Source organism: Rhipicephalus sanguineus, chromosome 2 (genome assembly GCF_013339695.2).
Source record: "Rhipicephalus sanguineus isolate Rsan-2018 chromosome 2, BIME_Rsan_1.4, whole genome shotgun sequence".
NCBI classification, from domain to species: domain Eukaryota; kingdom Metazoa; phylum Arthropoda; class Arachnida; order Ixodida; family Ixodidae; genus Rhipicephalus; species Rhipicephalus sanguineus.
This window is the reverse complement of record NC_051177.1, coordinates 143,985,013-144,129,191: the sequence shown is the minus strand read 5'-3', so window position 1 is coordinate 144,129,191 and position 144,179 is coordinate 143,985,013. Positions and strand designations below refer to the sequence as shown.

Sequence of the window (144,179 nt, the reverse complement as noted above, 5' to 3'; positions counted from 1 at the left end):
CGGCCCCCACTACAAATCAAGGAGGTGCCCCCCCCCCCCCCCCCGCGAAAAAAATTTCTGCCTACGCCCCTGGTTGGGAATATTAAGGAGACAAAAAATAGGAAATGAAACAACTGAGCAGTGACGTCAATCATTTTTGATGGCCTATTTTCTACCTATCTGTTAGGAAATGACAACGTATTCGAAAAATAAGATGCACCTTACCTACCGCGCGCCAATTCGCCCGTGCGTTCGGCTGCTGGCGTTCCGAACCGAGACAAATACTTCACGCACAACTTCCACTTACCGTACACACACCACTTCTATTACAGATAACACCCAGCTGAACAGCAAGCATGGCGCGCAAGTAAGGTATGCGTCAGCGATCAGTCGAAGGACGCATTGCTGGATGTTCGATAATGTTCTCAAATGCGCTATGAAGTGAACCTAACACCGACTTCAAAGCTAGCGCAAACAGTCAACATTCACCAAGTGTCGAAGTAAATGGCATCTCGCACAGTCATTACGCTAATGCAACTATGTCTACAGCTCCGGACCTTGCGAACCGTGAAACAAAAAAAAAAGACCGACGAAGCCACGAAGAGGGTTCGCGAGCACATGGCAACATTCGCCACACGTTTCATTAGCTACACCGCTTACCGCGCAGTCGATTCATGACTGTCGATGAGTCGAAATCACTTCTGATATCCTTTTGAAGAAACACACACACACATATTGCAGTTACGCCGAGCGTAACACGGCATCGAGGCGCAAAGATCGGTCACTTCTCAACACACGCTACTAACGCACCGGACGGTCCGGAAGGGGAATGGCCGCCGCCGCCCAATGTTGCCCGCGTGCAGCCTACCTTTGCGGTACTCTGAAATTTTCCAGTGACACTAGGACCATGCTCTAGCCACCCTAGCTAGTTCACTGTACCCTAGCCATACTTCAGCGAGGTGCGCCGGTGCCGCTGCTGTTACGGCTGCTACTGTATCGGCGCGCCGGATAAGACGCGTCAGTGTGTTGTATTGACAGACAGAGATTCCGGATTTTGTAATACGCAGCAAAAGAGATTACACGTATTACGCGTCCACAATGCCGACATCTTTTGTGCCGGGCAGCACAGCGGCAATAGGACGAACAAATAACCGCGGCACTCTTGGGCTCAGCATGATCAGGCGGGATAAAAGGCTGCCAGAGAAATCGCAAGTTAATGAACGAACGTGCTGTAGAAGTTCTGCTTGCTGGGCTAGTTCTTCATTCTAAACTTGAGAAAACCCGCGAAAGCAGACGTAAAGATTAAATTAGGGCTAATTTGATGTTTTATCATTTTCTTCTTTGTACTTTGCTGAGAGCATGGCGCATGTGTTGGCTGGTTTGGTTGCTTGAGGCGAGTGTGGTTTTCAAGTATCTGTCAGTGTAAGTCCAGCGTGGTATTGTGATTCCTTCCTTCGTGCGTGCGTCTTTTTTCGCTGGTTTTCTCAAGTATCAATATTAATGAGCAATTCATGAAAGCCAGGATTGAAATGGCTCGTTTTTCCTCAAACATCTTCTTATGTTGGTGTGTAATTATTAGAGACCGGATTTTAAGCAAATGCCTATCTTGTTCCTTGCATTCCTATCGTGCCGCTTTGATATATGAGCATGAATTAGAGGTTAAGAAGGGGTTTTATAGTGTTTTTCTAGTGCCTATAAATGTCTATTTTTGGGGTTCGCGCCTCAATGACTATAAGTGCCTATAAATGCCTATTTTCAAAAACGGCGCCTATACGAGCACTATTTAACCTCAAATTTCGCTTTCGAGTGCAGTTTGAAACCGTTATTCATGTTACCGGGCAATATTGACCTTTTAAAACTTTATGAGGTTCAACTAGCCCTCTAGTTCAACCAACTACCGGAAAAACAACCGCTTGCAGCAGTGAACCTGAATGGAAGCCCGTCTCAGCGTCTGCGGGGGAATGGGGAGAGGGAAATAAAGATGGGAATCAGAAAGAAGAGGAGAGTGGCGTCCATTGCCCAGGACGCAGCGGGTGGCTTGTACAGCCGGTTGTCCAGTCCAGTGTACCCAAGGAAGTCAAGAACAGCCTTGAAGACCTGGGCGTGGCGGTGGGCAGGGAACAGGAGGTCCCTCTGTGCACCGCGGAAAGGTGGAGAACGAATGCGAAACCGTGCAGTGCCGTCAGGGGAATGGAGGGTTTAGATAAAAAAATTGGAGCATCTCCCCGAAGGGAACGCTGATGGGATGCGAAGCAGCAGCGTTGCGCACGGGTGGCGTCACGGGTTGAACGGCGCTAACGCGTGTGCTGCGGTGAGCGCTGGAGAAGCGAAACTCGGTGTAGCGTTTGCTGGTGTAAACGTTTGTTTGAAACGAGGACACGGGAGGCGAGCGGGCGTCGGAGCCGGCAGCTGCGGCGCTCCGGCGGGTGAGGGGAGAGTGACGTACGCAAGTTTGTCTAGGTGGCGTTGCGTACGCGCGCACTTGCGAGGGAAGCGTGCGAGGGGTGCGTGACGTCAACGCCCAGCTGTGGCGTGACCTACTTGGCACCGCTCCAACAACTGCGCCGAGGGAAGCGCGTTGCCTCGCGTTTGTGCGGACGGACAGCGTTACACAGGCTAGTCAAAGAGCTGCTACGCATCTAATAAATAAAAATGTGATGCGCACGCGGCTTTTGTTTTCTTTGTAATTTACTTCTGAGAAAGCCGCTCACGAGGTCACATAAATTGTAGTTAGACACTGGGAGTTGTTGCGCGCCCAATGAAGAGCGTTTTACCACAAGAATGTTTCAAATTGGTTCATTATGAGCCGAGAAACCGTGATGCGAGAAGGCGATCTTGAAACCCTTGCCACTAGCCCAGTGTAGCCTTTGCAAGCAAGCCCTTCCCTCTCCTCTTCAGTATCGGAGCCGTAGGATCACATGACGCAGACGCATCAACATGTCATGCGCACGCAAGGTGACGTGCGCATGACGTGCCAGGGCCAGCTCGTGAACGTCATCGCTGTTGTGTCGTTTCGGCGTTCCTTTCTGTGGGATGGACCCCTCAGTACGCGCACGTTTGGAGAGGCTGGCTAGGATCATGTATCGGTTACCGCGATATACCACGTCGCACAGTCAGAACTGTTGTAAGGGACGATGCACCAAAAAGCCGCCAAGCGTTGTCGGGGCTGGCATCCGCACGACGCGGGAATGGCGAGAACACGAACGCATGCGTCGCACGAACGCAGGCATATTAGTCTGGCATCTCACTGCGATTAGAAGTAAAAAAGAAAAAGAAAAAAAATTGGCGAAGGTTGCACTAAGCCGCGCAAAGCTCGAAACAGCGAAACTGGATGATTCTGAAGACTCGTCTGGTCGCTTCTAGGTTGTTTGTAGGCCTTAGCTAGGTGATGCAGGTTATTTATACGTTGATACTCAGCGTAGGGAAGTTCGAGTTAAACCAGACAGTCACAGACACGACACGGATGTCCAAACTCCCGAGACAGAACCTCGAGCTGAAACCAAGCGTTCGCACCTCGAATAGATCTACGGGCACGTCGTCGTTGACGTAGGCCTTCCATCGCTTCGGGGTCTTCTCGCAGCCGCCGTTGCCTTTCCCGTTCCCTAGTATTCTCTCGTACGTACTCGGGGTCTTCGGCTCGCCGCCATCGCTTCTCAGCCATTTGTTGGGCTAAATGTTGCCTTCTTCATCTTTAGTTGACCAGTGGTGAGTAGTGGGATTTACCCATTTTCTGTGGCACATACCCGTTTATGTTGGTGATAGCTTTCTGATAGGCCGTGGCACATATCCGCTTTCTGATAGGCGGCACAGATTACGGCTAGCCTTAACAGCTTCGCTGTTAAAACGCGCGCAAATTCCGTTTCTGTGTTTTATTATTTCTCTCAGCTTTCGGTTATTCATTCAAGCAACAGATAAAACAAATTACACATGTCGTCTCGAATACTTCTCGCAGCGTCACGTGCTATTTTTGGCGACGTCAGAGACTCAAAGCATCAATGTCTACGTAGGTGAGCGACGTAAGAGCACAGGACCACTCATTGTTGTACGTCAGCCCATCCATTTTGGGGCACGCGCCTACGAGAAGATGGGCAACAGCGTTCAGTTTGAAATTTCACATCTTTCCGTGGCGCGTAGCGTTGTAAACCTTGGCAGACGTGATCGTGAGCGCCCAGTGCATGAATTACACTTGTCAGCTCGAAATGCTCAAACATGGTGAGGGGCCCTTTGGGGTGTTCACCAGCAGGGGAGAAATTGGCCCTACGCGATTAGCCCCGGCCATTACGAGGCATCCCTCCCTTCTGGTCTTTTAGCGGTCTGGGTATCTGCGCCTGTGCTGCCCTTCTCAGCCACGCCGAAAAGAAAGAGACCCAGGAGTGCGTTGATTCGGCGGTGGGCACTTGACTCACCATGCTAGGCAATAAAAGGAGAGACCGTGTTCTGCGAGCCGTGCGGGTAAAGGGACAATTGCATGGCTATGCTGAACCGTTGGCGCCTTTGTGCCATCATAAACAGCAACATTTCTGGCTTTCCTGTCGTATATACAGGTCGGGCACATCTTTGTTTGAAATTATATGAATTTATGTAAAAATTTATTGTGCCCATATTTACGATTTTGGAGGCCTAAAACGGTGTTTTGCCTGCCTATTTTTGGCGCCTAAAACGCACTTTTTAGTGCCTAAAATCCGGCCCCTAGTAATTATTGTAAATACTGAAGTAACCCGCAAACGTTTACATTAAGCACGTGATTTATGCGCATTTTTCGACTTGCACTACTGTGCTCTATGTACCACGTACTTATCACTTTCGAATTTTTATCATAGTCCTCAGCTAATTCCGAAGCACTCAGTTCGGGAAAGCCGCAGTTGACAGCAGGGGCTTGGCCAGAAGTTTAATTCCCGGGGGGAGGGGAGGGGGCGTAGAAATATTGACCACACCCCTGGCTACGGCACTAATTTACAGTCAAGTCAAGGTACATGTTGTACGATACCGATAGCTGACAGACGCTAGGCGCGTCTACACAAGTGACTCCGAGCCATGATGACCGAACGAATGCCCATTGCTTTATTCCCCTCAACCATATATAAAAAACATGGCACGTAGCGACCTCTACATCTCTCCCCCGAGATATGCAAACAACAAAAACACGACACATCACAAGTCAAGTCTTTTCGGAGTCTCAACTCGGCGACCAAATCTGGTGACTCGCACTCCGCATTCATTGGAGGCTTGGGGCGTCGCTGATGCCGTGGCATCTGTGACGGTGGCTTGCTCTTTGTGCCCCTCGCTGTTTTCCCTCGATGCTGGCTCGTTGAGTTGGCTCGTCGTTGGGTCCGAATAGGCACTACATGCACCCTATTACGCACAAGCACCGCGGTTGGTGTTTCCACGACGTACGAGCGGTGCTTCGAGGCTAGGCTGAGAACGCACGCCGTTTCCTTGATGTCTCGAACCCACACCGTGTCCTCCGGCTCCATCAGAGGAAGGGTGGTCGCGGCACGACGGCGATCAGAGTTTTTCTTCTGCCGCCTTTTTCCCTCCTCGTCTTGGCACTTGACGTCAGGCCACTTCGGTTCCAGGCAATCCGCTGGCTTAGGAAGCCTGGTTCGCAGGCTGCCGCCCATCAGTAGCGCGCTGGGCTAAACCCTGTGACGCCTGCAGTGTCTATGTAAGACAGAAGCGCCAGAAAAGGATCCTCCGCTTTCTCGAACAACTCTTTGACCGTGCGAACGATCCTTTCAACTTCCCCGTTAGACTGCGGGTAGTTTGGACTTGAGGTGATGTGTTGGAAGCCATAGTGCTTCGCAAAAGCTGCAAATGCGTCTGAAGCGAACTGCAGTCCATTGTCGCTTCGTACAACTTCGGAGATGCCGAAATGAGTGAAAATGCTTTTGACAGCATTGATGACCGCCTCAGAGTTCGTGCTTCGCATTTAGATGACTTCAGGGTTGCGAGAACGATAATCAACTACTAGTAAGTAGTTGTGTCCCCTGTGACTAAATAAGTCCATTCCTACTTCTTGCCATGGTTGCGCTGGAGTTTTCGTTACAACCAATGGCTTACTTCGTTGCGCTCGTGTGGCTGCGCACTGCCTGCAGCGACTGACTCTGTCCCGTATTTGCTGCGAAAGTCCGTACCACCACACGGAATCCTGTGCTCTCAGCCGGCATCAGTTAATTCCCTGGTGGCCTTCATGCATAAGTTCGAGCGTATCCTTTTGCAGCGAAGTCGGGATGACAAAACGATTGCCTTTTAGCAGGACGTCGTTGCACAAAGAGAGATCACCTCGATGGTTCCAGTATATCTTCATGTGCTCCGGAAGCCTGTCTCGACGAGGCCAGCCCTGGGTGCAGTACTTGACGAGCTGGTTGCATTCACCATCCTGTTCTTGGTGCCTGCGGACATCATCTGCAGTGACCAGCTTCGTGTCAGTGATCGCTGCAACTTGGAATTCCACGAACTTTTCTACCACATCCAATAGACTGATCGACAGCTTTCGTCTGGAGCCCTTGAAAGAGTATCCGCAGTGGCTAGCTGTTTGCCCGGAACGTAGGCCACGTTGAATTGGTATCGCATAAGTTTGATACGGAACCGTTGAATACGTGGAGGCATCGTGTCCAAGTCAGCGTTTCCAAGTAGTGTCACCAGCGGCTGGTGGTCGGTTTCCACCGTGAAGTTGAGGCCCCGCACGTACTGGTCAAAACGGTGCACTGCCCATGCTACCGCCAACGCTTCCTTTTCTGTTTGGCTGTAGCGTTGTTCTGCATCGGTTAACGACCGTGATGCAAACGCTACCGCGCGTCGCTCCCCCGATGGTTGTTTTTGCAGAAGAACAGTTCCCAATCCAAATGAGCTCGTGTCGCATGAGACAATGGTATTACGACCGGGATGATACTTCGCGACGCAGAGGTCCGATGTGAGCATCTCCTTCGCCCGATTAAAAGCGGTCTCTTGAAGCGGTCCCCACTGCCATGCATTTTGCTCGCTCAGCAAGGCGCGAATAGGGGCGGTTGCCTGCGGAAGGTTGGGCAGGAAGCGACCAATATGATTAATCATGCCGAGGAAGCGTCTAACACGAGCAACGTCCTTGGGTGGCTCCAAGTTGCGTAGGGCCTCGAGTTTGCTGGGACTCGGCGAGATACCGTTGGCATCGATGATTACACCCAGAAACTCCACTTTGTCTTGACGGAAGCAGCACTTCGACTTGTTGAGTTTAATTCCGGCTCTCCTCAGACGTTCAAGAACCTCCACAAGTCGCTTGTCGCGCTCTTCTCGGTCTTTTCCAAAAACCAGGATGTCGTCTATCATGTTGACGACGTTCGGTTGTCCTTCTAGAATGCGAGCTATTTCTCGCCGAAAGTACTCCGGTGCCGAGGTCAGGCCGAAAGGTAGACGACAGTAGCAGTAGCGTCCGAATGGCATGATGAATGTGGTGTACTCTTGGCATTCTTGGGATAATCGCCCTTGGTGAAATCCTGCTGTCGAGTCGAGCTTGGAGAACATCCTTGCGTCGCCCAGTTGCCCGAGAACCCCATTCGACCGTTGGAAGCACGTGCCTTTCACGGAGAACTTCCCTGTTGAGCTTTGTCAAGTCCACACATATTCGGATGCCGTCTGATGCCTTCGGTACTGCGACCAGACTTGCACACCACAGCGTCGGTTTCGTAATGCGCCTTATGACCCCTTGTTTTTCCATCTGGTCCATCTCTTGCTTCACCTGGTCGTACAGAGGAATGGGAATTCTGCGAGGTCATAGAGGAAGGAAATAACTGAGGAGAGGCCTTCGCTCGCCCTTTGCATTGCAAAAAGTGTGGCGGAAGTCACGTGCTTTTGCAATGACTTCTGGGATACCTTGGTCACGCCGTCGACGCCGTCGTCTCACGCACGGATGTTCTCGCGTCGTCTGTGCCGTGGCCCGCGCCACGGCACAGACGACGCGAGAACACCCGCGTTGTTCCGGCTGGAGCAGCGAATGCGCATTTTTATGCAGTCGTTGCATTTCGCGGATGATGCAACGTGTTGGAGGCATGCGGTGGGCGTTGGTCTTAACACTTGCGTGTTTAATTTATTTTGCTAGCCGTCGAAAGCGGTTGTTTTCGAAGCAGCTTCTCCGAAAATGGTTGGCGCCGCAGCTTCGCTGTTAGGCACTGCTATACTGCGTCCCTCAGCGCTAGAAGGTTAGAATTCCAAGACGAGAGACCCGTTCCCGTCTACAAGAGTCACAATAAACGATTGGAAAGCAGTGGCCCGGTGTGTTCACCGAAGCTTCCAGCGTCAAGAATTAAAGACGTGCCTGACCCAATAGTGTTTGAAGGCGATTTGCGAAGCTGTTTGAATTGTTCGCATCCTGTTTACGTTTGTGCTCGGGAAATTTATCTGCGGCCAAGTTTTCTTCGATGTGATAGCAGTCGACCGACCTGTGCTGCTACAGCTTGGCTCGAGTGCCATTCACGACATTCGTGCGAACGTGTTGACACACACGGTCAAAGAATAGAGCGGAGGCGCATCACCTTCCTGCGTAACAAGGTCAATTCAGATGTCACTGTTGCGTACCCCGAACTTACCGTTTCTACAGAAAAAACCGAGCTCTCCGCGGCGATTATCCTGCCGAGTTGCACCGTTGATTACTTGCATTCAGCTGATCAAACACGAAGTGCGAAGATGGAAATTTATTGGAGAAGTACAATATGGGACGTAATGAGGCTGCGAGTGGCACCCAGGCACGCTACAAGCGAGCATCGCAGCACGTTTGTTCTTGAGCGGCAGAAAAGTTTCACTTTTCAGGCTCGTCTGCCACTTGGCGGCGGCCCGGCGCGACCGAGCTCGATGCTCGCCTGGCTCCTCGCCCACCGCGGCGCCAGTTGCGCATGTGCAAGCGAGCCGAAGCGTGACCAACCTTGCGAGGAGGAGCTCTCTTCCCTCCCCCACATCCGGCTTCAAAAAATGTGACGTAACGGCCTCTCCTTAGTATTCCTTCCTCAATGTGCGAGGTACACTGAGCGCAAATGGCTTGGCGTTTGTCTGAGCCTAATAGTGTACTCCTCCCATACGGTACCAAGTCCCTCAAAGATATCCTGGCTAAGTGTGGCGTCGCTTGATGAGCTGGCTGGCTTTTCAGGTCGCTGTGCGGCGTCGACGAATTTCACAACTCCCAATGCGAGTATAGCAGGGTAGCCTAGCAGAGGCGTAGGTGCGGCTCTTCCACTCCAACGTAGCTTTGAATTGGCCAGACACATCCAAAGGATAATTTCCAGGACCTGTTAGATGACCCTCCGGTTTTTCGAGTCGAGACGGTACTCCCGGAAAAGTGCTTGGAACGACGGTAACTTCCGCTCCCGAGTCAACCTTGAACTTGAGTGGGACGCCGTTCACGTGAACCCAAACGAACTTGGCGTTTGCTTCACGACTGGTCTTGACAGCATGCATCTCGATGGCATGTGACTGTCGGCTGTGCGAACGCTGCTTGGCTAAGCAAACTGCTTCAAAGTGCCCTTTCTTTTTGCAACAATTGCAAACGGCTTTCTTGGCAGGACAGATTTCCCGCTGATGCACTTCACGTCCACAGAAGTGACACGATCCGTGCGTTGCGTCGGAAAAAGGGGTTTCTCTTTATGCTGACGTTCGCTTATGGGATTGTCTTTTCACTGGCTTGCGCTTCGCTGCATCAACGGCGACTGACCCAGATAACTGGTTCTCGCGTTCACATTTTTCTCTTTCGGCATCTTCGTGCAGCCGTGCATGCAGATGCGCTTTGTCCAGCGTCAAGTCAGAGGTGCGGCGGAGTTGTTCTGATAACCTGCTGTCCAATAAGCCGACGATAAATCGGTCTCGAACGAGCCTATCCTCTACGGACGCTGAGCCATAGTTGCATCTTTTGACCATGTTTCGCAACGCAGAATAAAAAGCAGCGACGCTTTCGTCTCCTTGCTGCGTCCGCTTGTGAAAACGATAACTCTCATGAACTTCGTTTAGCGGGTGAACAAAATACGAGGTGAACTTGCTTTTCACAACGCTGTACGACAGAGCTTCTTCGGCCGTCAAGTTGAAAGACGCTAGCACGCGTCGAGCTTGAACACCCATGCGTAACGAAGCGTTCGTACCCGAACCTCGTCGGTAGCTCGGTGCATTCCTGTAGCGTAGGCATAGTCCTCGAACTGCTCAATCCAGGTGGACCACGCACTTGGATCGTTGAAGTCCAAGCTCGGTGGCTGTTGGAGTCCAGGTACCCCGGCAAACGCAGCGTCGGGCTTGTCCGCCATTACAGACAGCGAACGGCGGCCACTTCTGACACCATGTACGATACCGATAGCTGACAGACGCTAGGCGCGTCTACACAAGTGACTCCGAGCCATGATGACCGAACGAATGCCCATTGCTTTATTCACCTCAACCATATATAGAAAGCATAAGGTCCCTGTATTTTTCAAAGGTAGCGCAAACCATTGTCCGAAAAGGAAAGGGAGAATGTCCTCCCCGCCTACTGCGTCCCTCCTCTCTTCTTCGCCCTTTTGTGCTCCCCTATTGGACCAGGCCCGACACGTGACCAGTTCTCCTCGATGACCCCTCTGCCTCTTGCTCTGGCGCCGGAAAACGACGCCATTATTGGGCGTAGAAACACCACCGCATGTGCGCGCTGTACGTGAGCGCAGTCTTCTTATAGGTTTTTACAGTTTGCAAGACGCCATCGGCTGCAGCCAGATGCCAACTTGTTGCGCTGTTGGCTGCTCGAACAGCATTGCCAAGGGTGACAAGCTTTTTGCAGTTCCTCGTGGACAGGAAAACCTCAAACGGCGAGCGATATGGCTCCAGCTTATCGGGCGAAAGAACTTCAATTGCCATGACGGGAGGCTTTGTGAGGTAAATCGACCACTACTAAACCCTTTCGCGTATATTTGCCATTCGAACTCTTTTAGATGGAGCTGAGGCTCGATATGCCTAAGTTAGACAAAAAAAAAATCACAGCATATCCACGGAGTGAATATGATGAGTGGGCGAAGCTGCGGAGGTTCATCGGTAAACCAAGGTATATGTAAACTGGTAGCGTAACTTCCGTAGAAGCTCACGTGTCAAGCCGGTGGCTAGTTGTTGCAACAGTCGCCATCTATGTGAGGGGGGGACAAACAGAATTAAATAAAAAGAAAAAGATGACGTCACAACCGGAAGCGGAAATGACGTCACGTTTTAACGCGATGGGCGCGAAATTATGAAATTTTTTGACAGGGCGCCGCTTCTTACTTTTTTTTATAGCTGCACGTTCTTTTTCTTATCACTATGACGGCTCCATAATGGAAGCCTGCAAGATAACGGGAAGACGAAAAAGACAGATTATTGGCGAAATATTGCAGTTGAACAGGATATTACCCCAAAATATATAACACAGAAATCAGAAGTAGCATAACAATTCAACGTGCACACTGTGATGGTGTAATGTGGACCCACGATCCGAAATAATTCAACCGGCAGTCAGGTGATTCTGTACACACAACACAGACTTTAACACAACCGATAACTCTGACGATTCACACACAACACGCTACAGCATTCCTTATTTACATCCTAAACGTCCTACGCGCCTCGCACACAAACTGTCCTACTCGCCGTTATGAACTGTTCTCCGCTGCGGCGAGGTCGGTCGTCACCGGTACTCCTTGGGCAGTCAACAGTCACGCTGCCTTGACCGTGGCGAGGTGGTAGTGGTGGTGATGATGGCACTGCAGGCCGGTAGATCACCAGGCCACTGCAGCGCAGGTTAGCTGCCCGTCGCCAACATGAGCCGCGGCCACCTCGTGACACCACTCGGGCCCCAGGACCTCAGGCCAGGAACAGACTAGGCAGCCGGTCTCTGTGTCAGCACCGGGCACAGAGCGGGAATCAGGCTCACCAGGTCCACATGGCTGCCGGACGCCTGGTTAAGCGATGTCGCGACCCGAACCGCCGACCAGCGGCTGCCGTTCCAACCGTGTCGCGCTCCAACTCCTCGAGCCGCACGCCCCGCTCGCGCTTCCTTTTCGTCGTCTTCCCCTCCAAGGCGTACCGCAGAGCAGAACTGTCGCTCCCTCTTCGCCCCGTCACGGGCCACACAATTCACATCATCACACACACAAACCTTGCACACGTGTTGCTCATGCATCCGTAGACAGCGCAGCGTTTCTTCGCGTAGCGTGGCGGACTCATCGTCCCGAAGGGCGACAGCACGCCGGCCGTGCGCTGGCAAAACACAGTCACTGAAACGGTTCCCGATGGCTGCGATGGGCTATACTACCTTCTGCCAAGTACCACGACTAGAAAACAACGGTTATGCGAGGAAATATCTACGGACGACAGGCACAAACCTACTGCGCAAAAACGAGCGACGCCATTTGCATCTCAAAATGCGCAAAACCGTTGGCCCATGTTACCAGACTGCCTGCATGTGCCCGCTGTTTCTGAAAATAAACGAAAAAAATTGGCCAGTCAACCACATACCCAAGACTAAAGTTTGATTAAAGTAATCTACTAATTTAATTCGTGACAAATAAATTTAAAACTAATGAAAATAAACGCTTATTAATTTTTTGTTTTCATTATTTGTCCCCTCCTCACCTAGTAGCGCTTTAATCGTCACGCGGGTGTTGATGTTTGTCGCAATAGGTTTCCGACCACTTTTCGTTCCGACTTTCGCGACCTATTTAGATTGACCTTGGGTAAACCGTGAATCTTCCGTGAATTCTGCCCAGTACATCATCACCGACGTGAGATCGGGCGCGTTTATACTAAAGGTTCGATGAGTTATGACGACTTGCAGCTCACTTTAATTTTACATGTACGCTGTGAATTTTCATTGTTTATAAAACCATTGCTTTAGAAAAATCTGGCGTCTTTCGTTAAGCAGCTGGCGTCTTTTCGTTTTGCTTTAGAAACATCTGGCGTTCTTTCGTTTTGCTTTTACAAAACATCTGGCGTCTTTCGTTGGTTTATTTCATCAATCAACGGCGTTTTGAACAAAATTTTTATTGTTTAATCACGCACAGGAGAAATCTCACCAGGCACTACCTTGGAGGTAAACAATGGCTGCTAATGGGAATGAGACACAGAAGAAGTGGGCTTTTAGCTAACACTTACACTTCTACTAACGTTTCCTACTGGAACATGCCAATGGCTGCTAATGGGGAATGAGAGACAGAAGAATTCGGCTTTTAGTTAACGAGCACGCTGCGAATTTTTTATTGTTCAACAACGCACAGGAAAAATCTCCCACCAGCACCACCTTGGAGGTCAAAGCGTAAGACTTGTTACGCACTACGACTACGACTACGAGGGACGAACGGGTGCCGCCATAAGGAGCTTCGCCCCTAAAAGCGGCGTGACATTATCGGCCACGGTTTCTGGCACACGATATTTACAGCGAAAATCCTTAAGGGGCTGATATACTCCAGCGTAACGTCGACGCGCGCGCACGCTCAGCACAGTACGCTACGCTAACAAACGTGCAGCACTCTATAGGCCAACGCGCGATGAGACTGACGCGCCCAGCGTCCGTCAACGCGCCCCGGCTGCAGCCGGCGCGAGATGCGACATGCTGCATTCCACGCCGGTGACGTTATCCAGACTGAACTGCGTCTGTGTCTCTACGTGAAGAAGGGACGCCGAGTGCGCTCAATTGCGCATGCGTCAAGGCGACGTAGTGCGTCGCGCAAGTGGGAGTATAGAGTGCTCTGTTTTCGAACGAAAAAGATATTAGGCAGTTTTAGAATAGCGTACGCTAAGTTAGCGTTAGCGTTTGCGGCCCGCTATTTCCGTCACTTAACGGGAGCCCGCAAGCGGTTAGCGTACGACGCATGCGCAGTTGCGCGATAAGCCAACGCAAAGCTTTGCGTACGCTATTCTAAAACTGCCTATTTACCGGCTCTGATATTTACCCGAGGGGGCAACGGAAGCGCGTGAACGCAGTTCAAAATTGAAAAGAATGCACGCGGGGGGTATTTGGCAAATAAGTGCCTCCGCTGTGTTGTGCGTTCATAATTTGATGTAGCGTCTGCTTTTGCGACATGCGTCTTGTGAACAAATACCACGGTATCCGAAAAGAAAAACGGCAGCTGTAAAGACTTTCTAGGATTACTGCCTCTTGTTCGCATGGTGCGAGCGACGCATCTTACACTTATGACCTCAAATACAATTCCCAAATGCTAGGTTTTCACGTTGTCTAAACAGGTCCCAGGTCCAGAAAGCTGTTCGCGCGTAAGGTGTCGCAATGAGATTTCTTATATATGCCGGCACCAGTGTGCGATTTGGTGCTTATAAAACGCGAAATGATAGCTAATGTACCGACCAACCACAAACTATTTTTACTACACATCTTACGTACGAACAGCTGTGTGAATCTGCGCCCAGAAATGTCGTGTTTCTAAGCAAGTACAAGCAAGCGCTTCGACGCGCCGCATGCGGGCCGGGCGCGCCTTGCGAGTCTCGCCCAATAATGGCGGCCGGGCGAGGAGGAAACGGCGCTGAGAGGAGGAGTTTGCGCTACCTTTGAAAAATAGAGGGACCTTAAGAAAGCATGGCACGTAGCGCCCTCTACACATGTCAGTAATAATTGCGGGAAATGTTTTATTCGTTCGTTTATGGGGTTTAACGTCCCAAAGCTACATAGGCGATATGAGAAGCACCGTAGTGGAAGGCTCCGATCATTTAATTCGATAACCTAGACGGAACAATAAGCACAATTACTCTTGTAATATCTTTTAAGCAATGACATTTTCCAGTGGTTGAAATGGTTTTTGGTAAATATTCACTTAGGTTTTGTATATCCTGAACACTTGAATTTAAAGATTACAACCAAGGAGGTTATATACTATTTCTTCTGGAGTGGAGGTGGCGCCCCCGTAAGTGAAGCCGGTCGCCGCCATATTGCAAAAGGAAAAACTCGGAAGCAGACGACGGAGTGCGCTCCGTTGCCCCGCCGTCGCAGTTGTCTTTGGGGACGGTGGGCATGCTTTTGTAAAGCAGTTAAACATTTTACGAGGCCATGGCGACTTCGTGCGTCGCTTATGGCTGCACAAATCGCAATAAGAAGACGCCTGGGATCACTTTTCACGTGTAAGTGTCCTCACTTAGTTCGCTGACGATTGTCTGTTTTTCGTGCATGCTGTTAAACTGGAAACAATTTGAAAGGTGCGCATACATGTAATACATGCGTGCAGTTGTAGCGACGAAAATTTTACGCTTTAAATGTTCGCTGACACGACGTTGTACGTGATTTTTAAGTGTATACACGAAGTGGGTGCAGTCTAGCTGGACGTACCGAGCATTATTGGTACGAGTAGGAAGTCAGAACGCCCTTAGAATTCCGAGCTTTCTGGTGTTTTCTTGCAAGTCAAGACTGACGGCGTGCATGCATATTTATCCGGTGCATGGATATCGAATTTGATGGATGTTTATCGAGGAATTGGCAAACGCAACATTCCATGACGTGATTCCGTGTTACATGTTTCCAAAAGACTGCGCGCAGCGTTCTACCTGGGAACGTGCCGGTCGAAGAAGTGGTTAGAGAGCTAAGGACGGTTACCAGCTCGACCAGCTCTGACCACCCCAGGTGAAAATGTGTAACTGGGAATCCAATGGTTTCACTGGTTCCACTTCAACTGGTTTAAGGAACACATTTCAGTTGGTAACTGGGACCAGTTGGGAATGCATTCCCAGTTGGCGACTGGGACCAGTTGGGAATACATTCCCAGTTGGCGACTGGTACCAATTGGGAATGCATTCCCAGTTGGAAATGCTTTCCCAGTTGTGAACAGGTCCCGTTCCCCGTTGGTGCCCAAATGGGCATGCTTGTACTCCAGCTAGCTCAAACAATCTTCAACGTGCAAATAATGTTCATTCTGTAGCACATCAAACACTCCAATGGACACTTGACACTCCATGTTAAGTGTAGAAGATGATCATGATTTATGCTATTACACAAAAAAATTACACAGCTCCAGGCATTCCTGCTGTGGCTGGTGTTTGACCAGCACTGTGGTTGCACATTCAGTGCGCAAAGATTTCCTCCGCTCGGCTTTCATGCAGTGCTGTATTTCTCAACCAATATACTGCTGAAGTTTCGGGCTGCGCAGCTGATGAATCTGTGGCCATTCACCCAGTGACCAATGAAACAGCGTTGCTGCAAAATAAGAGGTACATGTTTCATGCATGTCTCAGAACAGTCATATCAATTTATAGATATACACAGCAGACCTACTTCTAACAATTCACACGACAAACAGTGTCTACAGAGATCATGCGCTGCATCTATTCCGAATTTTAGAAGTCGAGTTTATATATCATCAGCCAAAAAATAATAAAAAAACACCATCATTTTCACTCGAAGCATATGCCTAACACATGCAACAGGTTCAGGAATATTCATTTAGAGTGCAAATACGGTCCCTTAGCGGTTTCTTTGAAAGTCGCGGACAGAGTTACGAGTACACTTCATAGTTATTTAGCACGCCGTCAAGCACAAGTATTGACGGCATTCGTTTTCTGTGATGCTCCCAAACAAATGGCAGCAAGTTTGCGAGCACTCCGCACAAACCCATAAACAAACTTAGCTAGAGCAGTATAGAAAGTATTTGTTTACAATGCAACGTTCCATCGTCTCAACACTCAAAGCACTCTGCCTGCATTATATCTACATCTTCTCTAGGATACTGAACAACTAGCACTCGAAGCATAAATGGTATAATTACCTTCAAACGGCTGCATCGCTGACAATTGGGCAGGCAGCATTCCGCACACAATGGTCCATATATCCGTCTTGTCACAGGCGGTAAACACTTGTCCGGCGTTCGCCTGAAGTCAGTCTTCCACAGATGAAGCTGCCGAACACTAATTCGACAAAGTCTAATTACGCACGCCATGACGCACGTTCCTTTGAAAACAGCACAACTAGCAGAGCGACCACGGACCACCGAGCGCTCGGTAGCTAGCCCTCGTCCCATGTGGTGTACGAAACTAGCATCGCTGTTTTTCTAAATTTATGTCTTGTTATCCAGTTTCTTTCTTCCATTAAATATTGCCGAATTGGCACGAAATAATTCATTTCAGTTTATTTTATATGTAATCTTTATGCTTGATTACTTTACTGCTTCGTTCAATGTTTGAGCCTATGAGATACGGAACTAATGTGACGGCAGTCGATGTAGAGGCTGCGTTTGTGCAACGGTTTGTGGGGTTGTGTCGGCAGCATGTCGGCAGTCTCAGCTGTGGTAGCTCTCGGCACTGGCACTACTCCATTTTTCGTTCTCGTACGGAAGTAACCGCTGTGCTGCACACAAGACTATTAAGCATGGCATGCTCCCAGCGAGACGACGGCAATATTAACACCCCAACGTCAATTGGGCCCGCCTCGGTTGCGCGTATTGTCACCGTGATGGACGTAAAAGATTGGACAACAGCTTTTTTAATGTTAGTTGAATGTACTGATGCTAAAACAAGCGTACGCTTGTGTGCACTGTGTTGCGCATTTGCGCAACGGAATAATCCACGATAATATGATTTTAAAAAATACATATATATCAGGTGAGTTAAGGCTGTATATATTAATGTAATGGGGTCTAAACAACACGAAGAGGATGACGTCTAAACAAGAAAAGATAATTCGTTCGCAAACCATGAGATGCTATTTTCTTATTCTCTCATTTTCCTATGGAATATTACTACTCCAGTGATGGTACCCTTCTGCGAATGGACACAAAAAGCTCTTAGATAAAAACCCATTCGCTCAAGTGCAGCAATGCTGCGTATATGCGTTCGAGTTCAATTATCTTCTTCTTTCACTTTGAAGAACCGTACAACCAGGACAACTGGTCGCACTTCCAGTTAGGGCGCAACTGGGACCACTTGCTTCCAATTTAACTGGTTATGGTTCCAACTGGGATCAGCTTCTTCCAGTTCAACTGGTCATGGTTCCCGTTGGTGGCCAGTTGAGCTGTAACTGGAACCAGCTGCTAACTGGGACCAGTTGCAACTGGAATTAACTGGGACCAGTTGAGTTGTAACTGGGACCAGCTGCTAACTGGGACCAGTTGCAATTGGAATCAACTGGGACCAGTTGTTTCCCAACTGGAACCATTTGATCCCAGTTGATACCAGTTGAAACCAGTTGGATTCCCAGTTACTCATTTTCACCTGGGACCTCCTGCTCCATGTAAAACAATTTTATCTCTAAAATAAGGTGCCGCCCGTTTCATGGCCGATACCCCGCGGTGGGTTGCGCCAGGTTGCCAAGGAACAACCAACCAGCCAACCACCTCTGCTCTATTCACTTCGCAGAATGCTGCTTCGACAGAACGGGGCAGACGGCCTGGCACCTACAATTTGTACCTACAATTTTTCCTGCTTTCCCAGCGCATCTACAAAAGCCTGTTAGTTTCTACCTCCTTGACGTAGCTTCAACACAAATAGTTACGAAAAGAAAAAATTGCGGCAAAAGCAAGATGTAACTCTTTTGAAATCCCGACCAAACCGAAATCGAAACACCGAAGGATGCGGCTGCTTTACTTTTTTATGCGTCTAGTCTGAGAGGGCGAGAGCTACCTCGTTTCGAGGCTGCAGAGGCTGTGCGCGCTGCGCTTGCCGTGATGGCACACGTCGCCCACGTAGGTTAATGCTTGCGAATCCTCCTTCTGGCCAAATGTTCGCGTGATTGATGTGTGCTTATGTAAAGAGAATAAGTGCGTTTCACGTTAGCTTGTGGTTACCCCTTGAACACTGACGCCGTTACAACACAAAAACCCAGTTCCTAGTAACACATATGTAATTACAGCGCGCTCGATATACGAAGCACCCCTTCGACAACAGATTAGTCTGCAGCTGACATAATAGTATGACATAATTTGTTTCATAAACGAGAAGAGGCAACTGTTCGTGGGTTTAAAGCAGTTTCCATCTCATTTTTTGATTGTGGGACTGCAAACCAACGCGCGCGCCGCGCGTATTCCATTGCCGTCTATGGCGGTCGCGCCGTGTTTTTCCTCTAGCTACATGGCCGCCGGCGGCTTCACTTGCTCCCGTTGGCGGCGGCCGGGACTGCCACTCCAGAGGTTCTATAGAACCTCCTTGATTACAACACACTGCGTGCACATGACCATGGGTACCAATGCCACTGCTGGACTACTCCGCACCTTAACTGCTGATCAGCACAGCTAGGACCTGCTCTTGCTGCTTGATATTCCCCACAAGTACTAGGTGCCACTTAACCTATTCGTCAACCTATTGTATCCCAGCTGCAAGCAGTTCCCACCTGTAGCGCACGACAGGTCAAAGTTCCATTTCGAATGCAAATGGAACCGGTTGTTTCCAGTACACCTGGAAGTGGCTCCAGTTCGATCTCGGCTGGAACCAGTTGCTTCTAAGCGGGTTCCCAACCAGAACCACGGTCTGCAACTAGGATCAACTTGCTTCCAGTAGAACTAAAATGATTCCCAACTGGTACCAGTTGCATACAGTTCAATTCCAACTTGAACCAGTTAGTCTCCAACTGGGAGCAGTTCAACTGGAAATGTTTCCAGTTCAATCCCAGCTGGAACCAGATGCTTCCAGTACAACTGGAAAACTTTCCAGTTCAATCCCAACTGGAACCACTTGCTTCCAGTTCAAGTGGAAATTTTTCCAGTTCAATCCCAGCTGGAACCAGTTGCTTCCCAGTTTGTTTACAACTGGAACCAGTTGATCCCAGTTACCCATTTTCACCTGGGTGGGGTAGCTTAACGGGCACCAGAATAGCACAGTACACGGGCGCTTAGCATTTTCGCCTCTATCGAAATCCAAAGGCCGCGACCAGCAGATCGAACCTGCGTCTTTCGGGTCACCAGCCGAACAGCTTTAACCACCAGAAACACAGCAAGAAATATTTTTCGGGAGGAGAAGGGGTTCAACCATGCTTTATGTATGTTTGTGAGTGTATATATACCCTAGCAAAACCGAAAAATTTCGGGCTTCTAAATTGCCCCCCACCCCCGGCTAGCCAGTGTTAACCACTGTTATCGCGGCGACTTCATTGAAAGGAAAGGTGAAAAACTGTAGGTCATAACGAAAAACGTGCTTTACGATGCAGTTAAGCATACTATTAAGCGGTTAAGCGGAAAAAAATAACAAAATTAGTTGAAAGGGTGTCGTTTCAAAACAGCAAAAATCTAATTAAGCTGGAACATAACGGTGCAATTTTAACGTTTAATGCTTTAAAGAGAATCAGATTGTTTAAAATTAAGGAAGAACAGTAACTGCAGTAAAAGTTCAAAAGCATTTTTATGAAGGATTACATTATACGCAACATTCGTCACTTAAGTGCGAATTATGTGGTATGAGCTGAAGCCAGAATCGCACATGTTAAAGGGGTCATGAAGCACCCCTTAGGCTGATTGAAAAAACACATCCTGCGGAAAGCTGACACGGCTATGAACTGCTCTGCCAAATATTACAGTCGTGCGCGCCGCGTAATGGCCACAAGCGGAGCGCGAAGTTGCCGTTTCCCCAGGCACCCTCTTTTCAAACAGAGGCCGGTTCTCACTCTCGTCGGTGGGCGGGGCGTCTGTCCGCTGTACGTCGCAAGAGACATAGCATGCTTATTGGCCGATAGCCGACGTAAATCGAGAGCGGCGTTCGGATCAGATGCGCTTCTTGCCGCGGGGCGCCGCCACTTGCCGGCGCCGCACTCCTCAGTACACGGTAGCCGCACTCGCGCAAGCGAATCACAGCGGGAGAGCGATCGCGTTTCATGACGCGCGCTGGCGTAACTTCTTTCCCCCATGCCATCCCTCCCTGTCTAGCTTCCAGTGCGCTCGTCGGCACGAGAAAAGAGAGAAAGCGCTGGGAGCGTGCGCCAAACCCCCGTAACTCCGCTGATTCTTGACGGATTCGAGAAATTTTTGCGGCAATCGATTCGGGAGGCAGTACATTCCGATACTGAGGCCATTAGATCATTACTTGGAAAAGTGGTTCATGACCCCTTTAAAGCCATTTTCGATCTCAGCTAGTCGCGGCCGGTGTGATCGTAGTTCATATCGAGCGCGATTGGCTCCTTTCCGCAACTTGCACGAGGGAGTCAGTTATGACCGAAAGATTTGATCCTGGTCACGCTTTATCGCGGTCAAATTTCATCGTATGACGCATAAATAACTTTCTGTATCATGTGCTTGCGAGACTGAAATTCTACAAGCGCGCCCTACAATGACAGTGGCTACTATACATTGCTTTATATTGATTGATATGAATAACGACCATATCCGGCGGCGTTTCCCGGTATTCGTGCCGTTCCTTAGGCATTTCACATAAGCAGCACTCCGAGTTGTAGTAAAACCTGTAATTGGGCAAGGCAAAGGCTCTAAGAGGAGGGACAGCACGAAGGGATTCCCTCACGAGCCTCCGACAAAATTATGCAATCGTAGGTATTTGTTTCCAAATACCTACGAGAACATTATACTCTTCTGGTAGCCAGGCAAAAAAAAGATTTGTGAAATCAGCTCTTCTGGTATTTTAATATTGCACTTAGTCAGTGAGCAACGCTAATATCTGTACCAATGAACATGAGAGCAGCAGCGACGGCCTTGCTCACGATGCCTACTGTCATTCGCGTAACACAGAACACGTGCAGACCCGGTCTCAAATATTGTTGCGGCAATCGTGCTATTTAGCACGATTACCTAAAAGGAAAAATAAGTCGTTTTCGCAACTATGTTGATAAGTAATTTAATATTTGCGCGGACAATCACAAATCGCAGCTGTCCGCCGCCTTCGCTCGCGCTTCCTCGTTTGCTACGTAGAGCCTGTTTCTGCAGTAGCGCCACCTGTACCGAACGTCGGTTATGCGCCGCTATCAGAGTACGGCGGAGGCGGGGAGTTTGGCAACTGCTTCCGGAGCCCCTGGAAATCACGTGGGATGCCCCTTTCAGTTTCGCTGGTCCAATCTCCACAGGGCGCAAGGGCGGTGATTTTTTTCTCATAGGGCAACACGACGCTGCTCCGCGCTCCCTTACGGGCTGCAGCAATAGGCGCCGATTCTCTCTCAATCACAGCACCACCAGCTACTACCAACACAAAGTTGGCCACTTCTGATAGGCGCTGCGCCGTGCTCCCGACCGGGCTGCAGAAATTAGGCGCCTTTTCCTCTTCAAACCACTACCACCACCACCACTTCTGACCGCGATTCAACTGGTTTAAATTTCGCGCCGTGAAGCACTTTGCGCCCTAGCGTTATAAAAAAAATATGACTTTTCTTTTTCTTGCTGCTTTATGTTTTATTATGTGACTCGTAAATGATGTGTAGTGAACAATTATTTATTCTCAAAAAGTGTTCCTCACCGTAAACGTGCCGATAGTGACGCTCTTGTACCTTGTTTCAGTTTTGCTGGAGTGAGGTTAGGGTAGTGAGGTTGTTGAGTTCCAGTTTTGCCGCTAGCTGCATTCTGCGGAAAAGCTGTTCTCTGGGTCCTTCGCTTTGCATGCGTCAGCTTTGTTTAGCTTCACCGTTTCAGTTGTTGGCGGGCTCCAGCAAATGGACCAGAAAGAGAGCTTTCAGAGGTAATCGGTTTACTATTAAGAAGAGCGGTGAGAAACCGGCGCGAAGTGAGACTTGGCGAGAGGATCGGGCGGGAAGCAACGATTAGCTTCTCCCGCTGCTTCTTCAACGACTTTGTTGGGTGCAAAAAGTGCAACAAGAGGGAAGTAATTTTGGAAGAAGCTATCGATATGCGGCGCGATTTGGCTGCTGTCATAAACGCTTGAAACATCCAGGCGCACTGCGAGAAATGCAGTTGAAGTAAATAACTTAAAAGTTACGAAAGCTGCAATAGCGGTAATTCTGGGCAAAGGGCTAGAGGCCCAGGGGACTGTTCCAGGCGTGTTCTTTTTTACGTTGCCCTTAAGGGGATGGATAGATAGCTCGTTGACAGCCTGACAGCATAGAAATGACAATTTACAACGTGTGTAAGTTGGCTTTCCAGCAACAATATTTTCCAACCGAGAACTTTCGTTCGAAGAACGATTCTTCTCGCTCGAAGTGTGTTCACCCCTCCACATTCCAGCGAAGGCTCCCAACACCACAAAGGAGTCTCAAAAATTAACCCGCCACGGTGGTCTAGTGGTTATGGTGCTCGACTGCTGACCCGAAGGTCGCGGGATCGAATCCCGGCCGCGGCGGCCACAATTTCGATGGAAGCGGAAATGCTTGAGGCCCGTCTTCTTAGATTTAGGTGCGCCATAAAGAACCCCAGGTGGTCAAAATTTCCGGAGGCCACCGCTACAGCGTCTCTCATGGTCATATCGTGGTTTTGGGACGTTAAACCCCTACAATTATTATTGAGTCTCATAAATTACTCCGGGAATGTCACGCCTCATTGCAAGATCTGTGGCCCGGGCTAAGTGAAAAGGAGAAACGAAAGAAAGGAAAGGCAAGAGTCGAGTGGGAAAAAAATTGTCTGTGGTAGAGGCCATTTGGTTCAAGAAGATATTTGCTCGCATATGCACAGTAACACTTTTGCAAAGTTTGAATTCTTTGACTCTGCCACTGGCATAGACTGAAGTGGGGGGAGGGGAAGGACCCCCCGCCCCCCAAAGTTCTTCAATTTTGCATGCATATATATACACGCCCACATACAAACACGCGTGGACATACATAAAAGTTGGTTGAACCCCCCCTGAAAAATAATTTACGGCTGCAGTCCCTTTCTCTGCCGAATGCAAGGAAAGACGACAGAAAGAATAGCTATGGATGGTCTTGGAGATATCAGCAAGAAAGTTAGAAATAAAATGTGTTCTCCTGCACCACATGAAGTAGTATCCAAACATCAAAATTCATTTTTCTCAGATTTGTAATGCGTTCGTAATTTTTCCGATTCAGTGTACCATTTTTCAGAAACCACTGATCTGATTGCAGCAAAACATCGCACACACATAACTACACCCAAACATAACCCACGAAACCTCTATAAAATGTTTATAGAGGCTTTAAACATTTTAAAGGACTTTTATAGAGGTTTTGTGTATCATGGGAAGTGTCCTCAACTTTAAAAAAAGTTCCTGACGCCCTCAGGGATTATAAACTTAAAATAGAAACAATTCACACTGACATTGTGGCACTATGCGTGCATATATATTTTTTCCTTTATGCACGCTCAAATGGATATGCTACTTCATATATAACCCAGTATTGTCCAAACTAACACATTAATATCATCTCATTTCATTGCGTATGAACCTGGGACATACTTTAATGTCCACTCTATATATACAACCCTTAGCTTAACCCATTCCATCTCTTTTATATATGTTTTTATTTTTATCAGGGTTTTTGCACCACTTGCATCGGCTCTCGACAGGGTGGTCTGGAAGATGGCAAAGAGTTTCACTCGGGGCAGCCATCGCAAATGGGACGCGGACAAAGAAAAGAAACAATGACACAGGCGCTGTGTCGTAGTTTTTTTTTTCTCATCCGCGTCCCGTTTGCGCTGGCCACCATGGGTGTTTTCCAACTAGCCCAACTTGCTACCCTATTACAGTTTCACTCCGTACTCGTGCCACTGAAGATATAAGCTCTGACCACAGCCGTCGCTTTCTTAGCCAGACGGAATTCACATAAATGCTGGATCCATTTGCACTGACCAATTTCCTCGAGGTGAAAGACTTTTATGTGTCGAAGATAGTTGATTTTGCCATACATATATACCTACATTCATGTTGTTGGTGTTGGGTCGAAAGCTAGAATGTCTTGGAAAATTTTCTCATTAATTTTGGCATCACTGATTAGCAAAAGTAAACCTTGTGCTTACGCAGTAAGCACAAATCTTTAGTTCCCAATATATCTGGCTTTTACATTAGCAGAGAGAAAGTACTTACGCTTCGAACAGGAACAAACTTGCACGACATTTTTAGCCAGGAGAGTGACAGTTGTGTCGTGATTCTGTGGGTGGACATATATTTTTTTCCGTTATAACCGACTATAGTACCCTTGCCACTTACTCCAAGTGGTTCTAAGTAACATCTCACTACGCAGTCATCTCCTCACGTCATTGTAGCCTCCTTAGGAGCTCAAGCTGGCCATTCATAGATCCAGACACTTCACTCAGCGCTCTTTGGATCTGTGTGCTCACCCTCGCACAATCAACTCTGAGAAACTCATTGGGATCAATGAAGCTTTAGAAAGGTTGGGAGAAATGGCATCTTCCCTTATTTTAGTACTAGAATACTTCAGTCACGAAAAAAAAAGCTTGCATAGCTACTAGCCTTGTCATTTTGTGGGCCTCGTCATGCAATGACAATCTGTTTCATGACTTCAAATTAATGCATTGAACACATCTGATTAGAGGAAAAAGGGACTAAACTTGCTCGTGGACACACTCGCATAAACAGCTTTATCAGTGGGATGAGGAAAAAATAATTCGAAATTCTTTCACACTGAGTGTCACCCACTCTCACTGTGGTACTAGAGATATTACGGAAAAGGTCTCAAGTCATTGAGAGTTCATTAAGATTACATGCTCGGGCAGAAACCAAGTTGACTTTACTGGCAAATATAACGTTAATGCAAAATGCTAGAGGCCCGTGTGCCTAGTGTACGTTGAAGAATCTCAGTTGGTCGAAATTTGCAGAGCACCCTGGCATCTCTCATAATCATATCGTGGTTTTGGGATGTAAAACTCTAACAATTATTATAACCATTGCAATTATGACTTTGGCGATGGCTACCTAATTCAGATAGGCACCAGTTTATTGAGGCACTGCGGAGAGGGAAAGTGGCCGTTCACGTGCGGCCGCAGTGCCCGGATGCTTTAAGTTGCTTTGTCTTTGAGAAGTGGTCTGCAGCTGACGTTCCCAGGCTCTACAGAAGATCTACCGGCGGCTGAGTGGAAGACTTCTGGGAACAGGCCCAGGAGTCTTGCTCATCATTGCCTTGTGACCAGGATCTAAGAGAACACTGAAGTCTGAACTTTCCTCAGAGATGATGCCAACCTGTCTGCAAGATCAATGCCAGCTATGCAGAGGCCTTATAAGCTTTCTTTATTGTGAGGTATGAAAAAAAAAAAGAATAAAACCTAGCTGTAGTACGTGCAGCCATCACTGTCACACTCCTGCAGAGCAACAGCCTTCGATGCTTTGAGCTGCTGAATGTGTGCTGCATTCACTGCCGGTATGACTTGACCCCTGTATGGATATCATGCAAAGGAAGCTCCAAAATGCATGGAGAAGAAATAATGTTAATTGTGTGAAAATTTTCAGGTATTCAGTTTATGCATTTAGTAAGTTTAGGTATTCAATAAGTGTATGTCAACCATTACCTTCTCAGCAAGGTCATAATGGTACTTATGTTTTCATCAGGTGTATATGTATGACACTCTTTGAGTATTAAAAAATGTAGACACTTTCAACTTCATGTGATGGTGTTTTTTTTTGCTATATTTACCTCCAAAGAACTGCTTTGCACAATCCTGATTTCTAAGTGATTAACTAACTATAATGAGATAAGAAATTAAATCTGTATGTCACTCAGCTCTTTATCGTGAAAAAAGAACCTAGAAAAGTCAAGCCAAGGAAACCTTGTTTCAGATGCACCTTTGCCCCTAAATAACTGCTGTTCATTGACTTCAACAGTTCATTCATTGACGTGAATTGTTCACTGACATGAACAATTGTCGACGAAGTGCATTATGACTGTTGGTCACATTTTTGTTCACCGAAAACGGAAAATAGCTGTTGCCTTTCTGCAGTGGAGCAGGAAATGTCTTTTTGAGGGGTTGTATAGCATTCTTAGGGGTTCTAGAGAGTTTTTCAACTAAAGATAATTTCGATACAATTGTTGAAACCAAATGCTTGAAGAGAATAGCCCAGTTCGCATGTCAGAGTATCCCTGCAGTGTTCATCCTTGGGCATTTTAACTCAAGATGTCATTTGGTGACATAATCCACTGTTAGCAGGGTGCTATCCTTTTTGCATTCTGCATGCATCCACTGTTTTAGATGGCCGTTATGTAGCATGCTCAAGCTGCAACTGCAATTCAAAACTGCAATTGTAAGCCTGATGATATTGTGTGTGATTCTGTTCACTGTCTCTAATATGTTGTTCCTCTATTCCTGCCCTTAGGTGCAAGACACCAAATGTCAAAGGACCTTGAGGTCAACTTTGGATGGAAAATGTTGCATCATGAACCTCTGCTGTTTACATTTTACTGAATATGTAGTGTTCCATTCAGCTGATTGCTGTACCTTGCAATTGTCTTGCATGTTTGGAACTCGTCCTGTCAGTGGTTTGCCTTGTGCAGATTATTTATATGGTCACGTTCTTGTTCTCTCGACGGTCTGATACATAGGCGTGCGCACAGAGGGGGGGGGGGGTGAAATCTGCCCCGTACATTGACCCTTCTAGTCACAAAAGAGGGGGGCCGCAAAATCTGCCCCATACATTGACTTAGTAGAGTGGGGGTTGCTGCAATGAACCCTCGCCCCCCCCTGATGGGGAACCCTGTGCACGCCTATGGTTGGATACATCTTAGGGCAGGAGAAGCTCCGCCCAGATGACCGAAGTGCAACTGCTGATTGCCTTTGGGACTAAAAAAATCGTCTCGTCTGTATGTCAGACGGTGCATTCACTTGCCTATCGGTTCATGACATCAGTATATGGAGTGTACGCCCATCATTACAGGATGATATTCATCCACCTTTGAAGAAAAAATGCCACTGTCTTACAAAGTGGTATCTGACTAAAGCATCTACTGTATTCACTTCATGGAAGGTCTTTGTTTTAGGTACTCCAAAAGAGGGGAATTGATTGCGTTTAAAAGTTTATCTATTACAAGCACTATTTATTATTCGTAAAGCTGCTTAAAAAGAAAAAAAAGACTGCAAAGTGCTCTTTGATTTTTGAAGGTATTTCTATACTCTGATCTTTTTTTTTTCTTCACTTCGTTTCATTTTCTGCACTTTAAGATGCCCTCTCCTTAGTACTTGTAGCCTTAATGCTGAATAAATAAGAGCAATTCCTACTTCTGTTGTTCTACTGTATGTTCTACAGGGTAGTGTACATTCTACACTGTTATGTTCTTTAGGGCATGTTTATAATTTTCTTGTAACATGCACCAACTAGCCCAACAGCAAGTTTTACTGAAATACATAAAATGAGTCTGCATGGGTGGTATGGTGGCTATGGTGCTCAGTTGCTGATGCAAAAGTCGCGGGTTCAATCCCGGTTGCAGTGGTTGCATTTCGATGAACTCAAAATGCTAGAGGCCCATATGCTGTGTCATGTCAGTGCACGTTAGAATGCCAGATAGTTTAAATTTCCAGAGCCCTCCACTGCTGTGTGCCTCTCATAATCGTGTCGTTTTGGCACGTAATACCCCAGATATTATTGCTGTGCACAAAAAAAATGTCATAAATATTAAGCTGCTTTAGCAGGACAGTAGATGGCAAGAGATTGTCAGATACATTTTCTAAGTAACAATAGGAGTGTACTTCACTAACTTGGTCCTTTAGCAATCTTGTATGTGTAAATTGAGAAAATCAAGAATGTTGACCAGCAGTGCTTTATTTTTTTATTGCCCTCAAAGCTTTTTCATTGAATGAGTGTCAGTCTGCTTGCGTCAGATTTGATTTCTTTGGCATTTTCTAATTAAGACTACAGGGGTTGCTATTCGACAAGAGTGAAATGCAAAAAAACTCCTGCACTTGGGTTTAACTACATAATTAAGTAGCTTAAGTGGTTTTCAATTAATCAAGATGTCCCCACTGCAGCACAGCCCATTGCTGTAAAGTCTGGTTGCTGTGTAATACATTAGAAAATCAATTCATTTCCTTTTGAAATGAAAAGCTGTACTTGAGTAACCCGTCTTGTTTCTCTTGCGCAGCATTGTGGTTGTCCAGCATTCCAGCCGCCACAGATGGTGAGAAGCTACGTCAGGGACGTCTTCACTACTGTAACGTCTGTGATTACAAAACGGATCAGTCATGTAACCTAAAGGTACACCTGAGGGTTCACACGGGCGAGCGGCCCTTCAAATGCCATCTCTGCACCAAGAGCTTCTCGGTAAACAGCACACTGAAGAAGCACCTGCGTACCCACACGGGCGAGCGTCCGTACAAGTGCGACCATTGCTCACTGAGCTTCTCACTGAGAGACACCTTGAAGAATCACCTGCGCATTCACACAGGTGAAAGACCTTACACGTGTAACCTGTGCCACCGGAGCTTCCCAGCAAGGCGTACGCTGAGGGAGCACCTGCGCACCCACACGGGCGAGCGGCCATACAAGTGCAACATATGCCCTCACAGCTTCTCCCAAAGCAGCTCGCTGCAAAATCACCTGCTTACCCACTCGAGTGAGCGGTCATACAAATGCCCTTCATGCCCTCAGGCATTCAAGCGCAAAGACAGCCTCAAGAAACACATGCATTACCATGAACGTCAATGACGATTTCAGTGCAAGTTCTGCTGTTCGGAGTCTTTCTTGCAGAGGCACATTTGACTGGTTCTTTGAGAGCACCATAACAGTGCCGAGTTGTTCAGGGTAACAGTAAAGCTGTGGGTCTAGTAGTAGCGGCATTGCTTTATTGTTGTCACTAGAGCAGTATTATGCGTACAGTAAATTATAGAGACATTCTTCAATTACTACACTCGTAGTGCTTGTTTACAGTATTCTTCATTGACAAGTCGAACTATACGTTATTAACTGTATGAGAACTTGTGTATTTGTGTTAATGAGCTTCCACAACTGTGCTTTGTGAACGCCAGTTCCCTTGTGCAATTCACTTACAATTACACTCGAAAACATTGCACCATTCCTATGAAGGAGGCCAACAGCTGTGTATATGTAATAATGATGGTCTAATGATATGTCATAATGATGGTCTGGGCGAGTGTTTGCAGTGATCGAATGATGTTCGTGTTTACTTTGCACCCTTCTCGCGTTTGCTTGTGCACACGACACCATGCTAAATTATTTCTGTATTGAAATATTGTGCAATGATGAAAATCGGAGCTATTCAGAAAAGCAGGGTCACGTTGCTGAAGGCGGCCGCAACAGACAACAGTTGGAGTGGTTGGAGTTGCGGAGGCAACCTGCTGCTCTTCATCCGTGGCCACGATTGCAACTTGTGGCAATGTACGGTTACTACATTCCAGGATTTTAGAGAACCCAGCACTTCTACCCGATAAAACAATATATTTAGGCGTAGCACCTTTTTTATATATAACACCAAACACCAGTTAATTGAAAATGGTAGAGCCAGTGGAATTGTCCGTGTAATGATACGTCTTCTTTCAACGTGAGTGGTGCACCCTGCCTTAACGTGTAGCACTGATCCTCTTCAATACAACTACAATGTAGAGCGGTAATAACACTACAAATCTTACTTTGCATGCAGCCTTCTAATGCATTGCTATTGCTATCAGTGCTTCACCTCTTTAACAGCGAAGCTGTTTAAGCTCGCCGAAATTTGTCCGTTGGAAACAGAAATGATCACCATCGTGAACCAGCACACGCTCTGTACATCCTCTTCTTCTTTGCTCCCATAAATTGTGCGCTGATTTCTCCAGTGTGGCCTGTAATAACCCTGGTGGGTGAGAGAAAGAGTACAGAGCGAGAGAAAGAAAGAAAAAGAGAAATTCTTGGCAAAAAAGAAATTCTTCACGAGGCGGGATTCAAACCCGCGCGCCCTCGATCTGAAGGCGAGCATGCTAACCACTCGGCTATCCAGGCACGCTAGCAGAGCATAGCATATCCTTGTATAGTATACTGTAGCGAGGGAGTGGGAAAGGGAACTGAGGAGGAGAGATTTTATGGAGAGGAGGGAAGAGAGTAAAGCATAGCACGGGAAGAATGAGAGGAAGAAATGTAGAATGGGAAAGAGTGAATTAAAGAAAGAGAAAATAGTGAGAGATGGAGAAAAGGATAGAAAGAAGGTGAAGCAAGCAAGAAATATATAGAGAGAGAGAAAAAGAAAGGGATTAAAGAGGAATAAATAATGGGAAAGAAATAGAGAAATAGAAATAAAGACAGAATAAACAGACAGAAGAAAAAAAGCACCTCCAGTGTAAGCTACGCTAATTTTTCGGCAGACCTGTCACTTTGATGCTCTTATTTGTTAAACTTCAAGATGACTTGACAGGGTGTTCCAGCGAAACTCGAGTTGTGCCATAATATTAAGAAATAACTGAGGCCACCTGTACTGAATGCTGCAGGGACGTTCCTTTTAGGTGAGACTGCTGCAATTCATAACTTCTACTATGACTATGTGTTACCTGGTGACGGGACAACATTTAGGAGCTCTTAAACGTTAAATACGCTGTCTAAAAACTCATGCCTGAAATCAGTGATGGTAAATGCTCAATATTAGATATGTCACTAGCATTTTTTAGTGATTGCTGTCTATATTAATGTTTATGCGAATTAATGCTTGTAAGTGCACTAGAAAAGCTAATTGCATGTGGTTTTTCTAAGTGTCAATGTATTTGGTTGCAGGAAAGTAATTTATGTTGGACTGATGTATCCAGAGAAGTTTTAATGTTGTGTTACTTGGCTTATTGTGTGACCCCGCCATGATCAGAGAGCAGTGCCACAAAATCTCACAGTTTACATTATCTATGGGGCGGTGCACATGGTTGCTTGAAAAGCCAAACAGTGGCGGGTGATTGACCAGATGGCACTCAAGTACATGTACATGGCAATGCTAAAGGTAAAAGGAGCAGGTGCTGAGCAGACACCCGTTTGCTTCACCTTTGCTTTTTTTTTTCATTGATGCCTTATATGGCTTGGTTCTTGCGGATGTGTCTGCGGACAAAAGATGTGTAGCACTAAAATTTACAGCGAGCCGATTAATTAGGCTAATCCAGTGTTTTTGTGTCGCAAAAATGGACATGGCGTAAAAGTAAACATTAAACTGTATGATTTCGCCGACATGGCAGAATGACATGAATAATTTGCCTCAAAGACAAGACCACTTGCATGAAAAACAAATCGTAATGCCATTTTTGTACTTTCGACACAACAGGGTTTCTCATGTACAACAAGATTTCATTTTGAGACCGGCGTTGATGAGATCATATGTGTCATGCGCAGGAGAAACACTGGGATCTTTAAGTATGCGTCTCTTTATTCGCTCAATATAGTCAATAGTCATATATATAAATTTATAGATAGCAATAGTATTCGCTACATCAGACCCACCACAGTCACAGCTTCACTGTCTTCCATCGTCACATTACACTTGTGGAAGGGCTTAGAATATTTTTTTTTCTTCATAGGGAACACATTAGAGCATTGCGAAATCAATTCAGGTTGAGGTAATTTCTTTTTTATGTCTCGAATGGTAGTTGAGCGTTTAAATAGTGACCCAATTATTTGGTCCAAAATGACTGTGCAGTGTTACTTTTTGTTAAGAACTATGCCTTCATTACTTTTTCGTTCATCTGGGTAACTGGTGCATAACTGCAGTGTTGCTTCATGAACGATACGACGTGGTCTTTTCATATTAAGCTCATGTTGTGGCATCTGCATTCTGCATGTCTGATCTTTCGTGGAGCTCCTTTTTTTCTATTGCTATTTATTGTTACGGTCTCGCTTTGTCACTTGTCCTTTGCATACAAGCATTTCTTTGAGACAATTCTACATTGAACCTCTTATCACTTAATCAATTCTGTAAGTATGTTGCATCGCACTTAATAAATTACTGTGTTTTCCAAGTATCATGCGTTGTTGTTATTTCAATGCTCATACTAATAGTATATCAAGTCATAGCTTTTTATTACGCTTAATATTGCAAAGGAAGTTGAATGATGCCCTGATACTATTCTCATTTATTATTGCCAGTGAATGGAGGTATATTGATGAACTTTCATCAGTAGGTACTGTTAGTATAGAGATTCTGCCATCCATCTAGTTTTTTTTTATCCCAGTATTAGTTCCAACTGCTTTTGGCAGTTGCATTTGATGTACCCCCCTGGAATGCAGAATTTTCTGTTCAAGGTTACACTGTAACCTGCACAAAAAGGGAACGGTGTCATGAGAGGAAATTGCAGTAAGTGGATAAAACCCAAAAAGGATTGACAGGGGCCTCATACTGCTAAGCAGCAGTTCGACAAGGCGACTTGCATTGTTCTGGGTCAAACTAAGGCAAGTTTTGGAAACGTTGGCTAGTGAAATGAGGCCTCATATTGATCCATGTCCCTTTTGTGTTGTGTGATTAAGAATCTGATATCCCTGTATTGTCTTTTCTGGAGGCATATCCTCGCTGTCGGTAGTTCACACAGCTGAAAGCAGAAACTCAAGGCCACTTGGTACCAAAGAAGCTTGTGTGTCTGTGCACAGTGTAATTGTTAGACAAAAAAGTTGGGGAAGTAAGGGATTGCACAAAATGTCCCCTGTGTGTGTGCAGTTGACTAAAATGACCTTACCTTGCTTTCAGTACGGTGGTAAGCTGTCAGTGGTCACTGAGTCTACAAAAAAGAAAACGTGCACCATCAATGAGTTTTGCACCCCGCCAAATGCATGGTGATTGGCATCACACAGTGAACACTGTCAAAACTGACTCGCCGGCGCCACCGTTTGTCTCTTGCGACCATGCAGAGTCCGTGCAACAAGATGGCACACCAAAACCTGCATGATGCATCAAACCTTTTTATTTCAGCACATCTACATCACCATGAATTTAATGAACTTGTACATTGTATGTCGTTCACCCTCAGAATAATGGTGATTGAATTTTAGAGAGTACACACAATGGTTGGTCTTCGTTAATGCTGCTGCACACATAAGAATGCTACGACCACCCCAAACTACGTTTTTGAGGAAGTGGGCAGTCCTACATGTTCGTGTTTTTTTAGGTTCAATGAGCAATTCTATGTTTTCGCAAGCGGCTTCCTCGGTTTCATCTGCTTCCGATGAATGAAGAGCAACGAAATGGCATGGCGCGTCAATTTCTTCGTGCCGGAGCTTTGAAGAATGAGCGGCTAAAATTGATCATTGGTGAAATGACCCTGTATAAATGTGAATAAAAAGAAAAGAGCAAGGTCATTGCAGACCTTCCCATCTTGAGGTATACTCATAGCATGCGGCAATGCCGGCGCGAATCAGTGTCACAGGAAAGTCTTAAAAGCCTGCTTTTTTTCCACCTTTTGCTCTCACCACCAACCAGCACGGGCCCTCGTCTCTGTGCTGCTACGCAATACGTATTCTACTAGAATGTTCTGCACTGTTGTCATGAGAAGCATACCTTCTATTTTTGAGGTTGCTGTGGTGGTGGTCAAAACATTTACAGTATTAACCATTAATGGGTTACAGAGAGGTGAATGGGTTGAGGCCGTATTGGCCTCCTCCCCTCACAGTACCAGATGGAGCCCCTGGGCTCCATTGGCAAGCAACGTCGCCGGCGTCTGTTTAACCAGGGCCTTTTTTGGTCTTGAGGTCCTGATAGCCGAACAGGGCCACCTCCCAGTCCTGCTGTGGTGACGACTTTGACCATGGACAGTGGGCCTTTTTCAGGCCTGAACAGCGCCTCTAGTGGAGATCGCTGAAATCGAAACTGAGGGTCCATGGCCTCCGAAGTTGCCCGCCGCATGCCGGTAGACATTCTCGGAGGCCTGGTATTTTTCGGAAAAATTTGCAAATCTTCCACGCCAGGTGGCGTTCAGTTCGCTCCTGTCGCCACGCTTTGACCCTCAAAAAACATGGCGCGCGTGTCGTCACCGCTGCCGCGCATGCGCAGACTACCCTTCTGAAAAAGGCCCGTTGCAACAGGACCTGATCGTGTGTGTTTCTATGGCAGCTACTGCGTTGCTTCGATAAGTTCATCTTTAGGGTGCCTCAATGCCAGCGCTGCCACTTCCAGGATGCAGACACCTTTTGACCGCACTTTTGACACCTTTTGACGACTACTGTTTCTTCTCGGGGAGACATATTGGTTCTAAAGTGTCAGGTGGAGTGCAGTGGCTCGCGCGGGGACAGCCCTGCAAGCACGTTGGTGCTGTTCTTTGGCCACTATGACAGGCTTCTGTGTGCCACTGTGTACTGGTTCACATGTGAAAGGCCAACGGATGTTTCACTTCCCTAATAACATTGAGCGAAGAAAAAAAATGGGAGGTGCAAGTGAAACGTGATCACCAGCATCAGTGGTGTAGGCAGAAATCTTTTTTGAGGGGTTGGCCTGCCCTCTATCCGACGTAGGGTCCAGGCAGGTATGGGTGGTCGAGTGTCATCTTGTGCTCCCTGTTGAAAATGGAAGACGATGACGGTCGCGCACTGGGTGGCTACAATCATCATTAGGATTATTGAGGTATTAAAGGTGAAAGAAGAGGGCAGCCATGCCGTCCGCCTCTGTTCTTTATACAAGGGGTGTTCAAATGAAAAGGTACAAATTTTGTTAACAATTTTGTTGGGTCCCTAAAAGTTTAAATACATGTACCACCAAAATAATGAAATAAATAAACTTCAAAACATCGTAGCAACATGACCGTCTACATGCCTATGCTGCTATGGGAGAATGTAGCAAGACATCTAGGGATGCGATTGGAGTCTCTGCCGTGGATCGGAGCATGCGGGGGCGCCCGCATGTGCAGTAGAGAGCAGAGCCTCTTATAAAGAGTGCCGTCCAATTGACATGGCGGTAGTGCACAGACAGGATGGCGTTCACATTGCAAAATTCGGTGATTGAGGAGCAGCGGGGCCTTATCCGATTTCTGACAGCGGAAGGTGTTAAACCAGCCACCATTCATCACTTGGTATTTCCACATGTTTGGTTTCCCGAAAAACACACCAGAAAGGGAAGCGCTTCAGCTAGTATGACGAACTCAACGACACTGTGAAGGACTGGGTTTCATCACAGCCACAGGAATTATGCAAACACGGAATCCTTCGGCTCATTCATCAATGGGATCGTTGTGATCAGGCACACAGCGTATACTTTGAATAGTCTTCATTTATACTCACTGTGATTTCGTACCTTTTGGTTTAAACCACCCTTGTATTTGGTGCTGAAACCCATGTTCAGAAAAAAAACCTCAGGGGGGGGGGGGGCACGTTGAGCCAATTAATGTCGCCACAATACGAAAAATACACTTTGAAATCCGTGACGTCACGTGCGGAGATTTGTGCGCGAAATTTAAAAATGAAACAACCTTGATTTTCTCCGTTATTTAACCACATTAGAGTTGTCAGAGTAGAGACTGCACAATCCGGAAAAGTGCAGTAAAAATTATCGGTGGCATGGTACTTTTCTGCTCCGTGCCACAGTGCGCTACGTACGCGAAGGAGCCAGGCGTTTTTACCGCTTTACCCTGCTTTTCACGAGCACGATGCCGCTGTCACCGGTTTTTTTTTTTTTTTATTGTTATTTCAAGCCCATGGTGTTAAAATGGACACCGACCACGAATTTTCACATAAAAGCAGGACCTTCTGGCTCCCGCACGGGAGCCTTGTTCACAGTGAAAAATGAATGCGAAAACCAGGGGCGGGGGGAAGGTTGAACCTCCCCCTTCGAGATTTTTTGATTTTGCTTGCCTATATATACACGCACACATACAAACACGCGCACATACATACATAAGGTATGGTTGAACCCCCCCCCCCCACACACACACACACACACCCCGAAAAAAATTTCTGGCTACGCCCCTGGCGCAAACAGTCCGTTTATGTATGTTTTACAATAATGACGTATTCAACTTGCGGACATGTGTGGAAAGTTACCGTCATGACAAACGTGTGTGCTCTGGCCTGTCAGAGATTCAAGATAAAGCCGAGAAGTCCAGTTCTTTTCTTTTAAATGCGAATGCATTTCTTAGTCGGGCTATGTCAGGCGTCGGTGTCCGCGCACCTCTCCGCTCTCACTCCCTCTCCCATAGCAACAGCTGCGGGCGCGAGCGCTTATCCTCGCCCCTAGCAACCGGAGCAGGTGGTGCGGGCGGAGTAGCGGGGAGTGAGTGGAGAGGAGGAGCGCGCTCTGGTGTGTGAGGGCGCTCGCATCGCGGGAGCTCGGCGGAGCTCCCGCATATGTGGAGAGAGTGCAGGAGGTGCAGTGCTTCGCCGCTCCTTCTCTCGCCGTTCGCTCTCTCTCCTCCCTGTGCCACCGCCTCAATGCAGTGCGTTTGAAACGCGTTTGTGCTGCCTTGGCACAGCCTGAAAAGAGCGCGTTCTAAACGCGTTTGTGCTGCATTGAAGGCGGTGGCAACATCAGGTGATTACGAGCGCACGTAGGAAGCGTTCGTTGAAAGAGGCGCCCAAAAGGGAGACACTTGAGCGCGTCGATGTGTCCAGCTTTACGCCATTAATACTACCCCGTGTACTCTCGGCGCAAGAAATGCATTCGCATTTCCTCACGATTCCCTTCGGGGAGGTGGGGGCATTTTTTCCGTTATCTTTGCGTTATCCCAGTCTATTTCGTGGCCATTTGCTTTTGCGCGTTCAGCCAGCGCGTTCAATGAAACCTTTCTTACGTCATACATGTGCTGTTTGAGTCTTTGCTGAAGGTTACCTGTCTCGACAACGCAACTTCCGCCACAGTCTGCCCCCCCCCCCCCCCCCCCATTAAAATGGGTCCATTTTAATTGTCCTCGTGTCTTTACCTGACCACGCAGGTTTCCGTCAGTCTCGATAGTCTCGACGTTTTATAGTGTTCTTTTGTTTCATGGGTTGCTCTTCTCTATGTTGCTTTACGCTACAGGAGAAAACGTGGCCAGCTTCAAACACTGATTCGTCTTCTAACAGCAGCCGCGAAGCGTCATAGTGCCTATCACTGAAGCTGTAAATGCTGCAGCGGTTCATTATACGGCCGCTGGACGCTGGTATTTTCACTGTAACATAAAATTGCCATTTACACCACAGTAAGTTGCCCCTTGCAGCATGCTCATTCAAGCCTCACAAACTAATACGACCGGCTGGCACACCGTGCATTTGCTATCGCAATCGAGCCCGATCGGGAACGCATTTTTCGATCGCGATCGGCCCCTTTGTGCAAGCTGGATAACGGTCCGTATGAGAAAGACGCAGGAGAGGCGTCTGTTAAACGAGCACCAATTGCTCGCAGCGCCTTCGCCGCGTTCATTATCGAGCGGTCGCAGCGTAGAGCAGAGACGGCACACTAGCCATAGCACTACATTGCTACTGTGGGTACGCACAGTGGCACAGTCACGGGCACAGTACGCACATACAGCGCGCGCGGTAGACGCGGTTGTTTCTCTTCTCCTTGAACTAGTGACAACAGCTTCGAGCGCATTCTTTGCATTGTTCCAATGGTCCTATCTAGCTTTCGAAACAAAACCTGTGGTGGAGACCAGCGAGAAAACGTCAGGAGATTGGTGGCGGGAAAGTGTGGAGCACACGGAATGAAAAGTGGTGCGGCCCATTGAAAATTGGGTGAAGGTTCACGATCGACAACATGCGGCTGCGAATTACAAAGCGCGAGAAAAGAGCTTCGTGGCATCACCAGCCGTCACCCTGATTCAGAGAGCATGCTCCTAACATGCACACGAAAAAGAGTAGATTCTATCGGCGTCGCATCACGACACTCGAGTGGTTTGTTTTTCGTTTGGATGCAATTTGCAAGGTGTGGTGTGTTGCCCAGATCGAAGAAGATGTTTAAAAGACGTCCCTAGGCACTCGGCAAGCGTCCACTGCTAATGACAACGATCGAATCGCCCCAGAGGAGCCCGACAACCAGGCAAGCGTCTACCACCAGCGTCTTCAACGTTCTCGCATTCGCCGGTGTGCATGGACGGTAAAAAAGTGACATTTTTATTTGGCCAACTAAGTGCCTTTTTTTTTGCTGTTGTTGTTGCACTGCTCACGGTAGTTTCAGAATTCCCATAGTGGCACCTTCTTATGTTACTGTTACACTGTGGCAAACATTAGCGAATGCCGCTAAACTGAAAGAAAATATTGGCACTTGCAGTAATGATAACTAGTGCGGATTGGACTCGTTACGTACGTTGCAACAAGTACGGCATAAACAAATTATGTGTTTGATTTATGGAACTGGTAGTAACATAAATTCCTTGCCTGCAATCTGTATCCCATGCATAAATTTTATTCATAAAATATTTAGGACGTTCTCGAAATGTTTCTAATGACATGGGCTGTCTTGCTTGGCTGTATTTACAATATGCAATAACACTACACACCATCCTCACTTAATTTGCAATTTTGTACGGTTTGATGTCACCATTTTTGATAATGAATTTCCAGGTAATACAATTAGTAGAGCAGAAGTCTAGTGCTAGGAAGTAGTACGAAAGATGGTATAGTGGCACTCAATATGTAACACAGTGGTCATTGATGAGGGGGCCCCAAGCGTACACTGTAATACCAGCAAATGGGAAATTGGTTTTGCAAATACCAGTAGTCGAAACAGTGTTTATGTCACCAATTGTTTTTTGTGTTGTGCAGTGTTGGCATTGCTTTGATCACAGGCAGCATGTTTCAACTCCTATTGAGCGCGACTGTACATCGCTTTTAAATAGCGACTGGCAGCACGAAAGGCTAAATGGTTTTTAGCATAGGCAACACTACGCAAACTACATCACGAACAAACCGACCGAAAGCCATTAATGATGGCCTAAAAGAACGGAGCATTGGGCGAGTTGGTGTTGCATTCCGGATTGCATTTTGCGCAAAAAACACGAAAAGAACCACGAGACCAGCGCAGACTAACAACTCTGTTGTTAGTCTGCGTTGGTCTCGTGGTTCTTCTCTTTGTGTTCGTGTTTTTTGCGCAAAATGCAATCCGGATTGATGGCCCCATCGTCATATAACTGCGTTAGAGTCTAAGTTGATGGCCCGAACGACGGCACATGTAAAAATTGCAATGCATGCCTTCACAGCACTGTTTCCTTTAGTAAAAATGGGACACGTAAAGTCAGCACCCACAACCTGAAACAACTGTGATCGCTCCACCATACTGGTGTGATAAGGGCTAGAGAAGGTTTGAGCTTGAATCGTGCGAACACATTGCACCTGTTAAATGCCCCTCTCACACTCTGGTGCCCTTAATGACCCAAAAGTACTTGCACAGTTCTGCAAGGCTGTCATTTGCATTGCTATGGAGATGGTGGTGATGCGTGCTGTCGAAGATGAGGTGGGCGCAGCAGTGGTCGGCTGATAGCAGTATCGGGCACCGCACACCTTCTGAAGCCGTCACATCACACTCTTGGTTGGTTAAAGTATTTCTCTTATCCTGTTTGAATGTAATTTCATAAATATTTTGTGTAATAGTGAAAGTACGCTGATTGTACTGTAATCTTTCAGAACTGATCCTTCAGTTCCAGCTTGTCTGGAAGAAGACAAGTCCACTTGTTGAAACGTCGGCTCGAGCACACACACTTTGTTTACGGATTTTTCATCATAATCCTTCATGTCTTATATGTCTCCCATCTTGTGTATTAATATATTGTTGGCATTTTTCCAGCGTTCTCTCACTTTTGATCTTTTGAGGCATTCTGTCTAGAATGTCGCAAGCTCTTTTCACAAAAAATCTCCTTAATCTTCGCTAAAGTCTACTCTTATGCTGTATTCTCTGGCCACTTTTTCCCTTGATGTATCATGTATGGCCTTTTAAACCTCGTCAGTAGTTACATATGGAACTTCAACCTCTTGTTAGAGTTTGATTTCACTCAATGATGGATGACGTATGTGCAAATCATACATTTCAGGATATAAGTCTTCTCCCACCTTCACTACGTTGTTGAAATTGCTGATAACATTGCCCTGCTAATTTTTAGTGCATGTATTTTTGTCCTTTCTAAACAGAATTGCCTTTTAGCGGGTTTGATGCTGCCACCTATTTTACTACTGCCTTATCTAGTTGGCATTGTAATTTCTTATTTCACTACATTTCTTCTTGATCAGCTTTGTTAGCTCAGCGAATATAATTCTAGGTGTTCTCATGTGTAGCCATTTCTTAATTAATTCTTTTGTGTTTAGGGAAAGCCGGCCTACTTCTTGCCTCAGTGCTTTACTTCTAACTTCACTTCCTACTTCAGAAATCAGTCTAGTTGTGGTTTAATTCAGTTTTTCTATGTCAAAATATTGTGCTTGTTTTTGTCATCATAATTCCTTTCAGGGGCAAAATTCTTCATTTTTTACCATCACTACGTCTCGATTGGCCTGTTTCTTACCTGTTAATATTGCTCTTGTTCTCCTCAGAATATGGATTGTACTTTAAAGTGCATGAATGTCGACGTTGGTGCTTGTGTTTCGCATGCGGGGCCTAAAAGTGAAATGCCTGTGTTCGGAGTGCGGGGCCAGAATGTGAAGTGCGCGGGCTCTGAGGTCCTTGTGTTCAGTGTGCAGGAACGAAAAAGTGCGGGTGTGCATTTGATTTGTGCGCGGGTTGCGAGAGGTGCTCTCAAGCAATGGGGGGACAACCGGATTGAAGACCCAGACGGCTCGATAAGCGATTGACTGGATAGTGTGGATCAAACACCGTGCCACAGCTCCGACTTCACAGTCCTGACCCTGCTAAGCTGGGCCTTGCCCCGCCTTCCACCATCGTTGGGTTTCTGCTAGGTTATGCATTGCCCGGTGCTGTTGCCGCTGAACCCGGGGAGTTCCCCGGCACCAGCTCTAAAGTACTGGAATGCATACTGGTGCTGCTGAGGCAGGCTACCCCGCGGCGTCCCCCACTGCCCTGAGGCATTGAGGCCACGCTGGGGCCCAACTTCCGACCCAACCAGAGCAAACTTCTGGTTGGAGTGTGACTTGTCTTGCAACCACCTTCGAGGAGCATAGAACAGCTACACTGGCCTAACTGTGAGTGCTGCAATATTTGCCTGCTGTTCGAGGTATATGCACCACGGGTGTATACATCTACCTTTATGTGTCTGTGTTTAGTTCTATGTTTATCAACACGTGCACAATAGCATTCCTCTTTGTTTCTGGGTGCTTCTTTCGTACATCTGGCTGACCTGCGTCACACATTTAACCACAGTGAGCCTCTGCCCTTTATTAACCCATGATCACGGCTTGTACGAATTTCAAGGTGATACGAACCTTTCTTTGGTCCTGGCCAATGCCCATTAGCCTGCATAGAGTACAGTTATAGCGAACCGATTTTCACCCCGCAGTGTTTCATGTGAATGTACACTACCGCTCGGGTACAAACAAGTGCAGCCCACACTGCCACGGACGGTGGGTGCAACAATCGCGCGTGAGCGCGGAAACCCTTGTGCGGACATACACATTACGTCGTTCATTTGACGGGTTATCAGCATCGCCCATCAGCAGCACATCGTATTCCCTAGGATGGTCTGCGCAAATCTTGGAGGCCCTAATGCGCCTTCGCATTTAGGTTACAGATGGCATTGGCATTGTACAGTCTCTCTTATTTTTTTCGATGCATTAGCTTGTGCTGCTGTGCTCAAGGCAGCGTTTTTGGGCTGCATTTACACATGCCTGCCTTATCGAAGCAAGCCATGTTCTTGCAATTAGACATCCTGTGAAAAATGGACAAGTACCCAAAGAGAAAGCGGACGCTTCGCGGAGGAGCTAGGCCCCACAATGTCAACATGCACGATTGTAGGGGATGCACACACCTGCCAACCTTCCTGATTTGCCGGGGGACTCGCAATTTTTTAGCAGTCCTCCTAATTGTTCGGGCGCGGCCGTAAATCTCCCGATAAACAGCCCCAGCCGCACCGCAAACAGAAAGTAATCATAACAAAAAATAGCGGTTCGGAAATTTTGAGGCAGTCATCCACCTGCAATTGCATTGTGAATTAGAAGCCCTATGTCACATTCTTTCTTATCAGAGAGTGCTCCGTTGCAGAGGATGTGCCCGTCAGTAAATATACTACATATCCTTCCACTGTTATTCTAACCTCACTAAGACCAATGTTGTCCCAGTTAACACTTGCTATCTCCTCGAGTAACTCTGCTAGTCAAGTTGCGTGTAATGTTTTCATGTTCAGTTTCCAGTGGCAGCCAGTTCAGATGCACCCTCCTGTCCAACTGCTGCTGTGGTCAGATGTTTCGCTACTCCTTTAGTCTGAGGGCCAAAGTTGAATTGTGAGTGTTATGGTGCACTAGTTTCAATAACATTCCAACGACCTGTGAAGTGCATGTTGCACACCAGCAGCCATGCAGATTCTGCAGCAGCTAGCAAGGAGGAATCACCTCTGGGAGAGTGTGGTGAGCCACCGCCACTTCGCCATTTCAAAACTCCGCATGAACCATTGCTGTTGACTTTGTGATTGTGTGCACCTGTTTCAGTAGTTTTTGAGCTTGCTTTGCATTGTACGATTTTCAGATGACACATCTTATTTTCTAATATTCAGAAACATCATATCAACAGATTCCACTGTATTTTTTAAAAAAAAAGCTTTCACAATGAAAGCAACGAACAGCGGGATCATTGCGGTACTGATACATTACAGGAATGTTCTGAAGCCACGGAGAGTTCGTTAAGCTCACATGCCAGGGCAGAACACACAAACTGACAAATAAAATGTCCACCATTGCAGTGATGACTTTGGGACATCTGCCTTATTTAGACAGGCACAAGTGGAATGAGGTATTGAGTAGGAGGAAAGCAGCAGGTCATGTGCGGCTGGCATGTAGGTGTACACGACATCTCTTTGTCTTTGAATAGTTGTCTGCACCTGACATTCACAGGCTCTCTAGGATATTGACTGATGGCTGAGCAGAAGCCCACGAGGACTACTAGGTCCAGGAACTGCACACTTATTCACCTCGTCACCAGGGTATTGGATCAACAGTAAAGTCCATTGGAGTGTGCACTATTTTCAGGGAAGACGCCAGACTGTTGGTAAGATCAGTGCCAGCTAGACAGAAGCTTTGTGAGCCCTAGTCCAAGGGCCCATCACTGTCACACTTCTGCAATGCAGCAGCCTTCCCGTCTTTGAACTGCTGAATATACGCCATGTTTGCTGTCTACACAAGTTTGCCTACACGTGGTCACCATGCTGAGGAAGCTGCGAAATGCATATAAAAGAAAGTATTAAGTGGGTGATTATTGTCAAGTATTAGGCTTATGGATTTTATAAGTATATGTCAACCACGGTTCTCCCAGCAATACTGCAATTATGTTATTTTTTGTCATCAATATGTACGGCACACTAAGCATTGAAAAATGGAGGCACTTGCAATTTCTATTGGAAATTATTTTGTTTCCTTAATTGCACTGCCCTCAGCTCCACAATAACAGTGCGCTTTACATTGGTATATTCACTCTGATAAACTCATGATGATGAGACATTAAGTTTAATATGAACATTACTCAGCAAGCCTACAATAGTTGCCTACAGCAAGCCTACAACCTACAACAGTTGTGCCAAGGAAACCTTGTCTTTCACATGTGTCATGACTTCTAAATCACTGGTATTCATATCTGTAATGAAGACCACTTGAAAACCAGCTGTTGTCTCAAAGAAAAGAGCCCTCAAAAATTCCCTTCAGGTATTCATATAGTTACCCAAGGCCACAGTTGTTCATAAAGCGCGTTTTGACTGTCGCTCACTTGCATGCTCTTCACAAAAAACTGGAAAAGAGCCTTTTTTTTTGTGCAGTGGTGTAGGAAATGCCCTTTTGATACACCTTGTGCTCTTTGGTGTTCTGGGCAGGTATGGAGCTAAAGGCCGTTCAGATAAAGTTGTTGACTCGGGATGCCTTAAAGGCCAACTGCAGTGGTATATTAAAGGAGTACTGACACGACAATTTTCAGTTGTCGTTTGAGAGAGAGAAGCCAAGCCCTTAATGAGAGGCCAAGCCCTCAAGAACCTAGAAAAGGTAGCGCTAAGCGCGAGTGCACCCTGAAAAATTAATTACAGTATGTTTTTGAAAGCCAGTTTCGGTTCCTACTGTACCCTGACGTCACAACACTGCATGAGCTTCTCGTCACGTGCTCGCACAATTTACAGTGACGTTTCCGCGGCCGCTCCGCACCGTGGCTCCGTTGGTGACGCACAAACGGCCATTTTGGAAGTTTTGATGACGCACAAGCGGCCATCTTGGAAGTTTTAGTACCTGGCGTCATCACAACTAGCCAGACTGCTGCGTGAAGTCACCAGAATTAGTACTGTAGCCTGACGTCAAGCTAGTGTCTATGTCGGTAGGTGCGCCATGGAAAAATTGACTTTGATATCAAAATAAAATATCTTATCAGCATTTGCTGAACTTCACAATTGCTCAGAGCAGTCTCTGCATACAGGAGATTTGCATGGCAGAGTAAACTCGCCTTCGAAAAAAGGTGTCAGTACCTCTTTAAACTCAGTGGATCTCAATGAAGTTCTCTGGGTATGTTCCATTGCACAATTCCGTCATTTATGCAAAATTGCAGGCTTGATGCAGATTGTACAAACAAATTTTGTTAACCTTGAGCTTCCCTCTTGGCTTCCCACACTTATTGGTCACATCATGTGCAATGTCAGCCCGAGTACTGTGAAGCAAGGGATGGAAGCGCTGATACAGGTGTTTGGGTACAGTGCAGACAGCTGCAGTGCCAAGAAGGCAACAGTTGTGTGTGTTTGGCCAGCACCTCACTGGTGGGACTCTCAACCAGAGGCATTGCATGAATGGGATGGCATGGTCACGTTTTTTCTGGTCATGTGCTCTTCGTGGCTTTCGTCCTTCACACTGGCCTTACCAGCATGCCTTGTATGACTTCAGCTTTGTACCCCTTATTACAGCACTGCTCAGTTGGATTTTGGTATTGGGCCTTCTTGCTTATTTAAAACTATTTTCGAATTTACTGAGCATTTCTACTATCAGGTGCATGACAGGAGTGTCCCAGGTACATAGAATCGCCATTACTTTCACATGGTCAAAAAATTGTAGGAGTTGGCCTTTGAGAGAACAGCGTGAACTTGTCAAAGTATCGCAATGTTCATCCTTTGACTCACATTCTTACTGGAGATGTCTTTTGTAGACAAAACCCAAGGACTCTAGGGTGCTATCTTTTCAGCCTACTGCAGGCCTCCGCGGTTCCCGAGGACACCCATCTTTTGGCGCAGGAAACAGCAGTAACCTTCTCTCGCAATACCTGCGCCATTTTCTGGGGAAAATTGACTTAAGGTTTAATGGTCATTACTTGCCCAGAAGTCCAGCAGATTGCTGCAAAATTGCGTGCAAGTAAACGAAACCCTTTCCTGTTTCTGTATAAATTGTGCAAAAGCCAGAGCCGAATTACTTGTATCTATCAACAAGTGGCAGAAGCATAGGTCGGCAAAAAATGTGGTGCTCACTCAGACTCACTCACGAAATATATATTGTAGGGCTGTGCAAATAGTGAATTGTCATCTCGAATCGAATAGTGCCAAATAGTGGCCAGAAATATCGAATCGAATATCCCATACAAAAAATTTCATTGAAAATTCAAAGAACAAGGAAATGAAATGAAATGTCACTACGCTTACACTACGACGTGGTGACAGCTTTATTACGCACTTGCTCGGAAGGGTCTCTCTCTCTCTCCTTTTTTTTTTTTTTTTTTTTTACCTTTCAAGGGCAGGCAAGCATCTTGATAGAAGAGCCGCCATTCCTGCCAGCAGAGACACCTGTGTATTAGACATACTCATTTTTAACTGACTCGACATGATAAAACAAATTGCACACGTCGAGTACATTCGTTGCGAAATGTCGAAGTCGCACAAAGCACTGAATATCCATAAGCAGCAGTAGAAAACCAATATTTATTTCACCCCACTTGAAGCTGTTGAAAGTCACATCCTCCAGCGCACTGTCAAAGCTCTTCTGCTTCGTTGGCATCATCGATGGGCACCATTGATCGCCTCTGCGTAAACTATTACATGGCTTTGTAAGCGCCTTGAAGCACATAGTTGGCATTGCCTATATGGCATTATCTGCTTTGCAGGAATGCATAAACAATGATTGCATCGTGTTTATGCATACACACATGCATACGAAAGATAAATGGCAACCGGAAGCTGGAAGCTGCAACTACTGCCGATACTTCCCACACAGAAACCGGTGATGATGATAACAAAGTGGTGCTTTCGTATTTGTAACTTAATAGATTGTGGGCACTACAACGTACCAATTAAATGTTGTGGTGCCCTTTTTTTATTTATTGCATTAGTTCCGTGGGCTTAAGGCGTCGTTTAAGAAAAAAACAATTAGAACAGCCGAATAGTATGCACTACAATGGCATCCTTGATTGCTGCCATAACATCCACGGCTGCCACACTGCTCAAACGGCAGGTAGCCGACATCTGAAGCCACGTTCACTCCATTTTTATAACAAGATTTCTTTTTTAAGGGGTCTTGCCACACTTTTCCTAGTAATTATCGAATTACGCACGTCACTATCACAATTTGTTGCCTCATGAATCGACTGCTGTAAAAAGTTTTAGTATTTATCTATTGCAAGTGGAGGTACAGGTATTAGCAGCATGCTGTAGGCATTTTCTCTCGGCTTTCAACCCAGCAAGTGTGCTGAAAGCGGCACAGGAGCGGTGACAAAGGGGCAAGAAGCTCCTGCCATATGTCAGTGCGCGCAATGACCTTGAGCTTGTTTTCTTTGTGCCTTTGAACATACGGCTCACTTTCAATACGATCACGTACACGCTGGCAGCAGAGCGCGGCGCGTGGCACATCGCAGCACACCGCGGCAGCCGCAGTAACTGTGCAGCTCACAATGCTAAATTCAGTCAATGACCGTGTCCACATGCTTTTGGGTGTATGACGTAGTCAATTTTGGGTGTATGGCATCATTTGTCGAGATGAGAGTGAGCCTATTTCTAGCTGACTTCAAAATTTAATTGTAGATTCCATGCTGTGCACTGTGCTATAATGTTTGGCTCACATGTTCACAGAAGCCTCCTCGGCTAGCAATCGGCGGCATTTTCTTACCATGTTCAAAAAGTATTGCAGGTCTCTAAGAATGCTATCGTGCAAAATTTATCATACTCGAGAATAAAATATGGACATATTGGTCATGTTAGCGTGCATGACTTTTACACTGAAGCTGTGTATGGCGAACATTAGGGAGTTTCGCGGGATCTATGTAAAAAAGCTTTGTGTGCAAAAAATCTAGTTTCTTTGGGCTTTCCAATATGGCGGTAGTCATCCATGGTTGAAATGAAACCAGCAGTTGCAGTGTCCACGCTTTGCAAGGACACGCATGTGCCTCAGGGCAAAAGCAAACAATAAAATAATAACTACGGTCCTCAGGTCTTCGTATCTTGATATAAGGTGGCTTATGTTGCCCCTGAACAAATTTCCTTCCAGCAATGCATTTGTGTTGAGAAGCAAAGCACTTTTAGGGCATCTTTGTGACTGTCTTTGTAAGCTAGATTTCAGTGTGTGTGTGTGTGTTGAAGTGAAGCGTACTCGTAAAAATAACATGCATGCATGTCGCAAAGTGAAGAATGCAGACTAGTTGGTGGGCTTGGCGTGGAAGCGTCGCTTAATGTGCACCTCGACAGCGATGTTATCGTCGATGTGTTACGGTAGACTTTGCACAGTGGCTCGAACGTCAATGAGAATGTTCACAACCTGGCGTTTGATACCAAACTGTCATCCCTGTGTCGTGTGTTGAACAGCTTCGCTGGTCATCCTCCTTCACAGAGGGGGATGGCTAACAATTTTTTGCATTTATTATACTCACTATTGTATAAAATGCACCAGGAAAAAACTGAAAAACAGTGAGTCTTATGCACTGGAAAATGCAGTATGTGCCAATGTGACCAGAGCGATTCCGCCAAAAGTGCACAAATATCTGTTTTTTTTAATTTTAAAACACATTCACGGACATTATCTGTAAGACCTGATATATCAGTGCGCGTGTTAAAGTTATCGAGAAGATCTCTTGTGCATGAAACAGCAGAATGCGTCGTAGTGAGATGGCTCAACTTAGGAAAATGTAGATCAACACTGCTACAGCAGCACCTTACCATTGACCCTGTGGTGTGTTTTAGGTTTTTAGCAATTGATAGGTAGCGATCTGGTTTCAGGAGATAGCTATGTAACAGGTGCAATGTTAAGGGAACTATGATATGCACAGAAATATTACCTCACTGAAATTTGTGCACCAAATTCTATGAAACCAAATAACCACCATCAAAGCAAAATCTCGCTGTGATAACACAGCTAGCTCAAAATTCAAATGCTATCCTATCTGCATTTCATTTAGTAGTTGCAATACCTGTAGGTCTGGTGAATTTCTTTCTGGATTTGTTGACTGTTGTGTAACATTTCGTTCTCTTTTTCTCCCTAGGTGCCTGCCACAAAACATCACGCCACTCTGAGGTCAATTTTAAATGCAGAAGATTATATTGTGAACCACTGTTGTCTACATTCTTTTTAATATCTCAGGTTATTTTTTGTTAATGGCTGCAGTCTTGTAATTACATTGCATCTTTGCAACCTATCCCGTCAGTGGTTTGCTTTGTATGCAACATCACTTGATCGTTTCCTGTTATGCTGATATGTTTGTTCTCTCAGGGTTCCACTATATGCACCTCTTGGAGCCTCTGTGTCAATCTTTTGTTTGGGTGTTTCTAGACAGTGGAGTTGATTGTATTTGAAAGTTTATGTATTACAAGTGTATCGGTTATTCATACAGGTGCTTAAAAGAAATTATGTTAGTGAAAAATTTTTTTTTTGATTCTGCTAAGTATTTTTGAGAACTTGCCTTTTTATTCTTTTTTTTTCACTTTGATGTACTTTGTGCACTTTTTAATAGGCGTCCCTTTGGGCTTTCAGCATTAGTGCTAAATAAATAGCAACTTGTGCTGCTGCTGCTCTATTTTATCTTGTTAACAGTAGCATACGTTCTGGCATGTTATGGTTCTTAGGGCATGCTTATATGTGTAACGAAATGTTCGCAATATCAGGGAACTGTTGCTAAACAGTAGAGGACGAGGTGTTATCATACCTGCCAACTCTCCAGATTTGCCCGGGAGATTTTCGAATTTCGAGCGGCGCTCCTGGTTGTTTGAGCACTGCCGTAAATCTCCCCAAAAAGATTGCCTTAACCCCACCGCGAAAAAGAAGTAGTAATACCAAATGACAGCAGTTATAACAGTCTTGCGCTTCTTTTCGTTTTCTGTCCCGTCTCGGCGCGCTGTTTCACGCTCAGTATGTACCAACTGGCCCGCCAACAATCAGTGTTATAACTCTCTGTCACGTGCGGAATGCTCATTCAGGGGCCTGCAACACTTTTGCAAGTAATTGTCTGCTGGCTTCACTAAAAGAGCTTATTGCCTCATGAGTCAACCGCCGCACGAAGTGTTTAAATCCGTCAAGTACGATGGATTTGCCGCACGCTGAAAGCTACGCAGGGAGGAGGGGATGACAAGGGGGAAAGAAGGTGCATCCCGTCATCAGCGCGCGCCATGACCTTGAGCGCTTTCTTTTTTATAATTTCTTCAAATGTACGGCTTACTTTCAGTGTGATCGCAAGCGTGTGCGCGGTAGTGATGCAGAACTATCGATGGTACTATCGATGCTATCGATAGCTGAGTCACTGTCGAACTATCGATTGTGAAAAATACTATCGATAGCGCTATCGATAGTACAAAATTCGATGGTACTATCGATAGTATAAAATCAACAGCACGGACTCACTGCAGAGTAAACTTGGTTCCCCGCTCTCGTGGTACATAGGGGAGCCGGAGGAGCAGGCTGAAGGGCAAGAAAGTTGACATGATTGAGTTCTTCACCAGAGTGCTTTGCTGACACATGATTATAAAGTCAAACTGTTCAGCTGTAGTAGAAAGGAAGCCTTTACATGTGGTGGGTCTGCGCGGCTTCAAATTGATATTGCATTTTATGATTTCAAAATAAAAAAAATATCATGAAGTTAATTGTAAGGTGTAACTGGTTGCTTTTGGATACGAATTTATTGATGGATATATTCCGCCATTTTCATTGTGGCAATAATTAATTTCTCTGCCAAAAATTGCTCATAAATTAAACGAAGCTGGTAGTGGACTATCGCAAATATCTTCGCAATATGGCCGGCCACCAACCGCATCATTATTCACACCACTATCGATAATATCGTCACGTGGTCTTGACGGTGAAGAATGCTGCAGCAAGACTGGGAAATACAGAGCTCTTTATTTGGGCGAACTTGTGTCCAGAAAATCAAAGCTCATGATACAAGCGATAGGTGCTGCGCACTGATAGCGACGGGAGCAGTCGTCAGCCGTTGAGTAATCTGATCATCGGTGGAACGCGTCGTTCTTTATACATCAGTCATCAAACCTTCCAGCGTTATTGCTGGCGCTCGCGTAAGCTCTCGAAGAAACTTGACTATTCCTGTCCGGCGCGTAATCTTAACAGAATGATCTCAAACAATTGTGAAGCTTCTCAAACATTACGGCGTGGTCTGCGTCAAACGTTGCTAACAGTCTTTGTGGGTGAAACCCGAATAAGTCAAAAAGCAATAAACACGCGTAGCAGTAACATCGCTGTAGTAATATTACGACGGTACTACCGATTGCACTATCGATAGTTTGTCGATAGTAGCACTATCGATAGTTTGTTTACACTATCGATAGTTTCAAAAAAACTATCGATACTATCGATAGTCAATTTACCGATAGTTCTGCATTACTAGTGCGCGGGCATGTGGTGACATCCCGCGGCGGCCACACTAACTGTGCAACTCACGAGGCTCAAATCAGCCAACGGCCAGGGACTTTGGGTATATGGCACAGTAACTTGGGTATATTGCATCATTTTGTAGAGAGAATAGGGAGTGATTTGTACTTGACTTTGAGAATTAATTGTAAATTCCAGGCCGTGTGCTGCGCTATAATGTTTGGCTTGTATGTTCTCAGGAGCTTCGACCATCGATTGGCAGCGTTTTATGACTGTGCTGAAAAAGTGTTGCAAGGCCCCTTTAAGTTGCTTTCGCTGCAGTACATTGCTGCTGCGTACAAACGATTACTGAGATTGGGTAAGGGTTACAATAGCTGTCATTGGAGAGGGCACATGTTGTCCCTCGATTATGCACACGTGCATGCGTCATATAAATACGAGTTCTGTAATGACGGCTGACATCTAAGAACATAACTGGCAGTCACTCAGAGTGGTGTATAACGTTACAATAAAAGTTATTTTAAAAATCTACGTCAGCTTTGTCACGTCTCCACCTCAACCCCCACACCTCTCCATTTTGTGAATCTCCCATATTTCATGTTCCCGAGTTTGGCAGGTATGCATTATGTCGAATATATTTTCTTAGTAGCAATATGGATGTATTTCATTAACTTGATTCTTTAGCAATTGCTTGTCTGGATATCACGGAAATGTGAAGGGTTAACCAGCTGTCCTTTTTTTTTTAATTGCTGTGAAACCTTTTTCAGTCAATGGGCATCATTCAGAAATAGGCTCACTTCATTTTTTAGCACTTCAGAATCAGGGCTACAGTGGCTGCATTTCAATATAAGTGGAATGCTGCAACACTTGCGTACTTGGGTATAGGTACATTTAAAAAACCCTATGTGGTTTTAAATTGATATTGGTTCCTGCACTACATCATTACTTATAAATCTAGAGTATGGTTTCCGTGTGAAACCTTAGAGTATAAATTCATTGTCTTTTAAAATAGAAAGCAGCACTTGAATATCCTGTCTTGTTTTCATTGTGCAGCATTGGAGTCTTTCAACTATCCAGCAGCTACACATGGTGAGCAGCCACGCCAGGGACACCTCCACTGCTGTAACTTCTGTGACTATAAGACGGATCGTTCGGACCTTATTAAAAGACATGTTAGGGTTCATACAGGGGAGCGGCCATATAAATGTATTCTATGCTCCCAGAGCTTCTCACGGACCCACCATCTGAAGGAACACGTGCGCATCCATACAGGTGAACGTCCGTATCAATGTCCTTCATGCTCCATGACGTTTGCGCGGAAAGCCCACTTCAAAAATCACCAGCGTAGCCAGCATGAAGGCAAGTGACCATGTCGGTGCAACTTCTACCGTACAAGGTTTCTATACAGACATTTGATTGGTTGTTCCAGGGCATTGCGACAGTGTTATGTCGGATGTGGGACAACATTAAAGCGGTGGGTCTAGCTGTGATACCTCGGCTTCGTTATTCAGCAGCAAAAATGTTTGTTCCGGCAAAAATACAGGAAATGGGCCTCGAGCGAAAAGCTACAATGGTAGCTTGAGAAGTGCACGAGGCCTGCCCTGCACACGCTTTTGAGAAGTGCTCAAAAGTGTGTGCAGGGCATTGTTATGAGGTATTTGCATTTCGATGGAGCGAAATGCTAAAGGCCCGTGTACTGTGCAATCTCATTGCACAATAAAGAACACCAGATGGTCGAAAAATTTCCGGAGCCCTCTACTACGGCATGCCTCATAATCATATTGTGGTTTTGGCACGTGAAACCCCAGCTATTATTAATAATAATTGTGGGGGTTTAACATCCCAAAGCCAAACTATGGTTATGAGGGATGCTGTGTGGAGGGCTCCGGAAATTGCGCCCACCTGGGGGCTATTTCGTAAGTGTTCTGTCGCAAAATGGATGCAATCCGTTCTGTCGGGCTGCACGCGATTGGTGGAGGCTCATTTGACGGTCAAGACGTGAGAATAGGCAAGAACAGATACAATACGGTCTCCGGATGACTTGGATTGTATCGAAACGTAAGTGCTGGGGCCGGGGAATTGAATTTTGATCCAATCCAAGTCGTCCGGATACCGTTTTGCATCCGTTCTATCGATAGAACGGAGCCGGAGACCGTTCTATGACCATTCTTGCCTATTCTCACATCTTGACCGCCAAACGAGCCTTCACCAATCACGTGCGGCCCGGTAGAACGGACTGCCTCCGTTCTGTGACAGAACGCTTACAAAATAGCCCTCCTGGGGTTCTTTAACGTGCACCTAAGTCAGTATATGGGCCTCAAGCATTTTCGCCTCCATCGAAAATGCGGCTGCCATGGCCGGGATTCGACCCCGCGACCTTTGGGTCAGCAGTCGAGCACCATAACCACTAGACCACCGTGGTGGGTCGGTATTATTGTTTTTAGAGCATTGTTTTGTGTGCATCAAAATGTAATGACATTGTTTAATTATTTTTATAGTGCTTCTTTGTTTTTCAGTGTTGTGTAGTGTTTTTCATTCACTAGTCAAATATTTGGTATGTAATAAGCCTTGTTAAAAATTGTGCATTTGTACTGATAAGCTGCTGCACCTCTGCTTTGTCAGCTTGAAATCCTTAGTGCCAGTCATTCACTTGAACATGCATGAAGACAGAGTACCATTATACCACCACGAAGGCCATTAGCTGTACACATTTATGTTGCATAATAATTAGCATCTTATTATGAACTCTACATATGTGTTCTTCATGCTTCATGGCATTCCAAAGACGCAGGGAAAATAAGTCTTATTGCAATAACTACTGACTTTTTACCATTGGACCCAATCTTTTTTTATGTTGCTGGCACAGAAAAAAATAGATAAACTTGAAGTTTCTTCGTCATGTGGCGTTGACAGTATTAATAAATTTTTGATCAGGATAGAGTGTACAGTCCTATAATACTCTCTAACCTTTCCAGCACTATCTTCAGACATCTTGCATTCTGGAAAACTGAAAGATTGGGAAGGTGATTCCTTCGAACAAGTCTGGGGACAGCCATATGCCATATCATTATTGACCAATTTCACATACGTGCATTTTATGTAAAATTACGGAATATGTTCTTTACTCTCACCTTTCTACAGTCAAACTTCTATTTTTTTACATCAGCAGCATGAATTTCGCAAGTCATTTTCCTTTGAAGCACAGCTTTTATCGTTTACACATAATCTAAATTGAGTTAGCGGTGACTCCGATTTAGGCCTTCAGTCCAATATCAGCCATGTTATTCAGTAGGCTAACGTGGTGAAAGTGGAACTTAACTCTAACAAATTCAAGTACATGTGTGCTTCTCGTCATAATACTACATTGCCCTCATATTATCTGAATACTTCTAACCTCGAATCTGCAGCCTGTTACAAATATTTAGGCGTATTTATTTCTAATCTTTCGTCAAACATGAATGTAGACCACATAGCAAGCAACGCTGATCTTAAAGGGACTGTCTACCGTCCTTCATCGCTTCTCTGTTTTGTACCGCAATAGAAAGGGTACCGTCTGAAGTGTCCAACATTGCAGCGGTTTCTCTGGAAAGTGAGTAGAAATTTTTAAAACAAAATTTTTCGATCTGCGTTAGGTCTTCTTCCATTGGCGTGAAACATGCCCACAACACTGGTTGGTGGACGTGATGACGATTGTAGTGCCGGTAAAAATTAAAACCGAAAGCACATGTGATTTCTGAAGGATTACTTTATTTTCGCTGAACACTATTGTAATGAATGTAACAGTCGTTTTCAGCGCACTAGCGGTTAAATGAAGCCTTATTATACGATTACAGAACACTTGTTTTACTGTAATCGCAGTATATGCGTATATTTTAGCACTGCTGTCGCAATCCAAGCCAAGTCAATTCATCAAAAAGAGACAATAAATGCGCGCCTTCACAGCGCAGCACATGTGAGACATCCTAATAACAATACAGCGGCACATTACGACCAGCGCAGAGAGCCGCATGGCATAGCGCATGATGAGTTGAAGCAGAAAAAATCGATGGCGGCGCCGCAAGCAGCGCCAACGGGCGCCTTTTTGGATGCGTGAGAAAAAAAAGGCAAAAAATTACTCTCTGACGCAATCGAAAGGTGCCTCAAGTGCGTAAAATACAATTTCAAGTTATACGAGTTTGTTTTTAAGCAAACTGAGTCTACCTGCGAGGATTTCTTGTCCTCTCAGTAGATTGAACCACATCGCCGTTGGGTGACGCTAGCAGTCATTCTTTCACGATTTTCAACATCAAATTAAAAATATAATTCCTTTTTTATGGGGCAAAAGCGTGCTCGTTGCCGCCGATGTGACGAACGATCTTCTCATTTTCACCACAATCAGAAAAATTTTTCCGAGCGGTAGACAGTCCCTTTAAGCTGGGCTACATACTGCGCCGCAATTTTCATCTTTCCTCTACTCCTGTAAAAGTCTTTGTAAACTGTTAGTTCATTCTGAACTGGAATAGGCTGCATCTGCCCTGGACCCCAGTCGGGAAACATGCATCAGTCCACTTGAATCTGTCCAGAACCGGACGGCTGGCTTCATTCTTTCTTTCACCGTACCTCCAGCATCAATACTGTGAAAGCAAGCTTACCATTACCACTTTCCACTTACCACATTATTACTTACCATTACCATTACATCACAATGGTGAAATATATTTTGCCTTTGTCTGCCTGTTCCATAAGATATATCATGGCAATCCCATTCTTTAGCATATATATAACCCCCCTCTTGTTACTTTTCTGCTTGCATTGACCATCATTGTAAGGTTGGTGTTCCTTCATGCCACACCAATCATTTTTACAATCCATTCCTGCCCAGTAAATCAGCAATTTGGAATCGCTTTGCCCAATATGCTGTCGAAATATCATATTTCTTAGTTCAAAACTGCTCCAGCTAACCTGCTGTTGTCATGAACTCCAAATTTTCCTACATTGTCATCTTCTTGCTTCCTGCTTAGTCCATTCTTTTTTATCATGCCTATTTTTGAAAAAGGGTGCTCTTTTGTTTTGAAGATGTACATATTACTGCTTTGAGCATTATTTCTCTTGTTTTGTTTGTTTGTTGCAAAGTATTTCTGCATGTTTTGTACACTAAGGTCTTTTTTTTTCCTCCTTCTACAGTTCAATATTTATTGTTACTTTCGTTTATTGTATCGATCTAACCATTCTTTTTTCTTTTGAGCCTCAAAATATGCTGCATGAATGTAACCCACTGTCCTCTGTAATGTCCTCGGGACCGTTGGGTAATGAAATAAAAAACTCACGGGGTTCCTTATGCACTCACATAAGACGACTGGAAGGCGAAAGCCATCTGCTTTTTCTTCTTAGTCGATGTATTGTTCCTGCCCTGCCATCCTCCGAAAGCTTTCTGCACCTAACGGGGTTTTGCATTGCCTCCAGGATCAGAAGCACTTAACCTGGTTTTGCACTGCCTCTGTGATCAGCCCATCATTGACCAAGCTACGATGTCGTGGGATGACATCATCATGTGACATCACGTCACAAACTTTCGCGATCCATGGCGTCACGATGATGTCATCGCGTGATGATTTTTTGCATCACTCGTGTTGATGCCGCCGAATCGAAATGCTGGTCAATTATGGTGTTTGATGAGGCATGTAAGGCTTTTGCCTTAAGTAAATATATAAATAATAAGGACAGTGCAAGCAAACTCTAGGCGTCAGTGTGGCGGTTTACATAAATCTTATGTGCAAATGGATACTATCACACCCCACACACGTAGCGCTAAGGGATCTGGAAGGAAAGCATTCAAGTACGTCAACATCACGTGGTGGGCAGTTGAGAGAGGGGGGAAACAAGGATTGCTCCACACAACAGAGCAAAACAAGAAGCACTGCCATGCAGAAGAGGGAGGAAGGCAACTGCACACGCATAACATTGGGAGGAGGCTCCCGGGCTGTTGTGCCTCGTCTTCTGACCATTTCTTCGCACGGCAGTGCACTTGCCCTGTTCGCAAGTAATCTGTGGTGGCTTTAAAGGCTGAGCGAGCCAGGATTTCTGGTCACATCATGCATGCTCTCTGCTCTGACTACTCCACACCTCTACGCGCCGGGTGTTGCAGCTTGCATCGTCTCGGAGAAGCAAGCAACAATGGTATGTGTCTACTCAATTTCGTTTGCATTGTTCATCATGCCAGCATTGTGAAAGTAAGTGTTTGCTATCATGAGTGATGTCTGTGTTTGCTTGTGCATGTATCACATCATTCTCATTTACTTAATTAGTAGTGTGCAAATGTTTTTTACTGCATTAGATGAGGAGGTACTCAAAAGCAACCAGAATAGCGCTGCGCTGGGCGGAGCAACTGTAGTATGCATTTCTCCTGCTAGGCGACCACCGTGCTACTCCTTTTGATTTCATTTCGTTTGGTGGCTTATCCCATGAAGGTTTTCTCTCGGTACGGCGATTTCGTGTGTGTGTGTTTGTGTGCGTGCGTGTTGTGTGTGTGTGTGTGTGTGTGTGTGTGTGTGTGTGTGTGTGTGTGTGTGTGTGTCTGTCTGTGTGAGAAATCTGTTTTGCATGTTCCCCGTTATTTTGCAATGACTCCTTTAAGTGAACGACATGCAGCTGTGAAATTTAGTTTTATGGTCGTAAGAATAGCACCATGTCTTGCCACAAGTAGCGACCTTGGAAAGAAAGTCTGGATCGCTTTCAAGCTGTTCTTTCAAAGCACAGCATGCTTCCACTCAATGAACTTTTTGCTAGTTTGTCAAAAATTTGGGGCACAAGTTTCTCAGCGACATTTCTCATTCCCAAAGTCTCCAGTTAAAATTCATCAAGGTACATTTAAAGGTCCAGTAAACAGGCTCCGACTTTGTTTTTTTACACCTCCGAAACAAGCTCGCCAATTCGTACAGACAGCCGCGGCAATCATGTTTTATGAATATCGCGCCGCTGCGTGCCACACAGACACTCCATTTCGAAAACAATTCCAGCGCCCCCTCTCCAGCGCCTGTCCAATCTTCCTCGTACGTGAAGTGACGTAAACTTACCTATGGGCAACTTTACATTGCACCGACTTAGTCGATTGATCCTCTGCACTATGAAATGGCGCCTTGCCTCTGTGGTGATGCGGTTTTGGCCGCTCATTTACCATGCTTCTTCACTGCGCTGCTAGGGTGACCATAGCGCCGCTCTGATATGAGTGACACATGGAGAAAGCCTTGCTTAGTCGTTGGCTGTGTGCCGATGACGTAATCGTTGACGTTGTGTTACATTGCCAAAGGGGGCGTAGTCACGACAGCAGGCTACGCGTACCCCTCTTGGCTGCTGAAAAGGGTGGCAAGGCCGAGCGAGAAACCAAAACTAGTCGAAGCGGGTTGTTCTATACCCTGTACCTTCCTTATTACAGCACTTATTCGCAAAATTATTGTGACAGCATGTTCACATCGTACAAGTGCACAATTATCGCTTCATCACACATTTTGGACCGCGGGGTTATTTATTGGCCCTTTAAGAGCACTAATCCATTAACAATTCCTTCTATCAACTCATGTCTACAGTCATTCATTGTAAGTACCAATTGTTCGATATCTCACCAGCACGTGTTGTTCACTGCTGAAAAACTTAATATTCTCAGGAAATAATTTTTCACATGTGCAATTTTTTACACATGGATTCGAAAAGATAGTTGTATCTGCCTTTTATGTCAGCGTATTTGCAGCAAAGTCACATGAGCTGAATTGCAGTCAGTATGGATTCCGTGTTGTGATGTCGATAAGAAGTTTTTCGAAATGTCGTACGGCGATTTATTAGGAGACAGCGACGTCTTAAACAGTTGAGGTAGCACCGGCAGAATACGAAGGTAGATCGCGCGCACAGCAACAACAGACGCGGAAACTCTTCTTCTTTCTCTTCCCCTCTACACAAATGTTAATGCGAGACCATTACTTGGCTCGTGCGACCGTGCCATCATCAGAAATTTGTTGCTGAAAAAGGCGCAGAAGTTAGTCATATTCGAGGATGTGCATGTGGTTGCTTGAAAAATAAGACATTCAAAACGGAATGTCACGGGGCGATTGACTTGACTGCGCCGAAAGCAAACAACGCATGAAGCGGAGCGAATGGAAGTGAAGCAGGCATAACATGCTGTAGTAAAACAATGCTGTTGCCAATGCAGATGACCCTCTTATTGACCGTGATCAAACTGCTCGACACCTATGTGAGAGTGAAAGGTAGAGCAAAAACACATAGGTTAACCAAAAGATATCTCCAGTTGTCTACCCTGTAATGGGAGAAGGGTAGGGCGGCGTAAGAGGGTGAACCATGTGCAGAACACAAGGAAATTAATCGATACGACATCGTCTACGAAGCTGGGGCAAACACCATCTACGGGTTTAGCAACATTTCAGCGAAACACTAAACTGGGTATAATTTTGTGACATGTAATTTTCTAGCATTTACATGTCAAAGCATTTTTGCATTTGTGCACCCATAGATTTTTAGGGAGAACATTGTGCATAAGACAAGTACAAGCACATGCTTCATCAGGCTTCTGAAATATTTTTGTCTTCTGCCTTGGCCATTTCTTTAAAGCTTGTAATTGAAATAGACACCATCAATCCTCTTGTGCAATTTTGTCATTAACGAATGCCCTTTTCGTAAAGAACACATTGTAACACTGTCATATCTCATCTGGTTCACTTGATATTTGTCTTATGCTTGGCGGCCACTTTTGATGGCGGCAAAAATGCTTGAGGCCCATGTACTTAGATTTAGGTGCATGTTAAAGAACTCCAGGTGGTAGAAATTTCTGGAGCGCTCCACTACGGCGTCCCTCGTAATATAATCGTGGTTTTGGAACGTTAAACCCCAACAGTTATGATTATTATATATACTTGCCTTATGTCTTGCTTTTCAAAAGGAAGTTAACAAACTGGTAAATGTTAACCCAATTATTTGGTCAAACAGACTGTGCAGTGTTGCTTTTTGGTAAGCACTGCGCATATTGTTTTTCTTACACCTGTGTAATTGATGCCTTCTGTAGTGTTGCTTGATGAATGTCATGATGTGGTATTTTCACTTTAAACTTTTATTTTTCTTTCCTCTTTGTTCTGGAACCCTTCTATTATTGTGCATAATTGTAGTGTTTTAGCATTCATTTTCCTCTTGTGTATAAGAACTTCCTTGCACCAATTATGGCTTTAACCATTCATCACATGACCAACTCTGCAAGTTTGTTTGGTGACACTTATTAAACTGCTGTGATCTGTGAATATTATGCGTTTTTGGTATTTTAGTGCTCTCACTAAAGGTATATCTAGTCATTAGCACTTTCATATGCTTAATGTTGCTAAGGGATGTTGAATGATGGCTTGGTTGTGATCATTTGTCATCACTGAGTGCAGTTACATTCATAAATGTTTATCAGTAGTCAAGACACCTGCATTTCATTGCAAATGCAGGTGTTCATGAATTCACTGTCAATGACCATCAACCTGCATTATTTTGTTTTAGCCACTAACGTGTTTGCTCCCCGGCCATGAAACTGCTCCATGATGTGCAAATTACCGAAGAGTACAGTGCATACTATAAGCACATATTCTTGTAATCAGCAGATGTATTAATGCTTCATCTTTCATGTGATAAGTTGGTCAAGATGTGGATGCTTTCATTGAACAGATTATATCTCCATATTCCTAAGATCAATCATTTCATGCTTGTCATGCCAAGGAAAAAAAACAGTATTGCAATACTGCAAACCTGAGAACATTGGCTTCAGGCAACCCACACCTATATTTGAATGATTTAACGTTGTCCAAACAACAGAAATTCTAGTAATTGAGTTCATAGCCTTCGATTTGGACGTTTAAGGAACCTCAGTAGATACAGTTGGCCACTCTGACTTCTCGTCAATGGCATTATTGTCAGATTTGCCGCAGTAAGTGACGGGCAATGTTGCACCACAGTATGTTGCACTGTATATATTGCACAGTAAGTTGTAATGAAAAACAAAAGACTTTCTTCTGTCATGAGTGCTAAACTTTAAAGCCAATGCCAACAGGCACGGTATGGTGCAGTCAAACCTGGTTACAACAGATGCCATTCAATAAACACTCGGTTATGAGAGACATTTGAAAATAGCTGGGTAGGTTTTTCTATGTTTGCCATGTTAGCAACACTGATACAAAAGGACACTCGGTTACCAAGGACAACTTTCTTGGGTCCCTAGAGTAAATTCTTCACTATTTACAAGAGACACAACCCAGGCATGCTCACGTAACACAGCCGACATCATACCAGACAGTATGCACGCACAGTTTTGATACCGTTGCCTTGATTCTGTTCCATTCCACAGCTGGATGTCATTGCTTGCATGGTTGCAACTACAAATTGCACAGAACTTCCTGTCATTATGTTTTTGTAATCGCTGCTCCACTCCAACACCGACTCTGCGACAGAGTACCATTGAGTTGGATTTCCATCGCAGTGTCCACAGTGCTGATTGCTTTCTAAGCTGGTATTATCTAAGAGCTCTTCGTAGGTATTGTGCACAACAGGAAGGCTTGTGAAGTGAGCTGTTCTACCTCCAAAAGTTGGAAAGGAAGCTAACATAATCTGCACTTACCGTATTTACTCAAATCTAGGCCAGCCCCGATTCTAAGCCGACCTCCGAAATTCCCATGGCCAGAAAAAAAAAGAAAAAAAAAACCTTAGTCATTGTACTCGAATCTAAGCCGACCCCCCCCCCCCCCCCCCCCCCACACACACACACTCGGTTTTTTTTTCAAAATCGTTTTTTTGAAAAAAACATTGGCTTAGATTCGAATAAATACGGTAATGAAAAAAAAAAACTACTATGAATGACTTCTCTAAGCCATCCTGAGCAATTTCTTGTAGATGTGTATAATTTGATACTGATGTCTTACAAAGTGATCTTGTCCAACTCCTCAGTGCATTTAGAATTTTGGTTATAAGGAACATGCTTACGGGGTTTTGCTGTACTTTATAAGGCTTCTAAAGGGAAAAATAAAAACACTTTATTTACTTATTGTGTGCAATTTTATCACGTTTCTTTCATATTTCTGAATTAGCCGAGTTCTAAAACGTACGTGAGCACGTTCTGACTGCTGGCAGCCGACTTTTCAAGCAGTGTCACCTAGAGTATGATTATGCCTGCAGATAAGATTCCAGCTGTCAATCAGAACATTCGTACTATCGAATCCCGAAGCAATTCCACGAAAAGTGTGATATATCTGGTCTTTCTTATTTTAAAGCATTCGGGAACATTATCTGAAACACCTGGTATATCAGCGCGCATGTTTAAAATGTCGATAAGATCTATCGTGCATGAAACAGCAGAATGCGTCGTAGTGAGATGGCTCAAACCAGAGTGACAGTGCGACAGCACCAGCTTGCCATTGAGCTGTGTGGTGTGTTTTAGGTTTCAGGCATTGATGTGTAGCAACCTGGTTTCAGGAGACATCTATGTAGCAGGCGCAGTGTTAAGGGAAATATGGTAAGCATAGAAATATTATCTAACTGAGATTCCTGCAGCAAATGCTTGGAAACCAAATAACCACCATCAAAAAAAAAAAAAAGCCTAGTGGTAATGACATAGCTAGCTCAAAATTCAAATGCAATCTAATTCTGAATTTCATTAGTAGCAATACTTGTAGGCCTGGCGATATTTGCTTGGGGTTCTGTTCACTGTTAAGTAATGTTTTGTTCTCTTTTTATCCCTAGGTGCCTGTCACAAACATCGAGACACCCTGAGGTCAATTTGGATGCAGAACATCGTGTTGTGTTCACCTGTTGCCTCCATTTTTTTGTAATATCCATGGCTATTTTTATTAATGGGGTGCAGTTCGTAATTATCCTGCATCTTTTCCAACCTATCCTGTCAGGGGATTGCTTTTGTACACAATGTTATTTCATCTTTTTTTGTTATGCTCACGCATTTCCTCACTCAAGATTTCAGTATATTCGCTTCTTCGAGCCTCTGTGTTATTACTCTGCTGTTTGGTTCCGTCTAGAGAGTGGAGTTGATTGCACTTTAAATTTGGTGTGTCGCAAATCAGTTCTTTGAACAAGGTGGCGGATGGGTTAAGAAAGGGAAATTGACAAAAACTTGTTTGTAGCAAGAAGACACGAACGGGTGGTTTGTCTGTTATAATTGTTATTCATTATTCATACTTGTGCTTAAAAGAAAGTATGCCAATGAAAAACCTTTCTTGATTTTGCTAGGAGTTTTCGAAATATTCTGTTTATTCTTTTTCTTCACTTAGATGTATTTGGTGCACTTTCTAACAGGCAACCCCTTGCTCGTTCGCTACTAGAGCTAAATGAATAATACCAAATTCTGCTTCTGCTGTTCTGCTTTGTCTCTTTCAGAGTAGCATACGTTTTGGTGTATTATGCTTTTTAGGTCATGCTCAGATGCAGTACGAGATGTCAAAAATATTAACGAACTGCTGCAGAATGTAGAGGGCAAGGCATTATGTTGAATATGTTTTTCTAGTAACAATATGGATGTATTTCATGAAATTCATTTTTTAGCAGTGACATATGTGAATATCAAGCAAATATAAAAGGTGGACCAGCTGTCCTTTTCTTGAAATTGCTGTCGATACTTTTTTAGTTAGTTGGCATCAATCAGCTTGAGTCTCATTTCATTTCTTTGGCATTTAATAATCATGGCTACAGAGACTGCATTTCAATATAAGTGAAATGCCAGACACTTGTGCATTTAGATTTAAGTTCATGTTAAGTAACCCACAGCAGTTTTCAATTAATATTGATTCCCGCACTACAGCATTACTGACACATGCAGAGCAATGTTGTCGAGTGAAATGGCAGAATTTAACCCTTTGAGGGTAGATTTTTTTCGCGAAATGCAGTCCAAAAATGTGTATTTTTTTATTGCTGAATTAAATTCTTCAGTCGATTCTATTTCAGAGACAAATTGTCTAAAAATTTCTTGCGTGACAGTAAAGTGACAAAAAAGTCATTTTTGTTGTTACATACACATGGTTTATTCATGAGTAACATCCACATAGTTTATTCGCGAGTGTCATCAAGTAAAATCCTATGAAAACACTTCTATGATTTTTTATAAATAAAAATTATGCGTGGTATTAAACATAGCTCAGAGACATACATAAACCATAATACACCAGAGTACTTTTCTGGTAAAAAATGTTCTTGCTCTGACACTAAAACTTTTCAGCGTGTGATAGTAGAGTAGTCGCTCCTTCTTCATCATCAGAGTTTGAACTCTTCATTAAATCCTCATCTCACGAACTGACATCCAATGAATCAGATTCTGATTCGGCACTTGGGGAATAGTCCACATCGAAAGAATTGCCGCTCGACTCACTAGCAGCAAAGCAATCGGCGCGCACTTCCATAGCGTAAACGAACTGCATGAGTGAGCATACGGAAGAAACCTATCTGGTTGTGCACCTGTACGGAAAGCAAAACAAGTGAAAAAGCTATAATAATCCTTCGTCTTATTGCCAACAAGACGGAGTTAGTTTTTCCGAGTCCCCAAAACAGGAAACGCTACCACGGCGGCATCGTTTGTGTAATTTAACGCCGTACGGAAACAGATGTAATCACACCTTGGCGAGCAATAAACGAGAGCATAACTAGCGGTCACCCTTTGAGAGATTAGAAACCAGACAGCCATCAGCTTTGCAGACACGGGAAATGATAACGACCTGAAGGACGAAGCCGAAACCAGCAGCACCACGCGCGCGTGCTCGGATGAGCAAACGAAAACCGGCGCGCCATTTTGGAAAGAAAACAAAAAAAACGGAGAGACATTGGTGCATGAAAAAATTCCATGTATTCCCAAAGTGTGGCAGCACATGCCAAGCAAAAGAAATGATAAAAAAAAGGCACGTTTTAAACATACAGGCAATGACGTACATGTATGGCGTGAGCCCTTTGGTGCCTGTTAGGTGGTGCCGTACATGTCCGGCAAAAACCCTCAAAGGGTTAAATTTTTGTTCTTTTAAAATGAAAGGCAGCACTTGACTAAACTCCCTTGTTTTCATTGTGCAGCTTTGGGGTCTTCCAACAGTCCACCAACTACAGATGGTGAGCAGCCATGCCAAGGACGCCTCCTGCACTGTGAACTGTGCGACTACAAGACGGAGCGTTCGTATAATCTGAGAGTACATGCCCTGCTTCACACGGGAGAGCGACCGCATAAATGCCACCTATGCCCCCAGAGCTTCTTACAAAGCCACAATCTGACCAAGCACCTGCGCACCCACACGCAGGAACGGCCATATAAATGCCACATATGCGCCAAGACCTTCCCGGAAATGTGCAGAGTGAAATATCACCTGCGCACTCATACAGGCGAGCGACCATATAAATGCCAGGTATGCTTCAAGAGCTTTGCATTAAACGCAACACTGAGGACTCACCAACTCACTCATGCGGATGAGCGGCAGTATCAATGCCCTTCGTGTCCTCAGAAGTTTGTGCGGCGTAACCACCTCAAAAGGCACTACCATAGACGGCACGAACAGGAGTGACTCATGTCAGTGCATGTTCTGTTTTTCAAGGTTTTTTGTAAAGGTACAATTGATGGGTTGTTCCAGAGCATTGTGACAGTGTTGGGTTATGCAGGACAACATTAAAGCAGTGGTCCTAGTTGTGGTACCTCAGCTTCATTATTGTGTGCAGAGCATTGTTACGCATGCAGCAGAGTGTAGTCATGTTGTTTGTTTATTTTTATGGTGCTTCCTTGGAGTGTTCTTCATTCACTAGTCGAATATTCATAGTGTAATAGGCGCTGTGAAAATGTGTGTGTTTGTACTGATGAGCTGCCACACCTCTGCATTGTCTATTCAATATCCTATGCGCATTCACTTGAATACGCATGACAGGCCATGAGCTCTGCACAAGTACGTTATGTAAAACGTGCTTGTGGGCTAGTTAGTTGACCGTTATGGCATATGGCAGCACACACCAGGTGAAACGACAAACACGAGTGCAAAAAGGACAACACAAGAAGCATTAAAAAGAATGTTCAACGCTTGTGTGTTCCCTTTTGTTTTCGTGTTTGCCGCTTCACCCGGTGTGCACTGTCATATACATTGTGTAGTAATTGGGGTCTGGTTATGGAATCTACCCGTGTGACGTTCATGCTTCATAGCATTATAAAGTAAGTCTTGTTGCAGTAACTATAATGTGGACACTGCAAGAAAATTGTAGCTGTCAGTGTGGTAGTATTTCATATCAAGTCCACATGTGAATGGATGCTATCCCACACTACCCATGCTTTACAGAGGGGTCTGGAAGAAAAGCGTGTAAGAATGTGCACCATCATCGTGCACCAGAGATGCAGGGAAACAACTGGCAGAGAGGGGAAAATAAAAGTGATGCTCCGTACCGCTATAATAACCTCTATAACAAAACTACCTAATTACACGCTAACCTAACCTAATTTAAAAAACGGGCAGCTGTGCACTAGTGGTGCCAAGCCTGAAGGAAGAGTGCAGCTGGGGTGGCCTTCTTTGTTTCTCTGTATTTTTCTTTATCTTTCTCTCTGTTTCTTGTATTTCTTTTTTGTATCTGCTTGTTTGTAAAAGAGATCTCCGGTTGGCTACCCTACCCGGTACTAGGAGAAAAGAAAAATACTGTGAAAGGGACGATAAATGCAGAGGACACAAGGAAATGAATCTACACGATGTGGTTAACGCAGCTTTTGTAGAATGCCATCTACAAGCTTAGCACCATTTTGTCAAAACAGTAAAATGAGTGAGATAGCTCGGCGACAAGCAATGCCCTTGCCTCTACGCATGATAAGATTTGCTTTCGTGCCTCCATAGTTTTTAAGCGTCTTAGCATTGTGAATAGACAAGTGCAAGCACATATTTCATGACACTACTAAAATATTTTTCTTATGCCTTGGCCATTTCTTTTAAACTTGTAATTGAAGTAGACACTTGAAAGGCGTGGCACAAGGTTACAAATTAGAAGAAAAGCTGAAGGGATAGGGAGATTCCCTGGTTGTGATCTGCATACTTTTCTGGTTTTTCTTGCACGTGCGGCGAGTGGTCTAAGTCTTCACATGCCTTTGAAAATCCTTTATATTCTGAGTTGGCATTGTTTCTGTTCCTTCCTTTTCTCTTCTCATTTGTAACCTTGCACCACATCTTTCAAGAAGCTCTGCACCTAATGGCCCAACATAGTGTATCGATGTGTACTGCGAATATGGTGGCAATGTCAGTTCCAGTGACGTCGCACCTTTTGCAGCTCTCTGCTGATGTTTTTGCTGATGGTTGTCGTGATAAGTCCGGAGAAGGAGTCACACTTTGTTGCTAGACATCAAAATTTGAATAACCTCTGAGCCACCTTTTCTCTGTCAAAATTCATCACAGTATTTCTTGCAAGCATGCAAAGCTCATGCTGTGGTTAGTTTAACGTGTGATTTTGGTGTATACACTCTTTTAGTGAATGCCCTGTTCATAAACAACACATTGTAACACTGTCGTATCACATAAAGTTCACTTAATATTTATGTCGTCTGATGTCTCACTCTTCTAAAGCAAGTTAACGGGCTGGTATTTATCTAATTATTGGTCAAAAAGACTGTGCAATGTTACTTTTTGTTATGACTGTGCACTTGTCACTCTTCTTACATTTGTGTAACTAGCACCTTCTGTAGTGTCGCTTGGCTGAATGATAATATTTCACTTAAGGGTCACAATTTGTTACATCTATTTTCTGTATGTGTAATCTTTTTTGGAACCTTCTTTTTATTCCGTATAATTATATTCTAGCTTTCTTTGTCCTCTTGCGTACAAGAACTTCTTTGTACCAGCTATGCATTCAACATTCTGTAAGTCCTGTAAGCACATTTTGTCACACTTAATAAATTAGTATTTCTAATATTATGTGTTGTTTACATATCAATGTTCACACTAAAAGCATGTCCGATGATATCCACCTTAATATGCCTGGCAACCCCACTACTAGCCAAAATATCAGTGAAGTTTCACTCCGAAAAACTCGTGCAAAGTGTAAGCGAAAGGGTGTCGTCGCAGCTGCCAAAGGAGGTCAACAAGATACCTCTGCTTACCTGGACCTTTCGCCCTCTTCCTCTCTGGTGGTAGCAGGGCTGGACAAGCTTGCATCAGCACTTTGGTGTACCAGTGTTACAGTGACAGTGGCTCATTGCTCCTTGTGTGATCGTCTCTGGCATCCGGGAGGCATTTCCCTCAACGAGGCGCGGGTTCCCCTGCTGGACTAAGAGCTTCCAGAGGCTGACTTGACAACCATTCGAGGTTAGCGTCACCTGTCACGGCTCACTCCGGAAAGGTCAGGTCCTGACTTTCTCAACTTCCTGTGGAAATGCATGTCCGCCCAGGCCACCTCAATTGCCCAGGCTCAACTAGGTTGTGGAGCTGTTGATATCCCTCCAGATATTGTTATTAAATTCGGTGTCTTCTCTAAAGTGGCTGCAAATGTGCATTAGGAGCCCGGTGTGAACGTGTCCATGGAAACTGATACCATGCTCCATACGCTCTCTCGAAACATTGAGTATGACGAACCTGTCCTGGTTAGCCTAAATAGACATTCTACAGGCAATGCACGAGGAGACTGCACCAATTCACTCGACCGCATTCACGGAGTGAAGCTATGTAATTCTTTTATCGCCATTAATGTGTTTGCTTCCCTGTGTCAAACTGCTCCATGGTGTGCAAATTATTGAAGAGTGCAGTGCACACTATAAGCATATATTCTTTGAATGATATAGAATATATGTGTTCATGATGCATTGTTAATGTGATAAGTCTGTGAAAATGTGTATGCTCTCTTTCGAAGATGTGTATGCTCTCTGCTCTCAAAAAGCCATCTTCTTTCCTTCATTCATAGCGAGGGTCTCGTTCTGGCAGGCTTGAATGCCTTCAGGTAGTATGCGAGGGATTATTGGTCAGTTGCCGGCTCGTAAAAAGTTCACGTGCTACGTGACGTCAACAAGGCAGGAAAAGAGTGTTCCACACTCGCCAGCCATGGCTATGATCGGCGCTGACTAACACTCCTAGGTTTAACTGCACATATTATACCCCATAAAGTGGACGGCAGGATGACCGCTGCCGTAGCTCAGTGGTAGAGCATCGGACACGTTATTCGAAGGTCGCAGGTTCGGTCCCTGCCGGCGGACAAGTTATCTTTTCGTCCACTTTACTTTCTTCACATTTATATCCTAATTACTGCAAATAACATCCCCTATACATTCCTTGAAATTATTGTCTGTTAGTTCTCATTAATAATGTTCCTTCCATGACATTCATTGCTGAATTGGTTAAGTGGTTCTGCCCCACCACGGTGGTCTAGTGTTTAAGGTGCTCGACAGCTGACCCGAAGGTTGCGGGATCGAATCCCGACCGCCGCGGCTGCATTTTCGATGGAGACAAAAATGTTTGATGCCCTCGTACTTTAATTTAGGTGCACGTTAAACAACCCCAAGTGGTAGAAATTTCCAGAGCCCTCCACTACAGCGTCCCTCATAATGATATTGTGGTTTTGGGACGTTAAACCCCAAGTAAAGAAAAAATGGTTAAGTGGTTCTAGAACATACGTGAGCATGTTGTGACACATGTGTTGTCTGGCCAGTGATTGTTACCAAGAGCACTATTGTGCCTACAGACAAGATTGCGACTCCCACTATAACATCAGCTATCACTAAATGTCATTTAGAGCATTTCCACTGTCAAATCTCTGCAGGGCTGGTGCACACATCTAATTATTTTGAATGTCTATGCATACGCATTTCAAGTAAAGTGAACTTGTCCGCCTTGGTGGTATAGTGGTTCAGGTGCTCTTCTCCTGAACCAAGGGTTGCGGGTTTGATCCTGGCTGCAGCAGTCACATTTTCGCAATGTCAGAGCACATTAACGAACACCAGATGGTCAACATTTCTGGAGCTGTCCACTACGGCATGCCTCACAATGAAATGAAACCCCAGATATCAAATTATTTTGCAAAGTGCATTCTCATATTACCTCATCCTCTAGGTAGAACAGCTGTTTCTTTGCAGCAAACATAGAAGTAGAAAAAGATTCTAGGTGCTGCAGCTTCTAAAACTTATTTCATTCTAGGTGTTCAATTGACCCAGCGCTGTTCACAGCAGGGCAATAATAAATGCTGCTTCCTGTGCGCTCTGTAGAAATCAGTGGCGTCACCCTTTCGCTAATCTTAATACAGATGTGGATTCCCTGCGTAAAGAAGTTCCATTCCTCCATTAGATTTTAGGACCTGCCTGTTCTGGTTTGGAAGTTAATTAGTTGAATTGTGTTAATTGCTGCTGATATTCTAGCCCCAGCTAACTTTAAAGTATGTGCCAATGTCACAGAAACAATTGCACAAAAAGTGCACAAACATCTGGTGTTTCTTGCTTTAAAACATTCGGATACATTCTCTTAAACGCCTGGTATCTCAGTGCATCTGTTAAAGTTATGGATGTTAAAGTTGGATGTTAAAGTGCATGAAACCACAGATTGCATCAAATCGAGATGGCTCAAACAAGATAAACGTCGAGTAGCAGTGCTACAGCAGCAGCTTACCATTGAATTGAGCCCTGCTGTGCGTTTTAGGTTTAGTCATCGATGTGTAGCAGTCTGATTTCAGGAGATAGCTATGTAATCGGTGCTATGTTAAGGGAACTATGATATGCACAGAAATATTACCTCACTGAGATTTCCACAGCAAATGTTATGAAACCAAATAACCACCATCAAAACAATAATTGGTTGTGATAGTGCACCTAGCTCAATATATTCAAATGCAATCCAATACTGCATTGCATTTAGTAGCAATACTTGTAGGCCTGGTGATGTTGATTGGGGTTCTGTTAACTGTTAGTAATATCTTGTTCTCTTTCTCCCCCTAGATGCCTGTCACAAAACATCCAAGACGCACTGAGGTCAATTCGGATGCAGAACATTACGTTGTGATCACCTGTTGTCTCTATTCTTTTAATAACCCAAGGCCATTTTTATCAATGGGTGTAGTTTGTAGTTGTCCTGCATCTTTTAATGATAATATTGCGCACGCAACACAAAGACACAGACAAAAAGTTCACACTGTGCTGGTCCTTGTGAACTTTTCGTCTGTGTCTTCGTGTTGCGTGCGCAATATTATCATTATGCAGCCAAACCAACTAGCCCGCCTTTCCGTTTTACTGCATCTTTTGCAACCTATCCTGTCAGTGGTTTGCTTTGCACACAATGTTATTTCATCTTTTTTTGTTGTGCTCACGCATTTATTCACTCAAGGTTTCAGTATATTCGCTTCTTCGTGCCCCTGTGTTATTACTCTGCTGTTTGGTTGTGCCTAGAGAGTGGAGTTGATGGCACTTTAACGTCTGTGTGTTGCGAAGTCGCACAAGTGCGAAGGCCCGAAGACGGAACGCTCGCGCGCCTTTACAGTCCCGCGCAAGGTGGAAGAAGGGTTAAGAAAGTGAAATTGACAAACACCCGTTTGTAGCAAGAAGCGACAAATGGGTGGTTTGTGTGTTATAATCGTTATTTATTATTCATACTTCTGCTTAAAAGAAAGTATGTGAATGAAAAATCTTTCTTGATTTGCTAGGTGTTTTCGAAATATTCTCTGTTTATTCTTTTTCTTCACTTCATTATATTGGTTCTTCAGCGGTCGCTCTTCTTTTCATGAAATTGATTCTTTAGCGGTCGCGCATGTGGATATCAAGCAAATATAAAACGTGGACCAGCTGTCCTTTTCTTGAAATTGCTGTCAAGTCTTTTTTAGTAAATTGGCGTCAAGTAGCATTAGTCTCATTTCATTTCTTTGGCATCTGATAATCGTGGCTACAGGGGCAACTGTTCCATACAAGTGAAATGCAAAAACACTTGTGTGTTTGGATTTAGGTTCATGTTAAGTAAGCCACTGTGGTTTGTTAATTAATATTGGTTCCCCCTACAGCATTACTCATAAATGTAAAGTACAGTTGTCAAGTGAAATGGCAGAACTTAAATTCTTTATAAAATGAAAAGCAGCACTTGACTAAACTCTTGTTTTCAGTTGTGCAGCTTTGGGGTCTTCCAAAAGTCCAGCAACTACAGATGGTGAGCAGCCACGCCAAGGACGCCTCCTGCACTGTGAACTGTGTGACTACAAGACGGAGCGTTCGTATAATCTGAGAGTACATGCCCTGCTTCACACGGGAGAGCGACCGCATAAATGCCACCTATGCCCCCAGAGCTTCTTACAAAGCCACAATCTGACCAAGCACCTGCGCACCCACACGCAGGAACGGCCATATAAATGCCACATATGCTCCAAGACCTTCCCAGAAATGTGCAGATTGACGTATCACCTGCGCACTCATACAGGCGAGCGACCATATAAGTGCCAGGTATGCTTCAAGAGCTTTGCATTAAATGCAACACTGAGGACTCACCAACTCACTCATGCGGATGAGCGGCAGTATCAATGCCCTTCGTGTCCTCAGAAGTTTGTGCAAGGTAACCACCTCAAAAGGCACTACCGTAGTCAGCATGAACACGAGTGACCATGTCAGTGCACGTTCCGTTCAAGGTTTTTTGTAAAGGTAGAATTGATGGGTTGTTCCAGAGCATTGTGACAGTGTTGAGTTATGTAGGACAACATTAAAGCGGTGGTTCTAGTTGTGGTACCTCAGCTTCATTATCATGTGCAGAGCATTGTTATGCATGCAGCAGAGTGTAGTCATATTGTTTATTCTTTACAGTGCTTCCTCGGAGTGTTTTTCACTCACCAGTCGAATGTGCAGTGTGTAATAAGCTCTGTGAAAACGTGTGTTTGTATTGATGAGCTACCACGCCTCTGTGTTGTCTCTTCAAGACCCTATGCACAGTCACTTGAGATATGCATGAATACACAGCACCATTATGCCACCCAGCAGGCCATGAGCTCTGCATGAATACATTATAAGTAGTGTTGGTCTGATTATGGGATCTACCTGTGTGACCTTCATGCTTTGTAGCATTATAAGAATTGGTGTGAATAGTCTTATTGCAATAACTGTAATGCGGACACTGCGAGAAAATTGTAGCCATCAGTCTGGTAGTTCATATCAAGTCCACATGCGAATAGATGCTATCCCACACAACCCACACTTTACTGAGAGATCCTGAACAAAAGCGTGTAAGCAAGAGCACCATCTTCGCACATGAGAGATGCAGAGGAACAACTGGGAGAGAGGGGGGAAAATAAAAGTCATGGTCTGTATCGCTATAGTAAATCTTTAATTAAACACTAACCTAACCTAATTTTACCTAATTTTAAAAAGAGGGCAGCTTTTCACTTGTGGTGCCAAGCCTGAAGGAAGAGCGCAGCTGGGTGGCCTTCCTTGTTTCTCTTCATTTTTACAGCGAAAGCTGTTATCAGATCACAACGGCAGTGGGGTAGTTGTCCGCCGCTGCTGGTGTCCGTACCTACTATCACATGAAATAAGAAAAAATATCCAGAATGGAACGGAGTTCAAACCTGGGCTCTCTGCGTGGCAGCCCGGTATTCTACCACAGAACCATGCCGGTGCTTGAAACTCCTTTGCAAAAAGACCGTATACAGGCTCCATGTCGGGAAGGAGCCACATTAACATACGCAATATGGCGTGGTAGAAGAGTCAAATAACAACCAGGCGACACACAATGCGAATTGCACAACGAGTGGGTTGTTGAATGCTTCCAACCCATTACAAAGGGCTCAGCCGTAATTCATCATCGTCATCAGCCACAGCATCAACAAAGTGCACATAATGCCTTACAGGTGTGTAGCGGGTACCATGGTTCTCCGCAGAATGACGAAAAATGGCATAGTGGGTGCTTCCCTACTTCGCAAAAATTATGATAATTTTTAGCATAGTGGGTACCTCGCATGTGTACTTTATTATAGTTGCTTTATGTATACGCTATGGTTTACCCTCTCACCTCCTCCTTTTCCTCGTTTCCCTCCTCCAGTCACGAGCCCTCCTCACCTTTATTTCCCTGTTACATACCATTGCGAAACTTTACTATGCAAGGCTATGCAATGGTTTACCCTTTCCCCTCCTCCTTTCCTTCCTCACTTCCCTTTCCCACAATTTTGCTGTACTGTACTATGCATGCTATGCTATGCATGGCTATGCTATGCTAGGAGCTGCTTCGCGCACACCCATTTTCTGTGGCACATACCCACCCAGTTTTGCTGTTAAAAACAGCTCTGCTGTTAAAAAGAAGACATAGGGAGGTGCCCTGGTTGTGACCTGCAAACCTTGTCTGGTTTTCCTGCACGTGTGGTGAGTGGTCTCAGTCTCCACATGTCTTAGAAAATCCTTTATATTCTGAGTTGGCACTCTTTCTGTCTAATTTTTTCTTCTAGTTTGTAACCTTGCACACTAAGTGGCCCAACATAGCGAATTGATGTGTATTGTGAATGTGATGGCAATGTCAGTCTTCAGAAAGAGTCGCACTTTTTTGCTAGACATCAAAATTTGAATGACCTCTTAGCCATCTTTTCTCTGTCAAAATTCATCACGGCATTTCTTGCAAGCACGTGGAGCTAATGCTGTGGTTAGTTTGGACATGTGATTTTGATGTCTGCTCTCTTTTAGCGAATGTTCTAGTAATGAATACATTGTAACACCATCGTGTCACATCAGGTTCACTTAATATTTGTCTGATGTCTCACTCTTCTAAAGAAAGTTTCCGCGCTGGTAAATATTTAATTATTTGGTGGACTGTGGACTGTTACTTTTTGTCATGACTTTGCATTTGTCACTTTTCTTTGCATTTGTGTAACTGGTGCCTTCTATAGTGTTGCTTGGTGAATGATAATATTTTACATCACAGTTTTGTCGCTTTTATGTTCTGTACGTGTATTCTTTTTTTGGGACCTTTTTTTTTCATATAATCGTGCTTTAGCTTTCTTTGTCCTCTTGCGTACAAGAACTTCTTTGCACCAGCAGTGCATTCAACCGTCCATAAGTTCTGTAAGCCCGTTTTGCCAACCTTAATAAATGAATCTTTTTCGAGTATTATGTGTTCTTTACATAGCAATGCTCGCAATAAAAGAATATCTGGTGATATTCACTTTAATATGCCTGGCAGCCGCACTACCAGCAAGAATATCAGTGAATTTTCACTCTGAAAACTCGCACAAAGTGTAAGCGAATGGGTGCCGTCGCAGCTGCGAAAAAAGGTCAACAGAGTGCCTCTGCTTACCCGGACCTTTCGCCCTCTTCCTCTCTGGCAGTAGCAGGGATGAACAAACTTGCATCTGCACCTTGGTGTACCAGTGTTACAGTGACAGTGGCCCATTGCTTTGTGTGTGGTCATCTGTGGCATTTGTAAGATCGTTTGCATCAACGAGGCGCGGGTTCCTGGGCTGGAGTAAGAGCTTCCAGAGGCTGACCTAACAACCCGCAACACTAGCATCAGCTGCCAAGACACTTCAGAAAGGTCAGATCCGATCCTTCTCAAATTCTTGGGGCAGCTGTAGGCCAGTGGTGAACGGTTCTGTGGAAAGTTATACCATGCTCCGTGCACTCTCTCGAAACATTGAGGACAACAAAGCTATCCTGTTTAACCTAAATAGACATTCTACAGGCAATGGAGAAGGAGACGGTACCAATTCACTCACGCGTTGGCCGCATTCAGTGAGTAGAACTTCTATGTAATTTTATTATCGCCATTAATATGTTTACTTCCCAGCGTCACACTGCTCCATGGTGTGCAAATTATTGAAGAGTGCAGTGCATGGTATAAGCATATATTTTTTTAATCATATGAATAGATGTGTTTATGCTGCATCATTAATATCTGTCTGTAAAGATGTGTGTGCTGTCATTGTTCCTATTATCTCACCAGATTCATTTGGATCAATCGTTTCATGCTAGTCATACCAAGGAGAAAAAATAAAAGAACCAGTTAAAAGATAATAAGTAACTTTTGTAAGCATGATTTCAAATTCTTTTATAAGTTCACTGTGATGACTACCGAATCAAACTTGTCGTTCACATACAATGAGGCGTCAAGGTGAAGGGAGGAAAATATAAAAAATACTTAAAAGTTTTAATATGACTCAGCAAGAATTATGGTCACTCCAGGCATTTCCTCCTTGTGGATGGCTTTTGATGGTAACATTTTTTCCAAAATTGTCTGATATGCATAGAATTTATTCTCAAATTATCCTTCCACTTCTGAGGCCCTGAAACTGGAGGATATTTGATTCTGTTGCAGGCCTTTGCAATGAACTGGAACGCGCAGTTATTTGCATAGTGTGGAAGTCAGGTCAGCCTCATCAGGGCGGTTTAGGGGGACTGATAAACCACAGTTCTGACTACACACCACCTCAGTACAAGTAACTGCTAGTTAAATTACTTGAGAAAATGTGAGTGAAACTGTGGTCTGGTAATGCCCTGTTTCTCCCCACAGAGCACCTGTGCCTCCCTATTTTGTAATGAAGGACTTTCAGTCAATCAGTCTCAAGACGTATTCAAAGAATTAAATTTGTCAAAATATTGATAGATATAGCAGCTGAACATAATGTATGAGTACCAATGTCGTTGAAAACGACATGATATGGGTAATTATGTATTCCACTTTTCCTCATATTCAAACTAATACATAATCTGTCTTCTGAATTTCTGAGATGGTAGAACAACACTGTAGAAAAAAATTCATCACAGGGAATTTCACAGACCAAAAAACTACCCTTATTATAAAGTTTTTCTTCCGAAAGAAATAAATCCTTGCGAATTTGCAAGATGTTCTTTTATGGCTTCATACTGTTCACCTTCCAAACATTTGCTAGTTTTCGTAGAATATTATTGCTTTGTCACTTACTACACTTAATATTAATTGCACAATGGGAATGTCGGCAAGTGTACTAGCGCACGACCTTAACAACACATTGGAAAAGGTGAATGGAGAAAAAGTGAGGCTGCTTCTAAATATGATATATTTAATCTCACAAGAAAGGGCTAAATGCGCCTTGAATCATTAAGTCCATTTAAGAACTGTTGTTCATGCCATTCAATATATAGAATTCTTTCACCTGGCGAGACAGATCTCTGTTAGAGATGTTTACATTTATCGTAAGACCTGCAGCCTACATTGGAAGAATGTAATGAAGGTTTAATAGTACGGGCCCAGATGATTGCTGCAATCTTGCGTGCATATAAAATAAACCCCTTCACTTTGTTATTCGTGGCATGCAAAATATGGGCCGAATTACTTGTGCTTTTAATCGACATGTACTAGAACGATAGTGACCACCATAGGTCGGCGAAAAGTATGTAGTTCACTCAGACTCACTCATGAAATATATTTTGCCCTTAGGGCTCACTCGGACTCAGACTCACTAAAATTTTCCTCAACCGGACTCACTCGGACTCAGACTCACCAAGCTTTTCCTCAGCCAGACTCACTCAGACTCACCAAAATATTACTCACTCAGACTCACGGCTCAATCTGAGTCAGAGTGAGTGTCAGTGAGTTGACTCATGAGTGAGTTTGCCGACCTACGGTGACCACTGGCAGTCACCTCTTCATCACAGGCACGTGCACCTAAGACAGCCCTTGCAATTTCCCAGTGCATTCTATGCACTCAGCTGTCACAAGATAGAGCTGTCTAAAGATTGAATGAGGCATCACAACTTGGCTTATTTTAATCCATTTCTGTTCAACTACAGCTTTACTGTTTGTGAATGTGACTATGTTAACATTTGAATTTGAACTGCTTGCTTGTGCCAAGGCATCAGAGAGGCTGTTATGAAGAAATCAAACATGTGAAAATATGAGTGCCATAAACTCAGGGACCTAATGAGACATTTCGGTCTCTCTCTGCTGCGTCAGTTTGTTTTATTGTCGACTATTTCAATGTAGTTTTCTACTGTGGTACAAAGTTACATGCACTGTCAAGAAGTATACAGGGCACTAATAAAATGTTAAACTCTCTTAAACTCTAGCTTTCTTTCAAATTTTCTTTTTCTACTGTGGTCCATTTGTTCAAAACAAGACAGTAGTCTGGTTGTTTGGGATTCATGACAATCCCCTGGATGGTAAAAAAAAGGAAAATGAAGTACAATGTGTGTTGTACTTAACTGTCCACAGGTGTATAAAGTATTGCATATATAAGGAATCTGGCATAAGAAACAAAACCAGTATCACCATACCTTGCAGGGACACGTGGAGTTTGCAGGATTTTGTGTGTAGCAACATCGTGGATCCAAGCACTAGTCATCGGACAGCACCATGCCTATGTTTGAATGGTTAACATTGTCCAAACAAAAAAATGAGGGCAACTTGCACTAGTGGTGCAAGGCTAAAGTCAACAGCAGAGCTTGTGATTAACCTAGCTTCCGGTTTTTCTAGGCTTGGCCAAGTTATGCTATGCTTGGGCTAAATTAGTCCTGACTTTATTAGGTTGGCTTAATTAGTATTGCAATAGTTGGTATTGGCTTAGGCTTGGCTTAATTGGCTGTGGCTTAATTAGTATTGAATTATGTTTCGCTTAGTTAGCCTTGGTCTAATTAGTCACTGCTTAACTAATCCTGATCTAAATAGCCATGACTTAATTATACTCAGCGACAAATGTTTCTTGACAGCACTGTGGAAGCTACAGAACCAAAGCGCATGCCTGCTACCGTGCCAAAAAATAGTACTGAAGTTTACTGGTAACTTTCTCATTTGCCTTGCTGAAATAAATGCTGCTTATTATTCATGAGACTCAAACAGTTGTGGGAAGTTGTAGGTAAAATACAGTTATTCTTCACTTCTCAAGAATGCCTTGTTCTTTCCATTTCTTAGACAGCATCACCTTTTCAGCACGCCCGTTTTCCAAAGTAAACATGGCATTCCGTGACGTAGTGGGTCAGTACGGCCACAAACGCACTGTTTAGTTCTCCAAGAAAAATATACTCGTAATATGACACTAAAATATACACTGAACAATTGAACTGTTTCTCCCATTCACACTTTTCGTGTATATAATTTTCTAATCGCATTAGCAATGCGAGCGAGCAAAACCGAAATCAGCCGCAAGCTGCCTGTACTACTTGCGGAGCAACACGAATGTGCAGAAGCCCCGCCTCCGTAGCCTTCGCTCCACTGTCAAGATAAGTTGTCGCTGAGTATAGTTGGCGTAATTTGTCCTTACTTAATTTGTATTTCCTTAATTAACCCCTGCTTAATTAATAAGCCTAATTATGTGACTTAATTGGTCTTCACTGATCTAGCTATGGCTTGATTAGTTTGCCTAATTAGAATAACTTCATTTTTCCACTTAATTAGCATATAGTCAAGATAACCTGCTGATAATTAAGTTTAACTAACTGGATTCCTAGAGAAGGCAAACGCACAAGCGAGAGAGAGAAGGTCTGATGGGCAGATGAGATTAAGCAGTTTACAGGTATAACGTGGCAGCAGCAAGCACGGGACCGGGTTGATTGGCAGAACATAGGAGAGGCCTTTGCCCTGCAGTGGGCGTAGACAGGCTGATGAGTATGATGAATTAGTCTGCTTAATTAGGCTTGGTTTAATTAGACCTGACTTAGGCTTGCCTTAATTAGCTTGGTCCAATTAACAAGCTTTTAGTATGTCCTGGCTTAATTAACATGGCTTGGATTATTAGATTATTAGCATGCCTTGTATTAATCATCTTGATATCTCGCCCAACAGAGTTATTGCATTACACGCCGGACAAACCGGCGCACATGTTGTGAGAGTGAAGCAGAAGATGAAGAAGAGGATGAAGCGAGTGCGTGCAAGTTTATGATGATGATAATCTGGGTTCGCACTACCTGGTGCAACAAAAAGCTTAAGCAGCACTACTGTTAAACGAAATTCTAGTAATTGAGTTCATGCCTTAGATTTGGAGTTTCAAGGAACCTCAGTAGATATACTTTACCACTTCACCTTCTCATCAGTGGCACAGCTGTCGGATTTGCTGCAGTAAGTGTCGGGCAATGTTGTGCCACGGCATACCGCTCAGTATGTACTACTCAGTAAGTTACAATGAAGGACGAGGGATTTTCTTGCATTGCGGGTACTAATTTTGCAAGCCGAAGCCAAATTGCACAGAGCACTCGTTTTATGAGGTCCCCAAAAAGAAAAAATGAACTTTCTTCATATAGCATGAATAGTTTCATGTTTCTTCCGTAACATCATTGCTGAATTAGCTAAGTGTTTCTAGAACATACGTGAGCATGTTTTGACACATGTGTCATCCGGTCAGTGATTGTCATCGAGAGCACTATTGTGCCTACAGACAAGCTTGTGACTCCCAATACAACATAAGCTGTCACTGAATGTCATTTAGAGCATTTCCACTGTTTAATCTCTGTGGTGCTGGTGCGCAGATGTAATGATTTTAAATGTTTATACATATACGTCTCAAATAAAGTGCATTTGTCCGCCTTGGTGGTGTAGAGGTTAAGGTGCTCACCTCCTGACCCAAAGGTTGCGGGTTCGAACCTGGCCGCGCCAGTCACATTTCAATGCAGGCGAAATGCTAAAGGCTCGTGTACTGTGAAATGTCAGAGCACAATAAAAAACACCACATGGTTACTATTTCCGGAGCTGTCCACTACAGCATGCTTCACAATCAATGAAACCCCAGATATCAAATTATTTTGCAAAAGTGCATTCTCAGGTTACCTCATCTTGTAGGTAGAGCAGCTGCTTCTTGTGGCAAACATACAAGTGGAAAAAGATTGTAGGTGCTGCACGTTCTAAAACTTATTTCGTTCTAGCTGTTCAAGTGACCCAATACTGTGCACTCTGTAAAAATCGGTGGCATCACCCTTTTTCTAATCTTAATACAGATGTGAATTCCCTGCATAAAGAAGTTCGATTCCTCCATTAGGTTTTAGCACCTGCCTGTTCTGGTTTGGAAGTTAATTAGTTGATATGTGTTAATTACTGCTCACTTTATAGCCCTAACTAACTTGAAAGTATGTGTCAGTGTCACAGAAACAATTCAATCCACAAGAAGTGCACAAACATCTGGTGTTTTTTATTGCAATAATATATGGACAGTCTCGGCTTATTTTTGTCGTCGCCACCGTCATGCACCGTATGTGTATATGTGTATATATATATATATAAAAGCCCCAAAGAAAAATAATGCCGAAAAACTTTCCGACGCATGGAATCGAATGGGCGACCTCTCGCTTTGCAGTGCGCGGTGTTAGACGGTTAGGCCACGAACAATACCGTCTTTCAGCCTGCTAACGGCAAGCTATTTATATACACCATTTACTTCAGCATGCTTTCTTAGTCACCACATAGATGGCACCAAGTGCGTGCGTGGCACGCTTTAAAGATCGTCGCCCCGCTCCTGCGAACGCGGTTGCTCTTTGCCCTACAGGGCATGGTTGCCTTCGTGCGCTTATCTCGAGGAAAGAAGGGGACGGCCGGTGGGGTGGAGCGGGGGATTGTATGTATGTGTTGTGCTTTCCGCGTGACGTCCGCGCTGAAGTCGCAGAGCGTACGAAGGTCACTTCGCTCACTGCAGCGGCCGCATTTGTGAAAGGAGCGCGCTGTTCAAACAGAAATAAGTAACAACTGTGACAATTAGTTCACGCTCGTCCTGTGTGTACCTGTTCGTTTGTTTCGTGCGTCCTGCTTTATGTTTGAGCAGTGCGCTTCAAGTGTTGAGCTGTGACGCATTAGTTCGCGCTCGTCCTGTGTGCATTCTTTTCGTGTGTCCTTTGGGCTCGAGCGACACGCTGGCAATTTCACGCTGCTTTCCGTTCTTCGTGTTACATTCCGATTTATTGCTATCGCATTCATTGCTTCGCCATTGCGGCGAAACTGTGACTTTTTATTTTAAAACATTTGGAGACATTATCTTAAATGCCCGGTATCTCAATGCACATGTTAAAGTTATCGATGTTAAAATTAGTGCATGAAACCACAGAATGCGTCAAATCGAGATGGCTCAAACAAGATAAACTTAGAGCAACAGTGCTACAGCAGCAGCTTACCATTGAAAATAGCCCTGCTGTGTGTTTTAGGTTTTAGTCATTAATGTGTAGCAGTCTGATTTCAAGAGAGAGCTGTGTCGCAGGTGCGATGTTAAGGGAACTATGATATGCACAGAAATATGACCTGCTGAGATTTCCACAGCAAATTCTATGAAACCAAATAACCACCATCAAAACAATACCTGGCTGTGATAGCACACTTAGCTCAATATTCAAATGCAATCCAATACTGCATTGCATTTAGTAGCAATACTCGTAGGCCTGGTGATGTTGATTGGGGTTCTGTTCACTGTTAGTAATGTCTGGTTCTCTTTTCATCCCTAGGTGCCTGTCACAAAACATCAGGACATCCTGAGGTCGATTTGGATGCAGAACATCATGTTGTGTTCACCTGTTGTCTCCATTCTTTTTAATAACCCAAGGCCATTTTTATTAACTGGTGTTGTTCGTAATTGTCCTACATCTTTGCAACCTATCCTGTCAATGGATTGCTTTGTACACAATGTTATTGCGTATTTTTCTGTTATGCTCACGCATTTGTTCTCTCAAGGTTCCAGTATATTCATTTCTTCGAGACTCTGTCTTAGTACTCTGCTGTTGGGTTGTGCCTAGAGAGTGCCTTAACGTCTGTGTGTTATAATCGTTACTTATTTTTCATACTAGTGCTGAAAAGAGAGTAGGTCTATGAAAATTTTTTTTTGATTCTGTAGGTATTTTTGCAATCTTCTCTGTGTATTCCTTTTCTTCACTTTGGTGTACGGTAAAGGCTCGTTAATTAGACCCCTGTTAATTAGGAAGATCGGATGATTTGGGCGTGTTCTCTCGTCCCGGCAAGCACATGTAATGTTTGATGGCATCAAACTCTCGTTAATTCGGTCGTATTTGGCTGCAACCTGGTCAATTTCGACTACACTTGGAGCGCGCCTAGAACAAAGCACCACAAATGTGCGATGCAAAGGAGCAAAACCGGTGTTTGCGAACAGCCGAAACAGCTGCGGGCCTTCATAAAGGTGTAGTCACCATCCATAATCTTACCACAATCGCGTTGTGGGTGACCAAGGCTTTAGTAGCTGCAGCAAACTTGTTTTGTTTTCAATTTGACTCTGTGCACGCGAACTGCATGGGCTCTATCTATGATCGCGTCGATAGCGACTGGGGTCAAAGCTGCGACAAGCAGTAGTTTCGTTTTCGCCGTGTGCCTTCAGAACTGCATGAACGCTATGATCGTGTCTTTATGGACCACGGTTTTGTCCAGAGCAGATGTGGCGCTCAGTAGCTTTGTTTGGCTTCGGGCAATGCGTGCACATTGTCTTGGTGGAAGCTGTTCAAGATTGAGAACTTCAGCCACGATCTGCATGCTGGCATAAAACTCGTTTGCTACATTGTGATGCATAAGCGATCTGTTGTCGACCATTTTTCCAGTGAAAATATTATCGTCATGTGCGCATGGGGGTGTTGGTGGTGGCAGTACATAATAAGTGAATGGTTCAGAGCACGTTACGGCTTAAGACACTGGGGTCTTGAGCCGCGGTCAAATTGTGAACGAAGTCGCAAATGACAAAACTTGTGGTTTTTATGCAGTTCGTAAGCAAAATATGTACTAGATTTACATATTCATCAAGAAAATTAAAATACATTAGTGTAATAGACACTTGTTTATTGTTATCTTGATACTTTCAATAATTTGGCATTCGGTTAATTTGGACATTTTTTCTTGTCCCGTGAAATCCCAATTAACGAGCGTTCACTGTGTTTGGTGCACTTTCAGATAGGCATCCCCCTTGCTCTTTCACCATTAGAGCTAAATAAATAATTGCAAATTCTCCTTCTATTGTTCTATTTGCCTTCTTCTGAGTAGCATACATTCTGGTATATTATGTTTTTTAGGGCATGCTGATATCTATAACGAGATCTCAAAAATATTAAGGAGCTCTTGCAAAAATCAAAAGACAAGACAATGTGTTGAATATGTTCTCCTAGTAACAATACAGATGTATTCTTTAGTAGTCACATATATCGATATCAAGCAAATATAAAGGGTGGACCAGCTGTGCTTTTCATGAAATTGCTGTCAAGACTTTTTCAGTCAATTGGCATCAATTAGCATTAGTCTCATTTTATTTCTTTGGCATATTGTAATCATGGCTAGTGGCTGCATTTCAGTATAAGTGAAATGAAAAAACACTTGTGTACTTGGATTTAGGTACATGTTAAGTAAACCACTGTGGTTGTAAATTAATATTGATTCCCCCACTACAGCATTACTCATAAATGTAGAGCACAGTTGTGTGAAATGCCAGAATTTAATTTCCTTTTCCTTCAAAAAATGAAAGGCAGCATTTGACTAAACTGTCCTGTTTTCATTTGTGCAGTTTTGGGGTCTTCCGGCAGTCCAGCAACTACAGATGGGGAGCAGCCACGCAAAGGACGTGTCCTCCACTGTGAACTGTGTGAATATAAGACGGAGCGTTCGTATGATCTTAAAGTACATGCCATGTCTCACACGGGAGTGCGACCGCATAAATGCCACCTATGCTCCCAGAGCTTCTTACAAAGCCACAATCTGACCAAGCACCTGCGCACCCACACGCAGGAACGGCCATATAAATGCCACATATGCTCCATGACCTTCCCAGAAATGTGCAGATTGACATATCACCTGCGTACTCATACAGGTGAGCGACCATATAAATGCCATATATGCCTCAAGGGCTTTGCATTAAACAGAACGCTGAAGACCCACCTGCGCATCCATACGGGTGAGCGGCCATATCAGTGCCCTTCGTGTCCTCAGACGTTTGTGCAGGACATACACCTCAAAAGACACTACCTTAGTCAGCATGAACGCAAGTGACCAGTGTCTGCGCGAGGCCTGGTGCTCAAAGTTTTTGTAAAGGTCCAATTGATCGATTGTTCTAGAGCATTGTGAATGTATGGAGTTATGCGGCACAACATTAAAAGGTGGGTTTAGTTGTAGTATGTTAGCTTCATTATTGTGAGAAGAGCATCGTTATGCATTCAGAAGACTGTAGTCATATTGTTTCTTTATTTTTACTGTACTTCCTTGCAGTATTCTTCATTCACCGGTCAAAAATTCACTATTATTAAGCTCTATGAAAATCTGTGTTTGTACTGATGAGCTGCCACACCTCTGCGTTGTCCATTCAGGATTGTGTATGCATTCACTTGAATACATGCGCATGAAGACATGGCAGGACTGCACCACCCAGCAGGCCATGAGCTCTGCACGAGAAAATTATGTAGTAATTGGGGTCTTATTATGGAATCTACCTGTGTAACCTTCATGCTTCGTGGCATTATAAAGAATTGGCGTGAATAAGTGTTATTGCAATAACTATAATGCAGACGCTACCAGCAAATTCGGGGCGTCTGTGTGGTAGTTCATATCAAATAGTCAAATCAGTGTGCGAAAAGATGTCCCACACAGCCCATGCTATACAGTCAAATCAAATCATAGCGATACCATCAGATGTACATAGTGCAGGCATTTTTCTTGCGTACTATCCTTCGCATTGTTGGAGTTATCTCGCGTGCGAAATGTGGCCACTTGCTATTGCAGAAACACATAACGAAGAGTAGCATTCTGTTCAGCAGACTTGCATACATGTACGAGCTGTGTCACAGAGTAGGCAAGTTTATCTTCTGCTAGTGCGCATACATAATTTCATCCACCCACCAAATAGTTTTGTCCATCCTTTCCAACAGACGTTCCACTATAAATACACTGTTGCACTTTCGTATGAGAAAGTGCTACTAGTAAGATTTATTTGCAAGAAAACTAAGTAAACATGCACATGGATAATGAGCCTAATAATGCGGGGTAGACGTAATGTTAGGATGAACTGCCAGTGAAGGAAATTATGAGGTGTTACCTTGACTGCTAGCCAGTGACTCGAGCAAGGAGCAAAGTGTAAAATTTCCGCTCGACTATAGGAGGGGTCTTATACATGTGGCCTGTGCACCTTTCGCTTGTGGCCTGCGGTCTGCACATGGCTGCCTTCGTCCCATATTCTTCGTATGGCATCCCATGCAGTCACCATGTGTTGAAATGTAACCGTGCAACAAAAACTCTCTATTTGAGAATCGGCGTCCAGATTTCAGTCATTCTGTAGATCGGTATCAATGTTTCTCAAGTCCTGTAGCCCAATCCCTTTCAGAAATGACCCATATAGGAGATTGGGAAAAGCCGTCTTTCAAATGTCAACGTTAGAATGTTAGCTGACGTTTCGTTCAAACTCTCTCTCTCCCCCCGCTTGGTCCTAACTTCTTTACTCGCCCGGCCCTAGCGCAACTAAATTACGTGACTGTGGCCCGCTAGCTGTGGTGAGTTTGAGACTCCTGGACTATAGAATGCTACCTGATGCTACTGAGACAAGCAAAGTTTTGTGAATGAGCCCCTAATATTTTCTTCATTTCCCGAGTTGCTGTGATGTCCTGAGTTGCCGCTTGATGTGATATACGCTTTTTATGCAAGATCTTTTAGCACCACCTATCCCTAAGAATTACGCTGCTGAGTCACAAGACCATGTACACTGACAGGGACAGCTCTGGCTATACAGAATATACATTAAATATGGACCTTTGTTGACTTCCTTAGGCTCACATTTATAAAATGCTAGAAAAAATAGCACGCTAGAAAAATTAAAAAGCGCCAGCCGCCACAGTGATACAGTAGTTACGTTGCTTGACTGATTATGCAGACGGCATGGGTTAAATCCCAATCCACGGTGGTCGCATTCTGGTGGAGGCGAAATGTGCTAGAGACCTGTGTACTTTGATTTACATGCACATAAAGAACCCCAGGTGGTTGACATTTCCGGAGCCCTCCACTGCATCGTGACTCATAATCATATCGTGGTTTTGACGCGTAAAGCTCCAAAAATTATTCTTGGTAGTATTGCAAAGTACCGTACTAGTCAAGCACGAAAGTGCAATAGAAATGAAGCTATTCTTGCCAGAGCATACATATATAGCCGAAGACAGTCATGAAGCTTCCATCTACAGACGTGCTGTTTGTGGCACACTCATAGGTAGGCGGAAGCAGTTTTGGCGGAGCCGCAGGGCTAGTGCATTATAGTCTCCTTGTGTGGCTTCACCTCTCGCATAGGGAAAAAAAATTGGCAGCTACGCACTAGTGGTGCAAAGACCGAGAAACTAGCGTAGCTGGTGGCCCCCCCTCCTCACTTGTCTTTCCAACTCCTTACTATACGACTATGCTATGCTTTACCCTCTCTCTCCTCACCCTCACATCACTCCTCACTTCCCTTTCCTACCCCTTGCTATCCTTTCCTTACTGTTCACTCTCACATCACTCCACACCCTCGCTTCCCTTTCCCACGCACTTGCTATTCTCTACCATGCTCCTTTCTTGGCTTTGAGTGCCTTGGCATAGCTATGCTGGGCTCCTGTTCGCTCAACTAGTTAATGTGGGACAACAATGGAGTTTCACCATGCTTAAATGGCTCCTGTGTTAAAAAAACTGCAGTGCATTCCAATGGATGATTTCTGAAATGTCAGCTCACCTGCGACACTAAAAACATTGCAGAAACTTTGAGGGCAGAGTGGTCATTGAACAGGACCTTCCCGACAAAAATCTTACTGTAAGGGCTACAATTGGGCGTGTCATGCGGCAAAGCACTTCCTCAGTGTAAAGCATGGCGTAATGTCACATGTCTTGCAGTAAACTCTTGTTTTCTGCTTGGTTTTCTAGTCACACTTGCATTTCTTACAGTTTCCATAAGTTTCCATCCTGGCAGGCTGATGCTGAAACACGAAGTGAGATGGCCCGAAGCAGAGCTGACAGATGTTCCGGGCTGCTTTGCATCGTCGTTGCTATCAGAGTTCAACTGCATCCAGAAAGCAGCGTCCTCATACTCGCTGCTGCTTGTTCAATTGATAAAATCAGCCGCAAACTCACAGGAATGTCGATATCTGCAGTCTTTAGAAGCACGCGTGTGGCGCATTCGGTGGCGACCATTTTCACTTTCCACTTAGACGATTGTGCAACTTCAGAGCGCGTTCGAAAATCAAGGCCACGTGGAACAAAAACAAACTACTTAAAGAAGAAAGCTACAGTTCTTCTCTTTCATGACGGATGGTGCAGTGTGTCCGTGAATGGCGTGGAATGTCTCGAAAGTGGCAATTCCAACCATCAGTAGCGGGCTATTGATGCCCTATGGGCGTGGCACGGAAAGAGTTGACCTTTCATCTCTGCAGATTCTGTACCTGGGGAAATGGGGACCTAAATATGTGTCTAATCACGCGCGCTTCATTGTCTTCAAACTTTACCCTAAAATATAATGTGTCACGCCCCTTTTAATCGGAGGCAAGAGTGACGGCCGAGTTCTTCACGTCTTTGGCATCTGAGGAGATTTTGTATGCATCCTGCGTCTGCGATTTCCTCATGGGAACTGAGTGATGTCTTTTCCCAGCCCGCGCAACACACGGCCGTTTTATTGTTCCAGGTTGAAAGAATGTCATCTCTGCCTACAATGACTCCCTGCTACGTGTACAGGGGCAAGAGAATGAAATGTTGGCGGCAACCCGTTTAAGATAACCAAACCCTGTTTGAGCCCTCTGCTAGCAAAATATGATTCCATGTTCAAGACGTCCCCGGCACAACAAAGTATTGACAGTAAAGTGTTCTAGCAGCACTGGTTTATTGTATGGTAATGCGATAAATGCTCCTACTCATGTTTCACTTAAGGGGAGATGCGGGTCGAAGACACTTTTTTTTAAATATTCATTCTAGAGCAATGAAACTTGAGCTGCTTATAGAACTTTTTATGCTGATTTCAAATATATAATTAGTTTTCTTGCAAGTTGCATACTTTTAGTTCTGCAACATGACAAATTGAAAAACTGAAGCATCTTGCCCCCCCTCTTTTCAGACCTAAACTTCAATAATTTTTTACAATTGATAGTTCATAATGTTTCAAATAAAGTGCGGAATGCAAATAACTAATTAGGAAGTCCATACAAAATATGTACTAGACGTGAAAAATTTTAATGTTGGAAGTTCATATTTCTCCTACCCTAGTGAAAGTTTACATAACTTTTTTTTATTTTATAATAAGAATATCGAAACTTAAACAAGATACTTGCATTTCTCGTACTTTGGAAAAACTTTGGGAAAAATTTCATGCAGATCTGAGCACCAGAAGTACCCGAAAAAGGAGGGGCACATTGACAAAAATGGCAAAATTTGTGTTTTGAGAAAAACGAGTTTTAAAGTCAAAATTCCATGTTTATTTATCAAAGATGTCATTGAATGCAACGAAATTTGTACACAAGGAAGAACAATCCTCCTTGTAGTGGCCACTGCCATTAAAATGCGCCAGCACCATAGGTTTGGCCCTCACAGCTCTTTCGAGCTGACTCCTCGACAAGAGATTTTTTCTTCAGCGCACGCCGACAGGCCCTTGCTTCTCCTGTTAGTTTTTGAGACATTTTTTTTCTGGCGTGTGCTGTCCCATGATGTGCCAAGAGCAACCAGATCATGAGACGGGAGCACGCCAAGCTCTTCCAGAACACGTTCAAAACTGGAGTGCCCTCGATTAAACCAACATGTTCAATGCTGTCATATCAGCAATCAACGAAGACTCGTCGTCCTGCGATTTTTCTTCGTCTTCGAAGAGTCCGATCTTTTTCTGGGAGGCACTCACATATTCGAATGCCGCGGCAAACTCGTCGGACGCATCGGCGTCACTGCCACTACGCCTTGCGGCAGCAGACAATCTTTTCGTGGTTTGAGTGTTCGGCTTTGATTTGCGCCGGCGTCCTCGAAATTTGTGCGTCGCGTGAAACTTCACAGGCCGGTGACCGCGCTTCCTACGGCTTTCTTCATCCATAACGGATAAACACTCGAGAAAAGCGTTGTTCAGCTGCGCTGCTCGACGAGACACGGATCCTGCAAGTAGGCTTCACAGCACACACAGGCGCGCAGCGGCCAATGGCGGCTCCCGATCCGTACCACGTGATTTAAAGCCAGTCGCGGCGCTCGAAGAAGGCGGCAAAAGCGTGCTTCTCTTTATTATTTCTTGCGCTGCAGCAGCGCGGGAAACTGTTGTTATTTGAAGAGTGAGGCTCGCCTCTTCGCCTCATGCGGTCGACAATGGTGAGCGGCGGCGCATTATCAGTGGCAAGGTGCTCGAAGATGACACACTTTCGGCCTTTTGACAGCCACCTTGTGCTCTTTAGACGCAATTTTAAAGCATTTCCAGTTGAGTCTCGACATTGATTTTTTTTTTTCAGAACAGTAGAGGTACTAATCTTAACAAAACAGGCGAAAACAAAAAATCGATAATTTTTTAGAAAACTCGTGTTTTTCGACCCGCATCTCCCCTTAACTCAACAACGTTGATAGACGTCTTCATAACCAATGTTGAAATTACACACTTATCATCAGGTGTTGTGAGCACGCACATTAGCGATCATCTCCCAATTTTTCTACTCCTTAAACAAACCATGCCTCTTGAAACCACAAATCCTTTACCTTTGACTCTACGGGATGTGATTGCACACAGCTTAAACAACTTTCGTATTGAAATATTGCTCATTGATTGGTCGCCTTTACTGTTCATTACCGACCCCGAAACCGCTTACAATTATTTCCATGAAAAGTTTAAAGTTGCTTATGAAAAATGTTTTAGGTACAAGGTACTTAAACCTGCGCGCAAAAGTAGAAAGCCATGGGTCACAAAACAATGTTTACAGGAAATAAGCATTAAAAATCGCTTATTTCATAATTTTATTTCAACGTGATCTGAAGAAACCCTGCACCTGTTTAGGGTTCAAAGGAATAAAGTAAACAGCCTTCTACATCGTGAGAAAATATTATACTTAGAACAATTATTTAACGTTGATGTTATGCAAAAATCAGATATTCTTTGGAAACGCATTAACTCTGTACTTGGCCGTGATGTCTGTAAGGAGACTATTAAGGAGATTACGATAGATGACAATATAATGTCAGGAAAGGAATTAGTGGAAGCTTTCAATGAATATTTTACTACACTCAAACCTCGTTATAACGAAATCGCATCTGACACGAAAATAAGTTCGTTATATCCAAAAATCCGTTATAAACGTATATTTGTAACACTGTATTTATGACAAGACTATTCTTCATTTACTTCGTTATAACCGATAATTCGTTATATCCGAGTTCGTTATATAGAGGTTTGAGTGTAGTTTGGTAAAAAGTTCTCACGATCCTAACTGTTTAAATTTTTTAGGTTTGCGGACCAGCCAGTCTGCATTTTTGGCTCCTACGACCCCTAAGGAAATAACTGACGCATTTTTGTCGATTAGAAATAGTAAATATTTGCGATGTAAATGGTTTCGAAATCAGACCTGCAAAGTACGTATTAGATGCCATCACTCCGGCACTTACCCATATTTACAATCTAGTTCTATCTGATAGTACCTTTCCAAAAGCACTCCAGGTTGCTAAAGTTATAGTGTTGCATAAGGGCGGGGACAAAAACTCGTTAACTAACTATAGACCAATATCTTACCGATTATAGACCAGTCTTACCGATTTTTTCAAAAGCGCTGGAAAAATTAATTCGCAGCCGTGTCACATCATTTATAACTAAGTATAAATTAATGACAAATATGCAGTTTGGATTTATGAAAGGGCAGTCTACTGAAACTGCGCTTCTAACACAGAAGGAAATTATATTAGATTCTTTCAAACGTCAGCTATGTATGTACTTTGGGTATTTTTGTGGACTACTCAAAGGCGTTTGATTGCATCAGTCATACTACACTTATAGAAAAATTTAAGTATTATGGCTTTCGAGGTGTTTTTTTGAAATTAATAAAATCATATCTTCAGCACCGTATGCAAAAAGTAGTTATAAATAGTCACGTGTCCGATTTGAAACCAGTTATTGCAGGAGTACCCCAAAGAAGTATTTTGGGGCCCTTGCTTTTCTGTATTTGTATTAATGACTTAGTTAGTATTGATAATGACGTAAAATTTATTATATATGCAGACAACACTACAATTCTAGTAACCGCGAAAGATGCTGAAGATGTCATGATTAAAGCCAACGAAGTGCTGTCAAAATTATCATCCTGGAGCACCGCTAACTCGTTGAAAATAAATGTCAATAAAACAAAGGCCGTACTTTTTAGGCCGAAAAATCGAAACGTTGCTACTACAACAAATTTACATCTTAACCTCTATTTTGCCTATTGTGCCTCCTTTTAAATGTCTTGGTGTTCTATTTGAGCAACATTTATCATGGAATGCTCATGTGGAAATGGTAGTAGGTAAGCTCTCTCGCCTAACTGGAATACTATGCAAGTTGCGCTTTTTTCTTCCTGAAAGTGTTAAACTTCTACTGTACAAATCCTTGTTCCTGTCGTACGTACACTATTGTCGTCTCGTCTGGGGCACTGCGGCACTTACTAGCATCATTACCCTGCATAGAATGCAGAAAAAAGCCGTGTGTTGCATCTTAGATGTGCCTTACTTAAGTAACACAAACTAGTCCTCTATTCGAAAAACTGAATTTGATACCAATGCCTAACATTTACGAAAACATATTAATAAGAAGTTATAAGAATGCTATTAAAAAGAACAATGACACTCTAAAACGTATTTCTAATTTAACGCGAAAACATAAAATGGCCAATACAAGGAGCTCTGAAATATGGGAACTGCCGAGGTCTAGAACGAACTATACCTATCAGATGCTACGTTATAGACTACCCTATCACTTAAATACAAAAAATGTAATATAACTCTTCATATTGTAAAAAAAAAGCGTATGCAACTGCAATGCCTACGTTTATGTACTATGTTTATTTACTGCAATGCCAATGTTTATGTACTAGTGCTTATAATGCTGTGTACTTCTTGTGTTATTCTTGTATTCCTATTATATGATGCGGTGTATTGATAGTGTAATTCTTGTGTATTTTTTGTGTATTTCTTGTGTTTCATGTAATTCTTGTATTCTTGTAATATCATGCAGTGTATTTCTTGTTTTCCCATTTTACCACTGCCTGAAAAATGGGCAATGGACCCTGTCAAGCCTTGCTGGCTTTTAGTTCATTGTCCACGATATCGCTTGTATGTTGAAATAAATTTGATTTGATTTGATTTGATTTGAAGTGCAGAAATATCGTATTGTTGTGGTAAGCCTGCAGCATTCTTTAAAAACTTTTTGGCAGCGTGATTTGCTTATTACATACGGTCACGTGATGAGATGATCAAAGTGGCTAATTGAGACCAAAAGACTGCAGCTGATGCAGACTAAAAAATTGCAGACTAAAAGAGCTGTGTACTGATGACGATGGTGCGGTATTTCCGTACTTACCGCACTGTATTACCATCACTGCTAAAGCACCATATTACCGTCTCTACAGCTTAATTCCAAACGGCTGGCTAGTCAACGCTCCTTCGCGGTTATTCCTTTGCGGTAGCAGGCTCGGTATGGGAGAGCGGAGCTCATTAATCTGCATGTCGCCACATCGCAAAATGACAATTCATAACACCACACCTCTCTTTGTGGGTATTTTTTACGGTCATGCGCTGCACAGCCAGATACAGTGCCGCTACAGGTATCCGTGACTTGCGCACCCTGCATCGAAATGAAACATGATTGATGCAGCACTAAAACACGAAGACATAGAACAGAGTGCACAGTATGAGCTCGAAATAAATCTTCAGTTGCGAAGCGCTCGTCCTGTGCACTCTGTTCTACATCTTCGTGTTTTAAGCGCTGCATCAATCGTGCAAGCAATCCAACCAGCCCAGCTTTCCATTCTACTGCTATGAAAGCCTAGCTCGTACTCTGTGGGTTATGTGGCTCCGAGTACACGGGCGCGGCGAGGACAGCCAGCCCAAGTCAGCAATATTTGCGCTGAAGTGTCTTTTGAACTGCAAAAAGGAAGTTTAGAAAAAAACCGAGGCTGATTTCCGGCGTAGGTGGCTGTTTTGGTCGGCAGTGCATGACGGTACGAAAAAATAATTTTAGAGGAGGGGAGGCTGAGGGGAGTGAAACCCCATAATCCTACTCTCTGGCTCTGCCCCTCGTTTGCATTGGTAATCGTGCCAGCATTGTGAAAGTCAGTGTTGGCTGTCATGGAGCAATGTTCGCATTTGCTTGTGCAAGTATGACACCTCATGCTTTTTTATTTAATTACTAGTATGCCAACGTTTTTTAGTGCGATATATAGGGCCTACAAAACTACAAGCCTTACTTTGTGTACATAGCTCTTTAATGCACTGTTATTCTCATCAGCGCTTCACCTTTGTTTGGCATTTTGTATGCTCCTATTTGTTGACCTTCGCGATGGCTTTTCAGATTGTTGCAGCACAACTTGTCTAGTTGTTCAACTATATTAAGACATAGCTTGGGCCACCTGTAGGGACACTTCCTTTTCGTAACGTTTGTCATATTTCATATGTTTATGATCATGTGAAATTACTGTGTGGTGACACTACATTTAATAGCACTAATCCATTAGCACTCCTTCTAAGGACTCGTGTGTATTATTCATTGTAAACGCTTGTTGTTATCTCACTTGCATATTTTGTTGACTGTTGTATATCTTAGCATTCTTGGGAAATAATTTTGACATGTGCACTTCAAAGCATAATTGTATGTGACTTTTATAATATCTAACAGTAAATTAAGCTAATGGTAAATTAATCATTATTGTTGTGTAAAGTTTCATTAATATTAATTCTGGTTGAAATATTTTGCTGCACTTGATTGCTTTGCTGAAGGCACTACCATGTTTAACGAGATGTTTGACATGGGGCATTCTGGCAGTAATTTCAAAATATATTTTTTTTTGCCTCTTTAGAAATGCTTGCTGTCAGCAGATAACTTTTACATGTAATTTGAGTGGGCCATTTAATACGGGTTAGGTAATCATTTACGTTGCAATTTCAAATAATTCCTGTAAAATACACCGTAGTTTATTCTAACACTTCCACTTGCCTTAGATTTTGTCTCCAGATCCTTGGCGTAAAAATATATGCATTTATAAACAGTCTATCATAATGCGTGTTGCAAAGAGTTCTGAGTGGGTGTTCTTTCTGTCCCTTCAACTTTCTGTATATTCTGTAAGCACATTTTGTCACGCTTAATAAATTAGTCTTTTACAAACATTATGTGTTCTTTACATATCAATGCTTGCACTAAAAGCATATTCGATGATATCCACTTCAATATGCCTAATATTGCAAGGGAAGTTAAATGATGGCTCTGCCCCGCAGGGGCGTCTGCTTCTCCAGGCGTTTGGTGTGTAGCGACACCACGGACCCGAGCTAACAGGGGGAGAAGGGGCAGAGGGGGTTCGACTCCCTCCGACGCCTCGCCATGCGTGGCTTAGTTGTGTCCGGGGAAAAGGGGATCCTGGAGGTTGAGCTGATGCAAGATGATGTAAGTGGTGTAAGCTGATGTAAGTGGTGTTGCACGCAAACGTTGTTTAGCTTAGTGCAACGACGAGTGGCGTAAAACTCGAAAGAAGCAGAACAAAGCATAGGGACTGCTGCGCGATTCTCCTAGAGCCAGCAAGCTGGCAGAGAGACTTGGCAGAAGTTCATAACAAGTATAAACTCCTATACGGATGAGCCTAAGGTCTGGAATAGGGTTAAGAGATTAAAAGGTCAACAAACATATTTGATCCCTTTAGTAGATACCCAGGGAGAAAGCTTGGAAGACCAAGCTAACCTCCTGGGAACACATTTGGAATGTGTATCCAGTCTGTCGCATTGTTTTGAATCCTTCTAACAGTACAGAATGGGAATAGAATGACAAAGATCGGATGAAAATGTGCAGGAACCAAGCATACAGCCATCCATTCTGCTTGGCAGAGCTGCAGGAAGCCATAAACAATTGCAACACATTTATCCCAGGTTCTAATTATGTAGTATATCATATTGTCACGTGGTTGTGACGTTTAAGAAGGTAGCAGTCTGCAGGTTCTAGACAAAACTTTTATTCGGGTGAACCTGTGCCCGGGAAACAAAAAGTCAAACTACAGCAATACACGCTGTACACTGGTAGCAGCGAACAGAGCATCGGCTGTTGATAAACTGATCTGCATTAAGGTGCGTCGGCATTTATACATGCGGCATCGAACATTCGAGCCTTATCGCTGGTGGCTGCATTAGTTCCAGAATAATCTCAACTGTTCGCGTTTGCACACTCAAGCCTTTAAGATTTTAAAATAATCTGGAAAGTTGCCAGACGTTAGGACGCGGCTTGCGCAAGGCAGCGGCTACGCGTGCGATGCACTAGTTACATAAAAATAAAAGAAGTATGCATGGCAATATGTTTACACACATACGTTCCAAAACACAGCAAACTCTCCTGTCCCTATACAATGCCATATAGTTTTCTGGTGAGATCCCTTCCTTGCAATTCCTATTTTGAAACGGCAAGGATCCATCCTCCAAGTTACAGGTCTATTGCAGCAACAAATTGCCTCTGTAACATTTCATGAAGATGAACTGTAGGCTAATACATTTCCTCGAGCCAAAAAGATTGCTTGATTGCTGCCTATAAAAATGGAATGTAAATTTCTACGCTATATAATTTTAGACAAGAAACTAGTATTTGCCCACATATAAAATATCACAGAAAAGTGCTTCAAGACGAACATTTCAGAAGTGTTGTTACACACTACATGGGGTAGTGTCAAGCAGTGTCTGATTAACCTGTATAAAAGCCTCACACGCACACATCTAGATTATGCAGCCATAGTCTAACAGTCTGTGACACCCAGCGCCTTAAAGATGCTAGACCCTACCCACCATCTAGGCATTCACCTTTCTACAGGTGTGTTTAGGACAAACCCTGTAGAAAGCCTCTACATTGAATCAAACAAGTGGTTGCTCTACTTGCAGACATCGTACATATCCTTTGTGTATTTTCTCAAAGTGGAGACAAACAACAAACACCCCTCATACTCTGCTGTCCATCATTTCTCCAGTTCTGCCCTCTTTCACAACCGTCCTGCACAAAAGAAGGGGAATTGTTCGAAGGGCATGTTTCTTTGTTACACACAGCTAATGAAGCAACACATACGTTAAAGTTCTTCTAAACCACCTCCGATAAGTTTTAACATTTCAAGTAAACGTGCTCATCGAGTCTAGAATGTCATCACGATCAACAATGCCAAATGTGACAGCACTACAAGCTGCAGTCACCACACAAATTCCAGGAAACAATCCCTTCTCCTCTCCAGGTCTTTCGGCAATCCTCAGCCCCTTAGTGTTCGCCATGAGGTCAACATTGTCATCTGCTCATGTTATCTTAAAAAAAAAAAAACCTGTTTATCTGCATGCAGGTACGCATGCTCGCTGCTCTTCCTCTTTGCACGGGGAGGAGGAACACACGGCCAGGAGGAGAGACGAACCGACGAACAGAGCATGGAGTACAACAAAGCCATCCTGTTTAGCCTAAATAGACATTCTACAGGCCCGTGTACTGTGTGATGTCACTGCAGATTAAAGGACACCAGATGGTCAATATTACCGGAGCTCTCCATTATGCCATGCCTCATAATTGTATGGTGGTTTTGGCACGTGAAGCCCCACATATTAAATTATCATGTAAAGTGCATTTTCAGACTGGGTCATGCTGCAGGTAGAAAAGCTGCTTTTGTAGCGGCAAACATACAAGGTAGAAAAAAGATTCTAGGTGCTGCAGCTTCTAAAAACCTATTGCGTTCAAGGTATTCCATTGATACAGTGCTGTTCACAGAAGGCAGTAATAAATACTGCTTCCTTAGTGCTTTGTAGAAATCAGTCGCATCGCCCTTGGCAAACCTTTAAGGAGCCCTGCAACACTTCTCCAAGTGATCATAAGATGACCTCACTATCGAAGTTTATTGCCTCATGAATCGACTGCTGCAAAAATTTTTAGAATCCTTCAAGTACAAGCGGACTTACAGGGATTAGTCACACGCTCTCGATGCTTTCTCTCTCTCTTCCCAGTAAGCGTGCTGAAAGCTACACAGGGGATGAGGGCGCTGATGAAAAAAGGGCAAGAAGCTGCATCCCTAGGTTGGCATGCGTCATGACCTTGGGCACTTTCATTGGTTGTGTTCTATGAATGCGCATGCGTGGCGTCTACTTGCCTGCGCAGCGACGTGCCCGCACACCACAGCGGCCACGGTAACTGTGCAGCTCGCAGTGTTCAGATCAGCCAATGGTCGCGTTTTTTCAGTATGTGACACAGTTGGTTTAGGGTATATGGCATCATTTGTCAAAAGAAGAGCGAGCAATTTCTAGCTGACTTTGAAATCTAATTGTAAGTTCCCTGCCGGTGCTGTGCTTTAATGTTTGGCTCACATGTTCAAAGGAGCCTCGACTACCAATTGGCAGCACTTTCTAACCATGTTCAGGTAGTACTGCACGGCCCCTGTAATACAGATGTGGATTCCCTGCATAAAGAAGTTCCATTCTTCCGTTAGGTTTGAGCACCTGCCTGTTCTGGTTTAGAAGTTAATTAGTTAAAGTGAATTAATTACTGTTCAAGCTTTTTAGCCCAGCTGATCTTAAAGTATGTGCATGTGACTGAAGTAATCCCACCAAGAGGTGCCCAGAGATCAGGTCTTCTTTATTTTAAAAGATATTCAAAGACATTCTCTTAAATGCTCAGTATATCAATGCACATGTTAAAGTTATCAACCAGATCTTTTGTGCATGAAACAGCAGAATGTGTCATAGTTTGGTGGCCCAAACTAGGAAAATGTAGATCAACACTGCTACAGCAGCACCTTACCATTGACCCTGTGGTGTGTTTTAGGCTTTAGGCATTGATGTATGGCAATTTGGTTTCAGGAGATAGCTGTGTAGCGGGTGCGACGTTAAGGCAGCTATGATATGCACAGAAATATTACCTGACACAGGTTTATGCAGTAAACACTCCGGAAGCGAATAACCACCATGAAAACAAAACCTGGATGTGATGACATAGCCAGCTTAAAAAACCAATTCAATCCAAAGCTGCATTACGTTTAGTAGCAATACTTGTAGGCCTTGTGATTTTGCTTGTGGTTCTGTTCACTGTTAGTAATATTTTGTTTTCTTTTCTCCCTAGGTGTATAACACGAAACATCAAGGACCCGAAGATCTATTTGGATACAGAACATTATGCAATGAACACCTGTTGCCTACATTTTGGTTAATGGCTATAGTTTGTATAGAGGGTGTGCAAATATTGAAATTTTCAAGTACGACTGTGGCAAAAAACTGCCTTCAAATATGGAATCGAAGTACTGAATATGTGTGTATCTTTCAAAAGCGACAAAACAGAAAGTGGGAATAGCTTTTATTCTTTTAGAATAAATTAAAGACGCTGCATTTCACTAGACTGCAGCACGTTGAAGAGACTTCTTGTAATCTCATTACAAATTATGCAGAAAAATTAAGTGCTCGACACATTTGAAAGTAAACGCTCACTCTCCTCACACCATTACAACACATCTGTAAGAGGGAAAGACCCTCTTTCTTGAGATGGCATGGGGCAATTTAATGCTTGCACAGAATGTAGGGCTGCAGCTAACCTTTGCACAATAAGTTATTGCGTTGCGTGCTGACTCGTAGGCACAGGACGATCCCGCTATGACAGCGAATACATTAGGCTCTCTGGAGTCTCAGTTGGGGATTTTTCACAGCTGTGTTTTCACCGTTGTAGATGCTGAAATGGGTACGTGTTAGCGTTGTTTAACTTTAAAAATGAGAATGCGTGCAGTTGTCATTCGTTTCTTGTTCGAATATTCGAATTTGTGCAAACATCTGCCACTTTAATCACGTGTTCAGCCATGGCCTAAGATTCGGAAAATTCCGAGTATACATTTCTCAAGTCAAATGAGAAAAATACTCAAGTCGCATTCCAAATGTCAAATATTCGCATGCCCCTAGCTTGTAATTATCTTTGCAACCTATCCTTTCAGTGGTTTGCTTGGTATGATGTGATTTCATCTTATGTATGTGTTCTCTCAAGGTTCCTAGTATATGTACTCACTTCTGAGAGCCTCCCTGTTATTACTCTGCCGTTTTGGGTGCTTCTAGAGAGTGGAGTTGATTGCACTTGAGAGTTCAGGTATTAAAACAGTTATTTATTCTTCAAACAAGTGCTTAAACAAAGAAAATGTTACTTGAAAATCTGCTTTGATTCTGTTGAGTATTTTTAAATTCTCTTTTCATTATTTTCCTTCTGTTCGATGCATTTGGTGCTTTTTCTAATAGGCATCCCTTGGGTTTTCCAGCATTACCACTAAATAATAGCAAGTTCTGTTTCTATTGTTCTATTTTACCTTGTTCAGAGTAGCACACATTTGGGTATAATTTTTAAGGCATGTTTATATGTATAATGAGATGCCAAAAATATTGAGGTACCGTTGCAAAGCAGGAGAGGACAAGATGTTATGTTGAATATATTGTGTTCGTAACAATACGAATGTGTTTCATTAACTTGATTCTTTGCCAGTTTATGTCGATATCAAGCAAATGCATGTGTAACGTGGACCAGCTGTACTTTATGTTTTTTAACATGCTGTCAATAGGGTTGCCACCTTTTCCCTGAAAAAAAAAAAACCGGCCCTTCGACTGTGTGTGCGTGGGGGGGAGGCAGGTTAACAGGAGATTAAAATAATGTTGAACAATAGACGCTATATCAATTCTTCGGCATGCAGTGCCATTTAATGTAACATCGCTTTACTTGAGCTAAATAAACCCAATGCGCAAACAAAAGCAGCACATTGAGCTAACGAACTAGTCTAATTGCTGGCATAAAAATACCCGTGATTGGAATGACGCTTCGCTTATTACTCTGAATGTGCTGCACTGAAAAGGAACCACAATGCTTCGTCCATAAAAAAGTTCTTCTTGTCGTGTGAATCCTATAGGCCAGTGGCATTATAGACACAAAGGAACAGTTAAAATGTATAGAGTGCATATGCCACAAAAATGTCTTATTCATGTACCATACACGCACAATAATATGCTGTATTCCAATGATCGCTAGACTTGAAGGGATCCTAGAAAGTGGTTGACTAGTAGCGTAAGAGTTTTGGTGATTGACGATAAATATTTACCGCCATAGTTGTTGAACTGACGCTTATAAAACCCCCCAAAAAATAAATAATCGCGATATTATGACAAAAAACCGGCCAATAGCGACTAGTGCAGACCAGGCAACCGGCACGCCATCTGAAAAACAGGCCAGGCCGGTCTAAAGCCGGACAGGTGGCAACCCTAGCTGTCAAGACTTTTCAATATGTTATCGTCGGTCGGCTTTAGTCTCATTTCATTTCTTTGGCATTACATAACTATGGTTACAGTGGCTACAATGAAATGCAAGAACACTTGTGTAATTGGATTTCGGTGCACGCCAGAGCACCCTAGGTGGTTTTAAATATTGATTTTCCCATTACAGCATTTCTCATGCAAACACGAGAATTAAAATTCATTTTCTTTTAAAATGAATTTGACCTACCTGCCTTGTTTTCACTGTGCAGTGTTGGAGTCTTCGAGCAGTCCTGCAACAACAGATGGTGAGAAACCACGCCTGGTGCGCCTTCACCGCTGTAACTTCTGTGACTACGAGACGCATCGTTCAGACATTCTGAAAAGACACATTAGGGTTCATACAGGGGAGCGGCCATATCAATGCCACCTGTGTCCCATGAGCTTCTCACAAAGGTATCCATTGACGGAACACCTGCGCACTCACTCCGGTGAGCGACCGTATAAATGCCACACATGCCTCAAGAGCTTCTCAAGCACTTCCCACCTAAGGAGACACCAGCACGGTCACCACAAGCACAAGTGACCCGTGTCAGTGCAAGTCCTACTGTTCCAAGTTTTCCGTGAAGCCACACTTGACTGGTTGTTCCAGAGAACTGTGGCAGTGCTGATGTATGTAAGACAACATTAAAGCTGTGGGTCTAGTGATTACCCAGCTTTATTGTTGTGAGCAGAGCATTGTTATGCATTCAGCAGAGTGTAGTCATATTGTTCTATTATTTTTACGGCGCTTTGTTGCAGCGTTCGTTGATTACAAGACGAATATTCAGTATGTATTAAGTTTCATTAAAAAACGCCAGGCCTGCGCAGAAAGTGCAGCACAGTCACAGCGAAAGCTCGAAGAGCGGCATTTCTAGAGCCCGTTATAAACTCTCCTGTGGCTACTAATACATGTACACTAGCAACGTACCCAATACACCACAAATCATAACTTTAGTGAAGTTGGGAAGCACCCACCACAACATTACTCGTCATTCTACGGAGACGCGAGGTACCATCTGTAAGGCATTATGTGCAGTTTCTTGATGCGACGGCTGATGACGATGAAGAATTATGACTGAGCCTTTTGTAATGGGTTGGAAGCTTTAAAGAACTCACTAGTTACTTAATTCGCATTGTGTGACGCCCGGTCATTTCACTCTCCCACCACGCTTTATAATATACGCTAACGTGAGAAAGAGATAGAGAGAGGTAATTAACTTTATTGAAACCCTGAGGAAATGGACCATGGGAGCCTTCTGGGCTTCCTTGGCAGCCAATAGAAGTGCACTTGCGAGGAACCCACTACGCTATAAATCATGATAATTTTTGTGAAGTAGGGAAGCAGCCACTGTGCAGTTTTTCGTCATTCTGCGGAGAACTGTGGTACCTGCTTAACACCTGTAAGGCATTATGTGTACTTTGTTGATGCTGTGGTGGATGACGATGAAGAATTATGGCAGAGCCCTTTGTAATGGGTTGGAAGCATTCAACAACCCACTTGTTGCGCAATTCGCATTGTGTGATGCCTGGTTACAGAATTTGCGTTGTGTGACGCTTGGTTGTTAGTTTACTCTTCTACCATGCTACATTACATATGTTACTGTGTTTCCTTCCCGACATGAAGCCTGTGTAGGGTCTTTTTGCAAAGCAATTTCAAGCACCGGCATAGCTCTGAGGTAGAACGCTGGGCTGCCACGCAGAGGGCCCAGGTTCGAACCTCGTTTCATCCTGGAAATTTTTCTGATTTCGTTTTTTTTTTTCTTATTTCGAGCGATAATGGTTACGGACACCGACGGCGGCGGCAGACAACTATGGCACCAAAAATGGCCCTTGTTGTGATCTCATAACAGCTTTCGCTGTAAAACTGTGTATTTGTACTGATGAGCTGCCACGCCTGTGCTTTGTCAACTCAAAATCCTTTGTGCATTCACTTGAACGCTCACAAGGACAGAGCACCATTATACCACCAAGCAGGCCATCAACCGTGCATATGTCCAGTATGTAGTATATGGGATCCGATTATGAAATCTACATATGTGACCTTCGTGCTTCATGGCATTATAAAGAATCGGGGAGGATAAGTCTTATTGCAATAATATGGACAGTGCGAGCAAACTAGGTGTCGGTGCTGTAGTTCATATAAAATCCATGTGCGAATAGATCCCATCACACTCCACACATGCAGCGCTGTGGGATCTGGAAAAAAAGCATGCAAGAGGGGAAATGTGTCGAGGGGAACATACACTTCATTCACGTAGTGTGGAAACTTACCTGTGTTCATTTCATGACATCACTGCTGAATTGGCTACGTTGTTCAAGAAACTGTGAGCATGTCATGACTGCTAGAGCCATCAAGTCAAGCGCACTGTCACCAAGAATACTACTGTAAACTCTCGTTAAACGGGAACTGAGGGGACCAGGAAAATATGTTCTGTTTAACAGGAGTTCTGTTCACTGAGAGACAAACAGGGGTGTGGAATTCAAGTGCGAAATCAATCGTATTAGAGGCAGCTGTTCCATTTAAGCAATAGTTTCATTTAAGCTTTCATAAGCTTGCGACTGTCAGCAGAAGATTATTTATCTCTGCCTTTCAGAACATTTGCTCTGTCGAATCACTGTGGTGCCAAAGCGTTTAAATATTTATACGCTCACATCTAATGTTAAGTGCATTTTAAGGTTGCCTCATGCCGCAAGTAAAACGCCTGCTTTCGTAGTAGCAAAAATAAAAGTAGAAAGAGAATCTAGGTGGAGCAGCTTCTCAATCAAATTGATTTCATACTAGGTGATCAAGTAACTCAACGTTGTTAATAGCAAGACAATAATAAATGTTCTTTCTTGGGCAATCTTAACTGGACCCTAAAACGTTTCTTTTTTCAATTTTGTCAGCGTTAGGCTACATCATCAAATCATTTGCACCATAAATTAAGCGACGCACCTTGTATCAAGGCAGCTACGGGCAATTATATGTTACCCTTCTCAGCACTGCCTTTCATCCTTAACTCGTCGAACGTGCAACCGCCGCTAGCAGCGGCAGCGCGCTTGGTGGAGACGAAGCGCATCACAGAGTGGTTGAGATCTGCTCCACTAGGTGCCATAACACTACCAGCTGTTCGCATTTTTTTTCGCCTCTACACTGACAATCTGCAAACATCAAGTATGCAGACAAACAAAAAATATTTGAGAACGATCACCGATAAGCGTGAACTCGGGCAATGTGGTTGTGTCTTCAGGGGAGAGGTCAGAGCCGCGGACGTGTGGGTCCTGGTGTTGATCGGATAGCTAAAGTCCGCTGAAGAGCTGAAGCGTCTCCACTCGTCAGCTGCCTTACATAATGTTGCAGCTTTTCAAATCACCGGTCGCTAGATTTGTAGCACACAACGCAGTTAGGGCAATTTGTGGTGTCCGAGAAAAAAAAACCTCGTGATAAACACTGTCGCGCAGCTCATGCCAATGTGAAGCACATTGTAATACAGGCTGACGGTGTTCGCTGTCCGCCAGAAGTTCAGTGATGTTGACTGGACATATCAAACCAGATTGGTTACCGGTGCTACGTGTTATGGAGCAATGTGAAATAGAAGTGAGAAATTGAAAACTTATTTGGCTGGGCTGCTGCGGTCTGTAACGATTTGCGTGTTTAAAGTCTTGTTACAAATTACACACTTTACGCAGAGAGCTCAAATTGGTTTGCAAATGATCCTTAGGACTTCCTTTACCGGCCCAATGCATTCATACAAAATCGTCAAGACCGTTTCAGGGATCCTATAAGGACATTAGCAGCATCACCTTTTCGAACATCCTAAAATGGATATGGGTTCGACCAATTCAAGAAGTTCTGTTCTTCAATAATGTTCAAGCAGTTCCCTGTCCTGGTTTGAAAAGTTATTAGTTCGATTGTGTTAATTACTGTTCAAAATTTTACCCTTACTAACATTAAGGTATGTGTCAGTGTGACAAAAAGTGCACAAATATATGGTCTTCTTTATTTTAAAAAAATATTCGGAGACATTACCTGAAACACTCGGTGTATCAATGCTTCGCGCTAAGGTTACCGTCATGATCTTTACTGCATGAAACAGCAGAATGCATCATAGTGAGATAGCTCTAACCAGGAAAATGTTGATGCTACACCGACAGCTTACCATTGAGCCCTGCAGTGTGTTTGGGTATGAGGCATTGACTTTAGCACTTTGGTTTTGGGAGATAGCTCTAAACCGGTGCAATGTTAAGGCAGTTATGATATGCACGAAAATAACACCTAACTGAGACTTGTGTGGTAGGTGCTCTGAAAACAAATAACCAGCATTAAAACAAAACCTAGTTGTGATGACATAGCTAGATCAAAAATTGTGCGATCCAATATGGCATTTAATTTGATAGCAATACTTGTGGGCCTGGTGATTATCTTGCTTGTGATTCTTTTCACTGTGGGTAATGTTTTGTTGCCCTCTTTCTCTCCCTAGGCGCATTTCGCCCAAAATCAGAGGACTCTGAGGTCAATCTTGCATGGTAAATGCTATATTGTGAACACTTGTTGTCTGCATTCTTTTTATATCTGAAGTTATTTTTCGTCGATTGCTGTATCTTGTAATTACCTTGCATTTTTGCAACCCATCCTGTCTGTGGTTTGTTTTGTACATGTTTTCCTGTTATGCTCATATATTTTTTCGCTCAGCGTTCCAGTATATTCACTTCTTGGCACCACTTTATTATTAGTCTGTTGTTTTACGTGCTCTTAGAGAGTAGAGTTTCAAGTTTATGTATTACGAGCATTTTCTGTTATTCATGCAAGCTTTTAAAGAAACTCTTACTGAAAAATATTCTTAGATTCTGCTAGATACTTTTAAAATTCTGTCTTGTTGTTTTGTTTTATCACTTTGATGTACTTGGTGCCCTTATAATGGGAATCCTCTTGCTCTTTCAGCAGTAGCACTAAGTAAATAGCAAGTTCTGCTTCTGTTGTTCCATTTTACCTTGTTCAAAGTGCACACATTTGAGTATATTATGATCTTTAGGGCATGGTCGTAATGTATAACGATGTGTCAAGAATATTGAGGTAATGTTGTAAAACAGTACAGGACAAGGTGTGTTGAATATATTTCCTCAGTAACAGTATAGATGTATTTCATTAACTTGATTCTTTGCCATTCGCATATGTGGATATCATGCAAATATAAAAGGGGGGACCAGTTGTTTTACAGCGAAAACTGTTATGAGATCACAACAAGGGCCGTTTTTGGCGCCGTAGTTGTCCGGCGCCGCCGCCGGTCTTCGTAACCACTATTGCGCGAAATAAGAAAAAAACTAAATAAGAAAAAATGTCCGGGATGGAACGAGGTTCGAACTTGGGCCCTCTGCGTGGGAGCCCAGTATTCTACCTCAGAGCCATGCTGGTGCTTGAAACTGCTTTGCAAAAAGACCCTATACAGGCTTCATCTTGGGAAGGAACCACATTAACATATGTAATGTAGTGTGGTAGAAGAGTACAATAACAACCAGGCGTCACACAATGCGAATTGCGCAACGAGTGGGTTGTTGGATGCTTCCAACCCACTACAAAGGGCTCTGCCACAATTCTTCATCGTGATCAGCCACAGCATCAACAAAGTGCACATAATCCTTACAGGTGTTTAGCGGGTACCATGGTTCTCTGCAGAATGACGAAAAATTGCATAGTGGCTGCTTCCCTACTTCACAAAAATTATGATTTATAGTGTAGTGGGTTCTTCGCAAGTGCACTTCCATTTGGTTGCCAAGGAAGCCCATATGGCTCCCATGATCCATTTCCTCAGGGTCTCAATAAAGTTAATTCCCTCTCTCTACCTCTTTCTCACGTTCCAACCCATTACAAAGGGCTCAGCCATAATTCTTCATCGTCATGAACCCTCACTACAACAAAGTGCACATAATGCCTTACAAAGGGTATCTCGCTTCTCCGCAGAATGACGAATAATGTCCTGGTCGTGGTGGGTGCTTCCCAACTTCTCAAAAATCATGATTTGTGGTGTAGTGGATAACGTTGCTAGTGTACTTGAATTAGTAGCCACAAGAGAGTTTACAACGGGCTCTAGAAATGCCGCTTTTCCAGCTTTCGCTGTGACTGTGCTGCGCTCTCCGCGCATGCCTGGTGTTTTTTTTAAATATGCTGTCAAGACTGTTTCAATATAATATTGTCAAACCGCTTTAGTGTCGTTTCATTTCTCTAGCATTTCATAATTACAGCTACAGTGGTTTCATTTCAATGGGAGTGAAATGCAAAAAATACTTGTGCACTTGGATTAAGGTACACGTCAAAGAACCCTAGGTGCTTTTAAATTAATATTGATTTTCCCACTTCAGCACTACCCATAAATGTAGAGCATGGTTACCGGGTGAAACCGCAGAATTTTAATTTTTTTTCTTTTGAAATGAAACGCAGCACTTGACTGACTGTGTTGTTTCCATTGCGCAGCATTGGTGACCTCGAGTTGTTCAGCATCTACGGATTGCGAGAAACCAGGCCCGGTGCGCCACCACTGTTGTAACTCCTGTGACTACAAGACGCATCGTTCGGACCTTCTGAAAATACACATTAGGGTTCACACAGGGGAGCGTCCATACAAATGCAACCTGTGCCCCCAGAGCTTCTTACGAAACCACCATCTGAAGGAGCACCTGCGCACTCATACGGGTGAACAGCCATATAAATGCCACGTATGTTCCCGTAGCTTCTCGCAAAAAATCACGTTGACGGGACACCTGCACACTCACACAGGTGAGAGGCCATATAAATGCCACATATGCCTCAAGAGCTTCGCAGCACATAGAACATTGAAGAATCACCTGCACCTTCACTCGGGCGAGGGGCCGTATCGATGTGCTTCGTGCCTAGAGATGTTTGGGCAGAAAGGCCAGCTCAACAGGCACCAGTGTCCTCAGTATGAACACGAGTGACCCTGTCAGCGCAAGTCCTGCTGTTCCAGGCTTTTGTAAAGGCACACTTGACTGATTGTTTCAGAGCATTGTGACAGTGCGGAACTATGTATGATAACATTAAAGCTCTAGGCCAAGTTGTGATTCCACAATTTCATTATCATGAACAGAGCAATGTTGTGGATGCAGAAAATGTAGTCACATTGGTTTATAATTTTTAAAAGTGCTTCCTTGTAGTGATCTTCATTCAGCAGCCGAATATTCAGTATGTAATAAGTTTCATAAAAACCGTATTTGTACCGATGAGCTGCCACATCTCTGCTTTGTCAACTTAATATCCTTTGTGCATTCACTTGAACACACATGAAGACGCAGCACCATTATATAGTAAAAGCTCGTTAATTCGAACTCGAAGGGGTTTATAAAACTGTTCAAATTAAGCAGAGTTCGAATTAGCGGGCGGGTGCTAGAATGAGAATGAACAAATATCGCACCACACTGCGCGGACAGAACCCAAAGAAGCCACCTCTGGACTCGTTATCGCGAATTGGGTGCTACTACGCGTTTGTGGCAGGTTATTTCGTAAATTAAGTTTATGGAGCTCTAACGGCAAACTAAATTACTACACCAAAAACAAGCACCGACATGCATTCATGCGAGAAGTGAGCCACAATGTCAAAATATATGACGCTATTTATGCTCCAAAGCACGTTTATTTACATGGCAGAGTTAATGCAATCAAAATTAAAAGTAATCGGTAATTTGCATTTGCTTGCATTTCTTCTGTCGTGACTCCATGAAAATCGCTTGCAGCTTGCCCGAGAGCTCTAGCTCAGCGTCCGAATTCTCATCTGCTGAGAAATGCTGCTGTTTCAAATTTGGTTTGGTTTGGTTTGGTTTTGCAACACATAATGATAACTTCAGGTCGACTCCTGCAAGAAGCAAGGAAACCAGGGGCTCCCAGTTCGTATTAACCATTGTGGATACCGACTCATTCGAATTATTGGGAGTTTTCCCCCATAGAAATACACAGGGCTGTGCCGGGACCTGGGCGTCAGTTCAAATTAACTGCAAGTTCCAATTAACGAGCTTTTACTGTACCACCAAGCAGACCATCGCCCGTGCACGTGCCCATTATGTAGCAATTGGGTTCTGATTATGAAATCTACATATGTGATCGTCATGTTTTATGGCATTACAAAGAATCGGGGAAAATAAGTCTTATTGCCATAACACGGATAGTGCAAGCAATCTAGGTGTCAGTGCTGTTGTTCATATAATGTCCATGTGCAAATAGATCCTGTTACACTCCACATGCATAGCACTGTGGGATCTGGAACAGAAGCATGCAAGAATGTGCACCAACATCATGCACATGAGTAGCAGGGAAAGGAGCGAGAGAGGGGAGGTTTTAAGGGAATGCTCCGTACAAATACACTAATGCGATAAGCACTGCCATGCAGATTAGGGAGGAAGAGGGTTGCACGCACATCGTGTTGGTAGCAGGTTGCATGGGAAGTGTGCCTGCTCTTATAACCGTTTCTTCGCACAAGAAAACGACCCCGGAAAAAGCAGTGCGCACAGTCTGCTTTAAAAGTAATCCGTGGCGGTTTTAAAGGGTGAGCAGGCCGAAGTTTCTGGTAACTTAATTTATGCTCCCTGGACCGACTACACACCTTTGCATACCTCATGTTGCAGCTTGTGTTGTCTCATAGAAGCAAGGGGCAATTGTATGTGTTTACTCAATCCTGTTTGCATTGTTCATCATACCAGCATTGTGAAAGTCGGTGTTTGCAGTCATTGAGTAAAGTTTATGTTTGTGCATGTACAACTTCGTCCTCTTTTATTTAGTTGGTACTAGTATGCAAATGTTTTTTAGTGAATCATACAAGGTGTACCCAAGAGTAACACAAATAGCACAGTGCTGGGCAGAGCTACTGTAGTATGCATTTCTCCTGCTAGTCGATCATTGTTCAACTGCTTTCGAGTTCACTACGCCTAGTGGTATCTACCAGGAAGTGTTATCCAGGTATGGGAAATTTTTTTAGGGGCGAAGGCTCCTTAGGGTGTGGGTCGTTTCCTCCTCTGTAGTAGTAGTAGTAGTAGTATCTAGCCAGCTCTAGTTTAATTAATTGCTCACTAGATGGCGTTTCATGTATTTCTTAGAGTTGCTGTTTAAAGATGACAGATGGCGCTTGTATAGTGCGAATGGTGCTTGTCATTGGATGCCTGCGATTGTAAAAGGCGCTCACTCTTGGCGCACTTTCTCTTTTGCTCGGAGTCGCCGGATGGAGGCAGACAAGGCGCTGCTCTTGGCGCGCTTTCTCTTTCGCTCGTCGCCGGATGGAGGCAGACAAGGCGGTCGCTCTTGGCGTGCTTTCTCTTTCGCTCGGGAGCGGAGACATTTTCCCTGCATTTCACTGATCACAAACCGGTGATAATGAAGGGACCACGTAAACCAACAGTACAATAAAAGTTTGCTGTTTAATATATACACGTTGTTTCACACTCTTTATATGATGTACTGGGCGAATTTCACAGAAAAGTTTCACGGTTTACCGATGATTCTCTCCGGAGCTTCGCCCCACTCATCATCATTCACCCCGTGGATATGCTGTGATTTTCTTCACAAAGTCAGTTTTGTGCACTCCTTGCTTTTATTGTTATGGCTGATTTAAGTGAACCATGTGTTTTCCTCCGGCCGTTCCCTGCCAGTTGGTTGTTATAGTGGTGATGAGGATGAAGGTTTGATTTGCTGTTGCTGCCGAGAACTTCCACTGCTGTTTTTCCTCCTGATGTTGCTTTCTTGACCGTGTATACGTTGAGAGTGCCTGTAGGCAGCAAGTTTGAGCAGTTCAACGTGGGAACGACCAGCTGGGATGAATATCAGAGCAGGTAGAACAGTCTGTCATGATGGCGAGCCACGTCGAAGATGGCAAAAAAGCGAGCACTTTTCTCACCTGTTAGGGGCTGGCCACATACACACTGCCTTGAAACCTTCTGTGACCATTGAAGCCGTCAGAGGCAGGCTTGTCAGCAATTTCTGACGTACTCAAAAATGCTTCCGATGCCGAGGGCATCGGAAGTGGTGGGAGCATGCAATTTCAATTCAAGAATATGTCGGGCTGGTGAGATGGCTGGGGATTTCTTCACGTGCCTTAACCAACTTGCTGACAATTCGTATGTGGCACATTCCGAAACAGAATGCTTTGTGACTGGATTGTGGCTGGCATTAACATTGAGATAATGCAGCAATGACTGTTAGTTTCTAGACTTGACCCTTGATACTGCAAAGAAAATAGTTATCAGGTTGGAAGTGGCAAGCAAAGATTCCCATGCACTGTCAACAGCCGTGCGAATGAGTGTTGCACTGACAAATGCCATGCAATGTAATCCAGCGGATCAAGAGCATAAAACAGTTTTGAATTTCCGCTGAGCAGGCGAGCATCTAGCGAAACAGTGTCGGCATGCCAGCAGTGTCTGTCACATGTGTCAAAGTAAAGGGCACCTTGCACTAGTAATGCAATGGGAGGGCAGTTACTGGCATCAGCGGGTCAGTGACATTCTCCGGGAAGCATCAGTCAGTTCTTACCATAAATGAAGCCAGCACCAACATGTGCGCACCGCCCCATTCGTGCACTTCATCGTCGTCTTCTCTTCCTCCTCTGTTCCACAGCATGCCTGTGGCGGCGTTCCCTTAGAAGATAACTGAAGACAATGTGAAACCAAAATTCTTCAAGGCTCTTCCTATTTTGTTCACAATCTCGACCATGACAATGGCGAATTGGTGCGTATGGAACGTGTGGGAGTGCTGCGTCCAGTCGAGGCTTTTGAATGGGCTGCATCTATCGTGTCTATCTTGAAGTGCAATGTCCAGATCCAGATCTGTGGAGATTTGAAGGTCACCGTGAATCCCTTGACATAAATACTCCGTACCACACGTTGAAGAGCCATTCACTCTTAGTGGCAACAAGACATTCAGCAAATTGGATCTGAAAGATGCGTATTTGCAAGACCAACAGGTTGAGGCATCCTGTAAGTTGGCGACTATCAACACACCAAAAGTATTGTATCAAGACACTAGTTTGCCTTTTGGCATGACGTCAGAACCATCAATCTTCCAGCACGAAATGAAAAACACATGGTGCATTTTGACAATGTTCTCCTAACTGGGCGCGACAACTAAGACCACCTAGTAAACCTGGGCCGAGTTCTAAGCTGACTGAAACAAGCTGGGCTGGAATTGAAGCTGGATAAGTGCACCTTCCTGGCATAAGTTGAATACCTGGGCTACATTGTCACTGCTGTGGGTTTTCAACCCAATCCTGAGAAGACATAGGCCAGCTGGTCGAAATTTTCGGAGCCCCTACTACCGCTTGCCTCATAATTGTATATCTTATGTAACGAGCGTTTTAAGGTTGCTTCATGCTGTGAGTAAGAAGACTGCTTTTGTAGCAGCAAGCATAAAACTACAAAAAGAATCTAGGTGGAGCAGCTTCTGCAACAAACTAATTCCATACTAGGTGATCAAGTGCCTCAGCGTTAATAATAGCAGGGCAATAATAAATGCTCCTTCTTGTGCACTCTGAAGGACATTAGCAGTCTTGCCGTTTCAAAGATCTTAATGTGGGGCTGGATTCCGTCCCTTCAAGAAGTTCTGTTCTTCAATTATGTTCAAGCAGTTCCCTGTTCTGGTTTAAACAGTTATTAGTTCAGTTGTGTTAATTACTGTTAAAAGTTTTACCCTTACTAATTTTAAAGTATGTGCCAGTGTGACAAAAGCAATTCCACAAAAAGTGTGCAAGTATGTGGTCTTCTTTATTTAAAAAAAAGTATTCAGTGACATTACCTGAAACGCCCGGTGTATCAATGCTTGCGTTAAGGTTACCAATAGGCTTGTGCGAATAGTAAATTTTAGGTTTGAAGCGAATAGTGATTTTGGTTGAATAATTTTGAATCGAATTCGAATAGTATAAATCACATATTATAAAGAAAAATTAGCATATTTGTCATGACCCAACCAACCTGCACAATGTTTTTTTTTTTTTTAATTGCAGCAAGGCATGTGCAAATGTCAATCTTTTTGGTTCAAAGGAAGTGGAAGCAACTTTGAATAGTAGCAGGATTTGACTTTCGGTATAACGCAAGTGATAACCTGTAAAATATGTTACGTTTTAAAGTGTACTATACTTAGAGCATATAAGCTGGTATAACAAGCTTTTAAACTTAAAAAATGATGAATCAATGTGAGGGTAATACGTTCATTTAACCTTGAAGTGGGGCTTCGCAGCTGTGCCAATTTTCCATGGAAAGGTGTATTCACGGTATAGCACCCCTCTGCTGCAGTGAAACCACCTTTACAGGGGGGTTACAAGTGGACTAATATACACCTATTCGTTCATTTCGAATACCTCGAAATTCCCAATAATTTAAATTCGAATCGAAGCGAATTCTAATACTGTATTATTCGTCCAAATATTCGAAGTGCTCAAATATTCGCACAAGTCTAGTTACCGACCTGATCTTTCCTGCATGAAACAGCAGAATGCATCATAGTGAGATAGCTCAAACTTGAAAAACGTAGATGCTACACCAACAGCTTACCATTGAGCCCTGCAGTGTGTTTTCGGTTTCAGGCATTGACTTTAGCAATTTGGTTTCAGGAGAGAGCTCTAAAACGGTGCAATATTAAGGCAACTATGATATGCACAAAAATAAAACCTAACTGAGACTTTTGCGGTAAGTGTTCTGAAAACAAATAACCACCATTAAAGCAAAACCTGGTCGTCATGAAATAGCTAGCTCAAAAATAGTGCAATCTAATACTGCATTTAATTTAATAGCAATGCTTGTGGGCCTGGTGATGCTTTTGCTTGCGATTCTTTTCACTGTCGGTAATGTCTTGTTCCACTCTTTCTTTCCCTAGGTGCATGTTGCCCAATATCAGAGGACTCTGAGGTCAATCTTGGATGGAAATTGCTCTATTGTGAACACTTGTTGTCTGCATTCCTTATAATATCTGAAGCTACTTTTTGTCGATGGCTGTATCTTCTAATTGCCTTGCATCATTGCAACCTATCCCATCTGTGCTTTGCTTTGTGCTCAATATTATATTGTCATTTTCTGTTGTGCTCATGTACTTGTTCGCTCGGCGTTCCAGTATATTCACTTCTTAGCACCACTTTATGATTGGTCTGTTGTTTTATTTGCTCCTAGAGAGTAGGGTTCAAGTTTATGTATTAAAAGAGTTTTCTATTATTCATACTAGTGCTTTAAAATGTTACTCAAAAATATTCTTAGATTCTGCTGTCTATTATTAAAAATATTTCTTGTTCACTTCACTTAAGTGTATTTCATGCCCTTTATTACAGGCACCCCCCCCCCCCTTGCTCTTTCATCATTAGCACTAAATAAATCGCAAGTTCCGCTTGTGTTGTTTTACTGTATGATGTTGAGAGTAGCATGCATTCTCATACATTGTGATTTTTAGGGCATGCTTATATGCATAACGAAATGTCACAAAGTTTCAGCTATTGCAGAATGTAGAGGACAAGGCATTATGTCGAATATCTTTTTCTAGTAACAATGCACATGTCTTTCAATAAATTGATTCTTTAGCTGTCGCATATCTGGATGTCAAGCAAGTATGAATAGGAGGGCCAGCTATGCTTTACTTGATATTCCGGTCATGACTTTATCAGTAAATTGGTGTCAGTCAGCATTAGTCTCATTTCGTTATCTTTGGCATTTGATAATATCACCTACAGTGGCTGCATTTCTATACTAGTGGAGTGCAAAAACACTTGTGTACATGTGAAAGAACCCAAGGTGGTTTTAGATTAATATTCATTCCTCCACTACAGCATTACTCATAAAGCATTACTTTTGTTATGTGTTATATTTTGCGCAAAATTATGATATGTGTTTCGGCAGTGATGCTCTCTTTCTTTATTTTTTACTGACGAACTTCTCTGTTTAAATTTACATGCCTAGCAGTTATGATAGATTTGTTGTATGTATATGTGCTGCGACATGATATGTGTTCCAGTAGTGAAGGTTCCTTTTCTTATGTTTCTCTTATGCACATTTCTGTTTAATATGATTCCATTCCACTCCTGTAATAGCCCGCTAAAAGGGCTGACAGTATCAATAAATGGAATGAAATGAAATGAAATGAAATGAAATGTAGAGTTCAGTTGTTCACTGAAATGCTACGGTTTAAATTAGTTATCTTTTAAATTGAAAAACACTTGACTAATCTGTCCTGTTTTCATTTGTGCAGCTTTGGGATCTTCCAGCAGTCCAGCAACTACAGATGGTGCGCAGGCACGCCAAGGACGCCTCTTCCACTGTGAAGTGTGTGACTATAAGACTGAGCGTTTGTGCAATCTGAGAAAACATACCATCTCTCACACAGGAGAGCGACCGCATAAATGCCACCTCTGCCCCCAGAGGTTCTCACAAAGCCACCATCTGAAAATGCACCTGCGCACTCACACGGGTGAACGGCCATATAAATGCCACATATGTTCCAAGGGCTTTGCGCAAAAAATCAATTTGACAGGACATCTGCGCGCTCACGCAGGTGAGCGGCCATATAAATGCCACATATGCCTCAAGAATTATTCAGCAAAGAGAACACTGAAAGATCACCTGCGCACTCATTCAGGTGAGCGGCCATATAAATGCCTCACGTGCCTCAAGAACTTCTTGACAAACAGAACGCTCAAGCAACACATGCGCGTCCATACGGGCGAGCGGCCGTATCAATGTGACGTATGCCTGAAGAGCTTCTCACAAAAGTCCACACTGAGGGACCACAGTAATATCCATACGGGCAAGCGGCCATATCAATGTCCTTCATGCCCTGAGACGTTTGTGCAGAGGGTCCATCTCAGAAGACACCTCGATCGGCATGAATGTGAGTGATGACATCAGTGAAAGCCCTGCTGGTTCAAGCTTTCCGTGAAGATACACTTCATCATCATCATCATTTACTGACCCTTAAAGACCCTAAACAGGGCATTACATAGGGGGGTTACAGAGTTGAAATGATGTATAATTGAGCAAATGCTTATAACGAAACCTAATAGCGTAACAGCAGGTATAGAGCTTGCAAGAGAAAACAATATTTCAATACCAATGTCCGCTGAGAAGAAGAGACATAGAACACAAGGACGGGGGGAGCTAAAATTAAAAAAAAAAATCTGAACTTGAAGACACAAGTCATAGTGATGTACACAACATAGTAAGCACAACATTTTTTTACCAAAACAAAATGCATAAATAAAGTTATTTAACAAAGAGCGTACTTAAAGACTGCTTGAATTTTTCTGAATTTCTCTCAAGGGCAATGGCTTCACGAAGACAGTTGCAGTCCTCGATGGCTGCAGGAAGAAATGATTTATTAAAAGCAAGGGTGGAGCCATGAAGGCGTTGAATGCTGTTGGAATTGAACAGGCGGCGAGAAGTTCGAGCGGGTGGAAGTAACAGACCGTGCTGGTGGACAAAGTTGTGATATATAATTTATGGAATAGGGTGAGTCGGGAGATTCTGAGTCTTACTATTAAAGGAGGAAGTTCAAGATATGATTTAATGAGTGTTATGCTGGTGTGTGAATTATAGTTTGATGAAATAAATCACGCAGCATGACTCAGACTCAAAAGAGCTGATTAAGTATTCTTGGTAGGGGCTCCAAATGGCGAAGCATATTCCACTTTGCTTCTAACGAAGGTTTCGTAATTTCCGAAGGCAACAGACGTGTTCTTTTCAAGTAACCTAGGGTCCTGGATGTATCAGTTACAATATTCGAAATATGCTCCGACCACAACAGTTTGCTGGTAATGAAGACGCCTATAGGTATCGGTAAGAGGATCTACGTGATAATGCTGTAGAATTAAGTGTGTACTGATATATCAGGTTCTTTTGCGTGAAACAACCATGCACTTGCACTTTTAGACATTTGGCTCCATGAGCCAGTGTGAGCACCATGATTTGGTTAGGTTTAAATCACATTGTAATGAGGGATTGGTCATTACTGTTCGAGATTCAATGGTAGACAACGGAATCATCCGCAAAGAGGCGAATAGGTGACATTATTGCAGATGGCAAGTCATTGATGAAGATAAAAGAGAGAAGTGGGCCAAGGACTGATCCCTGAGGAACGCCGGATATTATTGTGCGGGTGTTGAAAGCTTACTGCTGGTGACTGTGAACTGAGATCGACTGGTTGTTCCAGAGAATTGTGGCAGTGCTGGGTTACGTAGAACCACATAAAAGCTGTGAATCTAGTTGCGGTACCTCGGCTTCATTATTGCAAGTATAGCATTGTTATGCATGCTCTAAAATGCCACATTATTATTTTTATAGTGCTTCATTGCAGTGATCTCCATTCACCAGTCTAGTATTCAGTATGTAATAAGCTCTATGAAAACTTCTGTTTGTACTGATGAGCTATCGCACCTCTGCCTTGTCAACTCAAGATCTTTTGTGCACTCACTTGAACAGGCGTAAAGACACAGAACAATTATACCGCAGAGCAGGCCATCTTCTGTGCACGTGGGCATTATGTAATAAGAAGGTTATCATTATGGAATCTACATATGTGACCGTCGTGCTTCACAGCATTCTGAACAATCAGGTGGAATTGTTACAGCATATGGTAGCGCATGCCAGGTGAAACGACAAACACGAAACCAAATGAACAACGCAGCGCTTGTGTTGTCCTTTTGTTTTTGTGTTTGTCACTTCACCCGGTGTGCGCTGCCACATGCCGTAATGATCAACTAGCCCACAAGTACGTTGTAATCAGGGAGAAGAAGCCTTATTGCAATAACTATTATATTGCCACGTGCGTTTCTTTATCACTTTTTCTGTTTACGGTTTTCGGCCATAAAGACTGTCAGCAACGCTCAGCGCGAACCGCGCCTCATTGTTCGAGAAGCCTCGCGATCATTGTAGATCGTTTTGTTAAGATTGCGCGCAAGACGCGCACACTCGAGCTTATTCTAGAATTTGCACGACAGCCAGCGATAACGCTGGAATATTCGACGGCACATGTTTAAATGCCGACGCGCTTCACCGCGTGTCAGTTGATCGACGGACGACGCCCTGTTCGCCGCTATCATTCTACAGCTTGTATTGCTAGTTCTCATTTTCCGGCCACAAGTTCGGCCAAATAAACAGTTTCATCCTGCAAACGCCGACTGCTGTCTTCGTCGACGTCACGACCACGTGACATCTGGTGGAGGTGCTGCTTCATGATCCGGACGCCACCGCGGAGCGCTGACCCAAGCCCACGGTGTAAGATATATACTCTTTAGGTGTGGACACTCCTCGGCTTGCATGCAGAGCGCGTTCGACCAGATAAAGTAACAACGGCGCGCGTCTGTTGGTCCGGTGACCGCAGCGGGTATCTAGCGGCGGGAAGACGCAACTTAAAGAGAAAATGCTTTCTGCACCGTTGCTATAGCAACCGACGCAGTCGGCGGCAACGCCGGCGTCCGCTGCATGTCTTGTTTTTCGCTCGTGAAAAACGCGGTATGCGTTTCTAACTTGAGTTGCTGGCGTGCCGTAGCCGCGTTCGCTGACTAGGAAATTCAGATTTCCCGCGAAGCGCCAGTTGCTACGGGAACGCGTTTTTGTTTTGAAGTTGCATCTTCCCGCCGGTAGGTATCCGCTGCCGTCAGCGGTCCGACGGGCTCTCGGCGTTGTTACTTTATCTGGTCGATCGCGTCTCGCGAGTGTCCTCACCTAAAGAGTATATATCTTACACCGTGCCCAAGCCCAAGCCGCGGAGAAGACGACGCTACAGACAACCCGGATCGTCGTACCAGCCGCCGGCAGAAGGGACTACACCCAGAGTACGGGCTCCTTCCCGAAAACACCAGGCAGCCCAAGACCATCACATCGACCGCCGAGACGATGACAGCCCCCATGCCGCCTACAACGGTCGTGATGCAACAGCCAAAGGAGCCACCGACTTTCCGTGGATCGTCGTTTGAAGACCCGGAGAGCTGGCTGGAGACGTACGAGCGAGTCGCCACCTTCAATCACTGGGACTCTGAAGAGAAGCTGCGCCACGTCTTCTTCTACCTAGAAGACGCCGCGAAGACGTGGTTCGAGAACCGCGAATCGAGCCTTCAAACCTGGGACCTCTTTCGGACGACGTTCCTTAATACATTCGCGAGCATCGTCCGCAAAGAAAAGGCTGCTGCTTTGCTGGAGACAAGAGCGCAGCTACCGAATGAGAGCGTCACCATTTACACGGAAGAGATGACGCGACTTTTCCGCCTGGCCGACGCTGCCATGCCTGAGGAAAAAAAGGTCCGCTTCCTTATGCGGGGAGTGAAACAAGACCTCTTCGCAGGATTGGTGCGGAACCCCCCGAAAACAGTCACCGAATTCCTCACCGAGGCCACAACTATCGAAAAGACACTTGACATGCGGACGAAACAATACAACCGCTCTCCGCTGTCTGCAACCTATTCCGAAGTGCACTCGCTGGCCACCGATGATTTGCGCGAAACCATCAGAGCGATTGTGCGGGAGGAGCTGCGCAAACTGTTACCTTCGCCGCAGCATCAAGTGGATTCAATCGCCGACGTTGTCCGCGAGGAAGTCCGGCAATCGCTTGGAATTCCCGAAGCACCGCAGGCTCAGCCGGAAGCCATGAACTATGCTGCTGCAGCCCGACGCAACGCCCCCCCTCCTCGCCCACGTCAAGACGCCACGCCGCCGCAGCAGTTTCGCCGCCAGGCACCGCCGCCACCACAACCGACGCCATACCGCCCGCCGACAGGACAACGCTGTGCCCCCCGAAAGACCGACGTTTGGCGTGCCCCTGACAACCGACCGCTCTGCTATCACTGCGGGGAAGCCGGCCACACATATCGCCGCTGCCAGTACCGTCAGATGGGGCTACGCGGATTCGCCGTCAACGCGCCGCGCCCGCAGCCAGGCGAACGGCCTCGCGACATCGACGACTACCTCACCGGAACACAGTGGCAAGGACGACGACCTTCCCGCTCGCCGTCGCCCGGCCGCTACATGTCACCGCACCGCCGGCAGTACACTGGCCCAAACCGGGGCCGGTCGCCTAGCCCGTATCCGGAAAACTAAGGGCAGCAACCGATGGAGGTGCGGTTGCTGAACGACGAAATGCTGAAGATCCTCCGCCGTCGACGACGACGCCGCGACGAAGTTCCGAGCCCCCGCCGCACGCCGAACGACGTCCTGAAGACGAAGCTTTGCGACCGGAAGGAGACCTGACGACGCCACGTCGAAGCAGCGGAACAAACCGACGCAGCCGTGACCCGACGCCGCGACCCAACCGCAACGCAAGACGACGAACTAGCGACCTCGACATTCTCATTGACGGCCACAACGTCACCGCTCTCGTCGACACTGGAGCCGACTATTGCGTCATCAGTGGGCCTTTCGCCACGAAGTTGAAGAAAGTTAAGACTGCTTGGGAAGGCCCCGAAATCCGTACCGCTGGAGGCCATCTAATAACGCCGTCTGGAGTCTGCACAGCAAGAGTAACAATCAATAATCGCACGTATCCTGCGAGTTTCGTAATCTTGCAACACTGCTCCAGGGACGTCATACTTGGCATGGATTTCTTAAACCATCATGGCGCCGTCATTGACTTAAGAACCAAGTCGATAACCCTATCGTCGGACAAAACGACACCGCCGGATACGAATCCATGTCCCCATGCCCTGAACGTGCTCGAGGATCAAGTTACCATCCCGCCTCGCTCCAGCGTCATAATTCCCGTCAGCACCGAAAAAGCTGAAGACATCGAAGGTGTCATCGAGAGCGATCAGCGTTTGCTATTAGACCGTGACATCTGCGTTGCAAGGGGCATTGCTCGGTTGCACGAAGGAAAAGGAAGCGTGATGCTAACGAACTTCAGCCAAGAATACAGACACCTGAGCAGGGGCACGACGATTGCATACATCGAAGAAATCTTGGCCGTCAGCGATGCATTTGCCTTTTCGGATTACGACGAAGCTACGACGACTATCCCAACAGCTGAGCCACCATTCGACGTAAACCCAAATCTTCCCGCTCGCCAACAGCAACAGCTTCGATGCCTTCTGCAGAAAAACAAGGACTGTTTCTCGTCGTCATCGCGCGTCCGACAAACGCCCCTTGCTAAGCACCGCATTATAACAGAAGAAAATGCTCGACCACTCCGTCAGAGTCCCTACCGGGTTTCGACGCGGGAACGGGACGCCGTGAAGAAACAGGTCGACGAAATGCTACGCGACGACATCATTCAGCCGTCGAAGAGTCCGTGGGCATCCCCCGTGGTGCTAGTCAAGAAGAAGGATGGGACTCTCCGTTTTTGCGTCGATTATCGTCGCCTGAACAAAGTCACGAAGAAGGACGTGTACCCCCTTCCCCGGATTGACGACACCCTGGATCGATTACACAACGCAAAGTACTTTTCGTCGATGGACCTCAAGACCGGTTACTGGCAAATAGAAGTCGACGAGAGAGACCGAGAAAAGACTGCCTTTATAACGCCAGACGGCCTGTTCGAGTTCAAAGTCATGCCTTTTGGTCTTTGCTCGGCACCTGCGACTTTTCAACGGGTTATGGATACAGTACTGGCCGGCTTGAAGTGGCAGACGTGCCTCGTGTACTTGGACGACGTCGTTGTGTTTTCCTCAAACTTCGACGAACACCTTCGGCGCCTTGAAGCTGTACTTCAAGCAATCAAGACCTCCGGACTCACTTTGAAGCCTGAAAAGTGCCGCTTCGCGTACGAGGAGCTCTTGTTCTTGGGTCATGTGATCAGCAAGGATGGTGTTCGCCCGGACCCGCGGAAAACAGCTGCCATCGCTGACTTCCCGACGCCCACCGACAAGAAGGCCGTACGCCGTTTTCTCGGCTTGTGCGCCTATTACAGACGTTTCGTCAAGGAATTTTCACGGATCGCCGAGCCACTGACGCAACTCACGAAGGCCGACGTCGAATTCAGGTGGGAAACGTCGCAAGTTCAGGCATTTCAAGAATTGAAACGACGCCTGCAGACGCCTCCGATACTTGCGCATTTCGACGAGCACGCCGATACGGAAATCCACACCGACGCAAGCAGCGTAGGACTCGGCGCCGTCCTTGTGCAGAAGACCGACGGATTGGAAAGGGTCATCAGTTATGCGAGCCGGTCGCTATCAAAGGCAGAAACCAACTATTCCACAACAGAAAAGGAGTGTCTGGCAATCATCTGGGCTACATCAAAGTTTCGCCCCTACATCTACGGCCGGCCCTTCAAAGTTGTGAGCGACCACCACGCCTTGTGTTGGCTAGCCAACTTGAAGGACCCTTCAGGTCGCCTCGCACGGTGGAGCCTAAGACTTCAAGAATTCGACGTTACAGTCGTTTACAAGTCCGGAAGAAAACACTCCGACGCCGACTGCTTGTCTCGTGCCCCCGTCGACGCACCGCCGCAGGACGACCACGATGATGACTGCTTCTTGGGAACCATAAGTGCCGACGACTTCGCTGAACGACAGCAAGCCGACCCGGAACTCAGGGGCCTTGTGGAACACCTCAAGGGCAGGACCACCGTTGTTCCAAAAGTATTCAGGCGGGGATTGGCGTCATTTCTCTTGAAAAACGACGTCCTCGTAAAGAAGAACTTCTCTCCGGCCCGGGCCGACTACCTCATCGTTGTACCTTCGGCACTGCGACCAGAGGTTCTGCAGGCCCTGCACGACGACCCGGCGGCGGGTCACCTCGGCTTTTCCCGCACGCTCGCGAGGATACAGGAAAAATACTACTGGCCACGCCTTCCTGCCGACGTCGCCCACTACGTTAAGACTTGCCGAGATTGCCAGCGACGAAAGACACCGCCGACTAGGCCAGCGGGGCTTCTGCAGCCAATCGAACCACCTCACCGGCCGTTTCAGCAAATCGGGATGGACCTACTGGGGCCGTTCCCGACGTCGACTTCCGGCAACAAGTGGATCGTCGTAGCAACTGACTACCTCACCCGTTACGCCGAGACAAAGGCCTTGCCCAAAGGCAGTGCCGCCGAGGTAGCCAAGTTCTTCGTGGAGGACATCGTCTTGCGTCATGGCGCCCCAGAGGTCCTCATAACAGACCGAGGTACCGCCTTTACTGCGGACCTAACTCAGGCGATCTTCAAATATAGCGAGACGAGCCACCGCCGCACCACCGCCTACCACCCGCAAACCAATGGCCTCACCGAGCGTCTAAATAAGACCATCGCCGACATGCTGGCCATGTACGTCGACGTCGAACACAAGACATGGGACGCCATCCTTCCGTACGTGACCTTCGCGTACAACACGGCCGTACAAGAAACGACACAGATGACGCCATACAAGTTGGTCTACGGACGGAGCCCGGCAACGACGCTCGACGCCATGTTACCAAACGTGACCGACGAGGAAAACATCGACGTGACCACCTACCTACAGCGCGCCGAAGAAGCTCGACAGCTCGCCCGCCTGCGCATCAAGACCCAGCAGCACACCGACAGCCGTCGCTATAATCTTCGACGACGATTCGTGGAGTACCAGCCCGGCGACCGTGTCTGGGTCTGGACGCCAATACGACGACGCGGACTTAGTGAGAAGCTTCTTCGACGATACTTCGGACCGTACAGGGTACTCCGACGCCTCGGCGCACTCGACTACGAGGTTGTCCCTGACGGCATTACGAACTCCCAGCGGCGCCGCGCACGACCTGAAGTCGTTCATGTCGTGCGCCTCAAACCATATTACGCGCGTTAGCGAATCTGAGGACTGTCATTTTGCTTTATTATTGTACTTTCTTGCTTGTGCTTATTGTTTATTGTACTTTGTTGCGTTATTGTTGCATGTATTGCCCCCCCCCCTCCCCGTGTTCTGTTTTAAGCATCGGGACGATGCTTTTTCAGAGGGGGGCATTGCCACGTGCGTTTCTTTATCACTTTTTCTGTTTACGGTTTTCGGCCACAAAGACTGTTAGCAACGCTCAGCGCGAACCGCGCCTCATTGTTCGAGAAGCCTCGCGATCATTGTAGATCGTTTTGTTAAGATTGCGCGCAAGACGCGCACACTCGAGCTTATTCTAGAATTTGCACGACAGCCAGCGATAACGCTGGAATATTCGACGGCACATGTTTAAATGCCGACGCGCTTCACCGCGTGTCAGTTGATCGACGGACGACGCCCTGTTCGCCGCTATCATTCTACAGCTTGTATTGCTAGTTCTCATTTTCCGGCCACAAGTTCGGCCAAATAAACAGTTTCATCCTGCAAACGCCGACTGCTGTCTTCGTCGACGTCACGACCACGTGACAATATGGACTGTGCGAGCAGACTCCTGACATCAATTTCGTGGTTTGTATAAAGTCTGTGTGCGAATCAATCCTATCACACACTACACTCATAGTGCTCAGGGATCTTGAAGAAAAGCATGCAAGAAAGAGCGCAATCATCACTCACTTGAGCAGCGGCGAAAGAAATGTAGAAGAGTGAGGTGGGATTGCTGGAAGTGCTCCACATGGCTAGAGTATAGCGATGAACTCTGCCATGCATGTGTGGGAGGAAGGCTCGTCATGTTGGGAGGGCGTTGCAGGAGAACAGTGTGTCGTCATGACCCTTTCTTGGCACAATAAGAGCTGACAGACAACGCCGTACCCTCAACACTGACTATCAACACCCAGTTGATGGTCAGCACTGTGTCCTGAGTGTTCAATGACCTGCTTTTTCCGTTTTGCCATAACACTCAACTTACTTCGCAAGTAATCAGTGGTGGTCCCCAGGCTGTACAAGCCCAGATTTCTGGTCAATTCATGCGTGCCCTCTTCGCTGACTATTTCCACATCCCTGCACGTCTAAAGTAGCTTGCGTTATCTCAGACCGAGCAGCGAAGGGCAATTTTCTGTGATTATTCAATTCTGTCTCCATTGTTCATCATACCAGCATTGTGATTTAGTGCTTGCTTTTATCGAGTGCTGTTTGTGTTTGCTTGTTCATCTAGGACATTATGCTAATTTATTTAATTACACATTCTAGCACCGTGACATCACATTAGGTTCACTTAATATTTGTCTTATATCTTACCTTTGAAAATGAAGTTCATGAGCTGGTAATTATTTGCACTCACTCAGGTGAGCGGCCATATAAGTGCCACATATGCCTGAAGAGCTTCTCGAAAAGCTGCAATATGAAGAAGCACCTTCGCATTCACACGGGCGAGCGGCCGTATCAGTGCCCTTCATCTCCTCAGACCTTTGTTGAGAGAGGGCACCTTCTAAAACGCCATCAAAGCCAGCACAGATGAGGATGAACATGTCAGTGCGAGTTCTGCTCTTTTAAAGGTTTGTGTAAAGGCACACTTGACTGGTTGTTTCAGTGCACTGTGGCAGTGCTGAGTTATGTATGACAGCATTAAAGCTGTGAGTCTAGTTGCAGTTTGTCAGCTTCATTATTGTGATTGGAGCATTGTTATGCATGCAGCAAAATGTCACATTATTTGATTATTTTTGCAGTGTTGATAGTTCAGTAGTCGAATATTCATTATGTAATAAGCTCTATGAAAGCTTGTTTATTTGTACTGCAGAGCTTCCACACGTCTGTTTTTTCAACTTCAGATCCTTCGCACCACTCTACTACCAAGCAGGCTATCATCTGTGTGCTTGTACAGTCACTCTCAATACGAGTTACAATGTGTTGTCCGTGCTCAAAGTGGTGCTAACACTGCAAAGCGGTACCAATATAGCATTAATTAGTGAAGTAAACACGGTTTCAGTTACTGGTATCAGGCTTGGGGCCTGTGGTTTTGGGATGTTTAACCCTAACAATTATTATTTTTATTAGGCTTGGGGCCCCTTCAACCACAGTGACATTGTTGCAACTGATATCGAGCGCGAGTGCACATTGTGTAATAATCATGGTGTGGTTACGGAATCTACATGCGTGACCGTCATGCTTCATGGCATTCTAATAAATCAGGGGAGAATAAGTCTTATTGCAATAACTATTATACGGACACTGCAAGAAATTTCTTGGCGTGAATGCGGTAGTTCAGTTAAAATCCATGCGCGAATAGACCTATCGTACCCCATGCACTTAGCAGTGGAAGAAAAGCATTCGAGAAAGTGCACCAACATCATGCATTTTAGCAGCGGGGGAAGAAGTGAAAGAGGGTTGCTGGATATTGTGCCCCGTCTTGTGACCGTTTTTTTTTTTGCCAACAAAAACGCCCATAAAAGGCAGTGCACGTACTACCCTACTTTGCAAGTAATCGGTGGTGGTTCCAAAGACCGAGTGAGCCCGGCCACGGCGGCTGCATTTTCGATGAAGGCAAAAATGTTTGAGGCCCGTGTACTTAGATTTAGGTGCACGTTAAAGAACCCCAGGTGGTAGAAATTTCCGGAGCCCTCCACTACGGCATCTCTCATAATCATATCGTGGTTTTAGGACGTTAAACCCCAGATATTATTATTATTAAGACCAAGTGAGCCAAGATTTCTGGCCGCTTCATGTGTGCTTTCTGCACCGACGACTCCGCACCTCTGCCTACCTAATGTTGTACTAGTTTGATTATCTCAGACACAGATGCGAGGGGCAATTGTATGCGTTTACTGAATTGTGTTTCTATTGTTCATCATACCAGCATAGTGAAAGTTTGTGCGTGCTGTCACTGAGTGGTGCTTGTCTTTGCTTGTGCATGTACATTATGCTCGTTTATTTTACCATACAGTTTAGCATTGTGGCATCACATAAGGGTCACTTAATATGTTTGTCTCATGTCTTCAAGAGGAAGTTAATGAAGTGGAAATTCTTACTTAATCTTTTGGTCAAACAGACTGTGGAATGTTACTTCTGATATCTACTGCACCCTTTTATTACTTTTCTAACATCTGTGTAATGGGTGCCTTCTGTAGTGTTGGCTCGTGAATGATGTTGTATGGTCTTTTCATTCTAAACACTTACCTTTCTTGCCTTTTTGTTTTGGAGCACTTTCTTTATTGCACATAATGTTTTAGCATTCATTTTCCTTTTGCGTACAAGAACTTGTCTGCACCAATTATTTGTTTGGCCATTAGTCACCTGATCAGCTCTGAAAGTACGTTTTGTGACATTTAATAAACTCCTGTGTTTTGTGAACATTATGCATTGTTGGTATTTCAATGCTCTCACTCAGTGATGCCAACTTAGCGAACTTTCGACTAAATCTGGCGGATTTTATTTTATTCTGACTGGAAAAAATTTGTCTAGTGGCTAGCAGATTTTTTGACGGGGTGCTTTTATACATGGTGGATTTCTGGCGGATGCCTCACGCAGTGCACCGATTCAAAATCATCTTGCAAAAAACAATTTCTGTGTCCTCTGAAAATGCAGAAATTGTTTAACTTCAGCAGGGTAGGAGGGCACCTGGTCACTTGCTGCGCCCATCTCAGACAAACAGATCCATGAGGCATCCAAGCGACGATCGCTTTCTAGGCAAGACAAAACGAACGAGCTGTGATGCACCCCAGCCGTGGACTGGCTGTAACTGGGCGCACCCCCTGCCGTTTGCGGTGCAAACAGCAATGGCTATCCCTCACAGTGGCTATCCCTCGCGGTGGCTATCCCTCAAAGTAGCTGTATCAAGGATCGTAGACCAGTGGACCGAATTGAAGACGTACTTTGAGATGGCGAGGTGCATTGAAGAGTGCTATGCGGCAGAGGTGCTGTATGGTACGTACGAAAACCAGATCAATCTGGGGTACTTGCTTTTTCTTGAGACCGATTCTGACAGATGTTCATAAGCTCAACAAGGCATTTGAGGCGAAAGGTGTGGGTCAAACAAAGCTTCTGAAAGACCTCACGACTTTGCTTTTGAGCTTGGTTCAAAAAGTCGTAATTCCGACAGAGCAGATGGACATTCTGAGGTCCAGACTTGAGGACCACTTGAACCCCAAGCCATTCTGAACAAGGTATCCCTAACCTTTTGCTCAATTTGAACATAAAGAAAAGCCCTGGGCCCAATGGCATCCCTAATGAGTTTCTGTATCGATACGCTGAATGGAATTCGAAATACCTCGCATTAATTTTGAGGACTTCACTTCTCTGCGGTTCCTTACCCAAGGAGTGGAAGAAAGCTAAGTTATTCCCATTCCTAAAGTGGCAGTAATGAAAATGTAGCAAACTATCGGCCCGTTTCAATTACTAGCACTTGTTTATAGCTGCTTGAACATATAGTTTCGAAACATCTATTAAGCTATATAAATGAACACAATTTATTATCCAACTGCCAACATGGTTTTTCTGCAACATCCCAGCTTATCGAATTAGTCCATGATCTTTCGAAAACAATAAACTCTTGTGCACAGACGGATATGATTTTCATGGACTTCGTGAAAGCTCTCGACAAAGTGTCTCACGGTAAATTACTAAGAAAAATTGATGTTATGTTTCAAAATCCTACCATTACAAACTGGTTTTTCATGTTATTTTCATTCTCGTGAGCAATATGTTGAAATTGGTGGCACTAAGTCTCCAGTTTCAGCTGTAAAGTTGGGAGTACTCCAAGATAGTGTTCTTGGACCACTTTTGTTCCTTTTATTTATAAATGATCTCCCGAATGAAATAGACATTTCTATCAGGCTCTTTGCAGACGATTGCATCATATACAAAAAAATAGACACAGTGAGTGATCAGGTAAAATTGCAAGAAAATTTACAGAAAGTAAAGAAATGGTGTGAAGAATGACAAATGGCGCTAAACCCCCTAAAAACTGTAGTTGTGACAGTCTCTAGAAAGAAAAATTACTTTAACAATACGTATTATATTAATAATCATGAACTTAAAAGAGTTGAGCAACATAAATACCTTGGTTTGATTTTACACGTGATCTTTGCTGGAATCATCACATAGATAATGTGTGTGCAAAGGCCAATAAGTCTCTCTGGTGTCATGGGCGCCATTTGCGACACAAGAAACAAAATGTTTAGCTTACAAAATGCTTATTAGCCCAATCATAGAATATGCTAAAATTGTCTGGGATCCTTCCTCTGTTACAAACATCTCGAAAATTTAAAAAATTCAGCGTCTAGCGGTCTGGTTCAGTAAATATCGGTGTAAATATCGGTGGACGGATTCACCATCTCAACTGTGTGCACTAGCGGAGCTACCCACGATTCAGGCTCGAACAAAATACGAAAGACTTAAATATCTTTACCTGATTATTAATCACCATGTTCATATAAGGTATGCTGACTATTTTGATATTCTTCGTAGTGAAACTTTTAGACATCACCATTCAATGTTCATTCGTGCTCCTGCTGTTTACACTGGTTGTTAAAGTATAGCTTCTTTCCACGAGCTATCAACAAATGGAATTCCTTGACCGAAGAAGCCGTTTCATGCTCATCCGCAGATTTATTCTTAAAACACATAGATCATATTCTCATTTGTAGCTAACAAAGCTTTCTTTGTCTGTACATGATCTAGTGCATTTAATTTTATTATCTGGTTGCGTTTCTCAGTGTACTTCATTTTGTCCCTTCATCTGTAGGTTCTGATTGTACATGTTAATTATGTTCTGATCCTAGAATGATTATGTTTTTATGTATTGATTTCCACTTCTGTAATAGCCCTGTGTAAGGGCTGACAGTATCTATAAATAAGTAAATAACTAAAATAAATAAATATCTGGGTTACATGTTTTAGATGTACGTTGACAACATGAAGGCTGAGAAGACCAACGGGTTCTCTCTCGCAGATAAAACTGTGTAGATCAAATCAGACAGCGACTTCCCGACGACATCACAGTTCTCCAGAAGACATCACTTTTATCAGTCAAAAACACTTTGTGCGTCATGAAGGAGCCATTGATTCCTCTGCTGGAAGCATTGGCAGTGCCTCATGAGACAAATGAAAAAATTCAAAACCAGTGGAGCAAAATCACCCTCCTTAACTGGGAGCAAATATCGTCCATGCAGTTGTTTTTGTGTGAAGTTCACTCCTATAAGGATGCCTGTGCCGAAAACCCGTTCGCCGAGTTGGCTGGATTTACCACGTCGCTGCTGGTGCAGCCCTACTCAAATGCCGAAGTAGAGAGGACGTTCAGTCAGCTTAAGATAGTAAAATCCAAGCTGACGAACAAGCTGAAGCCTGAAACAACAAACATCATGCTCGTCGTAAGAGCGGGGCTGAAGCGACAAAAGAGTTGTTTTGATTACGAACTTCCTGTGGCAGTGTTAGTGCAATCAGGATATCTGCAACATATGTGCAACCAAGTCACCTTTCTGGTCCCCCAACAAGTACCAGCGGTCCTGTGGAGACGGTGTCAGATGATGACAGCGGTGAGGAAGACCTCGATGTGTTTTTCGGTGACCTGCAAGTTCTTGTTTTTTTTTCATCAGTGTGAACGTTTATAACTTTTAGCCTCATCTGTGATGAGGTCGATGACAACCGCAGGACTGAAGCCTCTAGTATTCTAGTTACACTCTTTGGAAGACTCTTTTATATGTTATTTCAGCTCTCATAGTCTTGGGGAGCCTTTAAGAATGATAAAGGTTTTTATCATACGAAATTTCAGTGTTTTTTTCTAATAAAATAGGTCTTACCGGGAAATTTGGCGGATGTGTTTTAGAATCTGGCGGATTTCTTATCGCTTTTTAGCGAATTTCTGACGCCCAGCGATGGCAACACTGCCACTAAGGTACATCGATTCATAAACATTTTCATATGCTTAAAGGGAAAGTTTAATGGTGGCTGTGATGTGCTCGCTTATTGCCATTGAACTGCTCTGCAATGTGCAGTTTAGACTAATGTGTAATGCATGTGATGAGCGTATATTCGTGGAACTTGTGTTTTTACCTTGGTCGGCGTTTTATTTCACTATGTTTGCCCCCGACTAGATGAGATTCTGTCAAACTAGACTAAAATCATGTACTTCAGCCAGATGTGTTCATGCTGTATTTTAAGTCGGTTAAAATGTGGATGCTCTTCCCATCATCTCACCGCATTTCCATGGATCAGTCATTTTAGATGTAGATTCTAAAACTGTTGGATCACACCATGGATGGCCAAGGTCAATGCTGGCGAAAGTCTACAGCGAAATTTGACGCTAGTGCGGCAGGTGCGTTAGTGAATATAAACAGTAACTCAAGGTAAGTCTTCCGGGCCACCACCGCCAGAGGCACTGGCCGCGTCCAAGTTACAGGACAGGCAAATACCGGGCAGGTGACAAAAAAGTAGGATGAACTATAAAGGCAAAAGATAGAAAGATACATTTGCTCACATAGACTGCCAACCATTACATCAGTGCTATACAGGTTGGCGTACAGGCAATAAAATTAAAGATAGAAGCATGGATAGAACATAGCAATATTTTGGGAGAACTCCAGAATGGATTTCAAATAGGCAGACGGTTAGACGATAACCTTTTTGTTCTTATGCAGTGTACAGAAATATTTAAAATAGAAAACAGATCCTTGTGACTTTTCTAGAAATCACTGGTGCATATGACAAGGTTAATCAGCAAACCTTGTGGGGATATATTGAAAAAAATGGGCATGGGTGACGATAGTATGCAGCTTTTGAGGGAGATGTATTGAGAAAATGCAGTTTGCATACAATGGGAAGGAATAGGGGGCAAAGATAATGTTAATATTAGCAAGAGGGCTGAGGCAAGAATGTCCGTTGTCCCCGCTGTTATTCATGCTGTACACTGTGAGGATGGAAAAAGTGTTAAAAGGTAGCAACAATGGTTTTAATCTGTTGCACAAACAAGATGGCGTGATGATTGAGCAGCACCTTCCAGGTTTATTCTGTGCTGAAAATCTTGTCTTATTTGCGGACAACCGGGATGATATACAGCAGCTGGTGCATATATGCGGAAGGGAAGGTGAAGCTTTAGGACTAGAATTTAGCGTAACAAAATATGAATTGATGGTACTCAATGATCAGGCAGTGTCTACACGGGGCCAGGAAATAGTGAGGGTAAGAGAATGCAAGTACCTCGGAGCATGGGTAAATGAGGGTGATCGATACATGGAAGTATACAAGAAAAAGCCACAGCAGCGAAGGGAAACAGGAATGCTGCAATAATAAAGCACGGAGCATTTGATACAATATGTTTGAGGCATTTCGAGGTTTGTGGACAGGTGTAATGGTTCCAGGGCTTACATTGGGAACTCAGGGTTTTCATGAAGGCAGAGGTGCAATAAGCACTGGATGTGAATCAAAGAACTGTAAGATGTCTCACGTTGGGTGCTCACAGGAAGACGACTAATGAGGCTGCAAAGGACGATATGGGGTGGGCAAGTTTTGAGGTGAGGGAAGCTCAGAGCAAAATGTGGTTCGAAGAGAAGCCTAGGAATATATGAAAGTGAGTAGAAGGGCAGAGAAGGTGTTCCGGTATTTGTATACGAAGAGCGTTGACTCACAGTAGAGGAAGAAGAACTAGGAGACTCGGATGCAAGTACTATACGGCTGGCAGTGTAAGCGATATGGCAACAAAGAGTGTTAAGTGAAAAGTCAGAGAGGATTTACTGGATGGCAGCGATGCAAAAAAAATTGGCTCGGAGCACCGTAAGATCCCGAGCAAGCACCCCCCTACATTAAAAAAACATGGTTGATCCCTCCGTCATAGGAATCGGAATAACACGAAAGTAAAACGTGCCCTTGTAGAAGTAACTGAATGTTTACTGTACATTGATATGAGAGAGTTTGCACAATGTATACTGATGTCTGACAGCTATAGCACCGTTTAACGTGGATACAGGCACTTTGATGCTTGGTGGTACAACTCCATGCCGACAACTAACGTCCATGTTCAATGATTAAAGAAACGTTTGTGGTAGCTATAGTAGTTAACGGTGAAAGCGTAATCTTGAACGAGTTGTTATAGCCAGAAGAGCGTCGCATATTGGACGCAGAACGTGGCTGCCATCCTGCGGCATGTTAATATGCGATTGAACACCACGGCCACACTAGAGGGAAACGCAAAGTGCGTCGTGCCGCTCCGGTAGCCCGGCCGCAATTTTTCTCGGGGCGAGCGCGTACGCGGGGAACGCGGTGTGACAGCCAGGTGAGGCAGACGCGCGTCGCAGAGCTATTTTTGGTTTGATTAGCGTGATGCTATGAACGAGGCCGACGCTTTTAAGACGCTTGCGTTAAGGTCGCCACCTCGCGGTGTGTTAAGGCATTGACAAAATTGCACTTCTATTGAAAACGCGCCGAATCGGACGAACGTGTAACGCGTTGCTGGTACTGATCGCGGAAGCCACAGTAATGATGAATTACTCTACTTTGCCGCTCCCAGAGGGCAACACCACCCCGCCGACCGGGAGAGTGGTAGATATAAAAGGCGCGTTTGTAAAGCTTCTAGAGTCTGTGGGACGTACTGCAGCGTACCATCAAAAAAGATTTCCCCTTAGACCCCCCTGGAATTCGATATCTCTCTGTTGAAAGTGATGACGGGACACCTTTTGATCTGATAATGTTGATTGCACTCCACAGCATATGGAAGTGCAGGATGGCCATACGGCACGCTGATGCGGACGCCCGTCCGGCGCGTCAATACTTCAAAGAAAGCGTAACCCGTTTTGTTGAAGAACAAAAACTTCTTGAAGATGTTCCTGATTGGTTAGATCGTGTAGAGCTTCTTTTGCAAATGAAGGAGGTTTAGAGCGTCCTCATTAGTCCCAGTATGGCCTTTCCTTTTTTTTTTCCTGTCGATCCCTCTCCCTTTTTACGCAACCAGTGTTTGTATTGTAAATAGCGTTTCTTCTTGTTTTTGTTTGTTTCTTGTCAAAAGCAGGCAATAAAGGGGAAAAAAAAAAAAAAAGACCGTGGCGCAGTGGATAGCGCACCCGGCATATGTAGTTGCGGACCCAGCGGTTGTGGGTTCGATGCCCGTTGCCGGAACTTTTTTTCTTTGCCATCTGATCGTGTACATTTTGTCGACGTCATTTCCGTGACGGAAATGCGTCACTGAAGTCTTGGTGGACCCCGGCATAAAACACTTTCGTGTTAAAATAATCGGACAAGATTTGGAGGGGTGCCCTTGCTTGGTCAGGGACAAAAATTCAAGATGGCGGCAGAAGAGCCGCTAAGAATAAGAAATGCACACACGTGCTTCTAATTAAATGCGTTATGGAATGCGCATGCATTTACTGTTTTTACTGAACTGGAGAGAATCCTCGTGTGAAATTTCATGTGTTTTTACAAGGGGGAAAGACGTCCCTGAAATGTTACAACAATTTGTGACAACTCAGAATGCAAACTTGAGGCACTGCACTGTAACAGTACTAAGAAATCGTCCTCGTATGTCTAAACACTCTCTGAACTTGGGTGTCTGGTTACCACTGCTGCGGTATTGTGTAGCGGAGAACAGGTTAAAAAAAAAATGGTGGGAGGAGAGGGGGTGGGGGCGCTTGCTCGGTCACTGGTGCGTATTTCAAATATCTCGAAAAGGGGGAGGGTGCGCTTGCTCGGAATTTTACGGTAACTATGGACAAAATAAGGAGGGAGACATTTTATGATAGTTCAAGGGGAAGCACTTTACTGTTTTAAGCGAGGTTGGATTGCTTTTGAACACTTAGTTACAAAGCGAGATTCAGTAAAGAAGAAGAAAAGTGTACATGCTGTAGAGAAAGCTAGGGAAACGACGGAGCATGTTGTGATTGAATGTGGAGGGATCCACTCAGGTGTATGTTTGGGCACTCGCCTACATGAAGCCTTGGGTTTGAGGGACAACAATGGAAAGATAAGTACGTCTGCAATAGAAATAAGTAAAAGACGGTTGTGGATTGGTGGCGGAAAAGTGGGGATAATTAAAGGACAAAAATAAATAATGGGAAAAAAAAAGTCATTCTGCCGTAAGAGGCGGAGAGTTGGGCTGTGAAACTATGGTCTTTCTTTTCATTTTAATTGAAGTACACAAGGCATTAGGCCGACTTAAAAAAAAGGTGTTTTATTTTAGAGCTTGGTGATGCACAGGTCACTGTTCCAATATAATGGGGATGCTCACAGCATCCATCCATCCATCCATTCAATGCGTGTTCGCACCTGAAATATTCTGGTACACTCTACCTTGTCCCACATTCAACCACAGCAAATATTTTTTTTTTCTTTTTTTCATGCGAAGTAGTGTGAACAAATGTTAATGTCACATGGAATTGTCCAAAAAATCTTTAAAACACTGAAAGCGAGAATGCATATTTAGTGGGGGTGTTTTTACGATGTTTGCAACTATAATGTCGCTGTTTGTGGACACCTATTTTTACCCTTTAAAAATAAGTTTTTGTCGCAACGTTTTCTTCATTGCACTTCTGGAACCACTCGAAATAAAATTTTGCAAACTGGATCTCTTTTTATTGCCTACATTTGTACCGGTAGTGAAGAGGATAATGGTTCTGTGTCTTCAGACATGTTCAAGTGAATGCACAAAAAAAAATAGGATCCAAGTTGACAAAGCAGAGGTGTGGCAGCTCAGCATGTACAAATACACAAAAAAATTATCACGCAAATCATTAAATGCTGAATGTTCAACTGGTGATTGAAAAACACTGCAAGGACCAGAGAGGCCTGTACTTCTGAAAAGACTGCTATTTTCACTTATGCCAACGTTTTATCTGATGGATGAAAATCGCACCAGTTCCACCTGCCTGCCTCTGTTGACGCTTGGCTTGTGGTTGTCCGAGTTGAAGCTGTGGGTTCGCCTGTCTTTGTTGGCACTTGGCTTGTGTCTGACTCGTCCAAAGCAGAGGGTTACCTCGCCTTCGCTGGCATTTTGCCTCCGCTTCTCTCTTTCGTAGATCTGTGTCTAACTCCTGGCGCTGGCATTTCGTTATCGCTTCAATGGGTCTTGCAGACGAATTAGCCCTTAGGCGACACTGGCGTTCCAACGTGCAGCCTGCTCGGTGTCCATGGCGGGAAAGGAAACCGTCATTTGTCTTGCAGTGGCACCCTCTCTCGACCTATTTTGGTAATGACATGTAGCACCCTCTTTTGACATTTTTTGGTATCAACTTGACCTGTAGTGCCCCCTTTTAACCTATTTTGGTATTTTGATTGTGACGCCAAGCGACGACATGAGACAACAGCCCGGCCCCTAAAGTGCTCCACACTTACAATCATCAGTATAGCAATGCTCTGCTCACAATAATAAAGCTGAGGTATCGGGACTAGTCCCACAGCTTTCATGTTGTCTTCTTAACTCAGCCCTGCCACAGTGCTCTGGAACGACCGGTCACGTGTGGCTTCACGAAAAGCTTAACACTCGCATTCATGCTGATCGAGGTGTCTTCTGAGCTGAGTTCTTTGTGCAAACATCTGGGGGCATTTAGGGCATTGATAGGGGCGCTCGCCTGTGTGGGTGACCAGGTGCCTCGTCAGATGGCAGCTCTGTGAGAAGCTCTGGGGACATAGGTGACATTTATGTGGCCGCTCCCCTGTATGAACCCTAATGTGTCTCTTCATAAGGTCCGAACGATACGTCTTATAGTCACAGAAGTTGCAGCTGTGGAGGCGCCCCTGGTGTGGTTTCTCACCGTGCGTGGTTGCAGGACTGCTGTAAGACCACAATCCTGCACAATGAAAACAAGAGAAGTTAGTCAAGTGCTGCTTTTAATCTCAAAAGCAAATGAACTTATATTTTGGGGTTTCACACAGCAATCATAACCTATATTTATGAGTAATGCTGAGCTGTGAGAATCGGTATGAATTTAAAGCAGCCTAGGTTTGTTTAATCTGCATCTAAATCCAAGTACAAGTGTTTTTGCATTTCACTCCCATTTGAAGGCAGCCACTAGCCGTAATTACAAAATACCAAAGAATTTAAATGGGAGCAATGCTGACTGACAAGAACATACTGAAGTAGTCTTGACAGCAATTTCAAAATAAGAACAGCTGATCCAGTCCACCTTTTCTATATGCTTCATATCTACGGATGTATTTATTATGTATGGTGTTTATTTTATACGCACTGGCCATACTGGGCCGTTATATCCCATACTGAGCATATAACTGGCCACTAAACCTTTGTCACATTGTTGCAATGCAGAGTACAGGTCTTGAGAAAGAATACCTAAAGGTTGAACATCTTCAACAAAGATCTGTTTGGTTGGGTTAAAGTATTCTAGATGCTGAAGTGGCACCAGCAACTACTTTTAGGTGGATCCAACCATTCAAGACCCGCTCAGTCCTTTACTAATGGGTTCACATTACTGGCATTGGATGTGGTGTCATGAACATTGCAGTACTTTGACATGTAGGATGGGCTATTCTCTTAAGGCATTTTGTGTCGAGCATTATCTAAATGCTTTTTAGCTGCATGCTTGTCAATAAGCACTAAGAGACCCTTCAAAAAGGGCATTTCCTGCAACACAGAAAAGCAAGAACTATTTTGTAATTTGCTGTAAAGAACACAGAAGTGAGCAACTGTCATAATGCACTTAGGCAAAAATTACTGCTCATGGTAACTCAAGGAATAGAGTCATTTAGAAGCCAGAACGCGTGAAAGAAAAAATTTTCACGGCTGGCTGCAGTAGGTTCCTCTTTTCGGGTTTGCTGAGCGACGTCATGCTACGTTTGCTCTCATTATCACAAGTTCATCAGAGTGGATTCGCTGGTATGAAAAGGACCATTTTTTTTTCCGGACATGAATGCACTGCAAAAAAGGCCTTCCACTGAAAATCGCAAGGCCCTCCATATTTCAATGCTTGGTCTGCTGTACACATTAACGAAAAAAATAACGTTTAAATTTTGCTGGAAAAGCTTTGTTTGCCATACACTTTGACAACTCATAAAGTGAACGCTCGACGATGTTTACCCAATAACTGTTATGTTTTTTTATACAATCATTGTGCTTCCTGACCACGGTGACCACATCTGAGCAAACTTGTAGCAGTTCAAAGAAGGGAAGGAGGTTATGTTGCAAGAGTGTTGCAGTGATGGGCCCTTGGACTAGGGGTCACAAAGCCTCTGCCTAGCCAACACTGATCATACCGACCTTCTAGCATCTTATTTGAAAAAAAGAAACTGCAGACTCCAATGGCATTCACTGTTCAACAGCAGCCTGGTGATCATGCGAAGAAGAGTGAGATTCGTGGGCTTAGTCCCAGAGGTGATCTACTTGCCCACCTGTACATTTAGAAAGCCTAGGAGTGCGAGGTGTTCTTGATGCAAGAACCGATTACACTAACATGGTCAGGAAAGACAGGGCAAGCAGACTTTTTGTGCAGTGTTTTCCAAGATGAAAGAACATGCATTTCTATCATGGCGATGCTTTAGGACTACTGATTACCTCGACCAAAAGCTTAATAGTCCCCTGTCATTATTTTGAAGACTAACAGTGAGAATGATTGTTAATATTCCTGTTTATTGGTCAAAGATGAGCACTTTAGCAATGCTTCAGTTTTTATAATGATAACGGTTAGAGTCAGTCATCACTTAAGCTTGTAAAGAATGGTGGTTTGTTCGGTATGCTGCATGAAATTGTTGTTTCTTTGTGTAGTTGTGTTCGTCATGACAAGTGTAGCTTTAGTTAAGTGTAGTAGTAACTGGTGATGACATAATATTGTATGAAAACTAAGGACTGTTTGGAAGGTGAACAACATTGAGCCGTGGGAGCGCATCTCGCACACGTACACAGCATTTTTTCTGGTGCAAGAAAAACTTTCATAAAACGGGAGCATCTTTGTATTCTGCGAAGAGCCAAGACGAATTCCTTTCTTAAATGTTTTTCTCCTGTCTTGGCAATCCAGAAGACAGAGTTCATATGGGTTTGTATACAAGGAACAGTGGAATACATAAATTATCCGTATTGTTTTGTTTTTAACAATATTAGCATTGATAAAATAATTTTCAACTGATATATATATCACTATTTTGACAACAAATTTGATTTCGTGCAATAGGTCTTCAAATAGAATTAAACATCAACTTTTTGGCCCTCAGAAATCGAAATACCAGTCAAGATTTAATTCTACGCATATCAAACAATTTTAGAAAAGTAAGCATTACCATCAGAAGCCATCTGTATGGAGGTAATTTAGGCAGCGATCATACTTCTAACTCCACATTATTACAATTTTTATTTATTGATATTGTCTTCTTCACTTTGATACCTCATTAGATGTATCTGAAAGACTATTTTGATTTTGTAATCATCACAAGAAATGTACATTAATAAAGAATTCACAGTTATACTTAAGACAGTTATTATCTTTTAACCGGTTCTCTTTTTTTTCTTTGGCGTGACTAGCATAAAATGATTGATAAAAATAACCAACTTATGACATAAAAATGCAGCATGAGCACATTCACTGTAGTATGCGATTCCACGAATATATGCTCATCGTACACATTACACTCTTCAATAAATTGATACGGAGCGGTTTGACAACTCGAATAAACACATTAGAGGGTCTAACAAAAAACACTCGCCCATCGTCCGTGACAGTGAGTTCTTGGGCAGCTGCATTCGCATTCAAATGCAAGTGTCGTTATTATTGATGAAAATTCATGAATCAAATTGCATTTAATGGCCACAAATAAGCACATCAGAGCCATCAATCAACTTCCCCTGCAACCTTAAGCATGTGAGAATGATAATTAATTATATACTTCTAGTGCAACAATTGAAACACGAACAATGCATAATAATAATTAAACACAATGATTTATTAAGCTTCACGAAACATACAGAAATGGTCATGTGACAAATGGTTAAAGCCATAATATGTGCAAGGGAGTGCTTCTATGCAAGAGAACGATTAATGCTAAAACATAGTAATATGCAATAAAAAAAAGAGAGCCTGCATATGTAAAATGCACAGGCAACAAAAATACGAATTTAAAATTAAAAGACCACATCTTAACATTTAGCAAACAGCACTACGGAAAGCAACAGTTACACAGATGCAAGAAATGTAATAAATATGCAGTAAAAAGTAACATTTCACAGTGTTTTGACCAAATAATTGGGTCACTATTAACAAGAAATTTAACTTCTTCTTGAAGAGCAGGACACACACATAAAAAAAAGAAATCAAAGCCAGTTCAATCACCAAGTAAAAGTTGATCGAAGTGTGGGCATTGATTCATCTGTGTTTCATTTGTGTTTGTGTGCTCTTTTCTGTTCTTTTCGTGTGATTATGCGATATTTTATATCGTTTTCTGTTCTTTTTTCGTGATTATCTAATTTGGTTTGCAATTATCTATATTCTGGTCTATGGTCTTCTTTATACTGTTTTTCTACTGTTTGCTCCTCCAAGCGCGGTATTTAACTCCCGGTGCTGGCGTTCTGCCTTCGCTTCACTCTTTCATAGATCTGTGTCTATATCCTAATGCTGGCATTTCACTGTTGCTCTGCGTGCTCAGACAGACGAATTAGCCCTACAGCAACGCTGGCGTTCTAAACGTGCAGCCTCCTCAGCTGGTGTGCATGAAACGTGAGACCTGCGGGACTCCAACGCAAGACATGAGACAATGACAGGGTGGTCCCTTAAACTAGTTGTTTGCATTACTCTGGAGCGGAAACACTTTGTCACAGCTGAAATGACACTGTTGCTACTAATTCACAAAACCTCGTTAATTATTTTTTTTAGTTATTGACTTGAGGGTGGTTGTCAATATTAGAAAGTTGTAGTGCATAACAATTTATGGCATACCCATTTCTTAGAAACCACAAAACTTGCACATAATTCGAGATATTCAGCATCGAATTTTAAGGGCGACATCAAAACCGATCGCGCCCGGCTTGCAGAAAATTCGGCCTCTCTGTTACTTCAAACCAGAACTACAAGTATACAAAAACGTGTATACAAAGTAAGGTTTTTAGTTTTATTAGCACTATACCTTCCATTAAAGAAGAAGATTTGCATACAACTAATTAAATTAATGACCATGACATCACACATGCACAAGGAAGCACATACATCACTCGATAAATTTAAATATTGACTTTCACAGTGCTAGCATGAACAACAATGCAAAGTCAACAAACACATACCAGTGCCCTGTTTCAGAGAACGCAAGCTGCAACACAACGCAGAGGTCTGGAGGAGTCAGTGGTGACAGCACACATCGCGTCAGTACGAGGGCGGTCCGATAAGTACTTAGCCTCACCGCGAGAGGGCGACGCTATCCCATGAGAAGCGGCCACAGGACGAAGTCAACCAAATATGGGAAATATATTTAGAGCAAAAATCCATTGTGCAGAAATTAGTCGAGGCAAAAATTAAAGGTGAAAGTGAACGCTGGATGACAGAGATTCGCGAAAAGAAGAAGGCCGCGCCTAGGATTTTTTGGAGCCACCTAAAAGCGCTGGGTAGGAAGTCTGTCACAATGCAACAACATATGGTAGATGAAGGAGGAAATAAATTGGAAGGATATGAAGCGCTAGGTTACATCCGAAAAACAACAGCCGATTCGTTTAAAAAGGTCCCCCAGGGGATTCCCCCGGTGAGTAAAAGTACGCAAAGGAGTGCAACCGAAGAAGATGTAGTACTAGAGAATTTCAATTGGAAGAAGGCCGAAGGAAAAATTCCTAAGCGCACTACTCCGGGCTTAGATGGGGTTCCCGTCAGCCTCGTTAACGAACTCGGACATAACACTAAAGAAGCACTGCTGAAAGCCGTAGAAAAGTGCTTACAGGAGAGGGAAATACCAGACAGTTGGAGAAAAAGTAGAATGAACTTAATCTATAAAGGCAAGGGAGAAAAGGATAACATTCGCTCGTATAGACCGCTAACAATTACATCGGTGCTATACAGGTTGGCGATGCAGGCAGTAAAATTAAAAATAGAAGCGTGGGTAGAACAAAATGATATTTTGGGAGAACTTCAGAATGGATTTCGAATCGACAGGCGGTTAGACGATAATCTGTTTGTTCTTACCCAGTGTATAGAAATATCTAAAATAGAAAACAGGCCCTTATACGTAGCTTATCTAGATATCACCGGGGCGTATGACAACGTTAATCAGGAAATTTTGTGGGATATATTGAAGGAAGTGGGCATAGGTGACGACTGTGTACAGCTTTGGAGGGAAATATACCGAGAAAATACAGTTTGTATAGAATGGGAAGGAATAAGTAGCAAGGACAGCGTTGAAATTGGCAAGGGGCTGAGACAGGGATGCCCTTTGTCCCCGCTGTTATTCATGCTGTACATGGCGAGGATGGAAAAAAGCGCTAGAAGGTAGCAACATTGGATTTAATTTGTCACACAAACAGGTCGGAGCGATGGTTGAGCAGAAGCTTCCAGGTCTATTTTATGCTGATGATATTGTCTTATTTGCGGACAGTCAAGATGATATACAGCGACTGGCAGATATATGCGGAAGGGAGTGTGAGGCTCTAGGACTAGGATTTAGTGCAACAAAATGTGGATTGATGGTATTCAATGATCACGGAGACCATACGGTATTAATACAGGGCCAAAAAATACCGAGGGTAAGCGAGCACAAGTACCTCGGAGTATGGGTAAATGAGGGGGATAGATATATGGAGGTACAAGAGAAAGCATCGGTAGCAAAGGGAAAGAGGAATGCTGCAATTATGAAGCACAGAGCTTTATGGGGATACAATAGGTACGAGGTGCTTCGAGGGCTGTGGAAGGGTGTGATGGTTCCGGGGCTTACATTTGGGAACTCAGTGGTGTGCATGAAGTCAGAGGTGCAATCAGGAATGGATGTAAATCAAAGGACGGTGGGCCGCCTCGCGTTGGGCGCTCACGGGAAGACGACAAATGAGGCGGTAAAGGGTGATATGGGATGGACAGGCTTTGAAGTGAGGGAAGCGCAGAGCAAAATGAGATTCGAAGAGAGGCTGAGGAAAATGAAGGAGAGTAGATGGGCAGAGAAGGTTTTCAGCTATTTGTATAGAAAAAGCGTTGACACGCAGTGGAGAAAAAGAACTAGGAGGCTCACCAGTAAATATACGGCTGGCAGTGCGGGCGATATGGCAACAAGGAGCATTAAGCGGAAGGTCAGAGAGGCGGAGAGGAATTATTGGATGACAGCGATGGAAAAGAAGCCGGCTCTGAGTAACTACCGAATAGGAAAAAACGAAATAAGGAGGGAAAGGTTTTATGATAATTCAAGGGGAAGCACTTTACTGTTTGAAGCAAGGTCGGGCTGCCTTAGAACGCGTAGTTATAAAGCGAGATTTAGTAACGAAGAAGAACAATGTACATGCTGCGGGGGAACTAAGGAAACGATGGAACATGTACTGATTGAATGTGGCGATATTCACCCAGGTATACGTGTGGGCACGAGTCTACATGAAGCCTTGGGTTTTAGGGACAACAATGGAAAGCTGAACACGTCCGCGATAGAAATAAGTAAGAGACGGTTAGAGTATTGGTGGCAGAAAAGTAGAGATAAAGAACAAAAATAAATAATGGGGGAAAAATAAGGTCATTCTGCCTTAAGAGGCAGAGAGATGGACCGTGAATTTATATTTTTTGGTATAATAACATAGATTTAATCAATGTAGATAAGGTATTAGGCCAACATGAAACAA

At 44.3% G+C, this 144,179-nt stretch overlaps 2 protein-coding genes across 2 annotated transcripts; both read left to right on the top strand.

Annotated features, from left to right (window-relative positions):
* Positions 1–28,109: 28,109 nt before the first annotated feature.
* LOC125757384 (zinc finger protein 429-like) lies at positions 28,110–68,501 on the top strand. The gene is made up of 6 exons (XM_049412943.1): positions 28,110–28,116; positions 28,829–29,389; positions 42,873–42,969; positions 43,037–43,092; positions 44,544–44,609; positions 65,557–68,501. The coding sequence occupies exons 1-6, from the start codon at positions 28,110–28,112 to the stop codon at positions 66,036–66,038; spliced, it is 1,269 nt and encodes a 422-aa protein (XP_049268900.1). The 3' UTR covers positions 66,039–68,501.
* Positions 68,502–69,053: 552 nt separating this feature from the next.
* On the top strand, positions 69,054–85,760 carry LOC125757383 (zinc finger protein 596-like). Its single transcript, XM_049412942.1, has 4 exons — positions 69,054–69,070; positions 72,556–73,041; positions 75,748–75,884; positions 84,856–85,760. The coding sequence occupies exons 1-4, from the start codon at positions 69,054–69,056 to the stop codon at positions 85,335–85,337; spliced, it is 1,122 nt and encodes a 373-aa protein (XP_049268899.1). The 3' UTR covers positions 85,338–85,760.
* Positions 85,761–144,179: the final 58,419 nt, after the last annotated feature.

What these genes read in the sequence shown, in the direction of transcription:
- LOC125757384 (XM_049412943.1), top strand. An exon ending in GCATTACCATGAACGTCAAT is followed by an intron (nt 29,390 to 42,872) that starts GACGATTTCAGT and finishes TTTCATGTTCAG; the next exon opens with TTTCCAGTGGCAGCCAGTTC. An exon ending in CTGAGGGCCAAAGTTGAATT is followed by an intron (nt 42,970 to 43,036) that starts GTGAGTGTTATG and finishes GTTGCACACCAG; the next exon opens with CAGCCATGCAGATTCTGCAG.
- LOC125757383 (XM_049412942.1), top strand. An exon ending in CGTAGTCAGCATGAACACGA is followed by an intron (nt 73,042 to 75,747) that starts GTGACCATGTCA and finishes CCTCTCTGGCAG; the next exon opens with TAGCAGGGATGAACAAACTT. An exon ending in GCGCGGGTTCCTGGGCTGGA is followed by an intron (nt 75,885 to 84,855) that starts GTAAGAGCTTCC and finishes TCATTTGTGCAG; the next exon opens with TTTTGGGGTCTTCCGGCAGT.